The 144,179-nt window shown below is 36.4% G+C and overlaps 1 protein-coding gene across 1 annotated transcript; it reads right to left on the bottom strand.

The window, feature by feature from the left end:
- Positions 1-39,526: 39,526 nt before the first annotated feature.
- Positions 39,527-119,271, bottom strand: LOC149554580 (DHHC-type zinc finger family protein). The gene is made up of 11 exons (XM_089828633.1): positions 118,814-119,271; positions 116,926-117,040; positions 97,116-97,190; positions 96,922-96,996; positions 96,595-96,837; positions 96,335-96,368; positions 85,350-85,459; positions 62,525-62,611; positions 62,193-62,276; positions 40,247-40,312; positions 39,527-40,124 (listed from the first exon to the last, which is right to left on the bottom strand). Exons 1-11 carry the CDS (start codon positions 118,857-118,859, stop codon positions 39,950-39,952), a joined length of 1,110 nt encoding a protein of 369 aa, XP_089684759.1. The 5' UTR covers positions 118,860-119,271; the 3' UTR covers positions 39,527-39,949.
- Positions 119,272-144,179: the final 24,908 nt, after the last annotated feature.

The following is a 144,179-nucleotide window of genomic DNA, read 5'->3' as shown; positions in this document are numbered from 1 at the left end:
AGAGAGATAGAGAATACAAAATCATAGATGATGCCAAGAATATTTTGACTGAGGCGATAAGTGTTGAAGTTGATACTTCTCAACACATTTTGTTTCAATTTGAAGAGATAATCCAAAAGTTTAATGAGGACTCTAGTGGTCAAGATAAATTGATTGAGAAAGTAGAAAAATAAAATGATAATAAAGTGCTTGAGCACATTGCTCAAAAAATAGCTATCCAGCAAGTGGAGCTTTCCTCAATTTTGACTAGTCTTGAAACCTCTTGCACAAATGTAACATAAATTTTTAGAAAGTTGTGTGATGTTATCGAGTTTAAAAAGGAAATAAAGAGAAAAATAACAAAGATTGATGAAGATATGAAGGCCAATGCATAGTACTTGCAACTTGACCCTAGTTCAAGCTCTGCACATCATATGAAGATCAGATTCTTGTCAGATATGCAAGCAGAGTTGTTGAGAGAGGAAGTAAGGATGTGGTCTACACTAATAAGTATTTAGAGTATGATCTTTCCCATCATGGATACAATGCAAAAATACATTGCTTATTCAAAAACATTGACCCATGACAACAACTTCTCCATAGTAGATCACATGTAAGAACTCTCTACAAAAGTGCAAGTTGCTCTACATACGTGCAAATTTTTGCAAGAGAACTAGGGTAAGACTCTAGTGCTTATACTTAAGGTACATTTTGGTTTTTTTTCTCATATTGGTATCTCCATGTAAATAAGTTTTGAATAAATCTTTGGCATTATTGTCAAAAAGGTGGAGAGACACTTAGTATGCTATAAGGGGGAGAGACACTTATTATGTATAGTGAGATACTTGTTATGCTATGTATATTGTATGGGGGAGAATCATGCCAAAGGGAGAAAGTGTATATAACAAAGAATTTGTAGATATAGTATACTGTATATACTTACAAAGACCAATTTAAAAAAATCTCAAAAATAATATAAATACCGAGCCAGTACCACATTGAGATGTATATAAGTTTTGGCTAATAAATATTTTTGTCACTAATGCCAAAGGGGGATATTTTTGACATTCAGTCAAGTTTGTTATTAGTGACAACACTTATTTAGATTCTATATGGCTACTGAGCTCATTGAATAGTCTACAGTGTTTGTCATGTATTTTAGTAGCCACCAAACAATATAGTTCCTACTGAGCATTCTAGTGGTTACCAAGGGAATTCAGTTAGTGTGAAGTGCAACAGTTCAAACTGAGCAGAATCAAGTAGTGTGAAGTCCAACAGTTCAACGCAAGCACTTCAGTGGTTACCAAGCTTTGCAGTTTCTACCAAGCTAGTAGTTCATATAAAGCAAAGTTAGTGTTAACTGAGCTATATGGTGATTAGTGTTTACTGAGTGCAATCATGGTAAACATGTAATTCAATTTATACCAAGTTACATAGTATCTACCGAGTCACCAGTGCAAACCAAGTTCAAGACTATATTGAAGTGATTAGTATGGACCAAGCTTCTACTTCTACTAAATGCATGACAATGTGAAGTAGTGATAGTGGATGGTGAGTATCAGAACTTCACCAAGTCAGTCTTCAAAACTTGAGTGTCTCCATTTTGATCAACATGATAATATTGGTGTTAACTTGTATATTGGCCGACTTTGTAATTTTATAAATTGGATTGGTATATAAATGTAATGTATTACATCATATCCAAGGTAGTACGAAAGTGTAATAGTAATGTGAAATAGAAGCATGCAAATGTGAATCAATAGCAGACAAGGTGTATAGTAAGGCCATATCAGTAAAGGAGTAGTAGAGACATATCCATCACAAAAGGTGATCAGTAATTTGAAGAATCTCTATTAGAAATTTAGTTGTAAGTCAGAGATCAATTGTTTCATCCTAATAGGTGAACCGGTCCAAATCCTTTAACAAGGTAGACTTAATAGTCTTTTCTCAAATATCTTTACCAAATGCATACTTCATTGTGTGTTTGTAAATCCTCTAACAAGGTAAACCTAGCAATCCTAATTGCTCCTAATAGTGCAGATGATTAGAAGTGATCATTGTAAGCCTTAACAAGCCAACTTTATGTTGGAGTATTGAAGTTTTGTGGGTATCATCCCCACCCCAATTTTACTTTCTATTTGGAAGGTTTTTGGGTCACAAAATTATTGTGTTCAAGTGTTATGAATGTTTTATGTTTTCAGTTTCTCATGCATGTAGTTAGATCTGATTTAATGAATTAAATGGTAATTAGATTATTGCAATTAAGATCTGAATTTGGTAAAGTTTTTGAGGTTACTGATTCACCCCTCCCCTCTCAATAACCTAGCTAGTCTTGAATATTTCCAACAATGGCCCCTATAAGATCCAACACATTCATGAGTAGTAATTGCCAAAATATATGCCCCTGTACATTAAACTATTAATATTTAAAAGCATGTAGGGAATGTAGTCTATGCAATCATCTTGAATCACTATTTTAGCCTTTAGTCTTTGATAATAGGAAAAAGTATTCATTCACTTTCTAAAAATTTCAGAGCCCAAATGTAAGTTTAAGCATATGTATAGTTTGCAACAATAGCATAGCATTTAACTAAACTCTCTAATGCAAAATTGTAGATGTGAATGACATCATACCATTGATTGATAAACTTGTGAATAACACTCTGAATCAAGAATGCATGTGCAACTGTGTTCTATATGCATGGACAATAGGTTGAGCTGAAAAAATGCACCATGTTTACATTTATTTAATAGGTCTATTAAGTTTTTATAATTATAGACCATCATGATCGTTAGAACTCCAACTTCTATGGACAAGAGAATGTCCTTAGCAAGCCAACACATAGTCTTGATTTGCTTGCATGCTGAGGACATTGCCCTTGCCTATAAGAGTCAAAGTTACAACTTTTGTGATGGTTTATAACTTAAAATACCTAATTAAAGACCTCTAACAAAAATGCAAACCTCTTGCATTTTTTAAGCTCCACCTAATGTCATATGCATATGAATTGAGATTTCATATTGAACTATGGCCTCCTTCTACATTGCCTAAAATCAAGAGATTTACACTATTAGTTGTCATGCAATTATAGGTTAATGTTGAACTTCACTTGGTTTCGAAAATATTTTAATATTCTCTACTAATTAGGGCCAACCATGTGAAGGTGGAAGCCCCTTAACATCTAAATTCCTCATTAACATTTAAATTCATTAATTCTATTAATAAAATGTAACATTCATGAATTATCACATGATAACACTGATTAGCACATAAGTTTCATTAGAACATTCACATTGACATTAAAACATAAGATACATTAGAACATTCTAATGAACATTCAATAAAACATTTAAATAAAACATCTAGACATAAACATAAGTCATTATCAAATAAGTTACATAAATGAGAATCATTTTTTTCCCTTCCATATATTGTTGCAGAGGCATATCCATGTCTTCATTGATATTTCTTCTCACCCATTGACATGATCTCATTGTCCTTTGCAAAGGTGGGTCCTCTAAAATAACAAATAAAAGGGTTAAATTTTTTTAAAAATTGAGATTACAAAGGTAAACCAAGAACATCAAGAGTGCAAAAAAAGTATAAACACCTATAATGGAATGTGTCTTCGAAACATTATGAGGCTAATGTCGTGGAAGGAACACTCACTTGACAAAGGAAGATGGTGAATATAGCCACATGAAACTCCCCAAGGAACTTTATAATGTAGTGTGAGTAAAAAAAAACACAAAGATGTGCAAGATCTTAAAATGCAATAGAGTGGCACTTTATCTTAGTGCATTTGCAAAAATACTACAAAAGGATCAACAAAGATTAATAAAGACAAAAGGCTAATTCAATAGATAGTATAACTCATGAAAAATCATTTGAAACAATAAGTTTGATCCCTAGACCTAAAATAACTAAGTTATCCATCAGAATACAAAAAAATAGAAAATTGAATGAGATGTGCCTGGAGTAGAATCTAGAAAATAGAATGTCTCAAAATATGTCTCCCAGAGTGCAAAATGGAACTCCTAAATTTGAAATCCAAAAAAACTATCAAAAGAGAACCAAAATTAGAAATAAGTTACACCATTGGAATGGGCTCATAACCAACTATCCAATGATATTTCATTTGCAAAAAATGGAGTCTAGATGAGTAGTTATGGCCAAAAAACTACATGTAGGTCAAAAAAGCACTGGAAAAGAAGAAAAACCCGCATCAACATTTTTGCCAAAATGTATCAAAAAGAGTGCCCACTAATACCAAAATTACCTCAGGAAGTGTGCTAGATCTATACCAAAGTAATTAATTATTATATGCCCAAATTTTACCTTAACTAAACTAGAGATAAAAGGTATTTTCTTATTAATTAAATCATACTAATTTAATTATTAAGCCACTTAATATCTCTAATTTACTTAAGCTAAACTTTGGGCATATAATAATTAAATATTTTATTAATTATTTTCTTGCAACCTAGGTTTTACCTATTAGGGTTTTGATCTCCTTTTATAAGGATTGATCTCGTTGTAGTTATTCCTTCATTCACTTTTGATAACAACAATCTCTTTTTTTCTCATCAAGAATGTCTCATCAATGGATCTGGGAATTCTAGCCTCCATAGCTTTTGCTTCTCTCTTTCTATGACTAGTGTTTGTATGCAAGTGATTCTTGGGAGTTGCGGGGTTGATCTTTCATCAACTTTAACATGGTATCAGAGCTCCAGATCTTCATGGGCCCCTATTCTACTTATGAGAAGTTTGGCTTGGCTTTCATATCTATATTTTTTTATTTAAGAGGGTTTCATTTTTCAGACTTATGTTCTTGGAACTTAATATAAATTATAGTAATTTCTGAAGTACTCAATTTGAAATAAAAATCAATTGACTAATTTACCTCATCAATGGATATAATAGAAGAACCTTGCATACTCATTTCTCAAAGTCATTTAGCCACGACTGTATAACCTTGTCTATAGGCTAATTTCTTGTCCTCTTCAAAAGTTCTTTTTATAAACTCCATGGCCTACATTTTTTCTTGGCATCATGATTTTTTTTGTAATCAATTTCATGAATTACAAATATTTGCATATAATTTTGCATTTAGTTATACTTACAATTCGTGCAACAAGTTTTGAATATCCACCCAAGCTGAGCTTGTACTGCCTGTGCTTCTGCTTTTTTGCTTGAGTTTCCTTCGATGTTCCATGCAACCTATGTGAAGTTTGAAATATGTTAGATCACATAAGTATTAAGAATAATTAGTACATAATTTCATTCTCAATATTATGACATACCTTCTTTCCTTGGGTGGTACTATTTCTCCACCATGTATGCTTTTTTCTTAGTAGCATCCTTTTTAGGAGTCTTTCACTCAACAATAGGAATATAGGGGGCCTCTCATAACAAGGGTTGTTTTTCATTTTGGTCATGTAGTTGTACCTAATATACTTCAAAGCTTGGACCAATTTTTTAAGGAGCCTAAGTCTTTGAAAGATGTTGGGTCCAAAAAGTGGTGTCATGGCATCAATGAGTTATTGTTGGTAACAAAAATAGGTCACACTAAGTAAATAGATCTCATCTCTCCAAATGGATTGACATTGTCAGTTTCTAGAGAAAGCCTAAGATTTTGAGGTTCTTTTTTAAAGTGTAGCCACTTTTTCTCTATGTCCATAAATGTTGAACCATCCATAGGCATTCAAATAATGTCATCTTGACTTCTATTCCATGCATGGTAATCCATAAATTATGCCAAGCTATTGTACTTGAATAATCATTTACAATGTATAATAATTGAGATGTAACGAAGAACCTTGCGAGGCACCTTTTTTTTCACTTGATCATCTCGATATCTACTTGTATGACATTTGAGGCATTTTGTTGCATTTTCATGTTCTTTATGATAAATAACATGATCTTCATGAGAAGCATCTATTAGTTGATACTCCCTTCCAATATGTTTCATAGTGGCACATAATTCTTGACGCGAGTGAGGGAGAACATTTGACGGTGGTAACAAATAGTCACCTATAAATCTACTAGAAAAAAGTATAATTCATTACTATAATAAATCTTGATGGTACATGTTTCCTCTTTTATAGACTCTAATGACATATATGACAAACCTTAGCATACGTGACATTGTTATTTTGGATAAACCATTCATAACCTTAAAATTCACCAACAACAATACAACAAAAAGAAGAGTTGATTGGGATCCTTCATAAAGGGTCATGTTTTCCTTCTCAAGTAGAGGTATATCATGGATGATCTCAATTTCATCCTCATCATAATCATCATCATCATTATCAATAGCAACAACAACATTAATACCAAATGTGTCATGGATCAATACATTCGTACCATCATTTTCAAATATGTTTTTTGGTGCATGATCGTCATCTTCCATGGAATCATGATCTTCTCCTTCAATACTCACACCTCCATATTGACACCTCCATGTTCCTCTAAGATGTGGTGGTCCATATCATGTACTACCCTAGGGAGATTGACCTATATGAAATGATGATAATCAAACCTCCCCTTCAATGTGATATTCAAATCCCCATTCCATGGTTCATATGTATATTAATAATAAAAACAATAAAATGAAAAACTTACCAATGGATGATAATCAAACCCCTGTTCAATGTGACCATTCTCCCTACAATGTCTCTTTATTTTTTTGATTTTGATTCTTCTTGTCTTTAAGTCGTTACAACTCTTGCAAGGACAATAACATTTGTTGTCGCCTTCTCTTTGAAAGTTAGACAAAAATCTAGTGATTGTATCCCTATTTTGATCAAATTCCCTTGTATTATTTGACATGATCCTTCTTCATAGGTATAACTTATTCTTTTACCCTTATTGAGTTGGTTTTGAAAGAATTTTTTTGGTGTACTTAATGTGTAAATCTACAAAAAATGAGACATATTGTGCTTAATGTTTATATCTACACATATGCTTTTGAAAGAGAAAATTGGTGTGATTAATGTGTATATCTACAAAAATATTGGACATGTTGTACTTAATGTTTATATCTGCACATATGGTTTTGAAAGAAAAATTGGTGTAATTAATGTGTATATTTGCAAAAAAATTGGACATGTACTTAATTTTATATTTGCACATATGGTTTTGAAAGAAAAATTTGGTGTGATTAATATGAATATCTACAAAAATATTGGACATGTTGTACTTAATGTTTATATTTGCACATATGGTTTTGAATATGGTAGAATTATTGAACAAGGTTGTTGATCTTAGATTGGTTTTGACAATTGAGTGTCAACACACTTAAGATATAAACTAAGTTCATGCCGAGCTAGTAACACATGTCGAGTATAATATGTATAGATGCTGAGTTGAAATGAGTGTTGAGTCACTCATATGTCAAGCAGTTCAAGTGCCAAGTAAATAGTTGATGCCAAGAAAGTTCAAGTGCCGAACAAGACATAATTATAGTAAGTGTCGAGCATCAGCATTATCAAATGCCGAGTAACACAAAATGGACCTAGTTGTTTGTGATGGCACAAACAACTATGTAAACCATTTTTTAGATGACTTATGGATAGATCTCAAAGCTTTGAAGATAAGATTGAATCTATTTGGATTCCCTATGTGATCAACATGCAACCAATTAGAAAAATGGAAGGAATTGAGTGAGAAAAATGAATGAATCTCAATCGTAGATTCATACCTAACCCTAAGCTACCAAAGTCTTTTTAAAGAGAGACAAAGCCCCATAATTTAGTAAGAGTGAATGTGTATAGAAGGAAGTGATGCTAGAAAATATTTGAAGGAAATGAAAGGGGTGAATTGATCAGTATAAATTCAAGATGACTTAGAAATGTGAAAGAATTAGTTTGTAGAACAGAGGAGAAACTATACAACATTGCTACAACAGATCAAAAGGATCAAGATGGAAAAAATTGCAATTTGAAATCAACAAAGGAAAGTTGGTGACATTCCCAGTGAGTTTCCTAAAGTCCTTTAGCCAAGTTCACTTTTAATAGGGTGTTAAAATCCTTTAACAAGGTGGGATCTAACAATCCTTTATAAGCCTTTAACAAGGCAGGCCTTTCATAGGGTAGATCATGAGAATGGTCAAACTATGTAACCTTAACAAGTGAACTTTATTGTTGCAGTAGTGAAGAATTATGGGTGCCATCCCCACCCCAATTTTACTTTCTCATTGGAGGGTTTCTGGGTAATCATATTTGGTGTCAAGTGTTTATGTGAATGCATTTACTTTACATGTTATTTCAATAGGTTAATGCATGCATTGTTTTAAAGTTAAAAGTTTTATTGGTTGAAGATTAGTACTTCTAATTCACCCCCCACTCTCAGAAGTATACATTTTCCATTTGTATTTCCAACAATTGGTATCAGCTCTGAGTTCTCATCAGCAAAAGCCTTACAACTTGGAGAAAAGATCTTGAAATGAAAGTTTACAATTTGGGAAAGACCATTGAAAATTAGGAGATTGAGATAAACCTCTTACTAAAAAAACTAAATGAAGTGAGAGATGCCTTGAGAAGTTCACTAAAGAGAAGAAAAGAGATTGCTATGGTAGAAAATGACACACAATACAAAGAAATTAACACCACAAAGTTATTTGTAGATGGTAACTCTTGTGAATTTGATGCAGCAATTGCAGAGCTCATGGACAAGAACATAGCACAAGCCGAGGAGATAAAAAATCTCAAGTTTGAACAAGAATCACAAGTTATATTGCTATGTGAGGTGACTAAGCAAAAGAAGAAATCTATAGAAGACAAGGCCATGATTGAAGAAGACAAAATAATTTTGTCAAACAAATTGGAAGAAAAATCAACAAAGCTATCTAGGATCTCAAACATGTAATTGGACACCCTAAGCCAAATGATGAATGCCCATCCTGAGTTGAATGTCAAGGACATTGAGCTAACTACATTGAAGTTGTAGAATGAACAACTGCAGAATGACCTAAGAAGAAAAAGAAATTTGCCAAAAGTTTCAACAAGCCAAATGAAGCCATCAAGTACTTTGAGTAACTAGTGAAATCCCCTAGATCTAGTAAAGACACATCAGGATTTGGCTACATAAGCACCAAAGAAGGAGAATCATCCAAAGCTACTGAGGAAAGAAATAATAAAGGTAAGAATTCTAAACCTAATTGTCATCACTGTGGAAAGTAAGGACATACAGCTAATGTTTGTAGGAACAAGTATGCTAGTTAGAATGCTAAGCTAAAGAACATGACTCATTGTCACAAGTACCAAAAACAAGGTCATCAGACACATGAATGCAGAACCTAAACCATGCATGCACCAAAATTTGAAGGACATTGCTACAATTGTCAAAAGTTTGGACACAAAGCCTTTGAATGCAAATCCAAGTCCATATGATCATCAAACAAGTCAACAAAGGGAAGAAGCTATGAAAATTCCTATAACTGGAATTATAATACAAGACATAGCTGTCATTATTGTCAAGAGTATGGACACATCCATGAGAACTGCATAAGAACACATTTTAGTGGTAACTACAATAGATGGTTGAGTCAAACTACATACTTTAGCTATTTGTAGATTGGTCATATCAGCAAGCATTGCCCAACAAGGACAAAGGCACCTAACTGAGAGTTCAACAAAGGAAAAGGAAAGGTAGATTTTGAGCACATGAAAGAAGAGATGAACAAAAAATGGAGGAAGAAATATGGATGCAACACATCAAATGAAGGGATCACTTCACCTGATAGGTCAAGTGGTCACATCTCATCAAACTAAGAAAAATGAGGTATGTGGGCTAATATTTAAAATTCTTTATCATACATCAGTTCCAAAAGAAGTTAGTAATGAAATAGATATATTAGCATAAAGAGATATGCAAGATAATAAGCAAATTCCATGGTTAAATCTTTAAGTTTTTATCTTACTGCCAAGTGTGAAAAGTCCTCTTCAATTGTTGAGTAAAGCACTAGTATGTCTTGAGCTATCAGACAAAGCCAGTTGAAGCTGAGTCGGTAGTAGTTGCCAACTAAGGAAAATTTCTATTGGTGTTGAGTAAGGATAATTCTTATAGCTACCAAGTAATGGAAAATCAATGAATGTTGACTGAAATAGAAATTACATTGAGGCCAAGTTTATAGCTATAAATGTATCATGTAATAAATGCTATATTTTGAAAGGGTATAAGGGTGAATTCTACATATTTTTTTATCATTATGAACATAGAGCAAGAGTGAATAGACTGAAGAAGTGATTGAGAAGCAAGAGCAAAGCATTTGCACAGATCATAGCGAAGATCGAGTGTCAGTTCATCGATTCCAAAGGTATTCTTCACTTATCGAGCTATGCAATTTTATATTTATAAAAACCCTAGCTTGCATAATGGCCTTGAGTTCTAAGAATCAAAAGGATAAGAAACCATTTGAAGTTCAATTAGTTAGCAATGAAATGAAACAACCAAACTTTAGAGGCATACCAAAAGTTGAATACAAGAATGATCTAGTAGGTGCGTTATCAGTTATTCCACTGAAGGTTGTTATGGTCCAAGACACGAGGAAGTGTTATAACTACAAGGTAGGAGGGATTGGAGATATAGAAATTAGGCAAGCAAATGATAGATTATGTGAAAATGGGGAGTTGAAGGAAGAAATTAAAATTGTAGAGAGGAAGGGCTTAACCCATGCCCTAGATTTTCCAACTATCTTTAAAACTAAGTGGATCAAGATTGTTCTAAGTAGAATACATAACGGATTTCTGTGGTTGGAAAGTGGACCCATCAAAATTTCAAAGAGAATTTTACATAGGGTTACTGGTTACCCAACCCTAGACCGGCCGAAAAAAATGAGAAGTGTCTCTAAGGAGGTGATAGAGAAAAATATAGGAGCAAAGTGGAACAAGAGAGGAATGACTATTAACACTATTATAGATCCACTTCTTGATTTTGTACTAAGAGTCATATCACACAAATTCTACTAGTCAAGCCAATTGAATACTGTTGGTTGTATAGCAATTGATGTAGGCTACAAGATAGTCAAGAAAGATCATACTTATGATCTTGCAGAACTACAATTGCAACAAATAATGGAGATCAACCTAGGAGTAATAAGGAAGTCTAAAAGTGCTCAATGTAAGTTTGGTTCCATACTGATATGTATATTTTTCTATGTTCAAAATGAATTCCCATCTTTTGGTAGAGTTAGATGGAAGACCAATAAGTCAGTTGCCATGCAAATAAATGAGGACATTGAACAAATGGGAGAAAATTTTGAATCAGTAATGACTAGTTACTTTGAAGACTTCAAGAAATCCATGAAACAGAGGTTGAGAATTCCTATTTCCCTAGTGGAGAAATACTACAATGATATTTTATTTCTTTTGGATATTGAATACATCTTCATCTAGACTGTAGTACCTAGAGTGAGATGGTTAAGGCCTCTAGGTTATGAAATAAACATTGATGAAGCTTTAGCCGTTATCACTGCACTTCTTGTTGAAGAAGTTGATAAAACTGCTAAATTTTTTGGCAACTATGATGTTGTGAAATCTAATGTTGAGATGGAATTGAAAACAACATCAACCTTGAAGAAAAAAGACAAAATGGTGAAGAAACTCAATGTCAAGTTTGGAGAAGGCAATGATGGAGAAGATGAAGAAGAAGAAGAAGAGGAAGAAGAAGAAGAAGGTCAAGAACCTCTTGCCTTGACCCAAGGAATGGGTGAGGATCAAGAAGAAGAAGGTGTTGAAGGAGATCATGTTAAGGAAGCACCAGTTAAAGCATAAGAAAAGAAGATAAAGGCCAAAACATAGCTAGTTGCACAACTCAAGGTAAAGAAGATTGCAAAGCCTAGTGCACCAAAGCCTACAACTCCAACAACCAGAGCCACTACAAGGGCTACTACTCAAAAGGAAAAGGAGAAAGCCAAAGAGAAAACCAAGGCAATTAAGTAGACTGGTCTTGTGTAGAAGAAACCAAGAAGAAAATATGTGGCACAACCAAAGTCAGATGATGAAAAGACAGAGTTAGAGGACGTAAGCCAATTCCAAATTGGTAACTCATGCTCCCAAATCTAATCTTGAAGACATTTGTGATAATGTTAGAGATAATGCAAATTTGATTGGTTTGAAAACATTGAATTTAGTAAATTGAGTAGAGAAGATCAAAACATGATTGAAGAGTTTATATATTCCATGATGGCAAAATTCAAGAACACCCCTCTTGAATTTAATAACACAATGCCCAAAGATTTGTATTCAATTGTTGAGAATAAATGACACTATTTCCTAAATATGGAGAAAGAAATAAGAGAATCTACATTGGCACAAGTGATTCAAAAATTGTCAAAAGGACAAATAACCAAAGCTAATAAGAAATATGGAAGTAGATTTGCACCAAAGTACAGGGCATTCAACATTTTACAAAATAAAATTGAAGATGTTGTGATGAAATCCACACAAATGTGGAAACTACTATATGGATTAACAACTATAAAAGAAGGAGAAGTAGATCTCTTTGAGGGAATAAATAATGCAGAATAAGGCGAGGAGAAGTAGGAAGAAACAAAAAAAAGAGAAAGAAGACACTACAATGGAGAAGACACTACAAAAGAAAGATGAGGTGGCAACAACCGAGGAGCAACAAGCAGACTAGAACGTGGAAGATTCACAATTTCCAACCATGAGCCCTCCACATGACACAAATACAACTACAGAGACTATTACAGTGAAAGATGTTCTTGAAAAATCACCTTAGAACATCAATCCGTTAACTACAAAGGATTTGAAAAAGATACTTGACCAATCCACATTATAGGAAAGACTATGTGAAAATCCTATATTGGTTAGCATGGATGAATTACAAAAGGCTGTAGCGGACATAACAAGGGAAAAGGTGACTACACAAGAATCACCTACTATCATCCCTATAGCTACCAATGCTCAACCATTAAAAAAAATAGAGGATAAATCCACAAAGTTTGACATTGCTACAAAAGTTAATGAAGTTTAGACTTCAAAAGGAAAGGAGCCAACAAAGGAACAAGTAGGATAGAAAAATGCCTCTATACCTACTACACAAACACAAGGTGCACCACAATTGATCACAATTGATCAAGGTAGATCTGATGAAGAGGAGGACATACCCAAAGAGAAGGAGCAAGAAGCCATTTAGACTTTGGTAAACTTACCAACAATTGACACTCCTACTAAAGTCCTTCAGAGGTCAAGCATTGATGCAATACCATTAAAAATTTAAGCACTAGGCTCTAGATCAGAAAAGGTTACAAAGGTATTCCAATATGGTGATGCACTATTAGATGAAGAAATAGTGATACCAAAATATGATTATGCAACCATGAGCTTAGAACAAATTAATATCATGCAAGAAGCATTGGAAAGAAAGAAGAATCAAGAGATACTCAAGAAGGATTATAAATAGAGGCAAGCACTTCAAGAGATCAAAGACATCTTTTTAGATGCCTGTAGCTTGCAAACACCTGATGAATCAAAGCCCATATTAGAACAACTATTAGAAATTTTTGAACATGTGACAAATGAAGACTGGGAAACCAATGTAAAACTCATGGAATGGTCTAAAAATAAATTTCAAGGAAAAGTAAATGAGAAGATATATAGTGGAATAATAGTATCACAAGTAGAGTTGGCTAACAAAATAGAGAAAGTGAAGAAAATACTTGAGAATATATTCTCACTATACATAAAACTATGTGATCCCACACTCTTTACACAAGAAATGAGCCACAAAATTTTGAGTTTGGAAAGGAATTTGAAGATTTCAGGCACATAACTACCTCAAAATCCAACTCAAAGTGAGAAACACTTTCATTCAATGCTTCATACACAAAATCAACTGGCTGTGTTAATAGCATAAGAGGTTAACATTAGAGCAAAGTTGATTAATATACAAGCCTCCCTTACCCCATATGGAAATACTCTAGAAAGAACTAGCATATGCTAAAACAATGTTAAAGAAAGACCCCAATCTTTCAACATTGGATGGTCTAGTTCATCTTGTAGTAGAGACAACCATCCAGATCAAATCTTTAGATGTTGCATTAGACAACTAGGATGCTGCTTTGAAGATCATCATGGAAGTCCACAAGAACTTCTTGGAAAAATACACAATTAGTGTATAGACCCATTTAAATTAATGTCAAAAAGGGGAAGAAATATTAAAATGGGGAGACGAATAAGAAATTGGGGGAGATAACCCAAAAGGGGGAGACCATATAAAGGGGTAGCAACCAACCAAAGAACCAGACATAAACAAAGTATTAGCATGAAGAAAATTTACTTAGAGAAGAGAAGAAATTTTGGATACAAAATGGGCACATTAACTCAGGGGGAGTCACAAAATATTGAGGTATAGAAATTTTGAAGTTTTGTACATATGCCAAATTGTATGTATGTTATACTAAAGGAGATTAGATTTGCTATGTATAGTTAAGTGTTTTTGCCACTCATGTCAAAGGGGGGGATTTTTGATCTCAGATTGGTTTTGAAAACTGAGTGTCAACACACTTAAGATATTTACTAAGTTCATGCCGAGCTAGTAACACATGCCAAGTATAATATGTATAGATATCGAGTTGCAATGAGTGTTGAGTCACTCATATGCCAAGCAGTTCAAGTGTCAAGTGAATAGTTGATGCCAAGCAAGTTGAAGTGCCGAGAAAGAAAGAATTATAGTAAGTACCAAGCATCAATATTATCAAATGCCAAGTAACACAGAATGGATCTAGTTATTTTTGATGGCACAAACAACTATGTAAACCATTTTTGAGCCAACTTATGGATAGATCTTGAAGCTTTGAAGATAAGATTGAATCTATTTGGATTCCCTATGTGATCAACATGCAACCAATTGGAAAAATGGAAGGAATTGAACAGGAAAAATGAATGAATCTCAATCATAGATTCATACCTAACCCTAAGACACCAAAGTCTTTTTAAAGAGAGACAAAGTCCCATAATTTAGTATGAGTGAATGTGTATATGAGGAAGTGACGCTAGCAAAGATTTGAAGGAAACGAAAGGGGTGAATTGATCAATATACATTCAAGGTGACTTAGAAGTGTGAAAGAATTGTAGAATTAGTTTGCAAAATAGAGGAGAAACTATACAACATTGCTACAATAGATCAAGAGGATCAAGATGGACATAACTGCAATTTGAAATTAGAAAAGGAAAGTTGGTGACATTCCAAGTGAGTTTTCTTAAGTCCTTTAGCCAAGCACACTTTTAACAGGGTGTTGAAATCCTTTAACAGGGTGGGATCTAACAATCCTTTATAAACCTTTAACAAGGTAGATCATGAGAATAGTCAAACTATGTAACCTCAATAGGTGAACTTTAATACTTCACCTCTGATTCGAAGAACCCACATTTACTCAAGTTTCCATATAACTGATGGTCCCTCAAGCACTACAATACCTGACGTAAATGGACTTCATGCTCCTCCACATTAAGTAAAAAATACACCATTCATCAAACTCATAAATACTAATGGCACATTGGTTAACCCAAAGGGTACAACCGTGAACTCATAATGCCCATACTATGTATGAAAAGTTGTTTGATCAATATCAGCCTCTTAAATATGAAGCTGATGATATCCTAACTTAATATCAATCTTTAAGAACACTCGAGCTCCCTTCATCTGATCAAACAAGTCATATATCCTTGGCAAAGGATAACAGTTCTTCACCGTCACCTTATTCAATTGCTGGTAGTCAATGCACAAATGCAAAGAGCAATCCTTCTTCTTCACGAAGATGATTGGTGCACCCCACAGGGATACACTAGGATGAATATGGCCCCTGGCCAACAAATCCTCCAACTATAATCTGAGCTCACTCAACTCCTGAGTATTCATGTGATAAGGAGCTCGTGAAATTGGCTCCACTCCGAGTACAAGGTCAATCCAAAAATCAATGTCATGTTGCAATGGCATACCTGGAATCTCATCAAAAAACACATTGACATACTCACGAAGGAGTTTGTGATCATCAAGAGTCACCGTACAGCTCTCAACTTCCTCAAGATCATTGATAGACATAAGAAACAACTAGCAACCCTTCTACACACTTCGCTTTAGCTGATTAGCTGAGATCATAAGACGTGACACTGGTCTCTGAACTTCCAAAAGTTCCACCTACCCACCTATGTCATGCACACACTGTATCACCTTATGATGGCAATTGATATTTTCCTGATGGGCAGCTAACCAATCCATGCCCAACACAATGTCATATGATCCTAGAGGTAGAATGCATAAATCCGCTTTGGTGGTGAAGGTTCCCAAATTCAAAACAAAACCGCTGACCAATGAGTCTACAAACACATTGGAACCCATGGCTAACTCAACCTACCACCTATCAACCTAATGCATTGCCACTAGCCCACATCGTTGAATAAGAGATGGTTAAATGAAAGAATCTAAAGCACTAGAGTCAAACAAAACTAAAGTTGGAATACCATACAATGTACTTGTAGCCTCAACTACCATACTCTGATGATATGCTTGATGATTTTCAATCACTGCAAAGTCTCTGTGATTCCTACCTGCATCTCCTACAGTAGGCTTAGATCTTGTTGCACCCTTACTCGATCCTAAAGATGGTTTAACTAAACAATCAAAAGATTTATGGCTAAGCTGACCACAAGGTAACAATTCCCTAAAAAGTTGGAATCTATACCATGACCACCTTGATTAGCACTAGGGTAAGGTGCACTACCCCTGCTAGAATTCTGCTAAGCATTCTGAGGAGGATGATCCTACTAAGATTTCTGCCCTCGGTTCTGGTTATCTCCTCCCTTACCTAAGGTACTAGAATTTTGTCCACCTTTGGTCCAAAATCCCTTCCACCGAGATCCACAATGACTACCACCACCTTAGGTGGGTGCAAATTGAGCTTGTCCCTTCCCTAAGAACTGGGAATACTGTGCATCCTGTCCTGAGTTCCTTGCACTTTGGTTCTGAGAACTAGATCTTCTACTAAAACCTCTAGCCAAATTTTCCTCAGCAATACATACCTTCTCAATAGCAAGAACAAGAATCTTGGGTTGATGCATACGAACTTCCCTAATAAGGGTATCCTTAAGGCCTCGGATGAAATGATGAGCTAAGAGTAAATTATCATTGTTGTAGCATGAATATTGCCTAAGCTCAAAGAATTGGATTTCAAATTGATCCACTAACATGTTACCTTGCCAGATCACATGGAAATCATTAGCATGGGCCTCTCTGAATTGAGGAGATAAGAATCTCTCTTGGAACCTCTCCTCAAAGATCTCCCAGGTGAGATCTGGAACACTAACCTAAATCTTCTAACTCTCAATATTTCACCAAATGGATGCATGATCCCTCAACTACATAATTGCACAATACGCTCTCATGTTGGTTGAATATGGATACGTGGTGAAGCACCACTCCATGTCCAACAACCAAGTCTCAACCTTGAGGCCACTTTCCTTGCCATCATACACTAGTGGTCTAGATTGCTAAAGAGACTTCATGTTATCCAACGTGATGGAATCTTCACTATTGTGGTCCCTACCACCCTAATGGTGCCCTCTATCACTTGGTGGAGTACAGGAACGTTCACATTCATATTCCTTCTCTCTATGCTCTGAATGATCACAATCTCCATGATGAGATCCCTCTTCCCGATCATGATCCTATTGGCTCTCCTCAACACGAGGGCCTAACTGAGCAAGAATTTCCTGAAGCACTGGCATCAATGCTCACATGTCATTCTAATTAGTATTACCCTATTCTCCCTCTCCTTCTTTCCATCTTTCCTCATGGTGTTCATTTCCACAGTTACCACTACGGGTACCACCACGGCCACCAGGTCTACGTGCAGGAGGCATCACTATGGGAACAACAAGACAATGTCAGAAAACTTGGGTCACAAGCATAAGAGTCAAAACCATGAACAATAAGATATCAAAAATAACAACCATAATATAATAATACACAATGGAAAACAAAAGCAAAGTGGAAGCATAACACAGAGATCCCAATGTTGCAACATGGGCTCTGATACCAGATGTAATGCCCCGCCTGGAGATTCTTGGAAACAAGAATGAAATACAAGCAAGATCATTTTTTTTAAACAACTATGAATGCACACAGCAACAACATACTATGATCACAAAGATCGCAATAGAAATCTAACCAAACAACCTGACATCAACAGATCTCCAAATGTCACTACTAACCAAAATGACTAACAACAGAAAGACGCAAAATTGAATTTGAATGGAAACACTCTAAATCCAAAATGCAACACCAAAGGAATGAAGAACACTGAAGAGGGTATCTAAAATGCTTCTTGAAAAGTTTAGGTCTTATTGAAAAGTGCATGTTGCCTACCTGCACAGGTTTTTTTAGTTTCCAAGTGATACTTTAAATCAGCATTGGGCGATACTTTCTAGTATCGCGCAATACTTCTAAAGAAGCAAGGCGACATTTTTAGGAATGAGGCGATACAACTCACAAGTTCATGTGATACATTAAGGGTATCGTACAATAGTTCTTCAAATAGGTGTGATACTTTCTAGTATCAAAAGATATTCCTTCTTAAGGGGTGCAATACTTTCCAGTATCGCACAACAGAATCCTAATGGGCATGCAATACTTTATTGTATCGCGTCATTCTGACACATGGTCGCCCAGGTAAAACAAGAAATACTACAAAGATAAAGAAGATAAAACAAAGTATAAAACCTCCACATCGGGGAGTACTGGAACCACATTTCAAGGCAAGAACACTCGAACCAAATTTGAAAGACAAAGAAAAACAACTGACCATCTAACAAATAGTAAGAAGTAAAAGTATGGAAGGGAACATCGCAGTGTATTGAAAGAAATGTTGTCATAACACAAGTAACATTGCAATGAACATAGCAGCTAACTAAGTGCATGGTTCCTCCCAACTGTCAATAGCATCATAAGACCATCATGGGACCTAGCCATCCCCCGTGCGTAAAATCCCAAGCCACTGACTAGATCGTCGGTACTATCATAATAGGGACATCACTACTAAACATGCTACAACGTAAGCATAAAGAAATCTAACATGCTAGCAACAAAGCATAAGATAATCCTAGAAGTAAATAACATCACCTATCACGTGCTAATCATCATAATAAGGAAATGTGTTAGTAACTAGCATCATCAAAACATGATATACAAGCATCCCAATGAAAGCATAAGTCACCAGAAAACATACTTAGAAATTGAAGTACCAAGTGAAACATCCAGCCACGGTCATGCTAGAACAATAGACCATCTCTATACATCAGTCCCTAGAAGTGGTGAAGGTAGCTACACCTCCCAACCATGTGGCACTCGTAGGTCCACACCCATTGTGCTAATGGAGATAATGATCCAACCACAAACACACGCAGAACAACATCCATGGCTAACACATGTGCCAAGTAGTATGATGATTAAATCCAAGACAAATAATGCATAAACTACAAGTCTTGGTCAAACATCTCAATGGGCCACCACATAGGGGTTGACATCATGGAGAGTCACTTGGCATTGACAAGCCCAAGCTAGTATTGGCAGCATCAACTTCCCAACAGAAGGTGCACAATTCCAAGCAACATCAACTTTCCAATGGAAGGCGCACAATTCTAGGCAACATCAACTTCCTAACAGAAGGCACACAATTCCCACTTTTTAATTATCTTATATTTAATTACCACCCAAATGTTTTAATTTAGTTATCACTTATATAATAATTCTTCTGCCAACCAATGGGAAATAGTCACCAGGTTATAGGATAGAAGCCCCTCCATATGCTACCCTATCCTACCCATGCTCATCCAACGATGAGTTCCTGTAGGCATGCAAACTCCCAACCCAACCCTAATGATCATGACTTCCAGAAGTACCACAAAAGATCAAACCTCCTAGGTCACCCAAAAAATGTATGTGTATGTACTTGTGTGTGGCATACCACCATCACAAAGATCAAAACACAAGGATTGGATGAGAACATAAGCAGAAAGTGACTCAACCGAAAACAAACTCGGGAGGACTGATGCAACATGCATTCTAATGCAGTATAAAAATGCAATAGTGGTTTGACTGATATCTAAACAGATCATCCAGGTCCATGAACCATGTGGTGCTGAGAAAACTCGAGAAAATAGGGCAAAATGAAAAACAAGGTAAAAACTCCAAAATTTAGAAAAAAATTTGAAATTAAAACCCATTTTGCCTTTGGGCACAAAAACCCTAAAAATCCAAAAAAAACAAATTCGAACACCGTATGCAAAAATGGCCAGCATAACAACTCAAAAATCCAAACCCCCATATTGAAAATAGGGAAAACGTTCATACCCAACCAATCGGGCAAAACCAACAAACAAAAACGAAGGGGAATACTAGTTCTAAGCCTCCTAACATATTGCTACAAGAAACAAAAGCTAAAACAAAGTAAAAACAATAAAATAGGAAGGCCCTACCTGACAACAAAAGGCACAAAAACCAAAACCCGCACGGTAAAATAAATAATCCACCAAATTTGCTAAAAGCGATGGCAAAGCATAAACTCCCTGAGCTGAATCCAATGAGACTGAGCTCGTGAAAAACACACGCTCATAATTCCAAGAATGAATATAATTTGAATCCTTCAGAAGAGGATTCTCAAAAAGCTCTCCAAATTCTAAAATCCAAATTAGAAAAAAGTGAGGAATTAAAATTCCTTTTTGAACACTTATTCACTTTTTGAGTGAATAGTCAATTACGGCAAATAGCCAACTATAGCGGCTAGACTCCGAATCGACCCAAACAAAAATAGGTTATTCTCCGTAACGAAAATTCACCTAAGGAAAAGTTGCCATAAATTAAATTCAAAAAGATTTAAAGCCCAAAAACCCAAAATCACAAAAAATCACTTAACACTTTCGCGACAATGCAAACTTCTAAATGCACAGACGCGCTCACTTGTCTAATCACATAATACAGATGAGTTTGGATTTACTAATCACCGAAAGGTTTTAACTAAAACAATTAAAATAAGGATACATCAACCATATAGGGACAACATTGGTAAAATATGAACAGCTGAATCACTAACTCCATATGCCACTACCAGGGATATAATCCCTACACACTAAAATACACAATCAAGTGCAATTGCATATAATATCATAGCCAAAGAAACATGTTTTAAAATACCTGTTTAATACATTTACATCAGTCACATTCGCAGAAAGCGTAAAGATACAAGAATGAAGTAAATAACCATGGCATAATTTTTTTTTATGAATAGTTACCCTCTCTATTAATAAAATATACTGAGTTTACAATTCACAAAAGGGGCCGAGGGATACAAGATCACCTTGCGAAAGAGCTCAAATGGCCGAAGCCAAACAAAAAATGGCCACAATCAGAGTCAGAAACTATTTTTCTCTTTTTTTGAGGATCAAGATTTTCCTATCATTCCCCTACCATATGTGACATTATCTAAGCACTACCCCATCTATTTTGTCATTTCTTGGCAAACAGTTTTCCCAAGGTGGCCAAGTCTCAATTCTTCCTCAACATGTCTTTGTTGATGCATGCTTCCACCATTTAGCACATCCTACATGTTTGGAACTTGGAGCCATGTCTAGTTTGGATTCAATGGTGGAATTATGTCATTTATGGGTGACAATTGGCTATGTTCCACAAATGGTCCTATAAAGCCAGCACACTTGCCCTCGAAAAGCCTCTGAGGCCAAAGATGGCATAAAATTCATTTCATAACATAATCAACAAATATGTCCAATAAACCATATAACCAGATATCCTCATAGATCTACTATCATCTCAAAATAGCATCAACATGCAAATATGATAAACTGAACAGCATAGCAGTAAAGCATCTATCGTACCGAATCAAGTTATAACATTCGACCCTCAAGTCAACTCAAAGTACATAAAATAAAAGTATCAAGAATCTCTTGAATCAAAATAGACAAGGTACAGACTACAAACATGAGAGGCACTACAAGATATTGGATAGTGGAAACCTAATTATGAGAACTTTTAGAATGAGATGAAACAAAGATTTAGGATTTCACCAACAATTGTGGATAGATTCAAGGAGGATATATGTATTCTAGTTTATATGGATCATACTTACATTCAAGCAGTGGAATCTCGAGAAACATTTTTGGATCCCTTGAGCTATGAATTGAATGATGATGTTGCAGTTGGTTTCATTGATTTGTTGTTAAACTCAAAAAAAATAAAGTTGAATACAAATTTGGCATGTATGATGATATCACACAGCATGCTCATCAAGCAACCTCAGAAAAAAAATCTTACAAGAAGGTTGAGTCAATCATGAAGAAGGCATTATCAGAGGCTAGAATGTCAGAAAGTGAATCTAAGGCCGTGAGATAAACATTGAAACAAGGTGTACTAAACATACAACCCTTGTTAGTTACAATTGCTAAGATGACTTCAGAACAGAGAATTCCATATGTAGTTGTGCCTAATGTTCAGCCCAGTGAACAAAAGAGAAAATCAAAGAGATTGGTTGAAGCAATGTCCTCAAAGATAAAGAGTGTCAAACAACTGGCTACTAGACTAGGAAAGAAACAGAAAATATTGTTGACAATTGAGTCCAATGGTGAAGAGGAAGAAGAATTCAAGAGATCAAAGTAGAAGTGACTCCACCTAAGAAAGTAGCAGGTAAAGCTCAACAACCTTGGAAGCCAAAGATTGAGAAGATAAACACAACTATTGCTAATGAAAGTAACTTTGTTCAAATGAACAAATTCGATGAGTTGTATAATAGTTTTGAGAATGATCAGATAGATATATCTACTGTGAGATATTTATAGAAACTAATCTAAAACAAAAGGATATGAAAACACGGTGAACCAAAAAGTCTATGATAGACTTAAAGGAAAGAAAGCACCTACTTGGGAAGAAGATTTAGAACTTCTAAAGTATTTGATATGCAAGACTAATGACGAAGATGAGATCAAAATATTGTTGAATAATCTCACACCTTAATTGAGAAAAAAATTGAGATCATTTTTGTTTATGGTAAATGAAAAGGATAGAATAAGGAGTGAGAAAGTGACAACAATAAAAAAAATGATGACAGAGTCAAAGGCAGCATCTCCTCTAGCGACCAAAATCTCAGAAGTGTCAGTAAGTGGTGACACTATGTAGATTGATCAAACAAATGTTACCATTGATATTGAGGACACAAATCCTTTTGAAGGTTCCAAACCAAATGAACCAAACACCAATGATATTGAGGATAAGTTGATACAAATTGAGGAAGAGAAGGGGCTAATAGAAGAAGAAAAGAAGAAGATAGAGGAAGCCAAGCAAAAATTTCTTAAGGAAGATAAGAAGAGAAAGGAAGAGGAAGAAAAGAGTAGAATTTCAAAGGAAGAAGGGAAAATGAAAACTAAGGAAGAAGAGAAGAAAAGATTGGAATAAAATAAAGTAAGAGAGGAAAAGGAAAAGAAGGAAGAGGAAGAGAGAAGAACTAAAGAAGTAGCAAAGAAATAGAGGGAGGATGAGACTTGTTGCCCGATTATAAAATTGTTTCAATTTTATAAGCCTCGGTTAATTTCCAAAAATTGTGTGGATTTAAGCTTTAAATTGGCCATTTTATCTCTAATTTTTTGTGAGTTTCTAAATCTTCATGTCTCCAGCTCGTTCCCAGCTCCGCACAGCATTTGAAATTTTTAAAATTTGACTTTTGAGCCTTAATTTATTGCAGGTTAATGGAGAGACCCAAAATACATGTTTTCAAGTCTATCATTAACCATTAACCTCTCAAAAGGTTAATGATAACATCCAAAAACACATTTTTCTTAACCTCTCAAAAGGTTAATGATAACTTCCAAAAATACGTATTTCTTAACCTCTCAAACAGGTTAATGATAGCGCATTTTGGAGTAGGTTAATTAACCTCTCCAAAAATGTGTGTTTCTTAACCTCTTCGAGACGGTTATTAACTTGTTTGAAAATTTCTCTAACCTATTTAAAATTCTTCTATGAGAAGTCAAATATGTGAATGAGCTGCTTGTTGGAGCAATCGGTTCCATACCAGAGCAAGGTGGGGGAAGAGTAAAGCATTAGGTCAAGGAATTTGAAAGTTTGCTCTCACTTCTAGACTATGAAACTCCAGAGAGTCCTTAGACTAGGCCATTGGATAAGTCTATCTACAAAATATCTGATACAGATCAAGGAAAGTACAAACCTAGCGTAGGTAGGAGTTTGAAGTGGGCACTTCCTGGCATGCAGCTAAAGGGCTCTGAGGAGAGATCAAATGGAAGCAACATCCCAGTTCATGAATACCATGATGGTTGGAACAACAAAAATAGGGGTACTACATTTTTGGAGAAAAGCTTTTTTGATTTGAAGAGTTCATCCGGTCAACCTGAAAGTGTTTTCTTAAAAGAAAAAAAGCCATATTGTTGCAGCCAATCCAATGAAAGCTCCGATGAATTCAAATTCTTCCCTGTTTGTGAAGAAATAGCCTCCATCTGCAAATATATTGAAGATAATCCACACAGTGAACAATGGACCAGTTCATATTTATGAAGTGCCATCCTACAATTACAGTTAGTTGTGATTGAACCAAAAACTTTCGCCTTGGCATCAAATGCACAACAGAGAAAAGACCACATGATCTATGTCTAGAGACATCTATTTTTTGTCAAAGTCGCCTCTTCGTGCCTCAACACACTAAATATTCTACAAAGCATTCAAATAAGCATTTGATTATGAATCTTGATATGGGATCAATCTAAGGATGGGTAATTTTATGACCAGCATGTAAACTGTTTGTCAGAATGTCTTATGAAATCGTATACTTGAGACATCAAAAGATAACGTGGAATATGCTTGATCAAATGTTCATAATGAAAGTGTGGTGAATATAAAGATGAAACATAAAATGATTGAATTAGGTTTGTGATAGCATTCCACAAAATGCCAAGTTCAAGTTGGAATTTTTAAATGAATTTGCGAAAAGCGAGAGCAAGTGCACAATAGGGGAAGCTCATTGGTGTTATCAAATATTGGAAGAGAGCCATATGTTTTATATAGCAATTCGAACCTTTAAAATATATCCCAGTTGTGCTTATAATTCCAATTCAGTGGATGCCTTTTCTTTCTTGTATTCAGCTTTTATAGGTGGATGTTGTGGGTAGTAGAATGCAGAGTCTTGTGAAGGACGTCATGTGCAAATGGAAGGAGCCTGATAAGTTTGTTAAGTGGGATGAACCACTCTGTACATGCGGTGTTAATGAAGTCTACCTTGTCATTTCGATGATCATGATAGAAGGGGAGTAGATAGGTATTATGCCAAACTATTATTATTCAAAATGTAAAGGTGGTGGCAATGCTAGCAGTATGAAACTGGATAAAGGGAGGTGGTTAGAAAGGTGGAAACTTCATGGTATGGAGTCATGAGAGAACATCAAGGAGAACGCTCGAATAGTAGTTTGGGTGCTAAAATATAAGAAGTCGATTATTATCAACTTTTCATAATAAGAGAAGAGTGGTGGCTTTCTTGCCTATATAGACAAGGCACATCAATTGTTTGACCAAATTCCACACTAAAGAGCATTCATTGTAATTAAAAATTTCGTATACATTTGGCAAAGTAGATGCAACTGCGGTTGTTCAGATGGATTTTGTGATCAATAGTTGTCAAGATTCTACCAAGCGAAGCCACTGAATTGTTTGATAGAGCACCAAGGCAATATACATCATTACACCAATGTAATGGATGCTTCTCAATGTTGATATCTTGCTGTTAACCTAAGAATGTAATCTATTTGATATAATGACTGTGACCATATGATAGCCTCCATAAGACATCTTTAGTAGATAATGGAAACATGGAAGTGTTTGATGTGGAGTTCATTCCTACAACTAACAAATTGATGGGTGCCAAGAAAGCATTATTTGACAGTGGCAAACCAGGCTTCGATTAGATTCATTAGAAACAATAACTGGAGTATGGCAGATCATAGTTACAAATATTCAAAAGGAGATCAACAATGATTGATTATTCAATCTTCCTCTCCAAAGGTGTAAGATCCAAATTTCAAGTCATATGGGTTAATTTTGTAGAGGTTAATTAACCTCACCCAAATCAAGTATTTTGGAGGTGGTTATTAACCACGAAGAGGTAGTTATTAACCTCTGTGTCTATATAAGGACACCTTTTGGCTTTGTAAAGGGAATTTTTGGCTTTGGAAAAAGGGAGCACTATGCTGAAATTTTGATTAGGAGTTGATATTTGGAAAGTATGTACAAATTTTATCTTTGTAATTAGAAATTCGTCTTAGGTTCTTGGTGCAAGAAAATAAAGAAACGTGCAGTTTAAGTTCTCTCCTTCTAAATCTAAATTGTTAGAAATGTTGATTCTCTTTGTAGTGAGCATTCTCATGATATGGTGTAGATGTTTATGAATCTATGGATCAGCATTGTGCTAGTAATAGTTTTCAAGCGTAGATCTTGATTGTTGTTATTAGCAGTTTTAATTTAGTAGTTCGGAAAAGCCTTGGAGTCATGTGGTGCATTCGTCATCATAAGCTTTCTCACCTTTTAGTTTTAGATTCTTTATTCAAAAAACCCTTTAAAAATTATATCATATGAGGGAGTTGCCCCTCTAAACATAGAGGAAGGCCACATGCAAAGGTCCTATCCAATTGTTGTGAACGGTTTGCCACACACTCTGTTGGGAAAATTTTACTCTAACAAATCTATTTACCAACAAGACTAAACCATCTAGTTCATCTACTCTGCTCTCTCTTGCTAGTTTATGTACCGATGATGATGATCAAATAGATCTGATCTCATCCCTAACCAAGCTAATTGGGAAAAATAGGAAAGTAAAGAGTTTATAAAGAACACTGATGGAAGTGACTGACTGACTACACAGTACATTGGCGGTTCAACACACAGAACCAGATCCCAACCAGAGAGCACAAGTGGTGCTAAAGTATTTTGATGAAGAATTTACTAATTTATTGAATGTTGCAAAGGCAAAGGCTCAAATTTCCCATGATGCTAATCTATTTAGCACCATCTGCCAGAGCATCAAGAACGACTTAGTCAATCTTAATACATGGATAAAAGAACTTCAAAAATGTCAGCAGGAAGGGAAAGCTTTGTATGTTAAGTGTACCTTATCATACAAACTGACTAAGGACATTGATAGTCAGATAGAGGCAAAGATAAGTGATTAAGAAGCTTTATCCAATCTAATCCAATAGCCATCTAGCAAAGTTGATGATATTGAGAGTCAAGTTGCCAATGTTCACAACAAGATCAGGAAACTAGAACTTCAAAAAGAGAAGATATTGAAGAGAACATCTAATTTTAGAGAATCCATTTCTCTGAAGTTATCTTCTATTGAGAAACAACTAGAAGAATGTGTCAAGGCCAAGGACACATATTAAAACTTTTTGTATTCAGATATCAATGCAATTGAGATTGCATCATATGCTTTCTGTGCAATTCTCACATCAGCAGAGTCTACCAAGGAGACATGGAACAAAGGTATGAACCATCTAAAGATTATTTTTTATGATTGTATGAAGATTATTTCAGCATAAAGAAGGAAAGCCGTTTTGACAGTTTTTGGATAGTATCTTGACATTTTGTCATTGATGTCAAAGGGAGCGTAATAGCAAAAGAAAATTGGAAAACAGAAAATTTTTAGTAAAGGGGAGAGATGTGAAAATAGCATACATATGTATGAAGTATGTTGTAAGGGGGAAGCATATATGTAAAGTTGTAATAGATGTAAAGTTAATTTTGATTGTTAAGTTTTGTCACTTAGCCAATTTTCCCTATTTTGTTGTCATCAATGCCAAAGGGGGAGATTGTTGAAAATTGGCTAACTAGTGATATGTAATTGTTGTCATTAATGGTAACACATGATGTACATGTTGATAGGAAACTTTAAAAATAAAGATACTTAGTGTTTGGTTATCTGAAAATTGTCTAAGTATAAAATTTGGTTTACAACGGTGTATGGTTTTGTTTATAACATGTTGTAGAAGTTATATTATGATAAGTGAAGTTATATGGAGATAATATACATGTTGGTGATGACGTTTATAACCTCAAAAGTTTGTACGGACTTTACAGAATAGATATAATCATGTTTTGATTATGCAAGACATCAGAATTGAAGAAAAGAATTGTTTGTTTACAAACAACTACTTGTCCAATTAGGGCCAACATGCTAGATGTTTACTCTAACTTGGAAAAGTGAATTGTGGTCTTAGCCGACCCAACATCAATTTGTGTAAAGGCATGGTATTTATGCAAAAGACTTCTTGTGATAAGAAGCATGTTGTCTTGATATTATGTGGAAGTGAAGTTCAACTGTGAATTGTGAATTATGACTATATACAATGTTTCATATGAGCTATCTGCTGATCCAAGATTGAGCTGAAGATCAGAGATCAGACAAGGAAAGAAGAAAATAACAATAAACTATTTGTTTGAGCAGTGAGCTCTTCTTATAGTTGAAATTGCACGTTTAAGCAGTGGGCTCTTCTTGCATACATTGTACTACAACTCCTAACAGGGTTGGAATCTCCTAATAGAGATTCAAAGTCTCCTAATAGGGACTGCCTATACTGAATTTTCTCATTGACTCCTAATAGGGTCCATCCTCTAACAAGGAACTTATATATTAGTATATTATCTAGTGGGTATCATCCACACTGGGGTTTCCCTTCACCACGGTTTCCCTAGTTAACAAAATATGTTGTAAGTTATATTTGTGCATTGTTATTGTTACTATTAAGCATTACTTTATTGCTTTGTTATGTATGATTTAAAGTAAGTAATAATATCCAATTGGCGACAAAATTTTGTAGAAAATTGATTCAACCCCCCTCCCCCCCTCCTCGGTAATCCTTATTTCTAACATGCATGTGTATGGTGTACTTGTATGTTTTATTTTGTGTATGGTGTTTCTAATAAGGTTGAAGGAGGGAGTTGTAGTCACCTGCTTGTTGGGATCTACATGATGTACCATGTCCTACCATTGTCTGTTTAGTTTAGAATATATGTGTATGTACATGCATGGATTTTATACAGATTGCAGTTACCAGGTATCAACTTCCCTTAATTGCCAAGATGAGCATACCCTATCACAATATCTCAATGGTAAGAAAGGGGAGATAACTCTTGAGTCTAAATCCTATCCTTAAAACCATTTTTCCTAAAAAGTAGGGCAAGAATCTGAGTTGTCAATCTTCAAAATTTGTCTAAGTGACATAAATTCATGATTATAACCCTTAAGTTTGATCTAGTTTTATGTACTTTATTATGGGTTTTCTTTTTTGTCTTGTGGATCTTTGGTGTATTTTCTGTTATAATTAATTCAATTTAATAGAATAATAAAATGATTTAATTTAATGAAATTTTATTAAGAAAAATTGATATTAAATTAAGGAATTAAATTTAAAGATAAAGTTATAATTCTAATTTTGGACTGTAATGATATTTATTTAATTTAATAATAATATATTGAGGAGATCATCTGTAAATAAATGTTAAATAGTATTATTACTTAATAAATATTTCTATCAAAATATCTTCGAAATTTAATTAAAGAGAGAAAGCAAATTAATTTAATAAGGATATTTTAAATTGCAAAAAGTGTGCATGAAAATGTAAAAGTTAATAAAATATTAGAAGAATTTGATCAACGAGTTCCCTCGCATGATTGCACAATCAAAGCCCCAAAATAAGGGAGAACTCTTTATCAGAGTTTTGGAGCTCATTTTTCAAAGACGAGGATTTGGAGAAGCAATTTTCAGAGAAGAAAATTTTCAGAAGAAAAGGGTTTTCTCACATTCTTCGTGGGATTGTGTATTTGTGTGTTAGCATCAGATTCAGGTAGAATCTTGTGATTAAATTACATAATAAGATTTCCATCTTCCAATCTTCAATCTACATCATGTTTGGATAGATTCGTTCTCAGATAATTGTAGATTTGTTTGATACCATTGATGAAACTTTATTGTGAATCTTAATTTACATTTGTATCAAAGTTATCTGTGTTTGAGGAATGAAGTTTTTGAACCCTCGTTTAAATTTTAAACAAATAGGTTTTGAATTAAAAATTGAATTTTAGAATGTAAATTCGAATGCTTTTTTGGGTTTCCCTATCAAAGTAATTGATCACGTTTTTTATTTTAAAAAATTATTGAGGGGGTGTTTGTTTTGTTTTTATAAAACAGAGAAACAATTTTATTATATATATATATATATATATATATATATATATATATATATATATTGGTGGCAGGGGCCACCAAGACCCCATCCACCCCTTACCTTTTTCCTCCTCCATGCACAACAAAGAGATTATTGTCGGTGGCCATTAGGGTCACCGCACAGTAGACTCTACTACCGTGATAGCAAGTACTGTTGTGGGCAGTACTTTATTGTCGTGACAGCAGAGCTGCCATGACAACCTTTTCAGGCCAGGTTGGTAGGCATTTAAACTCGCAAAACTTAATTTTATTTTTTATTAAAATTTAATTAATTTAGATTTTAATGTATTTTAATTTTAAGTTACTAAAATTTTAAATTTTAATTTTAATTTAATTAAAATTTAATTATTAATATATTTGATTAATAATTTCCTTTTAATTATTAAAGTATTTCAATTTATTAAGTAGCTTCTTCAAATTTAAGTTATTAGTAATTAATTAATTCATTCATTAATAGGACGTAGAAGGAAATTGATTAATAAATTTCATTTTTAATATTTAATATTGTTAAATAATTACTAGTTAATTAATTAATAATTATTATTTAAATCTAAGATCCTTATGGAGAAGTTAGTTTGGTAAGTTAATGGTTATTAGGTGATCAAATTTAAAATTGAATATGGGTTCAATCATATGGGGACTTTTATGAACTTATCAAATCAAAAACTTACATTGAAACGAAAACTCGACCCTTACTATAAATTTAACTATGTATTTTCAAAACCAAACAAATGTATGAAACTAAATTGCCTGTGGTATGTTTTCTTGTATTTCGAGTTTGGAGTTGACATAGAGTGTTAACCAGTTTCAGGATGTCTACCAGAGGTTAAGAGTATATTGTTTTGATGATGTCATGATTTTGTAAATATGTACTTGGTTTTGAAGCAGTCTTGTTAAGATGATTGTATGGGTAAAATTTGTGATTTTTATCAATGATGTTTTTTCAGTAATTTTTTAGTTGCTTGCTTAAGGACTGAAGAGTATTTATGGTTGTATGAGATTTTTTGCTTTTTTTGAAGCCTAAGGTAGGTTATATGTATGTTATGTTGGGAAGTGGCTTGCAATGGAGGCTGAGGCCCTAAAGAGGCTGACGAGTAACCCATTGTTGGTTATTTTAATAAGTGATAACACTACAGTAAATGAGAGTATAATAAACTAATAAGCATCTTTGTCTTTCCTCGCCCATGCCTTGTGTGCTAGTACAAACTAGGAGTAGAAAGGACGCTTGGTTGTGTTAGTGTAGTTTTTTATTTTTTCTATTTTACCAGAGTTTTCTTACACTTTTAATAATCTCGCTTAGGTTAATAAAGCATGTCTTATTAGGTGAACAGTTGTGAGGTGTCACCTTCCGACATGTGAGCATCCATTAGCTATCTTGGGCAAATACTTTGCTATCTTTAGTCCGATAGATGGTTGCTCCTCATTGGTTGGTGTTGCCACCTCCTCCCTCTTCCTAGCCGATATAAGCATGCTACTTGGCTTGTATTTGCATCTCTTTTTTTTGCATCCTCTTAATGCTATTTTGCTTCTAGCATTTGCATTTCTCTCTTGGAGACTAACTCTATGTTGCTATTTTGATTTTGTATCATTTGCATTCATAGTTTATATATTTATTCTTTGCACAAGTTTTCAGGGTTATTAATCTTTTCATATTCTAACATGGTATCAGAGCTTTTCTACATGCAAGAGTAGATTTTAGTTTCCTTATTTGAGAGATTTAGGGGGGGGGGCTAATAAATCTTATTGTAAATTTTTTGGAAAACCCAATATGCTCTTCTCTCGCATCTTCGGATGATCTTGAGAATCAGAAAAGTTTGACAAAAACATGTTTAATCTTTAAGTGATTGCAGCATTTCTGGTTGTTCCAATACGTCCAGCAAGCTTGAGAAAGTCAGTTTTGGCTTTCTTTTCACCGAGATCAGAGATTGTCATACAAGTTGCAAAACTAGGGTTTCAATCTCAAAATTAACAACCAACTTGCATATTTGGTGTTTTCAATCAATATTGCAAGTTTCAGCACGCCATTTATTGACTTAGGTAGCTGATTCAATCTTTTCATGACGTTTTTTGGTTGCTGGGGTCATTTTTTTGTTGTTGGGGCCATTTTTTGTTGTTAAAGGTATCGGATTTACACTACAGCTACGTCTTTTGTACATCAACAAGAGAAATGCTTTGTAGGTTTTGTTCGCAGCCTCAAAAAACCATCTGGGTATCTTTTAGATTTTGCATGCAATGTATATATTTTTTAGAATCGAGCACGGAAAGCTACAATCGTACCCCTCTCCGTTGGCAGTCACAAATTTGAATGCAGTTTTCAAATGTCTCGTTCTTGCTCATACGGACTCCGATTTTGACGATTCTTGTTATGACCTTAGCTATTTTTTTGTGCTCTATCTACTAGTGGAGTTGTTTTTTGATTTTCATGCATAAATTTTTCAAAAATTTCAGATTCTTAGCCGTAACTATGCATAGTTCTCATTTTGAAAACTTTGGAGGATCATAACTTTCTCATACGACATCATATCGAGGTGATTCTTTTTTTGAAAGTGCATGATTTTTTGAGTAGATCACAGTGTTGCTATTTGTTTCCTTGATTATTGTGTCTAAGTTTCACTTTCAACATATGCTCTTCATGAGGGTTTGTAATGCATTGAAATCAAGACCACTAAATATTTCTTTCTAGTGGTAGTTGTAAATGCACTAAAATAAAGTGCCAAATCATATTTCTTTTCGGGGGGGGGGGGGGGGTTCTTTGATTGACTAAAAGGGAGGGGGGGTGCTTGAATTGCCAACTGGTTTCCGTTCATGGATTAGATGTTGCGATCCTTATCTTAGTACCTTGGATCGTTTTGACTGGAGATATCTATCATTCCTTGGTAGTAGTATCTGTTGCACCATCATGGACTTGATTAGTAGTTTGCCAGGTGTAGTTCTCATCCATGCCAGCAACTTGTTTGATGCTGGATTTAGTTTTTACACACCTATGTTGGGCATTGTTCATATATCCAGTCGACCATTCTTGTTGGAATGGGTTAATGATCTCTCATATATGACAGAGTTTACAGAAGAGTCTCAGGATCTGAGTATTACAGATGATAACTCTTCTAAGGTTACTCCTTTGGACAGTGTACCACGGATAGAGTACAGGAGTGCGACCAGTCGGCACAATCATGTGTCTAGTCAGCTGAGAGTTGGTGAGCGAGACATTTCTATCGCTTACGAGCATTTCGATGCTGCTCGGCAGTTGTTAACAGTTTATGAATGGGATTCTCCTACTAGTGATGAGTAGGGAGGCAATTATCTTTCCTTGACAGAGATCCACTCTTTATGGGAGGCTATCCGGATTCTGAAGCAAATTTATATGCAGTTGGCAACCGAGAGAGATTATCTTATGGAGTGGGGCAGTACAGCATATGACGCATTATTGGTCAAGGAAGATGAGGTGAGTGAGCTTACTCAGCAGCTCGAGGTGACTTATGAGTTTCTTGAGAGTACACAGTTGGCTTTCAAGGAGTCACAATTTCATTTAGCTAAGGTGACCATGGAGTTAGAACGACTTCAATCTTTACCAGATTTTGTACAATCACAGACTGTGGTGTCTGGTGATCCAAGGATGTCCATGATCGAGGTTGATGGAGGTAGTGGAGATGAGGATATATTTGTCCATGACACTAGTATTGGCATATTTGGTTCGTTTCCACTGGAGATAGGTTCAACTGAGTTGGGCGCTACAGCTGAGCATTGTGGTATGTTCGACTTGGGGGGCACAGAGACTAGTGATGTTGTTGTTGATTCTGCGCCCTTGGCTATATCATCCTTTGAATCGGTTGATGATCAGTCACAGTTGGTCGTATCACGACTACAGGATGAGCCCTTGATTGGGATTCGTTCTTTTTACCAGCATTATACTACAAGGTATGTTCATCAGTTTGCATCGGATCCAGGTGTTGAGGACTTGATGGCCGTCAGATTTGGTTTGGGTTCTAGTTCTTGCTATTTATCATGTGATGACTATTCGCCATCAGCAATGCATGGGAGTTATGGTTATGAGAGAGTGGCCGGTGATTTACAAAGTTGTGCTGATTGCAGTAGGTGTGTAGTGTGTGGATTCTCGGTATTTGGTGCAGTTTCATTCGGGAGTATTTACTATTGTTGCAGAGTTGTATTGTACATTCCGCATAGGCCAGTGGGATGCGTTGATGGTATTTACTATGTTGGCAGTTTGGGTTATCTACTCTACTTGGGTTCTGATACTTCAAGAGCTTGTTTCTCATGGGTTCCTGACTTTGGAGTTTGGGTGAGTTGTATTCACCAGTTTGATTATGGATTCCTTTTGGTTAATTTTCAGAGGTTGTTGCCGGAGCCTATGTTGACTGACAGCAGTATAAATCATGACTACATTTGGGATCCAGGTGGATTGATTGGGTTGTTGTTTGGCCATTGCTTGAGGACAAGCAATTTTGGGAAGAGCAGACTGTAATGTCCCCTTTTTAGCATTCATAGCATGATGTTGTCGTTAGCCTATTTCCCCATAGTCTCGTAGGCTAACCAAGACATTAAAGGGACTTAGAGGCCATTTGGCCTAGATAGTTTCAGTTGCAAGTCTTTTTGAGGGGTTTTGAGGCAACTTTGGGCATACTTACTATTTATAGTAAGTCATCTTAGACATGGTCGGACATTCAGGGGCAGCGGTATGTCGATGGTAATTGTTTAAAATCGACAAGAAGACTCGTTTATCATTGATAAGATTTGTTATGCATTGATAAAACTATTTTATAAAGTTAAATTTAAATATTTAACTTTATTAATGCATAGACTATAGTTTGTGAAAAATATTTAAATTAAAAGAGTCCCCTTTATTTTATAACACATTGGAGACATAAGTTACATAAAAGGAGTTATGTTTTATCTCACATTGAGAAAACGAAGGACGAAGCTCTTGTGAGAACACTATAAAAGAAATGGAAAGAGCTTCTTTTAAGCATGCTTGGAAATATCAAAGAAATTTAAAATTTTTTTGGAGATTGTCTCAATAGTTTGAAGGACGAAATCCCTTCAAGCTGGAAATCTTGACGCCATTGAAAGATATGGTCTTGAGATTCAACAGGGTAGCAATCTGAAAAAGCAGATACGAAAAAGCAATCCAAAAAAGCAGAACCAAAAAAAGCAGGCCGAAAAAACAGTTCAAAAAGCATATCTGAAAAAGCAATTCGAAAAAGCAAATCGGAAAAAGCAAAGCAGAAGGGGCAGCATTGAAGAAAATTATTACAGTCATCTACAACCAGGTTCCTTTATTAGTATTGCTTTTTTAGGTGTTATAAGTTTCAGCTGCAAGTGTGCATTATACCAGCATTATCATTTTGTAATCCATGTAAATGCCAAAAGTCTTGGCCATATTTCATGAGCATTGTATTAGAAATTTCATTGCAAATTAAGAAGATAAATAGTTGCTGGTGTCATTTAAGCAATTCAATATCATTATTTATCAGCTAGTTAGTTTGCATATCAACTATTTGTAAAAATGGCAGTTGGCTATAGGCATTCATTTCTCATGCTTAGATCATATATATGCACTGAATATTGTCAAAATTAGTAGCACACTCATGTTAGGTCATTGTGTAGTCCATTTGGAGTCTTCTAGCACAAGATTCTTATTGATGCAAATTGAAGAAAGAGTCATTTAAAGCCAACTAAAATACTATATCAGTCATACGTCCCTTGCATATGAATTGTTTGATGAAATTCCTTGAGCTTTCATCAGCATTTTTGAGAACAAATTTGAGGAGGGTCATTACAGTGGTATTAGAGCTTGCTTGCGAAGTGTTTGACGAAATGTCAAACCACTATAGTATAAAGATTTTTGGTGTTTGAAGAAGTTATAACCTGTTGGGGTTATTACATCCTTATTGTGCAACCTCCACAATTACAAGTCGAACTCGATCTTCTACCACCCCATAACTAAGTTCACAAGTTTGATCTCCAATCTCCTAATTGTGAATCCCTATATTTGCCACCTTATACCAACCTTCAGTTGAAGTAAGTTATAACCTCAACTTATGCCACTCCATAGCAAGACAAAATGCAAGTCAAATATAAGATTCCAAGTGCTTACATTGACCATCAACACCACCAAAATCAGAAAAAACCCATTCCAATTCCACTTGACAAGACCAAGATCCAAGAATCCCCAAGAGAGATGTCTAAACTTTCAACTTGAGTAAGCAACAACGAAAAATGCACAACTTTACAAGCAAAATGCAAGTTGGAAGAATATCTCTAGATTATCATCAAGTTGGCTTGCAAATGCAGCTATTACATCACCATTAAAATATACAATTGCTTGTAAGTTCATAGTTGATCATCCCTCAAAACTATGAACCTTCAATAAACCTAATCTTCCACACTTTGTGCCACAAACTCACACTTCCACGATCTACCTTGCATTAGCTAAAACTAGAACTACTATGCTACTTATATACAAGATCGACTTATCCAATCTTAAATTCCAAGATAAAGGAAACGTTGTACAACAGATACATTTGGAAGCATAAGATAATCATCAAATGAATAAATTATGTCATGTGAACATTCAAGAGAGTCAACAAAATGTATTACAACATTAAACAATGCACCAACATGCATTGCAAGTCATAAGTATCCATAGCTAGTTGGATCTTGCCAACTTGGTTGTTAGAGCAAGAAAGATAGAATAAGACCAAACCAATCTTAAGAAAACTTTACCTAGAAACGTCAAAACATCATTTGAAGCTAGACATAGGATCACCACGATGCCTAGACCACACCATAATGATCACATCAAAAAACGAGCCCGTTGGATTGATCACAAGCCAAAATAACAAGCAAACTGCTCAAATGAGCAACAAACATATAAACATAAGTATATTTTTTTGGGTGATCTAAGACTGTCAACAACCCAATGATGCTCCTACATCACTACCTAAAACTTATACGAATACTCCAACTATTATTAATCTACCTAGAAAAGTTCCAACAACTTTGTAACATGTTCCTGCACAAAAAAAAAAAGGGGAAAATGGTTAGGTAGAAGGGGTTTACATTGGATAAAGGTATGCAAAAAGATAAATGTTTGAATCACCTTGCATAATCCCTTATGGGCAAAAGTTGAAATCGCTCATATCCATGAAAACTATTTAAAGACTCTTAAGCAATGAGTTGACCTTGAAACATAGATAGAAATCAAGGATACCCTCACAAATTCATGGATGTATGCACACCACTCCAAAATCTTCGAATAGATATGCTTGAAAATCACTAGCGATGCAATTAAGTAAAATGAATGTAGATGGAATAAAGGATCTTCTTACTTTATTAAGATTTCATCTACTTAACCATAATGGGAGACAAATGTACTTCAAAGGAGGCGACTGCCTTTGAATTGACTTGAATGTACTAAATAAACTAGAACATGTACGCTTGCCTTCAAATGTTGAGTCCAATTGCTTTGATGCTTGATTACTCTCCAAATGTCTTGCAACTCCATCTCACATAAAACTTTCCTTGCATAGATGACTCTCTTCCTTCTACTAGACTTTCGACGACAAGCATGCATTTTGCATTTGACAAGGGCAATGGCTCCGCTTGAGCCATTCTTTCTTCATATGGTTGTCCATAGCTAGTTAAATATCCTTATTGCTTGATCTTGATTATAATTTCTGCTTATACTGCAAATTGGTGAATTTATGGAGTCAATCGCTTCCCACAAACACATTTCTCTTCTTGATCTCTTCCTTGTATTAGACTAGGATGACAAACATGCACATTGCATTTGAAAGGGGCAATGTCTCCACTTAACCCACTCTTCATAAGTTTGTCCATAGCTAGTTAAATATCCTTGTTGCTTTGCTCTTGATTATGATATTTGCTTCTATAATTTGGTGGATTTATAAAGTCAATTGCTTTCCACAAACACATTTCTCTCCTTGATCCACCTGTCAAAGACTTAATGTCGAACTTCCCTTTGTTCTTCTCTTTCCTTCAAAGTTACAAGCAATATCTTTATGTCTTGGATTTAGTTGTCAATTATTATTACTAGATCATTATTTCTTAACCTAACCGAACTTCATTATAAAGGAGAACAAACAATTAATAGCATTTCCTATTGCAATGTAGAAGTATAGCAAGAAATACCAAATAATTACAAATGAAGACCGATGCAAACTTCATTTCAAGGTAATATTTATACAATCCTAGACCAAGAAGGATTCTGCACCAAATCAAATTATCTCCCCTTAGTACAAAAAACATTTGTGAAATAGTCTAAAAGTGTCAACAACCATCACCCTTTTGTTTCTTTTGTCACTCAAGTGGATCATAGCACAATTGAGATGAACCCAAGTGTGAAACTTCGCCCATTGCCAAGATGATTCCTACTTCGATATAGATAATTCATACTTCATTTTTCAAATTATCATAACTACCAAATAGAATTTTTATACTTCGTACTTTAAACATTATAGCAGTAATCTATTAATATCTCATGCCAATTGCAAGTGATCCAGAAGTCATTTGGTGGAAGTTTACAAACGCTAACCACATTCAATTCTCAAGAGAACCATGTACGTAAACCAGAATACCAAGCTCGCAGTGTTTAGTGAGACTCACAATTTACTGATTTATTGTAGCCTCCCTCCAGCGCAAAACTTTCAGGAAAAAAAACAGATAAAATGGCATATTTGCTGACAGTTTTTCAATGTTAATCAACTGGCACTTGTAATTTATTGATTTATTGTATCATCTCTCCAGCAAAAAAATGCACAAATAAAGGAGAAAAGCGTACCTATTTATCGTATCTTTCCTCGAAAGGAAAACTTACAGAAGTGAATAGAGGAAAACATGCTGACAAAATTTGTCCAATGTCAGCCATGTAGAGCACACAGTTTGTTCATTTGTTGTAGCCTCTCTCAAGTTGATTACTTTAAAAGAAAAATAGGAAAGCATGCTGACAATGATCATTCAAGGTCAGCCAAGTGGTGATTTGCATGTACTTAGTAGCTTATCTAAGCAATTTATTAAATGAAAACATTTATAAAAACAGAATAACTTATTCTTGTAGATATGGGTTCCTAGCCAAAAGATCAAACCAGCATCTTCTGCAAGGTAGCCACTTTCCTTATTATTGACTACCAAATGCACCTGTGTATTTGATACTGTCTAAAGAAACTGACAATCAGTGAAAAAGGAATTCCTAACCCCGTACAAAATCAATTCTGCTTGCTGAATATCATTACGTTGAAATCTTGTCCGTTACAGACCTGTTGCACACTCTACCAAAATTTCATCTTCTACATCTTACATGGAAAGAATCCAAACTAAATGTATATATGTCACGAGGAACCCTAGGTCAAAGCCCAATGATTGAAAAGACTCTTTGCAGTATTTTGATCTTTCAAAAAAATACAAATTACAAAATGCCCCCAGATCCACTATTCAGTTCCTTTCCTTCAAGCCTTGAAGGGGATCGGTGATAGATTCAAAGCTTGCTTGCAATATTTGCGCTGTATTTTCCTGCAAGAGAAAGAATTTGCTACTTGGGAGAATTTGGAAAACCTTGCAACAGATATCAACCATTGAATACAACTGGTCTGGCAAAACTGGGATCTATTTTCAACACTCCATGTTAGCAACAGCGACAAGACAATATATCACAACATGAGTAGGGCCTTGCCTTTTCTTCCAGCTCCTCTCTTGTAGGCAATGAATCAATTGTATAAAAATCATCCCAAGAGCAACAAAAATTATAAACATTTCTCAATATACCCTTACTAAAGGGATGGACTCTCTCTGGTATGGTCCTGAAAGACAAGTAAATTGAAATGTTAGTAGCTCCCGCTGCAATGCATTTTACTCATCCTTTGTAATGCAGCAAGAAGAATCCTTGCATGTATATATGCAAATTTATAAAATGCATAAATACCTGAGATAATGAATTCGACGCTTTCTAATAAGTTCATATGTTGTTTGGTTTGTGAGTATCAAATACCTGCGGCAAGAAATAAAAGAGAAAAAAATTAAAATTTCTCTGTTTTCTAACTATTTCTCATGTACACAAACACGACAAGAAAAAAAGATTTGCAAGCTCTCCTAATCAAACAAAACAAGAATTCCATGGCTAAGAAATGTTTCTCATGAGATATAAGTATGATACAAATCAGTCTCAAGTTAAACATTATCAGCATGTGATAAAGACATTGCAAAAAGAAGAAAACAATTAGGTTAATGCCCACAGACAAGAAGTCAGTCCATAACTCCAGTTCACAAATCATATGAATATACTAGGCTGCTCTGATATAAGTAGAAATGCCTTTAAATGGTGCGTCTTTGAATGAGCCATGTCCTCTGCTTCTTAAATTCCCATTTGTGGTAAAATTATGTAATTCAACATCTATAATGCAAGAAACAAATAATTGCAATTTAGTTCTGCATTTGCAAATGAACGTCTTTCCTTCAGCACATTTTGATGTTTCTTTTAAAAAGGAAAGCATATATAAAGTACACCCAGGCAGAAAACGAGATAAGAAATATGATAGCTGATTTCTAGTAAGATTACTGGAACCCTATGGGTGTCTGTGCCCAGAGACGGTGGGGTTGCTGAGAATGATGCCAGAGATTAAGGAAAGGTGCAAGAACACGAAAAAATAATAATACAACTCAGGCATAAAAGAAGATCAGCTTCAGAATGAAGAATTTGAGCCTGGACAAATGAAAATCAGTTGCAGGCTCTCACAAAAGAAAAGCAGAAATAAAAATAAGCCCAAGAAAGGCCCATTTACAATAATCCTATAGTATAAACTGTTAAAAAACAAAAAGATTTGAAAAGAAATTACATTTGCATTTGCATCAACTAAATCATAGTTTTCTTCTGCAAAGTTTATTAGTCAAGAAACCCAGATGATGATTTCTGTAAACAATTTCAAAATGAATCAAAGCAATAAATCAGAATACCATTGTTAAACATGAACAGCTTATTAAATAGCTAGCCCATGAAGACAACCATCAGATAGAGATCAACAGCTAATACCAAAGAAAATTATGCTATGATTTACTTATTGACATATACAGAAAATGGAACAAACTCCTCTGAAAAGGAAGCCTGAGCTGGGTGTTTGAATTGATAACCAGGAAATGAATTCTTGAATTGCCAATAAGGGATCTTGTTTATTCTACACAATATACTTACCCCGGAATAAGATCTAACAAACCTGAGCATGAATTTTTAGCCAAGATCAGATTCCTTTGTTGGTCTTGGCCCTTATTTCTTAAAAAGCATGTATCTTAGATGGGTTTTCTGTGGCTTTTTATTTCTTAAAAAGCAATAAATCAGAATACCATTGTTCAACATGAACAGCTTATTACATTGCTAGCCCATGAAGACAACCAACAGCTAATACCAAAAAAAATTATGCTATGATTTACTTATTGACATATACAGAAAATGGAACAAACTTCCTCTGAAAAGAAAGCCTGAGCTGGGTGTTTGAATTGATAACTAGGAAATGAATTCTTGAATTGCCAATAAGGGATCTTGTTTATTCTGCACATTATATTTACCCCAGATTAGGATCTAACAAACTTGAGCCTGAATTTTTAGCCAAGAACAGATTCCTCTGTTGGTCTTGGCCCTTATTTCTATAAAAGCATGTACCTTAGATGGGTTTTCTTTGGCACAAACTACTGTCGGAGCTTTCCACATGAAATTTGCCATGTCTTATTCATAGTAAAATTGTGTAAATCTTGCAATGATAAAAGGTTGTCTTGTTTCAAGAAAATGGTTGATATTTCCACACCATATAAATAATAATAGACAACAAAGGTGTTCTTCAAGAAGTAGAAAGATCACAATTATAGAAGCAGAAATTGGTAAAAGCCTCTGGTTAAAAGCAGATATCCAAAATCCAGCATCTTTCCCATGCCAGTCAGAACCAGCAAGCTTGGTTTAGTCAAAAAACTAGTCCCTCCTTGGTCAAACCACCAAAAATCAGTCTAAGTTGAAAAAACTGCATGTTAAAAGTATGTCATTGAAAAAACTGTTCGTTTGCAAAATGGTGGTGGCTCAGGGTGTTTACCGCCTCAAGTAAAGTGGTTTCACACATAAATAGATAGCAAGGAACGTAACACAATGTAAGACAATGCAATATCAGAGAACTGCTAAAGACTTCATTATGACGAAAAAGCTTACATACAGGCTAAGTCACAAGGTTGAAGACTATGAAGTTCGACAAGGTTCAAAAATTCAAAATTATTCAACATTAAATTCGCTTTATATAATTTATTATAATATTTATTAAAATAAAGTATATCTAATAAATTATTAAAATAGTTTAACATTACAACATAGATTTGTAATCTTTATAAAAGAATATCACATTTAAAAAATAAATACAAATAAAACTGATTTTTTATTTTAAAAATATTAAATTTATAAAACCAAAAATACTAATTTAACAACATCATTTTAAAAACATAAAACATAATGTATTGTTATTCTATTTTTAACTTTAAAAAATAAAAATAAATAAATAAAAAATACTTGAATTTATTACATTTAAGATTACACATAAATTAAAATGATAATGAATAAACTATATTAAATATTAATATTTAGGATAAAAAATTAGTACACTTGAGAATAATAATAAATTTTCTTTAATACTAAATAAATTTAAAAAATCATAACATACAAAGCAAAATACGAATGGTAAAACTATAAAATTTAAAATTATACAAAAATTTAAAATGTCAAATGTTGTTCAAACAATTTATAACACGAGAGTTCTAAGCAGCGACAAGCAGTTTGCAATTGCTCAGCGTCCCCTGAAACTTTCCCTCAGCAGTAGAATGGAGCTCGACAATCACAGTTTTGGCAGGACCAAGAATTTTTGCTAACCCTGAATAATTTCCTTGCTGTGCAAACTGATATAATGAACGACATAAGGAATGTAGGCCAGTAAAAACCACCAAAAAAAGCCTGTAACAAAAATATTTTCTGCTTTTTCAGAATTTCAGCTGAACTGCGAACCCTGTGACACAGCATATAGGTATTCAGACTCTACACAACAATCTTACTCCATAAACAATGATCATGATCCATCTTCCATCCTAGAGAAGTATATATCTAGACCCAAGGGAATGCAAACTGAACTGTCGCAGCCCGTAACTGCCTACCCTTCGGTTACACTAACAACATAACGACAATAATAACAGTGAACAACATTATTCATATTTCCCGACAACATCACACACCCTGAAAAGAGAAGTAGTCTCTAATGACGTAAAACAAGGGAATGATACAACCAACAACTTTACAAGACACAACAAGAAAATCAAGACGGAGGTAGAGAATGTGTCCCTAAAGATGTAGGCTCCGATGGTGGTGTGAGTGATGCCATGAAAGCCTGTAACTCATACACATGCGGCGTCCTCAATTGCAAATCATAGTTGACTACCATCTTCCGCTCCATGGTGTGTTTTACCAACATGGCGACCTCTAAGAGCTTATTTTCCTTCGCTACCACCTCCATAGAATTGGCTAAACAGGACTCCAACATAGCCTTCTTTGCATGAGCCTCCTCCAACTGAGCTACTAAAGCCTCCCTCTTGGCTTCTCATGCCTCCAACTAAGTCCTCATGGTCATCCTTTATACTTCCCATGCTTGCTACTCCCAAACCATATATGTCCTAAGATGAACCAACTCTCCTTGTATTGTCTCTAATTAGCCAACTCCTCCCGAACTGACACAACAGTTACCCGTGCGGTCTCATATATAGAGAAAATGTGCTCTATCCACTAAAGAGTATGGTAATCCTCTTAGAAAAGCCTGCCTAACCTCTCGAATTAGAGCATCCACCTGACTTTCTCTCGCTCTCTTCTGAAAGATCAATCGTCCTTCAAGTCAGTGTCTCTACAGTCAACCATACCTAAGACCATAACATGTTGTAAATACCTAGACACATCCTCCGCATACAAAAGCCAACCTCTCTAACTCTTGGACCACTCCCTCTTGAGCAGAGGCCACAACCCTCCTGGCTCCTACAACCATCTCCTATAGATAGTACTCTAAGTCACCATCCTCAAGCTCCCTTTGAGGCTCTTGTGTATGATCATGCTCCAAAATCTTTGTCAACTATCGCATGGGCACAATGTCTCTCTCTAGGATTCCTGCACAAACTCTATCAAAGTGTGTCGCTCTCGGGAATGCTCCAACTCTAGTTGTCTGATAGGTGAGTTCTCCCCATTAAGATCCACTATCTTGTGACGAGGAGGCAACACCCGTCGAGGAGAGGTGAGGGTTGTCTCAAATGGTGTCATCAATGTCATGTTATACACACTAAGCCAAGAATTCACTATCTTTGTTTTGGCCTCTAGCATAGCACCACTTTCCAATAGTTGTATTTCTCTTGATGACTCATCCACCAGCTCTACTCTCTCTGCCTCTATCTCGACTGCCTCCATCGCCAGTTGTGGCTCTGTAGCTTTTCCTGTAGGCATCGCCACACTCGGTAACTCTCGGTTAGGTGACTCCTCAACCATGGACTCCACTCTAGTCTTTGCCACCTCTAGTACTAGAGGTCCCTCGGCCAACTTTGTCAAGGTGGGAACTCTATACCCCACTACAAGTGTCATACTAACGAGTATCATCATCTAGTCAAACCTAAGAATGGGCGCAATGGTCACCAAGCCCAAAATCGTTGATGGAGTCAAATGACTTGTCTCTAACAAAAGAGTTTGAGCAAATAGAGTAGGGGTGAGTGTAGTCCTTGTGGTCCCAATGGTTGCAGAATCTTCAACCTCGCCCTCTACCACCTTACTACCACCCTCAACCATCTACAAGTTATCTCTAGAGGCACTATAAGTCTCTGCGATAGCCTCCCTACCACTAACTACATCCTTAAGACTCAAAACTCCAAAACCACTTGGCATCTCCTTTGTCCTGCTAGTATAGTCACTATATCCAAATACCTCCAATGCAATATGGGTGGCTCCCCTAGTGCTAGGGTACTTTGTGGCCTTACCTTCAACTTCTAAATGGGTATCTGTTAATGAGTGGCCTCGAGATGAAACTCTATTGCATAGCAAAGCCTATAGAATGTCCAATGCTTGAGAGACATATATTTGTGCCTCCAATCTGCCCATAAAGATGTCCAATTGTACACTATACCATTCATTAAGACAATGTGCATTAGGGCGATATCAGAGGTGCGAATCAAACCAATAAGTCTACTCTTTACCACATCTATGACGCATCACCATTCACTAGGTATCACGAAAATTTTCTTTATACCACGACTCTTAGATGTTAACTGACAATAGAGTCCATCTCTATTGGTTTCAAAGTCCGTAAAACTAACTTTATCCATTTTTCTTTATCCTCTTGAGACATTTTCTTTGTCTTAGTCTGGATCTTTTTCCCATTCCTGGCAAGAATCCCAAACAATCCAATGAAGTCCTTTGTTAAATAACTTCAATAACTAAAGGTGATACTTGTGCCAAGATACTGGAACTTGCTTCGACAATTATGTCTGTTATATGTATCGATCATCATTCTAAGTGCCCCCTAGTAATCTTGGATGCAAAAGATATGCATCTATATGGCCCGATGTACTTATGCCATTCAAATTTGCCCTTTTACAAAATCATCATATGTCATTCCAACAACCATGTTCTGCTTTCCAACCCATTCAAACCTTTGAATTACACAATCTATGGCGTAACGACATCTTTGTGGGCAGCCATTTGAACCTTGACTCTAAGATTCTTGTTATTGATGCTTGCGCCCACTCTACTTGCAACTTTCATGCCGGAAGGTAAAATCTGTGTTTTTTAATCCATGCTCAAACTATTTCACTATGACTATAACTATGTCTTCCAAGTTTTTTTTTACCTCCATGTCCCTGAGTCCATCAATAACAATCTTGTCTTGCATTTTGTCTGATATGGCGAAAAATCAATCAGGGTATGTGTGCAAATTCTTCCCTACATTAACAATTTCAACAACAATCTGCTTCATCATGCCCTTTGTTGAATTTTGCCATGCTTGTTGTGGAATTTACTTATGTCCCTAGTTGCTTACATAACAATCGATCTTTTCATGAACGGCTGAAATCTTTTGTCAACACTCCACTCAATCGTTCCACCTTTACCCTCTTCTATCGTCGTTCAAGACTTCAAATCTACCACTCTTCCTATTATTTCATCAATCTTTTATGTGTATGGCCTCGTACAACATTTTTAATACCTTGGTTTGATGCAATTTTGTTCTCCTTAGCCTATCATATGACCACACCCCATCTCCCTTCTCATTGCGCAATGATGCATTGTTACTTCTGCATTAGTTTCATCGAGTTTATCCCCATACAAAATCCTTTTTGGTTCCTTGGCTAGAATATCAACATACACCCCCTCTAATTTATTCTCATCTTCACCACATTGTAAACTTGAGATGTCTTTATCAGCCCTCTACTCTTTTGTCCTTATCTTTTCAACCGCCATATAGCCTTTTGTGCAGTATGCTTGATCTTTTATATTCCCATATACTGTACAATGTTTTCATGCTACCTCCGTGTGGTTGTATATGCCTCGACATGTATTGTTCTTGCTCTCGTGTGGTCTCCTACCATAAGGCGCGATGATCTTTCTTTTCCTTGCTTGCAATGCAATATGGGTTTATTTTCATCATATGGCGTGGTTATTGGAGGAGCTCGACAAGTAGGCTCCAACACACAGTAGCCCACGATCCCATCGTATGAAAGCCACGCACAACAATATCATTGCCTTGTACAGTCCCACCATATGGTAGCAATTCTCTTTTACACTTTTCTTTTGAATTTTTTTCAGAAAAAGAAAATCCCAATCTACTTTACCTTGTGGCACCTTCCATTGGCTTGGGTCGCCCACCCACCTAAGCCAAAGTTGCACCAATTGCAGAATTAGAAGCATCCACATGGACATGGAACTCCTTGTCCCAATTCTAATATGCCAAAATTGGTGCTCCAACCAGTCTTGTCTTCAACTCTTCAAAATATGCAACTTTTTTCGTCCTCTAAACTTAGGGGTCTCCCTTCCACGTCAACTTGTCTATAGGGTAGGAAACTTGAGAAAAGTTCTTTATAAACAACCTATAATAGCCAATGTGGCCCAAAAATGATTTCACCCCCATGACATCCATGGGAGGCTCAATCTCCACAATCACTCTGACCTTATCAGGGTTTGTTCTTAATTCGGCTTTTAAACGATAAGACACAACAACTTCCCTTATAGGACCATAAACCTGCACTTCTTCAAGTTGAGTGTCAACCTTCCTCTCTGGCACCTCTCCGTACATTCCCAATGGGCTACTAGATGTGTGTCATGTCTATTGTAGATCGACCAATTGTTGAGGAAGGGCTTGAAATTACCTAAAAACATCTTGCCAAAGATGTGCAAGATTATTCTTTGGAACGTCGCATGTGTGTAGCATAGACCAAAGGGAATCCAATTTTATGCGTACACACAATTTTTTACTACAAAGGTTGTCTTCAACTTGTCATCGTCCACATTGAATATTTAATTGTATCTAAAGAACACATCCACAAATGAGTACATGTTGTAATGTCCCCATTCCCCCGATGGAGAGAAACGGTCGAGACAATGGTGTATGGACCTCTGATGTATGTTTACGAATGTTGTATGGTATCAAAAAGGGATGCACAAGAGAATCTGTACGGTGGCAGTGGAGTTGTACGGTGGGAAGCAAAAGGCTGTACAGATGGATGTGTGTGGTCGTACGGTGAGCAAATATTCAAGATTGTCGTACATGAGAATTATGGAGGCCGTACAATGGAGAATGGAAGTCGTACGGTGGAGTAGTAGTAGTTGTATGGTTGCAATTGGAGGTCGTACAATGTAAGGTAGTGGTTTGGAATGGAAGGCAAGAGTCCCTACGAATACGAAAAGTGATTGTAGAACAATTGATGGTATGAATAAACATCGAGATTCAATGCAAATAAACAATAGATGGAATTACACAGAACAAGAGAGTAGAACCAATTGAACACAAGGATAATTCGCAATATGATGGTGTTCCAATTTGCTAGATCCGAGCGAAGTATTACAAGCGACAAAATAGGGTGAGGGTTGAATCCCATCAAAACCAGATTAGCCAAGTAGGGAAGATCTTTCATTTCCAAAATGGTGAACAACAGAGAATCCCAATTGGAATTCGCAGTACAAAGAAATAATCCAAAATGCATACATAAAGGCTACCTACAAGTTGTGCTTAAATACCCGTCGAGAAAACTTTCTGAGGGTCTACAAAGATAGCCGACGGCGACACAAACTATGGAAACAAAACAAAAATGGGTCCGAGATATATTAAATCAATCGGCCCATTAACAATAGTTTGATAAATGATTTATTTTATAATGGTACATTACAGTCCTCCCATCCCAAATTTTGCTTGTCCTAAAGCAAATGTAATGTCAGGTGCTGGAGAATGTGCTCACCCTCTCACATCACATCGTCCAATGTCAAGTGTTTCCAACACACCAAATATTCCTTCACCGTGCAGTTTCGTAGGGTCTTCTCACGTACTTCGATGATCTCGATTGGTTCCAATATAAGCTTTCCTTTTTCATTGAGTGGTGGAAGGTCTGTGGCTATCGTGACATTCTACCCTACAGCCTTCTTCAAGCATGAAACATGAAAGACGTTATGAATACAACTTCCCTCCGAAAGTTCGAGCTCATAAGTGAATTCACCAATGTGACGAACTACGCGATAAGGGCCATAAAATCATGGCTTCAATTTTTCTTTTCCCTTTTCCTTCAATGAGGATTGTCAATATGGCGAGAGCCTGAGATATACCAAGTCCCCTACTTCGAAACTCCTCTCCATTCAGTGTCTGTTGGCGTACATCTTTTGTTGATTTTGTGCCTGTTGTAAGTTTTCCTTCAGGTATCGTAGGATGTCCTGTCCCTCTTGAAGCCAATCCCTTGCCCTTGGTGTGCAACTGTCTCCCAGCACTCTGTCAATGAAGAAGAGGGGTTTGTACCCATACAGAGCTTTGAATGGTGCCATCCCGATGGACACATGTGATACGTGGTATTGTAACAATATTCTCCTCGGTGTATCCACTTGACCCACGCCCATTCTTGTGCCAAAACATAGTTTCGAAGGTAACCTTCAAGCCACTTGTTCACAATTTTCGTTTGTCCATCTCTTTAAGGGTGGTAACTAGTACTTGGTGACAATTCTATCCCTACCAATCGAAACAAATTTGTCTAGAAGATACTGATGAATCGCCCATCTTGATCACTGACAATGTTTCGAGGTAACCCGTGCAAACGAAAGACTTCTCTAAAAAACAGATAGGCAACTTGTGCGGCCTGAAAATCAAAGGGGATGGTGAAGAAATGAGCATACTTTGTCAATCTATCAACCACCACAAAAATACAATCCTCTCCGTTCACCTTGGGAAGCCCCGTTATGAAATCCATCGAGATACTTTCCCACTTATGTTTTGGAATTGGTAGAGGTAGTAGTAACCCGGTAGGTAGAGTATGTTCGGATTTGTTCTACTAGCAGATCACACACTCTCTTACATACTGCAATACGTCTCCTTCAAGTCTTTTCCATGAAAACCTCTCCCGAAGACTTCTGTAAGTTTTGAGGAAGCTTGGGTGTCCTGCCAAGGGGAGTCATGTACTTCAAGATTTTCTGCTTCAATTTGGATTTCGGTACTAAAAATATTTGATTCTTATAGTAGATGATGTCAACCACCACTTTTAACCGATCATCCTAGGTGTTGCCATCCATTAGCTCACAGGCAAATGTGTTTTTGGAATATTCTACCGACAAATGTGCCATCCAGTTAGCTGAAATCTAGTTTAGTGAGCAGATGGTAGGTTTCCTAGACAAGGCATCTGCAACCACATTGTTCTTTCCTTTCACATATTCAATGTCAAAATCAAAAGCCTGAACCTTGCTTACCCATTTTTGTTGCCTCTCGTTCAAGTCCTGTTGCTCCAAAAAAATCTCAAACTATTGTGATCCGTACGGAAAACAAACTTGGTACCCACCAAATACTGCTGAAACTTGGTTAGTGCATATACGATGGCCAACATTTCTTTGTCGTAGATGGAATATGAGCATTTCGTTTGTGTAAGCTTCCTCCTTTCATAAGCTATGGGGTGTCTGTCTTGCATCAATATTGTGCCAATGCCTTCTCTAGATGCATCGCACTCCAGAATGAACGGTCGAGTGAAATCAGGTAATGCAAATACAAGACAAGTGCTCATTGCCTCTTTCAGCTTGTCAAAAGTGAGTTGTGCCTTTTCATTCCACTGGAAAGACCCCTTCCTTGTCAGATCCGGTAAGGGTGTGCTGAGCTGAAAGAATCTTTTAATGAACCTTTGATAATAACTACACAATCCGAAAAACACTCGCAAAAATGTGAGTGATTTTGGGGGAGGCCAATCAAGGATAGCCTGAATCTTCTCCTAATGAACTTGAACTCCATATTTACTGACAACATGCCCCAAGTACAATATTTATGTCATACCGAATTCATACTTGGATTGCTTGGTGAACAAAGACTGCTCCTTTATGATCCTTAGGACTTCATCCAGATGCTTCAGGTGCTCCTCCCATGTCTTGCTATAAATAAGATTGTCAAAAAATACCAATAAGTACTTACGCAATTGTTTGTTGAAGATGCGATTCATACATGATCATAATGTAGCAGTTGCATTTTTCAATCCGAACGGCATGACCAAAAACTCATAATGCCCGTAGTGACAACAAAAGGCCGTCTTTTCCACATCTTTCTCATGCGAATTTGATGGTATCCGGAACAGAGATCTATTTTCGAAAAATAGACTGCACCATGTAATTCATCCAACAACTCATCTACCCCTGGAATGGGATATCTATTCTTTATTGTTTTTTTGTTCAATGCATGGTAGTCCACACACATGCGCATCGTCCTGTTCTTTTTGACCAAAACTACTGATGACACGAAGGGGATGGAACTAGGACGGATCCATCCTTTCTCTACCAGTTCTTGAATCGTCTTTCCAATCTCATCTTTGAATTTCTTAGGATGGCAGTAAGGTGTGGCTATGATCGGCTTGGCTCCTGCTTCCAACTCAATAGTGTGTTCAAATCCTCGATGAGGCGGTATGCCAGGAGGAATGTATATAAAAACTTTATCATGTTTACTTAAAATATTTTGAAGAACATCATCCTGGGGAGGTGTCCGTTGCCCTTTTATAGGTTCTGTTGAAACAAAACAATGTGCATCCCAAGCAACGTCATCACGCCGAAAAATTGCCTACATCCAATGCGCAGAAACTTCCTTCGCACCCTCATTTGCCATTCCTCGGAGAACAACCTTCTTTCCATCGACAACAAAAGTGAAATCCATCCGTTTGAAGCTCTGAGTGTATTCATCAAGCGTCTCCATCCATTGCATGCCCAAAATAACCTCCATGTCATCAAGGTCCACTATGAAGAAATCCTTGATCACCGTGTGATCTGCCATTGTGATACTTAGCTGAGGAACAAGGTGTGTGCAAGGCAGAAGAGTCCCTCCAGTAACCTTGACCTGAAATCCTGCGTGCGTCTCCAAAGGTAGACCTCTTCGCTTCACCAGAGATGAGTTTATGGAGTTTAGAGTTGCTCCTCTATCGAACATCACCATAACCCTTTCTCCTTGAAGGGTTCCCCGTACACGAAAAACTATGCACCTCAGGCTACTAGCTAGAGTGATAGTTCCCCCGCAGCGTACCAATGTTGCAACTCTTTCCATGCGGTTCAAACTAACCATGTTGGTATCTTCAGTGGGTGTTTCTTCCTGTTCATCCTCAACATCGAATGCGATCTCAATGTAATGGATCTTCCCTTTTTCGAGGCATCTATGACCCGGTTCCCAAGGTCCCTTGCAATTGGAACATAATTTCTTTCTTCGGAGCTCCTGTCTGGTGGCTTCGTCCAACGACTTCTTGGGCAGAGATTTATTATCTCTGTCCCTCGAAAACATCAGCGGTTTGGAATGTGAGTAACTTCGCGAGGATGATGTCGATGATGATGCCATACTCTGTGCCTTCTTAATGGCCTCCGATAGGGTGGTAGGATTGAACCCCTTTACCCACCCATTCAGTGGTTCTGTCAATCCATCCATGAAGAGTACTACCCATCTTCTTTCAAAAATATCCGTGATCAAAACAGACTTTCTGAAATTCTGCAATGTACTGGTCGACCGATCCAATTTGTCTCAGCTGTGCCAAATCTTTGAAATTGAGTTCCGGATCTTTACCATCAAATCGATCTATTAATCTCTCAGTGAATTCCGCATGAGTATTTATTTGATCATGCCCTAGTGTGATGGTGTTGTGATGCCATCATTCATGCGTAACTCCCTCCAAGTGCAATGCCGCAAATTTAATTGCTTCTTCTGACATGAGATTAAGCTGGAAGTAAGTATCGGCCTTCATTACCCACGACCCCATGGATATGGATCCAAATCTGTCAAATGGAGACAAATTTACTTTACTCAACTTCCTTCTGAGATCATCATTAAAATATCCTCTGTTTTCACTTCCGGAATATCTCATTCTCAGATCTACATAATCTTTGTAGGATATATCTTCCTCAAAATTCGCATTCATCCAATCTTCCCTCAACTGTTCTTGCATTTCTTCAAAGGTTGGTTGTTTCCCTCCGTATGGTGGAAAAGATGGCATGGAAGGTCGAGAGCGTACTGGATGAGGGTTTGCTTTACCAAATACCAAGTCCACATTGTGTCCATTTTGTTCACCAGATATTTTATTGTTTGCCAACTTCTTGAGAGTTTCTTCCATGAGTTGTTGAGTATCATTGATTTGTGCCTGATTCCTCGCAAGCTTCCTCAGTAGTAAGTTCGGCAGTTATGGGTTCTGGTCCAACAGCCATTCTATCAACGAAATGGGTTCTTCTTCTCTTCCAGCTATAAACTCTCATTCACTGTCCACAGGCTGGCAGGATCAAAGCTTTGATACCACTATAATGCCCCCGTTCCCTTGACGAAGAGGAAACAGTCGAAACAATGGTGTACGGCTTCTAATGTATGTTTACAGACACTGTATGGTATCAAGGAGGGATGCACAAGAGAGTCTGTACGGTGGCAGTGGAGCCGTACAGTGGGAAGCAAAAGGCCGTAAGGAAGGGATGGGTGTGTGGTCATATGATGGGAAGCAAAAAAATCCATACAAAGGGATGTGTGTGGTCGTACAATGAGCAGATGTTCAGGACTGTCGTACAGGAGAATTATGGATGTCGTACGATGGAGAATGGAAGTAGTACGGTGGAGTAGTAGTAGCTGTATGGTTGCAGTTGGAGGCCATACAATGTAAGGTAGTGGTTTGGAATGGAAGGCAAGAGTCCGTACAGATACGGAAAGTGATTGCAGAACAATTGATGGTATGAACAAGCAACAAGATTCAATGTAGATAAACAATAGATGGAATTACACTGAACAAGAGAGTAGAACCAATTGAACACAAGGATAATTCATAATATGATGGTGCTCCAATTTGCCAAATCCGAGCGAAGTGTTACAGGCGACAGAATATAGTGAGGGTTGAAACCCACCAAAACTAAAATAGCCAAGTAGGGAAGATCTTTCACTTCTGCAACGGTGAACAATAGAGAATCCCAACTAGAATTCACAGTACAAAGAAATAATCCAAAATGCATACATAAAGACTACCTACAAGCCGTGCTTAAATACCCGTTGGGAAAACTTTCTGAGGGTGTACAAAGATAGCCGACAGCGACACAAACTATGAAAACAAAACAAAAAGGGGTTCGAGATATATTAAATCAATCAGCCCATTAACAATAGTTTGATAAATGATTTATTTTATAACGAAACATTACACATCTCATGTCGAACAACCTCCTCTGGGATGGTATCTATAAAATGGTATTGGGAAGGGATCCTTCGTGATGACGTCATTAAGGCACCTAAAGTCAACACAAATTCTGATTTGATCGGCTTTCTTTTTCAATGATATTACAATCGAAGGCACCCATTAGCTTGTCTACACCTAGAATCCCCTCATCTACCCAATTGCATAGTTTTTATTCATTCTATAGGGCCTTTTTCATCCAAGTACCAGAGGAATGCAGTGTACACACAACCATGGCTTTACTCCTTTGAGATCTTTGTAAGTTCATGCAAATACATCCTTATACTTTAGAAAAATCTTGAATGTTGCAGACTTTGATAGGGGATTCCAATCATCCACTACAAGTAGGTTATGTGGGTTTGCTTGATCTCCTAGATTCATGATCATTAAAGAGGGTTCTTTATACTTCATTGCTTTCTTTGTATCAAACTTGTACGTTGAGGTCTCATTCACACGGGCCTCCCCATCCTTGTATTCCCCATACTCCGTCGCAACCCTTGTTTGGCTTCCTCCACCTCCAACATGTAGTTGTGGAAAATCTCGTAGTCTTCCATCTTCCAATGGAAGAATTGATTAAGTGAATCAATTTCATCCTTTGAATACTCTTCGAGTTCCAAAACCCCTCCGTCGTTCAACTCCATTCAACTCCTCCCTTCATCAACTCTGCTATTCTCTCCATTTGACTCCGACTCAAAGGAGTATACAAGCTCTTCTTTCACCATTTGGGTAAGAAGATCAATGACAAATTTGCACCCTTTGCTTTCTATTGAAAAAATGTTCTTTCAATTATGATTTACCCTTGTTGCAACAAGCCACCCACTACCAAGAATGGCATTGTATCCTTTTTTCTTGAGAGAGATTACAACAAATTCTAGGTCAAATGGTTGTGCCTTGTTGTGCCATGAGTGTTCTAAGGGGTTTGATTACATGTTGGTCTGCACCCAGTAGGTTAAAGGTTAGAGACCAGAGAGTTGGTCTCCCCAATTTTCTCCATGTCTTTTCAGGAAGTAAATTTACTCTAATCTGTTCTCTACTATGGTATCTATCAAAATAGTTCCTCCAAGGATACCCAACTCAACAACTGCAAGGTGTTAGCTAATGATCATTACAAGCAACATTGGATCCATTGTAGACCCACACGGAACATTTGTATGTTGTGTGGTGTTGGTTTGTACAAAAAATCCACTAGGAACATATGTACATTGTGTGGTGTTGGAGAAGGTACTCTACAATGTTATTTGTAACTAAAGCATAGTGTAAAGGTGGTCTTGATCTTTAATGGGTACCTCCATGTGTAACATTTGCCTTAGTATGTTTTGTTCAACTTCCGCCCTTTCAAAAGTACCTATCATCTCGTATGTTTCTTTTTGTGCCCTCATTTGTTTTTTGATCTCCTCCCTGGCTTCTCATATCCTCTACTTCACAATACGCGGGTCAAGTTAGGTGGCTTGTCTTACTAGTGCCCAAGTGACATCCAATACTTCACTCCCTTCCATGCTGAGCAAGTTTGCATTAGGTTTCAGGCAATTCGTTTCTTCATAGTCCCTGGGGTGACACCATCAACACAACTTTTGTAAGGTGTCTTCATTTTGGCAATTTCAGGCAAAGTGATCCCACTAGTTACAAGCCTAACATTGTATCATCAATCATCCCTTGGCATCATATTATCCAACTTCAGTTAGCATTACTATTGTTATTATTACCTCAAAATCCACGCCAATTATTCTGAAACTTGCCAAATGATGTGTTATTGTTGATGGGCTAAGAGGCACTTACTGCACTTGATGTGGACAATTGCTCCGTTATGAGGAGCACTTGTTGGCTCCTTAATTTTTATTGTATGGGCATTCATTAGTGGAATGATTGATAACTTGGAAAATGTCGCAAAAATCCTTTTTTGGATAAAACCCTTTTGTGTGCTCCTTCTCCTTGCACTCGATGCATCACAACTCTCCTTCATTGGTCCTACTTGAGCTCCCTTTCATTTCTTTAAACTTCTTCATTCACTCTATATCCTTCTAGAGGGCTTGGACCTTCTTACTTGACTCCTTTTCGTTGCTAGTCTCCTTGGACGAGTCCTCACTATTGGAAGAGGATTTGTTCTTTTTCTTCCTTGAAGATTTGTCCTCACTATCCAAATCTATGGCTCTGTCGTAAATGTCAACGTACAACGTAGGGGGTACTATCTTCATCTTTTTCCTTGGTGAAGGCTTGAGTCCCTCAAGGAACCATTTCTTCTTCAATCAGTTAGTAGGTTGGTTGTCCATCTTCCCCAACAATTCTTGAAGCCTCCAGTTGTACACTTGTTTTGTTCTTCCCTTGCTTCGTACTACAGATTTCAGCTATTGTTTCATTGTCATTCTGAAGCAAGCAAAACCCAATTTAAAATTCTTTCCTTGGGTTGTCCCACACATTTATGTTTGCTTTGTCCATATACCATTAGATGGCATCTCCGCAAAAGATTGTTGGGAACTGTTGGACCCATTTGTCCTTGCCACTTGCTCCATTTGCCAACCAAATTGTTTCATAGGTATGACAATGCCTTATAGGATCCTCCTTCCCATTGCCAATAAATTTTGATAGTTTCTACTTTTGTGACGATATGTTTCTACTTATGTTACCTCCGGTTAGTTGCGCTCACAAATTGGGTGGGTGGAGCCTAACAGGTTGTGCTAACTACCGTGCCCTAGTGTCCTTCTAACACTCCTAGTTGCATTGGTATCCTCGTCACTCTTGTCTTCGGCTTTCTCCCCTTCATTCCTTTGGACTTCCCTCCCCTTTGTATGAGGTGTAAGGGTTAACGAACCAATTCTTGGTCTCTTCTATCAAGTCATCCCTACCATGCTTCTAGCCATATTCTTCCCTACAATGCTCCTGGCGATGTTCCTCCCTACCCTACTCCTTGTATTGTTCTTTGTTTTCTTCTTCACCTGCCTCAACACCAGCTTGGTTCCTCCCACCCTTCTTCTCGTAGTCCTTTGACAGGTCTCCTCAATCCACTCCTTCGTTTTTCCTATTGTTGCAGTGTTAAGGCCCTCAGAATGGCCTCACAATCGTTTATATTTAGTTTTCTATTTTTATCTTTGATCAGCAAGTTTGACATTTATTACTTGTCATGTATGAAATGTAATAGAACATGATATATAAAAGACCACCCAATGCTTTGTATTAATTCATCAATTGTGTACAATATATGTCAACAATATCATAGAACCGTAACAATACCAATGCTCTATTATGTATCTATCTTTATTTGGGAGGTTTAATTAAATTGCTTCCATTTGGTTTCGTCCCATTCCTCTTCCCCTTCCTAATTTTTTTGGCATTTATTCTCTTTGTAGGCTTGGAAGACTTGTTGTCATTTGTTTTTGCGATTAACCTACTCATGACGGTTCAGGAAAGCAAGGAAAGTTTGTGCCAAAAGTCAAGGGAGACAACACATTAACCAGTCCACTATAGGACTCACTATGATGGCACTCCACACAACACTTTCCGACACCTCTTCTTGTGTGGTTTCCCTCCTGATGTATGTTTTAATCAATGCCTGCAGCAATGCCAACTTCTTCATTAATGCCAAAATAGCTTACATACAAGTATTAAGACCCTACATGACAATCTTACTTTTAAAAATAGTTATCAGATTAGAGATAGAGGATTTTTTATTTTTTATTTCTTCTTTCAATGGGTAGTGACAGAAGTGTCTATTGATTTGATCTCCTTTCAATCTAATGTCAATGCTCCTTTGCAGATTTATATGAGAGAACAAGGCTCCCAATCTGTAAGTATGAATTGTTGCTTGTAACTAGGAATATTAATCTCTGCAATAACTTGTAATAGCACTTATCAATTTCTGTGTTTTCCAAGATGCAACTATGATCAATATTTATGTATCTTATGGGGACATGACTCACATAGAGATGTGTCTTTACATGAACATGGTTCATGTAGGGACATGTCCCTATGTGAGGCATGTTCACACACCAATCAGTGCACACGATTCATAACAACAATGTATTACACTGATATTTCTATCAGGATTTAACTGTATAGTATTTAAGTCAAACTTATTTATCCAATGAGTGCTAAGTGTTCCATTTATTCTCATGAGAGATGGGATCATGTGAATCACTATTCATGAAACATGGCTCAATGAGTTTGACTCAAATACTACATATTTAAATCCCGATAGCAATATCACAATTTGACTTGTTGTGGAAAGTATCTCCTACTTATCAGTTGATGAACTTAAGGGGCTTTCTAATGAATAGTTCATAAGGCACAACACGTGGTGAAGGTTTTGCAAATGGGGTTGCAAGTAGAGTGGGTTTAACCATGAAGGAAACTTCATACTTAAGTGCACTCAAGCTGGAGTAGTACTGGGATGGGTGACTTCCTGGGAAGTCTCGATGCTTCACCTCTATGAGCATCACCTAGATCCAATGAGTGCTAAGTATTTAATTTATTCTCAAAAGAGATGGGTTTGTGTGAATCGCTACTCATGAAACATGGGTTGGTGAGTTTGGCTCAAATACTACACAATTAAATCCTGATAGCAATATCGCAATTCGACTTGCTCTAGAAAATATCTCCTACTTATCAATTGATGAGCTTAAGGGGCTTTCTAAAGAATGGTTCATAAGGCACAACACTTGGTGAAGGTTTTGCAAATGGGGTTACAAGCAGAGTGAGTTTGACCATGGAGGAAATTTCATAGTTAAGCGTGCTCAAGCTGGAGTAGTACAAGCCCGGTGATTCACCTTTGTGAGCATCACCTGGATCCAATGAGTGTTAAGCGTTCCATTTATTCTCATGAAATGGGTTTGTGTAAATCACTACTCATAATACTTATATTCATTAGTATTGTATTGAGTTTGATACTAGCATTCATTTGTACTGTATCGACTTCATACAGACAATAACTTTATCGATTTTGCAATTTGATAATCTGCAATAAATAATCAGTGATTATTATTATATATTTATTAAAAAAGGAATAATACATGAAGAATATATATTAATATTTCATATAAGAATAAAAAAGAAAGGATAGATAACAGGAGTTCACTCAAGTATTTAATTTCATCGTTTTGGACTTGTCCCGACTGAAGATACAAATCATAGACACTTACGCCATACGCAGATCATGATCTGTCTTCCATCTGAGAGAAGTACATAGATAGACCCAAAGGGGTGCAAGATGAACCATCGCAACACATAACTGCCTACCCCTCAGTTGCACTAACAACATAATTACATTAATAACACTTATAACATTATCATGATTTCCCAACAACAAAGGGTTTAGCAATTTTTAATTTTCTGTGTTTTTCTATTTTGTTAAAATATAGTGGATCTCTAATAGATAAACAATCACAAATAATTGTAGATAAGTTCTGAATTAAATTATGCAGAATATAAGTACTTATCTCTGACTGTGACTTGCAGCAAAAATTTTAACAGTCTTCCTCCTTCAGCAATGGTTAAAGCTCTGGATCACTGTATAACAAAAATGGTGAAGGTGATAACAATAATATTAAACAGTACTGATATTTTCCTGCAGGTACTCAGATGCCTTGAATCGATACTTTTCCCTGTGGCAGTGAATGAGTATATATATATATATATGCGGTGAGAGACATGACTCCGAAGAGTCATGTCTCTATGTGGCCCAAAAGCCATGTAGGGACATGCCTCTTCGGAGGCATGTTAGTTAATAACAACTGCCCAAAACATGTTTATAAGCCGTTGCCCAATAACAACTCAAGGGCCCGATAATGATCAATACATAATTAAGGCAAAGCACTGGGTATGAAACCCAATATAAGCAATATAATAAGTCGCTGATAATATGAAGCCCAACCAATATAAGTTGGTCAACAATATGCTTACTTAACTGTCAATAATTCAGATGTATGACAGAGATATATGTATACATATATGTATGCATACGTCAGTATGGATATATGTACGTATGCATATATCTCTGTGATGCATATCAGACAGTGGTAGCATAATTCTGATGTTTATATCTCTGTAATGTATAGCAGATAGCAGTAACAAAATACAGATGCTTATATCTCTGTGATGCATAGCAAACAGTGGTAGCATAAGAGATTCATGTTTTGCTTCTTCTGACGCTAAACATTAACATATTTTAGACCCATTTATTGAGTTCCATTTATGCTCTCAGCTTGATGCATTGTTGTCATATAAGTGTAAAGCCACTTATGATCAACTCCTGCAAATAGTCAAATTGAAGATGACAGATGCATGTCTGTACCAAAACCATCATTGGGATGACACATTCAAGAAAAATAGCAGCTAGCCCAGGATATGACTTCTGGATATCCTTCCCAGGCTGAGTCTTTATACATCACTTATTTTTCAGAAACTATCAATATGAATGACAATCTCATTACTGAAGTGCATATTATTGATTAATTTTTGTCTTCTACAAAACCCACCATCAAAAAGGGAGAATCAAGAAAACAGAATCTGGCCGAAGCTACTGCTAGGGGTTATAGCCCAAGTACAAGTTCTCCAATGTCAATGGCAATTTCCTTTGCAGAAATTGGGGGTATGATAACAATTTCCTTTGTTAGTTTTGTACTGTTAGTATGGCACTTAGATTTTTTGCCAACCAAACTTATGACGAATCTGAGAGATTAAATTTATGTTACAGCAATATAGCAAAAATAACATGCACCGATAGTAGACCAAGTGCTTGGGAAAATGCATCAAATCCTAAATTCATATGTGAATGAATGAAGAATCAAGAGAGAAATCATAATCACTAGACAAATGAGAGCTCCTAAAGCACTAAGGGCCCGTTTGGTTGCTGGAATATAATCAGAATAGGAATAGGAAATTAGAATATGATTTGTATTCTTTGTTTGGTGCATGGAATAGGAATAGAAAATAAGAATACGTATTCTCATTTTAGCCTCAAAATGAGCTTTTGTCCATTCCAAAAAATACCTGTAATTGGAATTGCTATTCTTGCATTCATTTTAACTTTTTCAAATTTGATTAAATTTTCAAATCCGCTTTGAGCTGGGGTGAGCACTGGAACTTTGTTTTCAATATTTTCAAATATTTCAGCAATTTTTCAATGGCGCCGATTGCATCTTCAGAAATATTTTCAAATGGCGCTGATTGCAAGTTAACCCTATTCCAATTTAAGCTTGCATAACCAAACAAGGGATAAACAAGATTGGATTGCATTTTTCCATTCCTATTCTTCATTCTCCATTCTTATTCATATTTTCTATTCTAATTCTCAATTCCTACGCTTGCAACCAAACGGGCCCTAAATGTTAACACAAACTAAGATCATCAAATGCAATGTAAAGATAAGTTAAATCTAGGTGTCCATCTATCTATCTATCTTGTATATCCAGGAGATGCAGTGACATGAAGACCTCATCTTTCAAGTTTCATGATGAATCATTGATTAGTTGGGATACGAGGTATAAATATAAAATAATGCTTTGCTTATTGACATTAAAGAACGGTCTGATACTTCAATTTGTAATAGAATTGCCCCAAGGACCATGCCACTAGTCCACATTTGGAAACACAAAAGAGTTGATTGGGTGTATAGATGTTTCGAACGATGAACAAAGGTTTAAGACTTCAAGTGAAGCAATGAAGAACCTTACTTCAATTATTGGGAAGCATGCTTGGTGGAGAATGGGGCTCATTCACACTTGTCTTTCTTTGACTGAAACTTATGTCATTTTTCTCAACCAGTTGATTTTTCTTTTGATCTGAAAGTGAAAAATTGTTGCTAAAAGGGTCTCCTTTATTTACATCATCTTATATGTAAGCCATAATTGCCTCATTTGCTACAATAAATTTAAGAGAACAATTTGCTGAAAAATGATTCCCATATTTCATCAGTAACAAAAAATGTAGTATGAAGATTAGCCACTCACGTGTGAAAAAACAAAAGCATAAGAAGAATAATTAGGCAGAACAGCATTGTAACTAGAAGTATTATCTCTAACCCTCCACGCCACCTGGCCAAAACAAACATAAGCTAGTCAGAAATTGTGTGATTGTTATTTATGACTTTCACCAATTGGAGTTTCTTTAAAAAAAATTAATTGTGAGAAAAAAAAGCACTAGATGTAACCAATTTCAAAATGATGTAAAGCAATATGTTATGGTAGGACTGTTCATATTACCATTGGTTTCTACCATCACTAGTCTGTAAAGAAATCTATCAGATATAGATAAGAAAGCTAAAACTTGAGAATATCAATACCATTCTTTTGACACATCTCTACATATCGACATAATGTACATGGCAGCTGTCCATATACACAGCATTGAGTCCTCAAAAAGATACCACCTGCGAAGTGAAATTGCAATTAAGTCCAAGTGCACAACTGTGACAATTTTGAAGCAAATTATTAGAAAACCAAACTTATTACAATTGGTGGTTAAAGTCTTATTACCATATCTACCAGGTTCAGAAAGAATATTTCATTGGGGGGGTTCATAAAAATGAGATTCAGAAATACATGATATTGTATATAGAACATAGAATTTCATAATAAATTAAGATTTGAATTCTGAAAGTAAAAATATATTGATAAATGTACATACACACTATTATCAAGAATATTGTTAATATTATTGATAGTCACCCATAATCAGGGTGACTTGAGGTCTCTAGCATGTTCACAATGCTTCCTGTAGAATCAAGTGATTTGATGTGGGCCAAACATTGAGCAAAATTTTTTCATTTGCCAAGGTTTCCAAGGCTTGCAGCTTTTTGCTTTAGTTCCACTCAAAGTGGTGTTCCAGGTGAGGACTTCATTGATATGGAAGATAGGTCGGGCCGGGTCATTGAAGCTTCTGGCAGTGTGAGTGGGTGGGGTACTTGTGTCTTAAGAATATTGTTGTTTTTAATGTCTAGCTTTGGGGGTCTGAAGTTTTTTGTTTTTAGGTTGATCTTTAGTTTTAGTCATTATGGTAATTTCTGCAGTCTTCTCTATGTAAGTTGCTCCTTTGTGGCTGGGGTCCCTTGTAGATCCTTCACCATTTAATTAAAAAAATATAATACATCATAATAATATGTCATAGGGGCATGCTCAAACAGTTTTGCCATTGTGATCCTACAATGGTGATCTAAGTTGAAATCCCAACAATAGTTATTAGTATCTCAGTGTCAAAGTGTGTGTTGATGTAATCCCACAGAATGGTATCCCTGTAATCGGTTGGTCAATAATGGTTTCGTCGGAATTATGAGTATTGTGATTGGACATGTTGGTCCCTAATTGATGCATATATAGCGTGTAGGCACTAAAAACCAAATCCTGACTATTTAATCTTAAAAAAATTGTATAGTCTAGCTAGTGAGAACCAGAGCAGTATGATTTCTATCTCTCTTTCCGCTTCATAGCATCACTCTACATGTAGGATCTTGAGAATTTATATGAGGGGTCATACAATAGCAATGCTTAATCCTCTCCCATGAAGACTCCATCCACCTCTCCCACTAGCACTGTTGCTATGGATATCCTCAAGTCTATAGATTAATATTTTGCACTCTTGCCCTCCTTGGCTGACAGTGTTTCTCCTATGAACTTTGGCTTCTCTCCATTGCTCTCAAATCCTCACAAACATGTTACTTGTATGATTATTGTGAAGGCTATTTTGCAAATAAATTAGAGAATCGTTCTGCTCTAGGTTAATACTTGCAAGCCGTAAAAACCAAGGTGGTTGACTGCTTAATGCTAAGCATAGCAACTCTATTTGGGATAAAGACAGTGAAGCATTGGTAAATGCTAATTCTATAATGAATATTTTCCACTATGAGGTCAACATAAAGGGGCCAATTGCATGTTCTAGGATTCCTAAAAAGGCAAAAACCTTGCCAATTGTTCAATTTGATACAATGGAATGTGGTTGCCATGGAATAAATCTTGAGGGAACTTGCCCAAGTTCAATGGTTTTCAGCCACTTTTGGAAAATCTTCACAAAAGGGCATTAATGCATTGTGTTCCATTGCTTTAGAAGTGTGTGAATCTTTTTCCATTGACCTAGATTTCTTTGTGATTTCTTGTTTTTCTTCAAAAGATTGAGACTAGTTCATAAAATACAAAAACATTGATTACCAAGATATTTGATAATCAACTATGCAGAAGTCTCCTTAAATAAGAGTTACAAAAGATTTGTTAGAATTCAATTGCATGATAAAAAATATCTGCACTTCAATCCTCAATTCGACAATATAGTAACATCAACAATGCCATGAATCTCAAAATGTAGCCCACAGCCCAGATCAAATCGAGTCTAGAGGTTATATGAGAGATGAATCAACCCAATGCTTCCTAAGTCTACATTGGCTGAAAACTTCAGCACCTTCTCCGTAGGTGCACATGAGATTTTACAATCTATGATTTTGAACTTGTCAAGTACTACTGTTTCAAGTATTGTATGTGGAGTATATATCATATACAACACAGCCCTCCTCCTGCCAACCCCACATTGAGGCCCTCTATCTCTCCATCTAGAAAACTCATCCTTATGTCCCCTTGTCCCCTAGAGTCGATGTACTATTTGTTTTTTATTATAAACGTCCATCTCAAAGTCCAAATAAACAGAGGCAATACATAAAATCATCAGATTGTAATCAGGAAAACATCAGCTAAAACTATCCAAAATGTGGTACCGAGATCCCTAGTTTATCTAATGCCTATATCCCAGGATGATTCCATAGACTAAAAATAGCATATTGTTTTTACAAGCTGGAACCTATTATCTTCAATCAAAGATGTCTTATTGTATCGCCTATTTGTGTCATATGTTGGTCAAGTGTAACGCCCTCCTACAAGTCTCCTATGTTGCTTAGATACTCTTCATTTTTTTGTGTGAGACAACCAACTTTTGATTTAGGAAGTTAATGAACCCTTTTCAAAAAACCTGAAAAACTTGAAAGGATACATGTTGTAACTAGCTTGCTCCACTGAAGGCTTTATTCGACATTTTTATGGCCAAAATCAAGTCTTAGTTGTAATGTCCCCGTTTTTGGAGCAGTTAATTATTTATAAAGTTATCAATAAAAAATATATTACAAGATAACTTTATATTTAATTAACTTAATAAAGTGATATATTTTATAAAGTCATTAAATAAAACAATCTTCTAGAGGTTGCTGGAAGAAGCGGAGAAAAAATTAAAAAGGAGGCCAACCTATCGAGAAAAAAAGAAAAAATAGGCATTGAGGGCTCATTGCCTATCATCGAGATTTATATTGATATTTGCTGATGTGCATTGTGGAGCCTAGGGTTTCTGCAAGTAGTCACAATTGGCCATTGAGAACGAAAACTCTCAATTGGTACGCAATTTTGAGGGTGTGAAAGATCACCTAAATTATTGCAGCGGTGGGAAGGATATTTCAGTCCTTTCACTTGTGGTTAATTGCTGGTTTAGAGTTTCAATTGGAGTTGCACTTTCATCATATCATCTTCAACATTCAATCTCCAGCATTTGATCAATCCAAGTTCTTCATTTCAGTCTATAGTTGTAACAAGTTCTTAGTTGAATTCAATCAATTAGGGTTTGTCTGTAATGTGCCATGTTGTAATGTTTCAATGCTGAAAATTGTATATCATATGTAAAAACATTTGGTGACCATTGAATGAATACATTGGCACTATTTTACATCCGTTATTTAAGTAGAACAATTTCTTTTATCCAGCAATATACTTTCAGCAGTGTGTTAAATTTAGGGTTTTTTTTTAGTGGCCTATTGGTAAAGGGTCATTACAGTGGTATCAAAGCGGTTTCTTGCTAGCCTGACAAGGTTACCCAACCACCATTTAATTTAGTTTACAAAAGAAAAAAAAAACCAAAAGGGTTCTATTTACATAGGGAACCAGAATAACTGAGAACATGGCTGAAAGACATTCTCAAAGCCCACCCAAAATTATGCGCAATGATGAGGCTTTACAGCATCAGGAGAGGCTTCTACACTCAATAGAGGCAAGTACACAGGTAATGATGGTTATGATGCAACATTTGATTGGGGAAAATAGGAGAAATAATCATAATAATAACCAGGATGACAGAAGCATAGCATGATCACAACATAGGACACGGTCTGGAACATCTGACAGACCCACACGTCCTACATTCAGAGAAGAAACTCCAGCATGCACACCTAATGCTATGGTAACAGATATTGTAGATGAACTCCGGCAAGCAAGGAATGAGTGGAATATGTACAAGATGGATGGACATTTGACAAGTACCTGAACTACAGAGCTGCGAGGCAGAAGCAGGTAGATAAACACAGTGAGTTGCAACAAGTCACCAACAAGTTGGTATTACCCACATTTGATGGCAGTGGAAAAATGACTGCTCGTGCTTGGATTCATAAGGTGGACACTTTCCTATCTCTAAAGACTATGACAAAATTTGAAGCACTCAAGTATGCCACTTTACACTTAGATGGGGCATCACATGATTGGTGGACACATGGCATGATCACATTGCAACACAATCAGGTAACCACTTATCAGGAGTTTGTGGATAGATTGATAGAAAAGTTTGATAAAAAAAATCTTGAAGTTTATTTCTGGGAGTTAGCCCAATTGAGACAGTCAGGAGGCTTAGAACAATTTATCAATGACTTCCAGAAGCTTGCAGTGATGGTACCTGACATTTCAGAAAGGAGGCTAGTCATTTTATTCACAAAGGGATTAACTGAACCACTCAAGGGGTGGGTAAAGGCCTTTGATCCTCCTACATTACAGGAAGCCATGAAGAAAGCCCGCAGTATGGAACTTGCAGCTCCAGCAAACCGGTTTAGTTCAAAGGGTTTTTCATCATTTTAAGATAACAAAGAGGAATTCCGCAAGGGTAAAGAGAAGGTTAGTGACTCAAAAGGCAAGACAGCTGCACCTTGGGATAAGGAAACACTTAATGACCTGCGTAGGAAGAAGCTATGCTTCTTTTGCAAAGGTCCCTATGAGTTTGGTCATGATTGTCCTATGAGGCCTAAGGGGAAGCCTAACCGGGTGATATGGGCTTATTACGAAGGTTCAGATTCAAACATCTCAGAGCACCATGATGAGGATCTTGATGAGGCAGAGGGTGAACAAGAGTTAGATAGTGCTGAGAAAAAAGAGGCTCTAGAGCTACATTTACAGAAGGCACGTCTGTCTAGTATTCAAAGAGAGGGATCTTTCAGATTTCGAGGAGTCTTGGCAGGACAGAAGGTTATTACTCTGTTGGATACAAGTGCCACGCATAATTTCATTGATGCACGATTTGTGGAGAGGCGTGGACTCATTATCGAGGAGTTTGAGGGACTAAGAATCAAGGTAGCCGATGGATATACTGTTCGTTGTGACAGGATGGTGCGAGATCTACCTTTGCACTTGAAAAACTATGAGTTTAAGGCGGCCTATCATGTGGTCAACATGGGTGACATGGACATAGTACTTGGGATGAAGTGGCTACATTCTTTGAAGGAGGTTACCCTGAGATTGGAGGATATGGAGATACGATTCGTGGTAGATGGCAGGACTCATGTGCTGAAGGCTATCCATAATGGTGATGTCAGGACTATCTCATTTAGGCAGTTGGAGAGATTAGCCAGGCATAATAATATAGAGTGGGTGGCAATATGCGCCTTGATGCCTACCCAGGAGGAGCAACATAAGACTGAATATCATCCAGATATTCAAAAATTGAGAATCAAGTATGAGAAGGTATTCAGTGAGATTCCACCAAGCAGACCACCAGATAGAGGTATTGAGCACATTATCGAGCTGGAGGAAGGCACTAAGCCTGTCATGATCACACCATACCGGCACCCAAAACAACTCAAGGATGAGATCGAGAGGACCATCAAGGAGTTGCTAGCAATGGGACACATCCGACCAAGTAAGTCACCTTTTGCATCTTCTGTTGTTTTGGTAAAAAAGAAGGATGGTACTCTAGGGATGTGTATTGATTACAGGGTGTTGAATAAGAGAACTATAAAGAACAGGTATCCCATCCCACGCATCGATGAGCTGATAGACGAATTGCATGGGGCTTGGTTTTTCACAAAAATTGATTTGAGATCGGGCTATTACCAGATCAAAGTTCGAGAGCAAGATATTGAAAAAACTGCTTTCAGATGTCATTGTGGGCATTTTGAGTTTGTAGTCATGCCTTTTGTTTTGACTAATGCACCTGCCACTTTTCAGTCCACTATGAACAAGGCCTTCCACTATCAGTTGAGAAAATTTGTGCTAGTATTCTTTGATGATATTTTGATCTATAGTAGGACATGGCAGGAACATTTAGAGCACTTGGAGACAGTATTGAGCATTTTACAGAGGGAGTCCTTGTATGCCAAGGAGTCCAAATGTGATTTGGGGATGACAGAACTATTGTATCTTGGACACATCATTAGTGCAGAAGGAGTGCGAATGGATTTTGAAAAGATTCGTGCTATTGTTGATTGGCCACCACCAGAGAACCTTACACAATTAAGGGGGTTCCTTGGTCTATGTGGATTCTATCACAGGTTTGTCAATGGCTACTCATGACATGCAGCACCCATGACAGATTTGCTGAAGAAAGGGGGATTTGTGTGGACTCAGGAGGCACAAGAATGTTTTATGTGGTTCAAGGAAATAATGACTACATGCCCAGTATTAGCATTGCCTAATTTCACGAAGCCATTCGAGCTTCAATGTGATGCTTCTGGAGAGGGAGTTGGTGTTGTACTCATGCAAGACAAGCATCCTATAGCTTATGAGAGCAGGAAACTTAGAGGGCCTGAGAGATCATTCAGCATATATGATAAAGAGATGTTGCCCATCATGCATGCCCTGGCCAAATTCAAACAGTATCTTGTGGGCAGCAAATTTTGTATTAAAACTAATCATAATAGTTTGAGGCACTTTTTAGGTCCCGCTTCTGCTAACGATCATTCAGGTCCCACTAACCTAAAAAGTGCCTCAAACTATTATGATTAGTTTTAATACAAAATTTACTGCCCACAAGAGTTAGCAGAAGTGGGTGAGTAAGTTACAGGCTTATGATTTTGATATCACCTATGTTAAGGGGACACAGAATATTGTTGCAAATGCTTTATCCCGTAGGCCACAACTCACTTCTATGATTCAGATATCAGAGGACTGGCGACACTTGATTGTAGCAGAATATGCCAAAGACACATGGGCCTCTGATATAGTGGAGGGAAAAGCGATCGACACCAGGTACACTCTCGTAGATGATTTGATCATTTACAAGAATAGGATTTACTTAGTCCTAGGATCGAAAGTGAAGTAGTTGATTTTGAGAGCATTCCATAATTCACCTACAGCAGGCCATCCTGGGTATTTCAAGACTTACAGGTTAGTACGAGAACGGTTCACTTGGAAGGGACTTAAGGCTGATGTTTTGCGGTATGTGCGTAAAGCCAAGTTTGCCAGGAGAACAAACAAGAGCACACTTATCCAACAGGGCTCCTACAACCACTTCCTATTCCTGACAGGAAGTGGGAGTGCATCTCTATGGATTTTATCACGGGGTTGCCCAAGGCCCAGGGGCGCGATTGTATCTATGTGGTGGTGGATAGGCTGACAAAATATGCTCACTTCTTCCCTATCGCTACTACATACTCAGCAACTCAAGTGGCAAAGGTCTTCTTCAGGGAAGTTTTTAGATTACATGGTTTGGCTTGGAGCATTGTGAGTGACAGAGATAGCCGCTTCATGAGTCACTTTTGGCAGGAGGTATTGCAGTTGTGTGGCACTGAGCTTACACTTAGCACCAGTTATCGCCCATAGACCAATGGTCAAACGGAGATTGTAAACAAATGGGTGGAAGGGTATTTGAGGAATTATGTGGCAGATCAATAGCGAGCTTGGGTCAGATGGATATATCTCTGTGAGTATTGTTACAATACTACACATCATATGACTACACAAATGACACCCTTCATGGCACTTTACAGTTATGAGGCACCTAGTTTCTTAGATTTGTTGTTGGCAGACAGTCGAGTACCTCGAGCAAGTGAACTATTACAGGAAAGTAAGGATATAGTTGCTACTCTCAGAGACAACATTGTTAGAGCTCAGAACCAACAAAAGCAGTATGCAGACAAGAAGAGGATTGAGCGTAGTTTTGAAGTAAATGATATGGTTTACCTCATGTTGCAGCCATATAGGCAGACCACTCTCAAGAAGAGTGGTGCAGAGAAACTCAAGCCACCCTATTATGAACCATTCAGGATCATCAAGCGAGTTGGTGAGGTGGCTTATGAGTTGGAGCTTCCCACAAATAGTAAAGTGCACAATGTGTTTCATGTATCACACCTCAAAAAGGCGTTGGGTCAAAATGTGATGCCTTCTACAGTATTACCTCCCTTGGATGATGAGGGGAAACTGATCTTAGTGCCAGAATCCATTCTGGATGGTAGAGAGAAGCAGCTTCGGAGGAAAGTAATCAGAGAGTATCTAGTTAAGTGGAAAGATTTACCTATTGAAGATGCTACTTGGGAGGGAGAAGTGATTTTGCAGCATCCAGCATTAAGATTGCTTGAGGCCAAGCAATTTTAGGAGGGGCAGATCTGTAATGTCCCCATTTTTGGAGTAGTTAATTATTTATAAAGTTATCAATAAAAAATATATTACAAGATAACTTTATATTTAATTAACTTAATAAAGTGATATATTTTATAAAGTCATTAAATAAAACAATCTTCTAGAGGTTGCTGGAAGAAGCGGAGAAAAAATTAAAAAAGAGGCCGACCTATCGAGAAAAAAAAGAATAAATAGGCATTGAGGGCTCATTGCCTATCATTGAGATTTATATTGATATTTGTTGATGTGCATTGTGGAGCCTAGGGTTTCTGCAGGTAGTCACAATTGGCCATTGAGAACGAAAACTCTCAATTGCTACGCAATTTTGAGGGTGTGAAAGATCACCTGAATTATTGCAGCGATGGGAAGGATATTTCAGTCCTTTCACTTGTGCTTAATTGCTGGTTTGGAGTTTCAATTGGAGTTGCACTTTCATCATATCATCTTCAGCATTCAATCTCCAGCATTTGATCAATTCAGGTTCTTCATTTCAGTCTGTAGTTGTAACAAGTTCTTAGTTGAATTCAGTCAGTTAGGGTTTGTCTGTAATGTGCCATGTTGTAATGTTTCAGTGCTGAAAATTGTATATCATATGTAAAAACATTTGGTGACCATTGAATGAATACATTGGCACTATTTTACATCCGTTATTTAAGTAGAACAATTTCTTTTATTCAGCAATATACTTTCAGCAGTGTATTAAATTTAGGGTTTTTTTTAGTGGCCTATTGGTAAAGGGTCATTACATTAGTGCTTTGAAATTTGCACATGTTCTATAGAGAACTTGCAATGTTTTGTTCTTAAAATTAGGAAGCAAGGTTGAGACACCTTGCTTAACATTATTCCACTTGTTGAACTCATTGTAAGAGCAAAGAGAATGCTAACACTGCCAACCATATGGTAGGAGTCAAAAGCGACAATGTCAAAGGTAAATTTTGAACCATAAAATAGAACTTATTTTTAATAAGAATGAGATGTAGAATAAAATATTTAAATAAAATGTAGACGTAGATTAACAAGATATGTTTAGACCTTACTGGAAATGTCTGACTTGTACAACAGACAATTTGCATTTTGCTACAAATTTCAGGTTTGCATGTTGATCCCAATTGAAAATAAAAAAGTAAAATAAAAAGATACCGTGGAGTGCCAATAACATTATTTACATAATAAACTTTGATCGGCCTCATTTATTTTAACAAAAAAATCACAAATCTACAATACCTAGATCATGGACAAAGATAAGCCCCATGCTACTAAAACAAAGATGCAATTCACTCTATCTATTCTCCATCTTGTCATAATTGTATCCATTGTATTCTATATGTTAATATACTTAAGGACCTGGATTACTGAAAGGGGGGTTGAATTACTAATAAATGAGATTCAAACTTCAAACCAAAACTTCACAATACTAATTAAACAATATCAGATCTGACACTTATTCATCCATTCCATGTTAACTTGTGAAACTATCAATAAGACAGCTAACAAAAACATCACTAAGTAACACAATAGCACCAATATTTTTATCGTGGAAACCCTTGGTAAGAGAGAAAAACCAGTGGGAATTAATGCCCACAAATCTTAGCACTCTTCTGAAATGCACCTTGTTAAAGGCTTGACCCTGTTAGGAGCTTACGATAATGCCCATATACGAGCAAAACCTACTAGGAGTCACCCATTTAGGATTTTCCTCTAGCTGTAAAGAGCCCAAGTGGCTCTAACTGGCTATGCTGATGGATGACGATATTGTTTTTGAAAAGTATGTTGTTTTTCCGTATTTTTTGAAAATCTATATGAAAATAAAATACAATGCAAGGAAAAAATAAATAACAATAGATAAGTGATTTCCAACTTATTCACTTATTGTCTTTGCACTTATATCATTTGCCGAATACAAATTAATGTATTTTTTTCCATAATGAACAAGGAACCTGGTATGTGCCAAAATCAAACTGGCTTAAGTTAGGGAATGCCAAAATCGCAGCTGATATAATAAATGTTGCCTTCCAAACTATGTCCAGCACCTTGTGGAGGCTCACATGGCTGTCAAGACTCAAGACAATGCCACACCAAGGAACCAATCTCACACCCAGATTGTGAGTATTGCAGCAGGGTCGGGATTCTTATTGGCATCTAAAATCAGGGCCCAATGGGAAATTACGGGTTCCTCTAATGCATTCAGACACTGAGAAATATGCCACCCAGCTATGATGAAAACGATAGCAATATGGATGCCAAAAAGACAGAAATAATGGCACTTTTTTGCAGAAAATAGTGACGCCTTAAAGCAGAGATTAAGAACACCCAGAAATGCAAGAAATATACACGCCAAAAATGCAGAGGCAAGATTGCTCAATGGCAGCAATTATAAACTCCAAATCTCAGCACAGAATTACCCTCTAGAAATAGTAAACACAGTAATGAAGGCACCCAAATTCAGATTGAACTCCATAAATATGCTAAAATCATTGCTGGTAAAGACAAACTGCCGCTGCCTACATCACACTGCTAAACATAGCAATCACCCCAAATTAGACATACTAAAAATAGCAAATCTACCACAAAGACCATCAAAACTCACTGTTACCTCACGAGGGTCACAATGATAACCTGACCAATCCTAACTACAGGAACCTGCAAAAATGGGGGCATTACACTGGCCCTATTAGGAGCTTTATCCTGTTAGACGTAACCTTGTAAAAGTATTTCTAACTCAAACTAATGAGGCAGACTGCAAATCATTCTATGCTTTTAACCCAACTCAAGTCAAAGAGACTTATTCTATGGTCAGTCCGAACCGTTTATTTGGAAATAGAACTTCACCATTGCTTGAACAAATCCAATTTAGTTCATCATCTGCATCTGCTTCCAGGCATTCTACTACCTGCTCAATCGTACAACCCTTCTCAATCGCACTCTTTTACAAAAATAACAGTCTGCCATATTAATAGACATCTTAACATTAAGGCAATCCACTACCTTAACCTAAATGTGTTGCACCTAAAATCCACCTTCAATTGACCAGAACATTAACCAAACACCAATCCATCAACAGGTCATACCACTCGATCATCCATTTGAATTGCTTGTCGATTCAACAAAGAACATCTAGTTATATCACTTTTTTCAATTAATATGCACAACTCCAAGAAATTTGATCACAACTAACAAAGTATAATCAGTCCATTAGAACCCATTGGTTCTACATCATTGTCAGATCATCAAACAACTTACATCGCAAAAGATCTACAAAAAACGACCTACATGTTACCATTTAGAGATCAAACACAAACATCCAACTTGTTCTTCACTTTCCTTTCTTAGCTTCCTTCAAACGATCCAAAACATTCCCTCCTGTAAACCAAACCATGCGCGATCATAGAATCATTTACTGTCTATCATAAACTGTTCAACCTGGTTGTATAGTCACACTTAAATCTTTCATAGGTCTTGACCAATTGCTTCTCTACATGTGCAATGGTAGACATGTCATCAATAGACTCTCCTAAGTCAATTGGAACTACCAGACACTCTAACTCATTCTGCACAACAACATTCAAGTCGTTTATCTCACTATACACTCAAGAACATAACCACTGCTAACTTCTGGTTACCAATACACTTCAACCTTAGAGTTGACATCAATGACAACACAATAACCTGTCAAAGAACCGTCAAACAACAAATAACCTATCAAACAACCATCAAACATATGATGTTACAGCACTTCAAGGCAACCTGCATTAGTTATGCCAACACTAAAATGTTTTCAGTCCCATAGCCATCATTAGTACATCTTCATCACTGTCGTAACCACACAGGCTTTCTATTAAAACAGATGAATCTTTTGCTGCAAAAATATAAGTTATTGGGAAGAATGCTCCATCATCTTAGCATTGCCTGTGGAGTCTTGCCCATTGCCAACATCTTGGGATTTAGGGATTGGAATGACTAGAGATTTGGGCACCATATTTTGTGATGTCCCCTACTAGGAGGCTACCAATTTCCACTCTTTAACATACATCACTATACATCTAAATCAAATTGAATTAAGAAACAATGAATGATTTGTAATGCATTTGACAAGTAACATACTTAAGCCCAATTCCTTTTCTCCTAAACATGTCTACACTAAGGACAGGGAGTATTGTCATAGGGTGCTCAAAACCCAATCTACAAGTAGGCTCCCTCAAGGTTTTTGGAACACACAGTCATACTCATCTTGGGACTACTCCCTCAAGGCTTCGGACATACATTCCCTTACCCTATTTCACTCCCTACAACCAACCTATCCTTGAAAGGGGCTATAGAGAGTGATTAAGTAATGGGCTATGAATATACTAACTTTAATGGATTATTATGAATAATCATGTTATCAACTATATAAACTAGACTGCAGATCAATCATAATTGCAGATAAATATCCAGTTTAGACCCCAGGTTATCATCCCAATCTGACGTTCAACAGTGGCTGCAGTAATCTCCCAGCCTAAGAAGTTTGACTCCCAATTTAGATGTTGGAACATGTGATTCCTCCTCCTTGACTGATCTCTTCCTTATGTCGAATGCCAGATATAGTTTATAATTTGATTCTTCGATGCCTATTGAAGATAGGTTGAGAGTCCTATATGGAATGAAAAGTCACTTCTTGAAAGTCATGTCTCCCAATTATTTGTTAATGCCTCCCTCCACTAATCATATCCCTTGACTTAATTGTATCTTTTTATGTAGATACCGATGATAGCTTATCATCATATTCCTTCTCAATCAGTCTGATGTTTATCAGTAGTTATTGGTATTCTTAATCAGCACCTTATAATTGCTGAGTTGTAAAGATGCAATGGGGATAAGTATGATGACTTAGTGTCTTCCATCTTCTCATGCTCCCTCGTTATTATGATTGCTAAATGTTGGAATCAAATCCCATTGCTGACTATATCCCCACTAATGGCCTCTATTCTGACTAGCGCCTGTTATTAGTTGTTGCAGTCTTGGTTACCATCTTGAACACCTCTGTGTGAATGTAAATTAAATTTATATCAGATTTGATTGATTTCTAATCTTGGATTTATTGTCTGTGGATTCTGATCAGAATGTGATAGTGCTGATAAGTTTCAATTGTATGTGGTACATATTCAATTTTTAAAAATACTGAATTTGCAAGATATAATCTCAGAACTCATGGTAAGGCAGAGCATTAATGAATTTCAATGCTCTCTTGCCTGGCTGATTAAGAGCATATATATGGTTTGAGTAGACTATGTCTTAGGTGGACGTGTCTCAAAGAAGAGACATGTCCACTCAAGACATATCTTTTCCCTAATCAGCGATTTGTTTAAACAAAGTAACCGATTACCAATCAGTGTCTATTATAATTGGTTTGAGCTTAATTGAAACCTTCACACAAAGACACCGATCTCCAAGGGAATTCAATCAGACTTCGATCTGATTACATATATGCAAATAAGCAGTTTACACGATCATGACTCGACCAGTAGAAGAACATGAAATGTTATATAATAGATCTGTATGAAGTTGAGTCTGAACAGATCGATATACTTGGAGGAGAATACAGATTTAGTGGATGATACTATAATAACCCGCATTCTAATATATATGTGTATGATAAGTAAAGTGTATTATGTGTGCACGTATCTTATTATATTATCATCCAATTTATCTGAACGAAGCTATTCATCAACACTCCCTCTTAGCTAGGGAAGATAAAGAATCTAACCAAGTGTGTGTGTGTGTGTGTATACATATATATCACAATAGGCTCATCTATTGTGAAAAGAGATATCACCTAACTCATAATTTTGGAGGATATAATATGCTCAAGAATATCAAGTCACGTGAAATTCTTTCTATATATATCCAAGTTATGTGCACAGACATCATATCTGATGATGTCTACCATAATCACTCGTGGCATATCCACAAAAACACTTATCCACCATGATTTTCTCATAAGGCACATGATGGTCTTCAACTAATATCAAGTCTCATGATATCTATCAAAATGTCCAAGAGATACTTAAATATCATAACATGTCCACGAATATCAAGTCACGTGATATTCATCATAATAGAGAACTAATCATTGTAAAGTCGTCAACTTTCAACAATGTACACAAGGGAGCCCATAAAGTCATGGAGTCACACACATGAGAATGAAAGATTTTACACAAAGTTACCACAGATTCTCTCACAAGGTGTTGTCATACATGATATCCACCATGAACCATATCAGAGGATGGGTCCACATTGGCTCAATTTATAGGGTGGAAACAATGGCTTTTACCTCAAAACTTCTCTCTCTAAAGCTCCAAGTACATTCGCCAACCTTCTCAGCTCCTCATCCAAGGTTGCTTCGAGTGTAATGTCAGATTTCCTCTAAATGCTATTTTCCTCTTCTTCCAAAATGTTTCAGCCATCAACTTAGTCCCGTGATTGTAAGCATTTAAGTATCCATCTGTCCTCAAAGACTAATTTTAACAGATCCTCTAGCTGCTCCCTCTTGTCATAGAAAAATATCCTTCTTACATAATTCCAATCATAGAAAATAATTTTCTTTAATAGACCCACATCTTCTAGCATGATCAACATATAACTAAGATCTAAAACCACTTTGGAGCTACAGCCTAAGATCGAGTCCTCTGCAATGCCTCGATAGCATACCTAATGCACCATTCTTCTTTTCCTATAAGAACATCCCTAGAGACAAAGGAAAAGATCAAGGCAAATAGCTTTTATAGTACATACATATAAGAGAGTGTCTATAATAAGCAAATAAATGTAACACTTAAGGATAATATTTACATTTATGTGCATCAACATCCTTGATACAAGTTGCTTCCAATGCAGGTCCACATGCAACAGATCAGAAAACGTCTCCATATAATCATTTCTTCAACGCATCAAATATGGCAAACAATTCAAACAAGAGACAAATGATAAGAACCACTGATGAATGAGAGTATTCACTTTTCATGATTGTTTTTTCAAACTTATCAAGTTTTCTGCATTCCAGTGTAATTTTCAGAGCCTGTTTAAAACTATAATATTCAGAAAACATTAATCTGAATGCAGATTTTTGAACAAACGATGTATTCACACTTTACAACAGCAATCAGAATGCAGAGTTTTGAACAAATGATGCATTCCACATTTGAGCATCAAATGATCACAAGTATTGCAGGCTCACTAGTAAAGCTAAATGACAATATGAACTACAATCTCCTACACTATTCTGCAGTGCTGCAAAGTGAATACAGTCCAGAATGTTCCTGTAATGTCCCCGTTTTGGTTATTGTTTGCGTGCCGGATCAGTCTACCATGGACTCTCGTAGACTGGTGGTTATGATGAGAGAGTCATTCTGGCGTTTATTTGAGGATTGGATGGTTTATTATGCTCTTGGAGATATTATTTTATCATTACTTTTTATACGCGGCCTACATGTTATAATTTTAAGTTGAGGTTGCACTTTTTATTTTATAAAGTTATTTGATTATAAAAGTGCATTATAATGGGATTTTATAATGGTTGCTTCTAGAAGTTCTTAGTAACTTCTTAGAAAAGTGAATAAATAGAGGGCTTGGCCTCTCATTTGGAAAGACGGGAATTGATGATTCTACTACCATTTTCTTTGAGCATTTGTGGCACCATCCAGGTCTGCAAATATTCAGCATAATCCTTGAGAACGATACCTCTCAAGAGATTGCATAACTAAAGAAGTGAAAGACCTTTTGAAGGGTTGCACTTTGGAAGTGGTATTCAACCATTTCAAGATGAGCTTAATTTACTACCTGAGGGTTTGATTTTTTTTTTAAAAAGCAGATACGAAAAAGCAGAATCGAAAAAGTAGTCCGAAAAAGCAGGTCCGAAAAAGCAGCTCGAAAAAGCAAATATGAAAAAAGCAGATCCGAAAAAGCATTTCAAGTTGAGCTTCATTGAGTTTCAGACTTGGACTGAGGTTTGATATTTTGGAGTTCTGTTTGGTGAGGGATTGCATCATTGTTCAATTGGAGGACTTCACAAGAAGATTCATTGTAAATCTGATATCAACTGGTGCTTTTCGAAAGTCTGGCTGGGATTACATTTTATCATCATTGGGTCATCAATATTGGTCCAAATCTCATGCAATCAGTTTTAAAGCATTCCAATAGCCTGGGCGTTTCAGTCTGTACCATTTTTGGCTGCCAGTGTTGAGGGCAAAAATTAATACATTTTCAGTTCAGTGCCGTACTGTACGGCCTGCTTCAGAACAGTGTACGACCTGCAGCAAAGGACAGTTTGGTTAAGTGCAAATTTGTTGTTCTTCATCAGCATATGACCGTCTGCAGTTACATCAGTACCAGGTTCTTCTATTATCATTGCAATAGCTAAATATCAGTAGGCAGTAGGAGTAATGAGGGTTTGCATTGTTTGTTGAATTCAGTCTCAGTTTTGTACCCAGCTATATAATCACTGTACACCTTGTTCCATGAGCTTGATAGATCTTTGTAATCAGTCCCAGCATTGAACAATTTTGTAAGTAGTTTCTTTGTACCAAATAGTTTGCCAAATCTGAAGATGCAATTGTTCTAAGAAGGGCTACATATTGGCACTGTTTTTGCTTCATCTAGTTAATTTATTGCTCAACAGTTCCTAGAACCAGTTATTTACTTCCAGCAGTATAGTTGCCAAATGTTTGATGAAATTTCATAGTACATATCCAATCTTAATCTTCAGCAGCACAGTTCAGACTTCATGCCAAGTGTTTGTAAAAATGTCTTGGCTGTAGATGCATCATATTTCCTTAGTATTTTATGCATTTAAAGTTAGCATCATATTGAGGAGCTTGCACGGTAATCGTAAAAGTTTTTTTTTGTTTTTTTTTTTTAAAACTATCTTAGCAACCATTTCTATCAAGCAACTTCAAACGGAAACGCTATATCAGCAAGTCACAAGGTTGCACATGAACTGTTTGACAAAATAACAAGTAGCAAATAAGGGCAGTTTGTGATCAGTTTTGAGCAGGGTCATTACAGTTCCTCTACCCGTTCTGAATAAACTCAACATGCATATTGGCTATAGTGAAAACTGTGACAGTCACCATTCTTTAAGTTCATGCTAATCATCAAAAAATCCAATTTCACCATTCTACCATGTTTCACAGCTATGGCAACAACCAGAGCATACAAAACTCACTTTTCAATCTCTGTCCAATTGCTCATACTAATTTCATCTAATAATATTTTGCCTTATAAGATGTGTAGTCTACAGAGGCTCCAAGTGTTGTGTTCACTTCAACATATACACAACATCTAGTTCTTCAATGTCAACTCAAATTGCTGCAGTTATGTTCTTAGTGTTAAAGCAATCTTTGATTGAATACAATATGCTGGTCACTGTATGCTTAAACCCAAATAAGGAGATGCATGAATGCTTTTCTGTTATTCAATAGACTAATTGCTTCTAGTATCTGGCAACGACTTGAGGTCACTGTTTACTATCTCTTTCTTGTTCCCAACTCCTTTCCCAAGACTTGCATTTATCTCTGGGAACACACAAGTATTTCTTTGTACTGATCAATTCTCTAATCACAAGATTTCTCCTCAGAGAAGTAATTACTATTATGTCATTCTATGTGCAATACTCCTGTTGTTCTTAACAATGGAAGCTGGGCTCAATACTCAACCACACATGCTAGCAATGGTGCCTTCATACAATGTTACAATTAAATAGGATACTTAGATTATCACCACTCCCATTGTAATACCAATTTTACTCTGCATACTCTTAATCGAGAAACTCATGATTTCTCCCACCTAGACCTCACTGGAATGGCAGGAATTTTGCAAGATTGGTTTGGATGATTGTCAGTTTCCCATTTGGTGGGTGTTGTTTAAAATACTTTAGTGGTCAACATACACAGGGATGCTCAAGGATGTGACCAGGCCCCAAGGAGGAAATGACTGAATAATGTGCAGAGGTAAAAATAGTGGCAGGCATATAAGATGGACTCACAAGGAAGCCGTGTGCACACCTTTGAAATAATAACTAAGCAGAACCAATTAATATTCAACTGAATTTAAGTCCTGTCAACCAATCTCTCTCTTCTCAACTATGGAATTTAAATTGTGACCACTACAAAAATGGATCTGTCACTGCTGAAAGAAGTTGACCAAAATGAAGTGTGAAAACCTTGAATGACAGACCAGTGGCAAAAATACAAGAGGGTCGATTAAGAAGCTACTGGAATGATCTCACCCAAGATGATAATGGCCACTAATTTATGCAACAACCAACTAAAAATGTTCGTAGAAAATAGAAGTGATGGAGCGCCAAGTTCTAATACATACTGCCCGCCAAGAAAATGTAGAGCTTCCAGACTATGCATGGGTTTTGGAAAAACTCCACAGAGAGACATTTGGCCATCACACCAATATAAATAAAAACTCTAATTATTGGAAATCGTTGGATGCGTTGGCCCTATGATTGCCTATGTGGGTCTTATTTTAACTGCTTTGTACGAAACTCACAGAAGCATTGCCCCAATTTGTAATGTTCTCGGGCTTCAGATATATTGCACACAACTATTTTATTACCTTTACAAATAACAGTCTCCGCACACAAAATGCTCAATGACGAACTTCCAGAAGCCACAATCACTCTATACAACTTTTCCCCTCTAATCCACTATTTGGTTCCTCCTCTCTGATTCTTATAAAACTGAAACAAATGAAGTTCAATTAAAGAATGAGGCGATTATCACTTCCTGGATGTGATGAATACATATCGTCTTGCCTGAAAATCAAACTGCTCCCATCCTTTGCTATGAATCATCTCCCTAAAATATAAATCGAACAGTCTCCTTGCAGAATGACTCAAGCACATTCTTTCTTCTCTGAAATATTTCACTAAATAGTCTGCCAAAATTATTGTTCTGATACTAGAAAGATCCTTACGACAGAAATTGGCTCTGATACCATGTGAATGTAAATTAAATTTAAATCAGATTTGATTAATTTCAAATCTCTGATTTATTGTCTGCAGATTCTGATCAGAATATGATAGTCTTGATAAGTTTCAATTATAAATTTATATGTGGTACATATTCAATATTCATAGATACTAAATTTGCAAGATATATTCTCAGAACTCACAATGAAGGCAGAGCATTAATGAATTTTGATGCTCTCTTGCCTGGCCGATTAAGAGCATATATATGGTTTGAGTAGACTGTCTTGGGTGGACGTATCTCCTCAAAGAGGAGATTTTCCCTAATCAGCGATTTGGTTATACAAAATAACCGATTACCAATCGGTGTCAACTATAATTGGTATGAACTTAATCAAAACCTTCACACAAAGATGCCGATCTCCAAGGGAATTATATTCTAATCAGACTTCAATCTGGTTAGATATATGCAAATAAGCAGTTTACATTATCATGACTCAATTGGTAGAAGAAGATGAAATGCTATATAATAGATCTGTATGAACAGATCGATATACTTGGAAAAGAATACAGATTTAGTGGATGATACTATAATAACCTGCATTCTAATATATATGAGTATGAGTGATAAGCAAAGTGTATTATGTGTGCATGTATGTTATTATACTATCATCCAATTTATCTGAACAAAAGCTATTCATCAACACTCTGTCTAATCTGTTTAAGGTTCCACTCAAGGGCATGCATTTTCAGTAGTTTCAGCTCATTGTTTCCTAATTTCAATTTGATAGTTTTATATATAGCTTTTACTTATTGGCTGTTTTAGATGGAGGTTTATAACAAGTTTTGCACTTCTGTTATCCTATCAGAATTGTTGTGGATCTCTTATTTGAAATTGATTTGGAATTTCCACTTCTGTTATGCTATCAGAATTGTTGTAGATCTCTTGTTTGAAGTTACTTTTGGAATTTCCCCAAATAAATCATATGTTGTTGTATATTGTTTTCATGTTATTTCTTTGTAATTGTAAGACCAATTAAATTGAGCATAGCTTCTCTTATAGATAGTGCAGTAAGCATATTCAGCACCTGAATTTTCTTTCAAAAATCTTAAAGAAAAATGCTCGCGGTCTCCCATTAAGAAACATTAATTGTTATAGATTCATTTGGGGAATCCAAAGGCTTGTAGACTTTTGATTTTGTAATGAGCTATATTGGGATGGGAATTGTCAAGTTTGGTTGGCTTTGCTGTGAGCCTAGGCTTCAATGGCTTGTCGGCCATGTACATAAGCTTTGAGCATTCCACATCAGACTCACAAAGAGCTTTGCAGTTTTGCATCTTTGTATTTTGCTATTTTTACTATAACAAAAGGGAGTGTACCCAACCCCGCAATTTATCAATAGAAAAGACACATATTAATAAATGAAAATACTTATCAAAGCCGGAGAAAACCAAGAAACATGTCTAGTCATGTTTAAAGTGTACCTAGAACTAAAACCATACCCATGCCCAAGCAATTCAAAAAGCCAATCAAAACAGCATCAACATAGATCAAAATAGTGAGTAAAATGTTTGGGTTAAAAACAAAAAATAATTTTATACACATACTTAAAAAAGGGATGCTTTATTCTTGTCAGCATGTGGGTTTTTGTTTATCAAGTCCTTTAACTTTGTTTGTATAACATGTTTTTCACTTTTCCCCTTGTTGTTTTCAGACAATGAACAAGACTTAAATCTCTTGACTTTGCATGCATGGCACTCTTACAAAGATGGGTTTTCAATAATGTTATATTTCATGTTCTAATTCTTACTTAACAACTTCGAGAGGCATGGACCTTTTATATGGTTTTAAGATCTTGCTCCAGTTCTGGGAATTTTCTTGGGCATTTTAATATATCTTTCTTGAAATTTCATTTGCTTTGGACCTCAATCTACACCTTGGCTCACTTTGTTTTATTCAATTTGCATCTTTGTTTTATTCGTCCAATTATGCCTTTTGTTTCTATCCTAGGCTTCAAATTTTCATACAAGTGTGCATTTTTTGTGGAATATCAACCCTTCCAAGTCTTCAAACTCTTCGATCAAAGGTATCGTCTTCCACAGTTTTTAACATCAAAATGCACCAGGTGTCTTTAATTGTTTGTATGCTGAATGATTCAATTGGGATAAGTTCTTCAGGAAAAGCAAGGGCCATTCCCAGCCAATTGACACAATAAGCATTTCCTCTGGGATTAAATGAAAACTTTTTGGCATTGTTATGTTGTATGTGTGGATATACTAAATATGAACCCAAAATAAGCCTTGCAAAATCGAAAGGTTAAAACAGCCATGCATGAATCATTATTACAACTTATTACACATATTCAATGGTTGTACGGGTAAATGTTTCTTCCCCATAATAGGTCAAGGGGTGTTCCTTTATTGAATTCTATACATTGCACAAAGTAATTTTGAATTTGTACTCTCCAATCTTCTTTTGTGACAGTTGACTAGAAACTCAATGACACTGTGAGTAAGCATTAATACCTGATGAGAATTATAATTAAATATTTGGACTTTAAATCACTTTCTCACACTCCTTGGCATGCAGTAATATTTCTAACTTTATTATAATTACTTATACTAAAACTGTGCTTTTTGCTTTTACTTATACTGTACCTTGAAAGATAATTAAAAGGCTGCCAAAAAGTGCAACATGCACAATCAGTGATTCTGTTTTCAACTGTCTTGCTTTGGAAGATTGTAGCAATAAAACAGATGAAAGAGGAATTATCTAAACTTAAAGAGATCAAAGTTTCAGTCCCCATCAGACCAAACATTAGCAATTGGATTGAGGACCCATGGTTACATGATTCTCTTACATGGAAGTAGATTATTGATACAACAGAGGGATTTGAGGCTTTAGATGGTTGCAGAAAGCAGAAACAGCACAAAGGGCAGTTCTTTTGCAAGATAATGCCATGGGTATATTGGGGAGAAGTTTCATCCCCATTGCACTGCTCTGGGAACATACTCATCCCCAAAATGTAGTGTTTTAGGATTTTACCTTTAAAAACAGGCACACATCCCATAGAACACATTAAATTTTGATTTCAAAAACCATTAGTTGATATAAACTATCCTTGTCTTGGGAATGTTTGATAGGTCAAATTCATGCAAATTTTTAACTACTCAATATGTACCATGTAATAAGAATTCTGAGTGATCACAAAGCTGTCAAAGTATAAATTTCTGAAGCAAAGGGGGCAAAGAAAAAGATGTTTAGTCACCTCATGCATTGTCTGCTAAAGATTCACAAATGAAACACTGAAATCTCTTATGCAGTTGACACAAATTTTGGAAATCACCATTTACAAAATTTACAGTAAACGTTAAAATGTTAAGTAAATGTTTTTCTTTTGCACTAGAGTGTAGACTATTCTCATCAAACAAACATGGCTGCGAAAATTAAATATATTACTGACAAGTTTAACAGAACAAGTAATCTCCATTTTACTCTTACAATTTGGACCATATGAAGATTCTTGAAGAGAGAAACTTACCAAAACCTGCAATGGTTGCCTTGACCTATACATGTCCCCAGCCAAACACAATGATGATCAAATCGGAGAACACATTTTTCACAGTCATGGCAATGTTTTGATCTCGGAGGCTGGGAACAAGTAAAGCAAACTATATCATGAACCTTGAAATGTAAATGCAGCTTGAATAAAACATTCTTCACTGTGAGCTACTACAGACTACAAATAAATTTTAAGGTAATCAAGAACATAAAAAGCGTACTGACACATAAACATAATTTATCATTAACAAATAATAATGAATATCCAAGAGCTGCCTAAAACAGATCTTGATTCCAATTGCATTTCAAATATCATTCAAGTATTGAATTTGTAAATAAAGAGCTTTCCATTTGCAACTCGGGCAATTTGCTCAAATGTGGGTAATTATACAAAGATCATTATACTCAGTGGGCATAAATCTAGAGACAAATATCAACAAAATATTATATTTCATCCTGATTTCAAAAGAAATATTGTGATATCCGTAAGTTATCAACCAGAGGTAAATATATTATTATTTTAATTATCTGGTTATTGAATAAACATGTCCCATGAAGGGACAAGTCTATTCATTACCTATTCTCAATACAAATCTAAGAGACTGTTGCACTTGGTACGCATAACAAATACATAGCAGTGCTATTACATTTACAGTGGTCTTAAGAAAACTAACAAAAATGACCACTTCTGTACATTTGATTGCCTGTGCATTGACACCCAAATACTATAGCACCCAATATACTGATCTTCCAAGAAGGCTACCACCATATAGAGACATAAGAGTGTCTGATGGATACGAGGCAACATTCAAAGACTCTTTCCTAATGATGATATGCGAGATTTGATTACAGATGACTTCATATAGGTTGTGGATGCAAAAAAAATAAGTAATGATGCTCTTTGTCATCAATTTAAGAAGGATGCTCATAGTTGGTGGTACCTCCATGACCAAAGATTCCAAATGTTGCAGCCCCTTGCAATCAAAGTAATATCACTAGTAAGTTTAATTTTAAAAAAATTGTTACTAGTTTCCTTTGTCTAAAAAAATTGTTATTAGTTTCCTTTGTCTTCATAAATTGCGAGAAATTCTAAGATTCAATATACATAATTTAAATTTTATTTTAATTGTTTACATGTCATGTCCTCATAGATTACTAGTTCATCCGTTTCAGGGAGAAATTGGAGCACATATTCTTTCATCTATTTAGTGAAGCGCAATAGGTTGCAATCAAAAAGAGCGGAGAACTTGGAATTTGTGCATTACAACTTAAACGTCTCCTCTCGCACAAGACTAAAGAATACAAAGAAGGGGAGACAAAGATGTGAATGTAGACGCAAAGTTGGCAGACTTGGATGTCTCTGCTTCTCAGCGTACAATTGAAGACTTTGAAGATTTTGATGCCCATACTATTGTTGTTGCTGATGATCCCATTGGCCTTAGCTATTGCTTAGTCAACTAATGCGGAAGGACTACGAGAAGAAGAAGAATAAGAAGAAGAAGAAGAAGACGATGAAGATGAAGATGAATATTAGAATTTTATACATTATGATTACTTGAAACTTAACTTGAAACAATGATACTTGAAATTGTTGTTATGATTCGTGGATCATCATTTAATAATGTTTTGAATTTGAATCTTTGATGTGAAACTTGAAAATTGAAATATATGATGATATGATCTTGATTCATGATGCTACAATTACATGTTTAAAGTTTATGCCTATGGTGTTTTTGTTGTTAAAATGATTAAATCGTGTGATTTTATGATACTCTATGCTTCTAGGCTTCATAAATATGTATATATATAATTTTTTATAATTTTCACATGTTTTTGTACGAACAAACCCAAAACTCTTTCCAAAATTGTCATTCCGGCGAACCGATTCTTCAAACCCGTATTTCAAATCGAACTCGAACTAGTAACTAAGGAAATAAGAAAACAAATGATTGTTAACTCTTAACAATCAAGTAAGATGCCTTAGTCACAGTGTGAACACAATGTTGCACATATACAAAACTTACAATGCTTTAAAGGCCCGTTTGGTTGCAGGAATAGGAATGGAGCAGAGGAATGCATATTGGGAATAGGAATGGCTATTCCAATAACATCTATTTTTTGGAATGGGTATAAGCTCATTTTAGAGGCAAAATGGGAATATGTATTCCTATTCTCTATTCCAATTGACGAACCAAACGGAAAACAGAAAACGTATTTCAAATTTTATATTCCTATTCCAGCAACCAAACGAGCCCTAAGATCTCACAGATACTACAAACAATGAAATGAATTTACACAAAAAAATCGATCATATGCCCAAATCATTTATTGAAACAATCTCCAACATATACTCGACTCATATAATTCTACTTAAATAGCTATCATTCAAAGTTCTACACACGGTAAAACACAAAGCAAGTGTCGTCATACACAAAATGGGATCAATAACAAGTATCTCTTGACCCCAACAATATTTTGCTCTACGCTTGAATACACATCAAAACATACTTTTCTCTACACGAGCATGATGTCATTGGGAAACCAAATCACCACTTCAAACATACTAAGCACCTCACAGCAAATTACAAATCAACTGTTCCATACCAACAATTATGCAAACACTTCCATTTATTAAGCCTTCAACATGAACCTATGGAAGCAAATTAAAGAGAAAGTCGTTTACAATATAACTATTGTTGGCAAGCAATGTTATCTCCATGACACTTTAAACCCAATACAATATCATTGATAACAGTTACTAAAGAAGAGAGTCGTTCCCCTCTATCAGTTCAAATACAAGAATAGTAAAGAGAGGATGAACTGCAAAGATAAGATGAATTTTCAAAGGAAAAGGATCATTGCAAGGCAACGAGAAGAACCTAACACATGAAATAAGAAAAAGGATCACTTTAAGGCATGGCAATTTAAGGAAAGGCTTAACATAGCCAAAACTGAGACTTGAGAACAAGCAAAATTATCTATCAAGAAGATTGCACAACCATTACAAGTAAATGATGTCTCCTGAAGCTATTCAAAACATTAACAGGATTAGGATAGGAGATATGGATTGAAATTCTCATTAATTCTTAAATTGGCATAGTCTATTCATGAATCGGGAACTTCAAAAAGTGGGGAATTGGATCTATGGTCTTAAGATTAAAGGATTGGCAAACTTTCCTCATGCTTTGGATCAGACTTTTCAGCTTGAAGTGGAATGGCAGCACGTTCAACTTAAAATGGATAGGCATTTCAACCTAGAGGTAGATAGGAATTTGTGCCTTAGAGGAGAAATGGTAATTTGGTAGAGGATTGAGGGTTTGGATGACGTTTAGAATGTCAGAACTTTCCTCATGTCAAAGATTTTGCAACGTTGAGGAGACCAAAATCCCTGCCAAGATCAAAATGCCAACATTTCTTCTCTTAGATTTTTGTCTTATTTCCTCCATACCATAGGCAAGCTTTTATGCATCCAAGGGATAGAAGAATCCCCACAATGGCTAAAACTCCGCTATTTTTTGTATATGCTTCGTTGTTTTTACATCTTAGGGGCAATTCTTTATGTGGCCAAAGAATTATGGAATTCATGACGTAGTCAAAATGTCAACCTTTTCTTCCTTGGATGTACTCTACAAAAATGCAAAGTGTTTGGGGTGGACAAATTATCATATGAAGTCCATGACCATTCCACATGCCCATACTTCTTCCTTAGTCGCAATTTTTCCTTTTATTTCCCTTAATTCTTCCATAAGTTTGTTGATTAATACGTTCATTCCAATAATGCAAAGTCATGACAATTCAAATACTTGGTTCATTCCATGCTTACCTTTTCAATCCCTTGATTCTACCCTATCTTAGTTTTAAAGCAGAGTTCTAAAAACTTGGTCCAAAACCCATTCCTCTATCATTTCATCAATTCCAAAAGAGATCTTAGGTATTCTGATGACTCTCAATCTCCATTAATGCTTTCTTGCTAAAACCTAAGCAAACCTTGAACCGTAGCTGGCCTAATCTCTGCAATGCAAGATACAACCCAGTTTTCCCAATTCTCTTATTTGAAACATTGTTCACATGTCAAAACCCAGGCATGCCTTTTTCTCATAATTTTCATTAGCTTTCAATATGAAGAATTCATTAATATCAATGTGATCATATATTAATGAAGGGTGTTCCCCTTAAAATCATAAACTCATAATGGAAACAAAGAAACAACAGCACATGCAAGAACAAAATATGGACTTCTTATTTGTGCCGCAAATGCAGAATTACAAAATTCTTAAGTACAATATGCTAACCCACGTAAGTGCCTTCATTATAGTAATCTACAAAACTAAGTTGCGAACTACCACCCAGTGTTGTTCTAGACAATGTTTGGGCCTCTCTTAAATAGGCAATTTTATGTCGCCCAAGAAGGTCCTAGACATTGAAACTTTATACCTCGGGCCGACAAACCCTAACAATACATATAGAGTTGGCCAAATACATCTTTAACAATTATTTTAAATATTTTAGGTAGCCCAACTTTGAAAGGTCATAACTCACAAACCATTGCTCCAACTGGCTATTATAACCACTTTTTGAAAACGTCAGCTCCTGATCTACAAGCTCTAAACAATGCTAGCGCCTTTCCTTCAAGTTTTTGGACCTCATTTGGGCACTCTAAGGCCTCCAACGGTGAGCATAAAGATTTTTCTGCAAATTTTTCCACTGAAAATCCGCAATAACTCCTCTGATACTTACGCTTGAGCAATGAGATTTTTATGGTTGTAGAAAATGAGAACATTTTGAGCTCATATGACAAACCTACTAAAAATAGTTGTTGTCGATAGAAGTTGTAGCCGACAGGGTGTTGTCCTCAGTAAGATTTTGTAGCCGATGGGCCGACGGGTTCATGTCATCGATAAAGATTTTGGCCGATGGGTAGATTAGGATTGTTTTGTCGCCGACGGACCCCTTCGAAAAGGTTCGGCGGAAAGTATTTATACCCCGTCTAGGATCATTGTAAATCATCTTACCTGATCTTATCTTATGAAGCATTATGTAATCTTTGGGCATATGCGAATAAAGGAGTATTGTGGTTGTTCTTATTCGTTGTCTGTGTGCATCAATCAATTAATCTATGCGGTAAACATTTGGCATTGTTGGCCTATCAACTTAGAAGGAGGGAGGAATGAAGCTTAATGCCAAATCAGCTTAACAAGGATCAAAATAAGATAAAGGGAAAAGATGGAATTCATACTACGCAAGAAAATTTAATTTTGGCATAGCAAGCCGAACGCAGAAGGAGGCTCCAAAAGATTGCTGACGGACACAGAAGCGCGGAAGAATTCTTGGAGGAGACTTGGCAGCAAGTGGAGTTGGTGGTAGAAGCCAAGAAGAAGTTTTTGAATTTGTATTAGCCAAGGGAAGAGAATCCAAACGGAAGGGAATCGACTCGCACGGCTCGAAGTGCCAAAGGAGCAGGAGTGTGGAGTGAACTCTTCGTCCGGGGTACACTTCCGCAGGGGACAACTTCAGAATATCCTTCTTCACCAAGGTTTGCAACTGTTGAGACCGCCAGTGTGGGGGAGCAGACTGCCGGTGTCGAAGAACAGTCCGTCGGTGTGGGAGTGCAGACTGCCAGTGTCGGAGAACAGTCTGTCGGTGTGGGAGTGCAGACCGTCGGTGTGGGAGAACAGTCCGCCGATGTGGGAGAACAGTCCGCCAGTGTGGGAGTGCAGACCGCCGGTGTGGGAGAACAGTCCGCCAGTGTGGGATTGTAGATCGCCAGTGTGGGAGTGCAAAGCCACGTTATGGGAGTGAACAGCGTCGATGTTGCAGGACCGAACAACACCCTTGCACAAAATCTAGTGGTAATGGCAGGACCAAAGGAAAAGTTGCCGAAATTCGATGGTGATGGTACAGTCGACCCCATCCGACATTGCAAGATATGCGAGACGATTTGGAGGGCAAATGGCATAACAAATACAAACGAATGGGTCTGGCAGTTTCCGGCAACCCTACGGAGTGTTGCAATTGATTGGTTCGCCAATGCGAATCCCCAGAACTTAACCACTTGGGATGACCTTAAGAGAGTTTACAGCAGAATTTCAACTACTCCGCGACGACAATGAAATTGTAGCAGAGATATACAATATGAAGCAAGGGAAGAATGAAACTATCCGTGTCTATGCCAAGAAATTAAAAGATTTGATAAGTAAAATGGAAAATAAGCCGGCGGACGGACTACAAAAAAGATGGTTCGTGGAAGGCCTACGCCCGAAGTTGCGGAAGAAGATGAAAATTGTGCCGCCGTCATCATACACAGAAGCATACAATAGAGCGATGAACTTGGAAAGCGAGCAGAGGATGAAAAAGAAGAAGAATAGTTCCTCCGACTCAGATGACGATGCGTCCTCGGGAGAAGATAGCAGTGATGATGAAAACAGTAGCAAGAAGGTCCAAGCCCTACAGAAGGACATGATCCGTATGATGAAGGAATCTAAAAACATGCAGAAGGAGAGAAAGGGAAGTGAGCTGTGGTGCACGGAATGTAAGACGAAAGGTCATACTAAAGGGTCCTATCCAAAAAACCAATTTTGCGAGATTTGCCAGATCATGGGACATTCCATAAAAGAATGCCCCTTCAATATGAAAACCAGAGGACATCAACAAGTGCTCCTGGCACAGGCAGCTTCCATGTCAGGAGGGAACGGAAATACAAACATTGATGGTGCCACTTCGGGTGAGTACAGGAATGATAGCAGAGGGCAAAACAACAATAACAATGCGAACAATAACAATAACAATGGCAACCGAAGTCAAATCCAGTATGATGCAAACGGACGGCCGATCGTTCAATGCCGAGCATGCAATTTGTGGGGCCACTTCGCCCGAGATTGTACAATGACGAACACACCGAAACTGTTATGCATATGGTGCGAACCCGACAATCATGAAGATGCCAAGTGCCCGAAGTCTGGAGTCAACTTGATCACTGTCGGGACAGATGAAGAAGAGGTTTTGGTGATTACGCAGAGGCAAGCAAAAGAGTACCCGAACCCAGCAGAAGAAAAGAGGAAATTTGGGGAAGCACGGGCGGAGATTGAAAAGGCATCACAGGCAGAAACATCTCAATTGAAGGACACCATCGGCACTTCGGCGAGGAATTTCGTTGAACAAAACATTGTACGGCAAATTTTACAAACGGAGGTACCAGTCAAGATAAATGATTTGCTTCTTACGATGCCTCAGCTCTGGTCCGCTCTCACAATTTTTGTGCCAATTCCTAAGGTATCGGGAGAACCAGGTAGAGGGAAGGAAATTGCCACAGGCGAAGAAGTTCCAATGTTGCTAGCGCTCACATTCGAACGGCATCCGGCAGTCGTCGAGATGGGGATCCTCGAACATGTTCTCACAGACACAATAGTTGACACCTCGAGGAAGCTGGGACAACTGACGTTGTGGCCACCTACATTCCAATTGTTGACAGCAGACCAACAAGGCATTAAACCTCCCGGCGTTCTGTTGGCACAACCGGTGAGGATTGGCACACAACCATTCCTGCTTGACTTTGTCATGATCCCGCTGAAGAGAAAAGGATACGACGCCATTCTAGGCCGCGGATGGCTTATTCAAGCTAGGGTTAAACATGACTAGAAGAAAAACACTTTGTCACTTGAAAGCAAAGGGAGAAAATTCGTCATTGATTTGCACACCCAGATGGTGGGGGAAGAAGCTTTGTCCTCAGATTTTGAAGCAGAAGATGAAGGGAGGCAGCGTATGGAACCAGATCAGGAGGGAGTCCTACGGTTGGAAGGAGGATCAATAGACGACGATTTGGATTCTGTCAATGATCTTTACCACTGGCAGATAGAGGACTACGAACTCTTTCCAAGTTGTAATATGTTAAGAGTGGACGAAGGTGAGAAAGAAGAGGAAAATGAATGTCCGAAAGAATACAGAGAAGTGGAAGAAGGAAAGGCGGTTATGGCTGAAGCTGAAGGGAAGAACATACAGTACGAACCCAAAAAAAGGAAAGATCCCATAGTACGACTGCACAAGAAGAAAAGATTACGACGAACCACTAATCTATTAGAAGGGTGCCGGCAGCAGGGAAAACACATTGTACGGTCTGCACAGGAAACAAAGAGAACAAGCTCAATAAAAACTTCAGCAATACAGAGTGAAGGTTCTAAAATCAAGAATATAGTTGACGACAAGGAATGGCAACCGACAGAATTCATGGTACGTGGCGTTGAAGGCCTAAGCGAAGGGTTGTATAATCTGAACAAACTCAAGCAAAAGTGATTGTAGGCACAATGGGCCACTGATCAAGATAATGAGGATTGTCCATTGGTTGTGTTGGACTCCATAAAGAGGCATCCAAAGAAGCGATCACCCAAGGTTCAAATGCGAGGGAGGGATATAAGGGATTCTTCTAAGGGGGATTCAAAAGGAGCCCTTTTTAGAAAAAGCGTCTCTTCGATTATTGGGAAGAAGCGCTCCAGAGCTCAATCTGTGGTTCAATGCACTTTGAAAAGACAGGCTACGGGGATAACTCAAGTGTATGATTACGTTCCGATGCCGGATAAGATCGTGCAAGTTTCTGGGAAGAGAGTTTCGCCAGGAAGAAGAAAAAAAAAAGAGCAAAAGTGGTCCCGTGGACACTAAGTATCTCGTGAGCTCTAGCCGCGAACACTGCCCCGCGAGCACCGCCAACGGACACTGACTGTCCTGCGGGCACGGTGTCCCACGGACACCTTTGCTACGAAATGTCCTTTGCTGCGGAAGGAGACCCACAGGAAGCCTTTTGTTCTGGAGAGGGAGAAGAAGATTGCAGTACATCGGTAGACACAGAAGAAGGGTGGTAGGAGGTTTTCAAAAAAGCAAAAAAAAAAAATCAACAGATTCAAATTGTTCGGAATTAGTAACGCATAATGCCAAAGAGAATGGAAAACATCAAATGATTGCCAGAAAGAGTGTGGAATCAGAAGAAAATTGCGGAAATGTTGTGTTCCATGCAGTTTTGTGTGGGTTTCAGAGTGCTAATTTGGGCATTGCCCCAGGACCCTGTGGGGGCACTGCCCCTCGACCCCGCTGGGGGCGTTGCCCCTAGACCCCCAGTTGTTGCAGATATCAGTCGTGGGAAGTTTGACCAGTTGATGAGACCTAGAGCTCCTGCAAGCATGGAGTGTCTATATACCAAAGGCACTTGGAGTGGGTGTTGGACATGAGGCTGTCTTGGTGGATGCACAGAGAGCTCGGGAGGAGTTGATCATCCAGTTGAAGGCAGTTCAGCGACGCTTGACTCAGGTTACCCAGCAGTTGAAAGCAGAGAAAGCGGCACGGGTGGCTATCAAGGTTAACTTGATTAAGGAGACAGTATGGTGTTCACAGAGGCTACAGATGCAACACATTTTGGAGACCAGTTAGTGTATTTTGTTTTGGATATGTTGTAATTGTATTTTGTAATTGTCGTCCAGAGACGACTTTTTCTTTTGGGGGGGATGATGTCGTCAGTAGAAACTATAGCCGACAGGGTGTTGTCGTCGGTAAAGATTTTGTAGCCGACGGGCCGACGAGTTCATGTCATCGGTAAAGATTTTGGCCAACGGGTAGATTAGGATTGTTTTGTAGCTGATGGACCCCTTCGGGAAGGTTCGGCGGAAAGTATTTATACCCCGTCTAGGATCATTGTAAATCATCTTACCTGATCTTGTCTTATGAAGCATTATGTAATCTTTTGGCATGTGCGAATAAAGGAGTATTGCGGTTGTTCTTATTCGTTGTCTGTGTGCATCAATCAATTAATCTATGCGGTAAACAATAGCTAGTTCCCATAAATAGTAACCACCCTTCTACTAGTCCTTGTTAAAATAGAAAAGAGAGAAGATAAAATATTTTTGGGTGATGCAAGATTGCTCTTACACCCAAAATGCTCTTGCATCATATACAAAATGACAATACTATTTAAATTTTGATTTTTTTGCACTAAGGTTGCAGCTACACACTTAGTTTTACATATTGCATTTAATTGTGAGAAAAAAATTGTCCACACTTGTGGCCATTACAAAACATTTGTAATTGGTTTGAGACCGCAAGGCAAATCCACTACAATATATCACTTTATGGGCATCCCTTCATAAATAGAGGATTCATAACCAAATCAAAAACCTCTTGAATACAAAATGATCACATCACAAAAATCTCCACTTTTCATGAAATCCACTTGGATCAGTTGAAAATCCTATAGAAATTATCAATGGAGGCTCCAAAGCAGATGAACTGGATGTCCAGACCTGAAATGTCAAGATTCCTCATTTTATTTTGAAAAATCTTTTCAAAAGCTTTTATTCATTTATGGAATAGCTCAGAATAATAGGTGGTGTTAGTAATCATTTAGTGATGATCTGCTGAACAGCAACGGCTTAGGCTATCTATAATTTTGTTTACCAAACAAATAAAGAAACATTTTATGAGGATCCCGAGTACAAAGAGCAGGAACAGTGATATTGGCAGACACACATTAGATGCACATTCCTTATTAGAGCTATATAGGTCAGCAGAATCTTTCCTAACTGTTCCTGAATCGTTGTATACTGTGGGGTCATAGAAACACCAAAAACCGTATTGGTGACAAACTATAAGTTTTTCTTCAACAATCAAAGCAAACTAACATCACAAACATTTATGGAAGTGGCTATAATTTGCAGCTCACAAAATTCCTAATAAAAAAAATTAAATAATTAAATGAAACATTTCTTTCAAAAAAATTGCAATACAGACATCGTGCTTCCATGTCATGTTTCTCCTTCAAGAACTCAAAATATATTATTATTCATTTTAGCTAATTCCTCTAAACAAGAACTGCATAGAACTTTAGAATTCTACATGGATTTCATTTTCCCATATGCTTTCCTATTATAGCTTGATTGTGGCATGGCCTTAAACTCTCAAAGAAACAAATAATTAATTTACTGAGATTACCTGCCAGCAATGACAGTAAGCGCATGTTGAACTTCTGCAAGCAACCACGGATTTGACACATATCATCAGCTATTAAAGGAAGGAAATTTCAGAAGTAATTATAATTCAGTAGCTGCCAATATCCCATACTAATCAGAGTAATTATTATTAAAACAGATAGCAGTACAATTGCAACACAATTATGCAGAGCCGAAAATATTGGATGATGTTGACCTGTTTTTAAGCAGGAAGAAATCAAGGGACAGACAAAGCCAACTTGCCTGCTTTGATGTGAAGCCGATGTGATCATCTCTTCCTTTAGTTTAAACTGATCTTGTCCTTTGCCCCGGGAACTTCCATAAATAATAGTTCTATTATGAGGAACATCTATGGGCAATGAAATTGCCTCTCCATGTAGCTCACCCTGAGCTGGCCCTTTGCCCTTGTCAGTTCCATAAGTAGTAGTTCCATAACCAGGAGGATTTACAGACAAAGTCATTTTTGCCTCTTTACTTGATGCAGAGCTGTCTTTCAAAGCCATGTAAGAGCTCAAATTACAAACAGTTCAAAGGCAAATAGCATTTTATGTTCCAAACCTAGAGCCTTACCTGGAAGTGAAATCAATTCCATGTTTCATACCAGCTTCCTCTTCATTATTTCTATTCAGCACTTCAAGAACATACCTATGTACAGACGATAATTTAATTGAGAGAAACTGATTAAATTCACAGATTCAGATTTGTTAAAATTTCATGTATTTTAAATACCTATAACAAAATGAAGAAAAGAGTTCAATTCTTACCCAGGAGGTGAGTTGGATGTATAAAAATACTGAAAGAGACTAAGGATGAGCAGCAGCAAATACAAAGTAGTGTACCTGAATACAAACAAAACTAATAATAGACATAAGCATTTAGCAAAGATCTACTTGAAACAAATTAATTGTCTTATTATTTGTTTCTAAATGAATTTCCACACTATATCTCTTACATCTCACAGTATATGTGCTTGACAAACTTTAAAAGATTATTTCAACTGCTCTAGATATATAGGGTTATAACCATTTCCTCTCTAAATTCTCATGTTCTGTAGAATGGGCACAAAACAAAATATTGAATACTTAGAAGGTTGTTAGATGGGCCAAAAACAAAGGCAAAAATAAGCTGCCCCACTTTCATAAAATTATTTAATATTGTAATAGAAAACGGAGGGCATGGTAAAATATAGAGTAAACTCAATTTTCATTACTTGAGAATTGTTGTGGGATCCATAAAAGCTGCTCATTTTATGTAATATCCTCCCCTGATTTGAACTTTGACTTGTAGAAATTTAACTTAAGGAATATTGTCAAACACTTTGTATGCAAACTCATAAAGCTGATTTCCTCAATAAATTGCTTTCCAATGAGTAGATTTACGAACAACTATGAAGTGACATTAAAATGCATAATACACATCATAACATTTTCACAAACACTTGGCACACATTCAACAGTATATGAAAAATCTGGAAACTCTTTCAATCTGCTGATAAAAGGGTGATTTTTAAATGTAGATGTGCACTTACAGCTGCCTTAAAGGCTGCAACAACTATTCAGACTTGTATTCAACAATTATTATGCAAAGTATCAAAATTTGACAGAAGAAACCTGGAATTAGTTGCCGTAGTATTTTGCAGATGTAGTCGGCAGCCCTCCAAACTTCTAATCAACCGGAAAAACAAGTAAACTTGATACCAACACTGTTCACACCGTACTGTAGCAAAATACTGTTCATGCCAACTATAGCAAAATACTGTTCATGCGGCACTATAGCAATAACTAACTTCAGATCTGCACCTCAAACCCTTGTAAATTTCTTTATGCGAACGCCCCAAATGAAACCCAGTGTGTTTCTTGAAGTGAAAACACCCTTGATCCTCCTGACTGTGTCTTCCAACAGCGAAGAGAATGCTAGCAAAGAGGGATTCCGTCCTCGAAGCCCGATAATCAGATATCCAGCAACATAACATTAATCTTCATCCAAGCATACAAAAAAAAAGCTCTTCCATTTCTTTTATAGTGTTCTCACAAGAGCTCAATCCTTCGTTTTCTCAATGTGGGATAAAACATAACTCCCTTTATGTACCTTATGTCTCCAATGTGTTATAAAAATAAAGGGAACTCTTTTAATTTAAATATTTCCCACAAACTATAGTCTATGCATTAATAAAGTTAAATATTTAAATTTAACTTTATAAAATGGCTTTATCAATGCATAACAAATCTTATCAATGATAAATAAGTTTTCCTGTCGATTTTAAACAATTACCATCGACATACCACTGTGACTGAATGTCCGGCCATGTCCAAGATGACTTACTATAAATAGTAATTATGCCCAAAGTTGCCCCAGAACCCCTCAGAAAGACCTGCAACTGAAACTGTCTAGGCCAAATGGCCTCTAAGCCCCTTTAATGTCCTAGTTAGCCTACGGGACTGTGGCGAAATAGGCTAACGACAACATCATGCTATGAATGCTAGAAAGGGGACATTACATTTTAAGTGTGACAAAAGAGATGTAAGGAGCTTTTTCACAACCATCTTTCTTTATACAGAGACAAAATATTGCCTATGTGATTGGAAATTTATTTTTGAGCAATTTAGGAACCACATGAAGTACATGGCACTACCTTTTCGCATCATAAATGTCAGACTAGAATAGCTTCAGATTCTGTGGGGAATGTATACTCATTTAAGCACAAAAGTATTTGCAACACACAATTTCTTTTGTTTTGGTTTTGAGGCAAGATAAAATTAATGAATACTAATAAGATTTTGTGAATTTCCCTTTCTTTGTTTCATCTATCTTTGGATGTGCTTAATTCTCAACATTATTCTTGGTGAATTGCACCATCTGAATAGACATATTTCTTAAGTCATTTGAACTGAATTTATATTTTTGCAAATTCTTCGCAGTTTGTGTTTTTCCTTTTTATCCTTCACACATGGGAAAATTTTCCCTAAATGTATCAATATAAAAAATCTTAATGCTTTCTCAAGATTCAAATGTAAGATGATTTACAACCCAAATAAATTTGAAACCATTTCAAATTTTAGATTCTGCAAGGGGGTGAGGAGGAGAAAATTTGGGATGATAATATTTCTTATATTAGATTTTTTTTCTAAATATCAATGTGTTCTGCTTCAGTAAGGAGGCATCAAATAAGATCTATGCTTTATTGTATGCATCGCCTAGAGGACAGAAACTACCCACCTCATTAGCATACCAAAAATTTAAAAATCTTACAGTAGCATTATCAGTCAAGATTACAGACCATTTGAAGATGATTACAATGTTCTGTTGTTTGCAACATTCAACAGCAGTCGTGGTGAACTCATGCAAAGCAATCAAAAATTTCATTGACTAGAATACTCAAGAGTAATACTGCTATTTATAACTTCATATTATTTAATGGTCATTTATGCATTGTAAGTTAGTTAAGCACCTTTCAATTTTCTGCATTCTATATACAATCAATTCTTTTAGAAACATCGTCTTGTATCTCCTTATGTTTAAAGCCTTTCATCTCCATTATAAATACACTGAATTGCCATTTCATTAAAGAATATTATGAAAGAATGCATAGTCGACATTTAGTGTAACACTTTCCCACTAATAAGACACTGGCAATTGAGTGAAAGAAACTATTAGCCAATGCTAGCCAAACTCGAAAGAAGTTTGTGCAAGGTTGTATGATATACCAAGGGTACAAATCCAAATGCAGGAATCTAGGAACTAGTGCCTATATCCGAAAGACCATTGGAAGACGTAAGCATGGACTTTGTACTGTGATTAGCCCAAAATCAAAGAGGTAATAACTCAATTTTGTCATTTAAGTTATAGGTTTTTCATGATGGTGCATTTCGTTGCATAAAAAAGTCACAGATAGAGGAATTTTTTTTTCATGTGGTGAGATTGCACAGATGCTTAAAAAGTATTGTATCTAATGGAGATACCAAGGTTGTTGGCCACTGGCCACTTCCAATGGACATCAGTGGAAGCTGGGTACTAAATTGCTGTTCAGTTCAGTATATCATCCATAAATGGATGAACAAACTGAAGTTGTGATCTGAAGTGGAAACCTGTTAAGATGCATAGTAGAGAGAAATGCTGGGACAATGTAATTGGTCTTTGGCACAAGCTGAATTTGCATATGGTTATATGTATATGGGGAACACCATTTCAGATGGGGCATGGACATACTACAAGGGGTATCACCAAACTGTAATCACCAAGCTGTACAATGTGGCAGCTATGAGCATGAGAAGTGCTTAAGTTGAGGGCTTTATAGAATAATGATGGAGATATGTAATCAAGTATACGAACAGCTGAAGCAAAGCATAACCAAATGCAAAGAGAATTCTATCTGAAGAGAATGGGGGGCCTCTAACAAACTCGTACAGAAAATGATTGAACCATGCAATATTTGATTTTCACAAATTTCACCTGTTTTTAATGTTGTTGATCTATATCATTTTGATAATATTCACAAGGCAAATTCTCAATTTACGGATTGGAGCAAGTAGCCAAAAAAAATAAGAGAAGAAATTGTGGCAACATATACTTCAAAACCATCAAGATAAGATAAGATAAATGTATTATTGTCCAACAGGGGACCACATGAGCCTAAGGGACTGAAAATATGCAACAAGGCCACGGCGGTCAGCATGAACACCAAAAGGTGTCCAAGGAAAGAGCAAACAAGAAAGCAGAGTAAGCAGAGAACAAAACCGAAAAAGACAACCACTTAACACCCCTGAAAGATCCCTGATGGATCTCTTCTGCTGATCTGCTGTAAATTTATATTTTTAAATTTGTTTTCCTTGTTTATTAAAATTTTCTTGCAAAGTTGGACAAAAGTTGCAGAAGGGTTTGATAGTTTTGTATTTTTTATGATTTTCAATAAGTAATAACAGAAGTACAATAACATGAACCAGTCCAGAACATGTATTCCAAATATATTTAAAACAAAGTCGCTTCAAGCAAATTTTCTTGAATATATGCCTAATAAGTAACCAGATGAAGATTTATAATCATATCCGGATGAATACAACCAAGGACAAAGCCAACCTGAAGGCGTGAATGAGAAATATGAGCCCATAAAGAAGTTACGACTAGATTCCAGCTCTTCAAGTGCTACACGTGGAAAAGAATATGGCTGCCAGGCACGACCGTACAGCTGCAAAGTGCCCACACGTGGATAAAATGTCCAAACCCCAGCTAAAACTCTGACTCAATACTGCATTCCCCTGAAGAAACAATGCACAATCTCCAAGATGCTTCTGACTACTAAGAATCCAAACCACTGTTTTGGGGGCTACGTCCCAAACAGGCAAAGCAAGAGGGTTTGGCATCCCAAATGCTGAAAGCTCAATCAGTGCCCAAAACCCAAATCCAAAATGTAATATGTCAATAATACCTTCGAACTTTGTCTTCATCTCCTTATAACCCACCAAACTTAGCTCAAACCCTAAAAGTGTCTCCATGTGGCGTTGGGTTATAAAATAATATATTTCTCATTTTTAAAGTGGTGAAGTATCCAGAAAATGACCTTTTTCCCAATAGAAAGAAATCCGTTCACCGAAATGCTCCGAGTCAAAAGAGAAATATTTAGAAAAGTTCAAGACCTTTCCAATGAGCTATTACACCAAGGGATAAGCAATCCAGATGAGGCCAAAAACCCCTTATTACTCCAAAATGTCTATAACTTAGCCTTATTTAATTATTAAACTCTAACTTAGGAAATATTAAAAATATAACCCAAATAGCCACGAAATGCCCAACTGACATCACAAACCATAAAATCACCCTATCACCTATCTGTGACTGAAGCCGGAAATCAAGGATCCACTAGCAATCTCATCCCTAAAATCTAGGGATGCTCCTAAAATTTAGGAACCAAGCCCTATCCCTTTGAAACTGAACCCAAAGAATAATCTCATGGAGACCCAACCCTAGGCAAGATCATACCTCCTTAAAAGTAGGATCTGCCTTCTAAAAACAAGGAACGTCTCCCAACTGATCAATAACTGCCAAAACATCAAGTCCCCAACACTGAATAACCATATTGGGTCTCTATCCAACCTTGTCTCACATGTCTCTGCTAGACTGAGCTAAAAGAGGGGACATGACAGTCCTCCCCTCTCGGAGATGCTTGCCCACAAGCAATGAACAAACTCCTATTGCGTCACTCTGATATACACTCCTGGGTGTGTGAAATGAAGCAACACATCAAGGATCGCCCAATCAAATGCACTACATAGGATAATACCAGGATCCCACACTGGATGAGAGTGTCCCACAACCAAGGTGGTAACATATTGGAATCCCTATAAGACAAGGCGTCAAACAAAACAACACCCAGATTCCAACACCATCTGAACCAACACCCATCCATCAGGTATAAATAGGGATAACTAGAAACCTCTATCATGCCATCTCTCCACAACCACTGTGATACCACCACAAAAGTAATAATCGTCCAAAGCATCATGTCTACTAATACCCACATCATCCTGTAACCATGATCCCGAATGAAGTCTCTGTGATATAGATGTGATAGCCCATGTCGGAAACTTCTTGACATAATGCTGGATCGTTTGTTAGTCCCACCAACCAATCATCCCAAACTCCTGAGTTAGGTGCCTACAGTCAATAACTATATCCTCTGAAGATGGGATTACACTATCACAACACGGATAGTATAAGTCTTGCTTCAATATCCCCATAGCCTTATGAAGCACATGGAAATCTGCCATGGAAAATCCTCCACTATCCTGCTCATAAGTCATAAGAGCACTCCAATTGAGTGTAAATAACATCTGTCAAGTGACATCAAAGTGCTCAACCACTATGTCTACCCTCTTGTCATCAACCCTGAGTTGTCTAATCAAGCGATGAGGAGTCTGAAAATGATAGTTCTCAGGCATGTGTACTACCTCTGAATCTGCGCTATGGTAGAATACTGTGTCGGAGTCATGTACATCGTTGTAAGGAGTATCCAATATGCATTCACTAATGCATGTATCCTCATTTATAGTACTGCAACTTTGTACCTCTGAGACCACCTCCTCTATCAATGATGAAACTGTTGTCACCACACTATGCTCACTCTCATCAACTCCCCATGTGTCTACACATACAACCAAATCACGATCTTGGGATTCAGTGTCACTATGAGTACACACTACTCTGATTTCTAGGGTATGCTCTAAGAAATCAGACTCATCATGACATGAAGTCTCATCACCCAATGCCTCTGAAATCCCTGTTCGGATTATACTCTTGTGCAAACTCACAAAAATAATCCTGACCCTTTGTATTACTTGTTGTTCCATTCTTAAGTTGAATACCATCATCAACATCATTACCTCCATTTGAAATAAATGTTACCTCATGATTTGCACTGCTGTTGCAAATTTCAGAATAGGCCTCACACCTTGGTGTCACATTTCCAACATCTCTAATGGTTTGTCCCCTTATTGTAATCTCTTCCAATTTGTGACCAATGGCTTCTTTATTATCATTTAATATTTCTTTCTCTTTTTGCTGCTGAAAAGAGCTTGTAGATACCTAGTTATCATCTGCTTCAGGTACACCCATAAATTTTGTAAAGGAAAGGAGGTTTATCTCCTTAGGAAGAGAACAATACTGATGGTAGCTACTCATAACTGTTGTTTACCGTACTGGTAAAGAAATCAACACATACAGACAATGGAACAAAATAGTAGAATTATATTCGCATATGCCAGACATTACATTATGCTTGATAAGATAAGATCAATGATAGAAGATAGCAGATGCTTTACAGTGATCCCAAACGGGATATATATACTATCCGCCGAACCTTCCCGAAGGAGTCCATCGGCCACAATCATTATGTCCACTACAAACTATTTACCCGTTGGCTACAAAATACAAAACACCGACGACAGTCAATCCGTCGGCTACAGAAACACCGCCGGGACCATCCAGTCGACTGACACCATCCCCCCAAAAAGAAAAGTCGTCTCCTAACGACTAACAAAATTAGGAGACAACTTACAGACAACAGAAGAAATACTAGAGAGAAGGAGGCATCCCAGAAGAGTGTTGCTGGCGACGTAACTCATACACCTACTCTATCCTGATGCGGAGATCTGTCTGAATCTGGGAATTAACCTCGACGGCCTCCTTTAGAAAAAGCGCCACATCCATAGCCTACCTCCTAGCTAACTGCATCTCGTGCTCAACCGCATCCTTATCTCGGACCGCCGCCTCTGTACCTTGCCTAGCCACGTCCCTCTCCTGCACCGCTGCTGCCATATCTGCCAGTAGTGCCGCTCGCTCTACAGCCCATGCTGCCTGCTGGTCGGCCAAGTCGGCGGCTAGCTTCTGTCTAGCCTCACTCTCAGCTGTCAATGATCTCTCTGCTGCAACCTTGTCTGCCTCCCCACACCGACGACCATAGTAAACATCCTTGTACAATCCCACAATCTCATGTGCCAGCTTCATCATAGGGGTGTCACTGGGTCCCAACTCCGGCTCAGTAGCCCAATTTGCCAACATCTCAGTTGTCTCCACTGCTGGCCAACCCCTATCTACAAAACAAGTCTGAAATCGTCGAGGACAGATCCCACGGATATATGGGTTCCCGCCATCACAACTAAAGTTGGTAGAGAGGCGTTACTGGGTCCTGCGCTGTTTACTCCAACACCGGAGGTCTGCACTCCCACATCGGAGGTTTGCACTCCCACACCGGCGGTCTGCACTCCCACACCAGAGGTTTGAATTCCCACACCGGAGGGCTCAACAGCTGCGAACCTTAGAGAAGAAGGATCTTCTGAAGTTGTCTCTTGTGGAAGTGTATCCCGGACGAAGAGGTCACTCCACACTCGTGCGCCCTCGACACTGCGAGCCGTGCGAGTTGATGCTCTTCCGTCTGAATTGTCTCCCCTCGGCGAACACAAATTCGAGAACTCCTCCCGTGCTTCTTCCACCAATTCCACCCGCTGTCGAGTCTCCTCTAACAATTCTTCGGCACTCCGGTTTCCGTCGGCAATCTTCTGAAATCTCCGTCGACGTTCGACTTGCTATGCCAGAATTAAATTCTCTTGCGCAGTACGGGTTCCATCTTTTCCCTTGACCTTATTCTGATCCTTGCTAAGCTGATTTGGCATTAATCTTCATTCCTCCCACCTTCTAGATTCATAAGGCAACGGCGCCAAATATTTACCGTACTGGTAAAGAAATCAACGCATACAGATAATGGAACAAAATAGCAAAATTATATTCGCATATGCCAGACATTACATTATGCTTGATAAGATAAGATCAATGATAGAAGATAGCAGATGCTTTACAATAATCCCAAACGGGATATAAATACTATCTGCCGAACCTTCCCGAAGGAGTCTGTCGGCCACAATCATTATGTCCACTATAAACTATTTACCCGTCGGCTACAAAATACAAAACACCAACGACAGTCAATCAGTCGACTACAGAAACACCGTCGGGACCATCCAGTCGGCTGACAACTGCGACATTGAATGTCTTGGCGAGAGGCATCTTACTTGTACTTGTTAACAAAGATGAAACCTTAGAGCACCCATTTTTATTTCTAGCCATGGTAGGTTCCTGGTCTATTCCAAACCCTTGCCAAAATGAATTATCAAAACTTTATGGCCAACATCCAAATGTCAAAATGAATTATCAAAACTTTTTATCCAATACCCAAATGCCAAAAATGAATTATCAAAATTTTTTAGCCAGTACCCAAATGCTGAAATGAATTATCAAAACTTTTTAGCTAGTAACCAAATGCTTAAATGAATTATCGAGACTTTTGCTGAAATTTGTTGTGACAATTTCTCACAAACCCTACAGGCTAGCAGGATGTAAGCTCTAATACCACTGAAAGATCCATGATGGATCTCTTCCGCTGATCTGCTATAAATTTATATTTTTAAATTTGTTTTCCCTGTTTATTAAAATTTTCTTGTAGAGCTAGACAAAAGTTGCAAAAGAGTTTGATAGTTTTGTATTTTTGATGATTTTCAATAAATAATAATAGAAGTACAATAACATGAACAAGTTCTGAACATGTATTCCAAATATATTTAAAACAAAGTCGCTTCAAGCAAATATTCCTGAATATGTGCCTAATAAGTAACCAAATGAAGATTTATAATCATATCCGGATGAATACAACCAAGGACAGAGCCAACCTAAAGGCGTGAATGAGAAATATGAGCCCAGAAAGAAGTTACGGTCAAATTCCAGCTCTTCAAGTGCTGCACGTGGGAATGAATATGGCTGCCAGGGGTGACCATACAGCTGCAAAGTGCCCACACGTGGATAAAATGTTCAAACCCCAGCTAAAATTCTGACTCAATACTGCGTTCCCCTGAAGAAACAATGCACAACCTCCAAGATGCTTCTGACTGCTAAGAATCCAAACCATTTTTTTGGGAGCTACGTCCCAAACAGGCAAAGCAAGAGGGTTTGGCATCCCAAATGCTGAAAGCTCAATCAGAGCCCAAAACCCAAATCCAAAATGTAATATGTCAATAATACCTTCAAACTTTGTCTTCATCTCCTTATAACCCACCAAACTTCACTCGAATCCTAAAAGTGTCTCCATGTGGCGTTGGGTTATAAAATAATATTTCTCATTTTTAAAGTGGTCAAGTATCCAAAAAATGACCTTTTTCCCAATAAAAAGAAATCTGTTCACCGAAATGCTCTGAGTCAAAAGAGAAATATTTAGAAAAGTTCAAGACCTTTCCAATGAGCTATTACACCAAGGGATAAGCAATCCAGATGAGGCCAAAAACCCCTTATTACTCCAAAATGGCTATAACTTAGCCTTATTTAATTATTAAATGCTAACTTAGGAAATATTAAAAATATAACCCAAATAGCCACGAAATGCCCAACTGACATCACAAACCATAAAATCATCCTGTCACCTATCTGTGACTAAAGTCGGAAATCAAGGATCCACTGGCAATCTCATCCCTAAAATCTAGGGATGCTCCTAAAATTTAGGAAACAAGCCCTATCCCTCTGAAACTGAACCCAAAGAGTAATCTCATGGACACCCAACCCTGGGCAAGATCATACCTTCTAAAAAGTAGGAATTGCCTCCTAAAACCAAGGAACGTCTCCCAATTGATCAATAACTACCAGAACACCAAGTCCCCAACACTGAATAACCATATTGGGTCTCTATCCAACCCTGTCAGCCTACAAGACCCCATAATAAGCTAACTCACATGTCTCTGCTAGACTGAGCTAAAAGAGGGGACATGATCAAAGGTGAGAAGTAATCCAGCATCGAAGGATAACATCTTGGAATGAGTCGAGGAGCCACTGGGGGCAACGTAGATGCAGACAAGAAGAAAAAACTACTAAGAATTATTGGTCAAGTGGAAAAAATTGAAATAAGCCTGACAGGTTATTGCTTTCTCCAGCACCAAAAAAAACTCTTTATACTTCAGCTCTGATACCACTGAAATGACCCTAGCTATAAAGGTCACTAAATCCCAACATTGTACTGTGGCAATTCGTCAAATAGTTTGCAAGTAATCACTAAAGAACCAAATGCCTAAACTGAGACAATTCGTAAAAACACTTGTTTGAAATCTGAAACCGCACTTTAAGACAATGTTCTACAAATTTACCAAACTTCAACTATTAAATGGTTAAGGAAATAATGTCTCAATCGATTTACCAAATGTAATGGTAATACAATCTGTATTCAGGTTAATTATGTTACCAATCGTATAACAATGACTGAATGTTCCTTTCAAAGGATAGAAGCAACCTTTAAGAACCTGAAATTTCTTGACTCCGTGAACGAGAGCAAATGATAATCCTTCATTGCAACTCTCCAACGGGTGCCTGAAATGCCCGACCAGTAGCACTTGTGAAATTCCTCCACTTGTTGAGAAGCATTAGCAGGAAGTGCGCGAGGACCTTCAGGGATCCAGTACACCAGCATTACGTGTGTGCATTCTGCATGTTGATACCAAACTCTTCCTCCACGGATTCGGCCTGTAACACCGCTAATGGATGCGGCCCTGCCCTTCGCGATTTGGAGATTCCCAATCCCGCCTACCAGAATGGACGCAATTCGTGCTGACCGCCGTTTCCAGCCTGGTCTTCGCAATCCGTCGAGTCGGCTATATAAATACTCAAAGCCGATGAATCCAAAACCCCCCCTTGGCGACTGGTATGCAATCTTAGACAGAGATCTTCTCCCTTGGACCCATGTAGACGGTAGAGTATGCAATATATTTACAATTGTCTCAGTTTTTAATCGCTATAAGATGTCACAACTCGCACTGAGATCACCGCCTGTCAGATCTGGTGAGGTTTAATATAAAATGGCACCCGATTAACTCATTTCCGCCTACGGCTTGACCTTGAAAAATGACTGTCACCTCTGCTTGCGCTGTCACTGTGTCATATATTCTGACCGGTGTCTAAATGACAATTAATTCTGTTCTTGTTAACCTTCCTATATTGAATGCTGAAGATGTCGCCCTACTCCTTTCGCCACCTGAAATAATAAACCTTGCGAAAGCTTAAATCTACGAATATCAATTCTTAGAACTGATCCACCAAACTTGGCCTCAGGCCACAAATTTTGCCCTGATGAAATGACTGAATGTCACCTCCAATCTGCAATAATTCGGATGATATTTCACACCCTCAAAATTGCGTACCGATTGAGAGTTATCGTTCTCAATAGCCAACTGTGACAATTGTAGAAACCCTAGGTTCCACAATGCACTTGTGATTAAATCACAATCTGAAAATCAAAGAGAGATAATCAACTGCCTGATTCAAATGGAGCCCCGGGGTGCCTATTTATTCTTTTCCCTCCATCCTCTCCAGAGACTTCTAGAACCTTTTTGATCTTATCCCTCAAGTGACTTTATTAAATATTTTTATAATCCAAGTCACTTTATTAAATATAAAGTTATCTTTTAATAACTATTTATTTAATTAAAATAATTAATTAGTCGTCCTTGGACAACCATTAATTAAATTAATTAAATCGAACTGTCACCAAAAATTGGGGACATGACAAAAATAGAGAAGCAAAGAGTACAATGAATCCAACAAAGAATGATCAATATTATCCATCATTGGAGGATTTCATTCCAACTCTGCGAACCAGAGCAAACACTTTTATCTACCTAACATCATTGTTGGCAAGGCAATCTTGCATCAGAAAACACAAGGTAACTAATATCCATTCTAATAGATTGAATCCCCTCGCTTGAATAAACTTATAAAAACTAGCAATTTTTTATTAACAAACCTTGATTGAAGTGAATGAATGAATAAACAATTTTAATAATGTTCGCGAGGCCAAAGCAACCTATGGGACCCACGCACAAGTCAAAAATAAACATTAGGCCTTTTGGAGTTGCTTCTCTAAGTTTGCCCTTCGACAATGAATATTGACCAGTAAATTTGTTGTTTTGTCCAACTGCTCTTCCTCAAAAAGAGTGTCTAAATTACCATTTACTAGAATATCTCAATAGTTGTAGCGAATGCCATTGTACGTTGGACATTCCATGAGGAAGTATCGCTCAATCTCAACCTCTCCCTATCACAAAACAGACATATTCTCTCTTCTCGTTCTTCCTTGGGTATCGTCCATCTGCTCGTTTTGCATCTCAAATGATGGGAGCCCATCCTAAGTTGTGCAATGAGCATCTTAGCTCTCCCTTTGATATTTGCTCCTATGTATGCTTTCTCATCATGGGTCCTTGTTGGGTTAAATTATTTAATATAGTAGTCCTTTTTGCACCCGTTATGCTTTGACCATATGCAACTCCTGAGTTTTTCCTTCACAAATTTCTTTATCTCAATGTTGTTATTCAAACAATCATGTATGTTGATATTCCATTTTATCATCCATTTAACATTTTGTTTCATCCACGTGTTCTTTCTTCTATCCAACCTATCTTCCATGATCAGCTTAGGCTAATGATGGGTTTTCGTATTTTGGGCTTTCTGTAAATAGCATAATAACCAAATCATTGTCGATGCCTCTAATGGGAAGATGCTTGTTTTAGCCAATAGGATCTGGCTTTAATTTTGAGACTGCCAATGATTAAATGCTTTTGGATTCTTTCTATCTGTCTCCATTTCGAATCCGACATACTGCTGCCCCAAATCTCACAACCATAGAGGATCACCAAGGTAACTAACAAACCAAAGAGAATTTTTTTGGTTTTCCAATCCCATTATTCCGCATTCCTACATCTATTCTATAAGGAGTATAGTGCTCCCCATCCTCTTTGTATTCTTTTTGCTCTACAAGTTTCCCAGCTAAGCTTCTTGTTAAATCAACCCCAAGATACTTGTACTCGTCCACCATCTCTAATGCGTTGTCATTGAAAAGAAAAGTGTTCTGATGCCTCTTGTTTCTTTTCAAAGAGAAAATTATCACCTTGGTTTTGCTAGTGTTCACCTCCATCCCGACCATCTGACAAAATGCCTCAAGTGCTTTAAAGTGTTCCCTCAAATTGTCCATAGTTTTAGCAATCAAAATGAGATCATTTGCATAAAGAAGCAACTTAATCACATACTTAGCCAACTAGACCCCATCACCATTGTTCTTGTCTAGACATTTTTCTAACTTATCAATATATAACGCAAATGAGGTAGGTGAAAGGGGGCATCCTTGTTTGACCCCTATATCGCTGCCAAAGCTATCTAACATCCCTTCCATAGTTTTGATTTTAGCAATGACCTGTTCATATAATCTGTGTCGCAGCTCTAAGTTCAGTGGGAAATTTTAAGCTCTTCCATTCTAAGCCAGAACTTGTCCTGTGACATCGTATAAAAAACCTTTTTAAAGTCAACAAAGCAGCAAAAGGCCTCTTTGCCTGGTGCATTCCAAATCTTTTCAACCAAGAATCTTAGCATTACCCCATGATCAACAATGAAGTGTTTTGGTCTGAAACCTGCCTGTCCTTTAGCTCTTTTACCTGCTGATTCCACCCACTTGTTGATCTTGCATTCTACCATGCTAACAAAGAGCTTGCCCAAGAGGGGGTTATTTATGTCCCCACTTATATGGAGAGGGATAACCATGCTAGTAGTCCAATTTTTAGAAAACCCCTTCTTAATGACATTATTAAAAATGTGGTAAATATGAGGGACCAAGATATCGCTGCCCCATTTTAGATGTTCAGCTTGCAACCCATCAATGTCTTGGGCCTTTCCTCCCGTCAATTTCTTTATGCCTTAGAAGATGTCCTCCATAGTAAAAAGTCCATTTGTTGCCTTTATTACTAGGGGCTTATGCTTGTCTTTTTCGCACTCATATAAAATCCTTGCGTATTCAAGCCACTGTGTCCCTGTGATATTGTTAACTATCTGTTTTCTCATTTGTTGCAGTTCCTTCCAGAATTTCTTGGGGTTTTGTTTGCCTAAGGTGATCAGCTCCAATCTTCGCATTCTCACATAAGCCTCTTTTTTGCCTCATAACAACTCCTTGTATTTCTTTTTGTTCTCTTTATTCATACTCTTTCTCAACTTTCTCTTAGCCAACTTGCATTCTTCATCAAACCACGGATTGTTGGAAAAGTGTTTTTTGCCTCTTTCTTTGGCTTGGTTCTTTTACACTTCTCTAATGCCTTAAGAATTATGGTAACTAAGGCATCTATGCTAACCTTTTGCTGATCCATAATCATATCTCCTCTTTTGGGGCTCCAAATCATGCCTCTAAGGGCATCATTAAATAATTTCTGATTTTCTTGATTGTGGTCCGACCTTAGCTCAAAAGGGCACTCTTATTTCCATCACTTTTGACTCTTTTGGTGTGAGCTTGAGACCAAATAACATAGTCGACAACGCTTTGCCCATTATAAGTTTTGCATGTGATGCCTCCTGAGTTTGGTCGCCCTTTCATACCATTGCGTATTACTAAATTATATAGGTTGCATAAGCTGAGTAGTTCTGCCACATAATGATTAACTTTGCCCTCGTTGTCCTCTAAGGCTCTTTTCCAAAGCTGATCGTGTTCCTCTTCTAACCATAGAGGATCACTTCCTTCCTTGTAACTACTTTTCAGATTGAGGGATTGATTATTTTCTGTCCTACCATTGAAGTCTTCGATAATTATGACTTCCCCAAGATTGTTAAAAGTGGAGATATCCTTTTTCAGTTATGCGTATGGGTCATCTTGATCTAGGTTCTTCTTCTTGTATGTTTTTGACCCCTTTGGTGCAAAGTAGCAAGCTGCCACCCTCATCTCAATCTGCCTCTCTATGACTTTCAGCCATATGTACTATTTGTGTGGGTCTTCTTTCTCTATACTGATGCATCTGTCCCAAACCTCTTTTAACAAAATGGTGATACCACCGTGCCCATTGCCACTATCGGTTTTTCATTCCAGACTGAAATTTTTTAGTAACCTTCAAACTCAGGCACTCTAGACCCATCATGTTCATGAGTTTCCATGAGCAAGATAATGTCTTTACCTCCTGCTATGGACCCTAAACCAAGTCCTCTTCTCCATGGGTAACCTCTACAGTTCCAACTATTATATCTAGATAATCCTAGGGGGGACAGAGTTCCTATTTCTTATAAATTGTTCTTTCACTGATTTGGGCTTTACCATTTTTCAACCATGTCCACTTTCCATCTTCCCTTGTTGTCTTTACCTTTTCCTGTTCTTTTCTTCTTTCTTCTTGCTGAAAAATGGTAAGATCCTCATAAAAATATGTGTGTGCCTTTGAGGAGGCCCTTATTCCTCAGTATTATATTCTTATCTTCTGTGCTCTTCAAAAATACCCTTACATGTCTATTCCTACTATCTCTTGTCCATTTCCCGAATCTTTGTGCTTGTTGGATTATTCCACACCACTCTAAATGGTCCATAAGGAAATCCCTTATCAAATCTTTTGTGTTCTCCTTTTGCCCATAGTCTTTTAGCCCTTTAATGGTGATATTTGCTACTTTATCGCTTCTATCTTTCTCCTCTTGAATCTACCTCTTTACTTGCTTTTCAATGAGGTCAATTGGTGGATTTGATGGTCCTGTAACTACTTGTGTCCAAGAATTGACATCTTCTATTTGTTCCCTAAGTTGGTTTTCCTTTTAACTCCATGCTTGTCATTTGAGATTGCATTTCTTTAATTTGTGGGTCATCTCTTCCACCCTCCGTTACTTAACACCCTCCTGCTGTTTTTATTTCCTCCATTGCTTGTCTTAATAGAATCAATTCATATTCCCCTTTTTCCATGTTGAATTGCAGTTTTTGAATCTGTTATCTGCGTGATTTGTTTTCACATGTTAACTTCATATTGTCCTCAGTAATTGCCTTTATCTTACCATCCTCTGCCTCACTTCTTGCTTCTAAAGCCTGTAACCTCTCTTTCAAGAACATCAGCTCATTAACAAACAGATCGAGACACCATGTTAGGGGTGTAGAAGCCGGACTGTATGTGCTCATGTTACTATTTTCACACATTTCAAACCTGTTTGTTGCATGAGGTTTCACCCCAATATCCATGGAGAGGGACTCAGAATTTTTAATTTCCTCTACCATATTTTGCTTCTGCTTGTCCTGATCAACCATTTCTAAAACTCTGTTAGTTTCCCCTCTTTACATACTTAGCTTGACGGATCTTCCTATGCCTTAGGATTCATTTGTATTGTTTTGCGTTGACATACCCACATTTCGCACTTGATATTAATTTATTGTCCTGGATCTGGCCTTGCTTGCCAGGCCACTGCATATTTGTATCCTCACTCTGAACATTGTAACTCAGTTTCCACACTACAGTTTGAGCTACTATCGAGGGCATCCCAGAAAAGTTGAAAGGGATCAAAAAACCATTTTCAGTTAACATCCCAAACATAGGTCTATGTTCTGATTTATTCCTTGGAGACCCATCGAAAGTTTGAACCCTACTCAAAATAATATTGCTCAACTCTATCCCCTTCTTCACTTCAACATTTGTTGTTTGCTTCGTTGCACCTATCACATAATCCTGACAAATTTTCTCTGCTATCATGTTGTTGGCAGAATTACTAGGGTGTGATAGTTCTTGTTCCCCAATCTCACTCAAATCTGTTAACTGCACTTTGTCTGGGGTATTAAAATGTGTTTTGCTGTTTTCCATGGTTTTGTCTGGAGTAATGAAAGGTGTTTTATTGTTTTCCAAGTTTTTGATTGTGAATGAAGATATAAGAAGGATTTGAGGTTTTTGCCGTAGAGACAGCAATAGAGACCACAAAGACACAAAACTATATGAAATGGTGTATAAGGTCAGCACAAGAAACAAATTGTTGGAGTCACATGGTAATCTCCATCATTTGTAACAGCTGACAATCATAAGAGTCCGTCAAACCATAGTTCAAAATAGTGCAAATAAGTGGCCTATATATCAGTTTCTCACGAAAAGTTTGGAGTGGCAAGAAAATACAAGTTTTTCATGCCAAAATCTCAACTGAGAAGTTTGAAACTTCTCGCCAAGAAGTTGGCAATACATTGCCAAGCAGTGAGAAGTTGAAAACATGAGCAGCCCAAAAAGATACGATTTTGTGGCCCATTTAAAAATTTGCAGCCTTTGGAGAAGAAGATAAGGGTTTGGTGGAGAGAAATAGTCATTGGAAACCTTGTAGATTTATTGCAAGTGGATTTGAAGAAGATTCAAAGAGATTTTTGAAGAAAATACCGATTCAAAGAGGGTGGTTTTGCACTGAGATTGGATGACATTCAGGAGGAGGGCAGTGAGAGTGAGGACACTTAGGAAACTGAGAGTAAGGATATAGAAGATAAGGAGTCATTGCTAGCGCCAACACCAGTTACATCTAGGATGGATATTGAGACACAACTACAACCATGGCCACAGTGGATTGCTAGGGCTAGACCCCTTCCCACTCCCAGAGTTTTTACTAGAGCTACTAGGAAGGGGAAGAGGAAGATGTAAACTAATTTTAAAATGTATTTGACATTTGTATTTGTTTATCTTTTTGTAATGACAATTTGCTATTTTTGGTTTGCTTCAAACTTCAGACTCTTTAACTATGGCTGCCAGCCGTCTACATTCCACATGAGGATGAGATTTTGTTACATATTGCATTTATATAATATCTAGATCAACTTGTTTGGTTTGTTTACTCATTTACTGACTCATTAGATGCATCTCCTTATTGAATTTTGCAAAAAAATGCATTTTAAATTGAATTTATGTCTCTTTTTAAATTCCCAATATTTTCCCGAGAAGTTAACGATTTATCTCGAATATTTGCTGAGAAAAGTTTTTTTTTGCCTCACCGATAAGTGGCAGAGAACGAGATTTTGAACTAAGAGTCAAACCATAGGAAGGATTTCAGCTATAACCGTTTAGCTGATTTTTGGCAATTTTAGTTGGCAGCAAATAGAGAAATGGTAACCTACTTTGGAAATTCTGGAATTAGATTTCTAGTGCGATTTTTGCTTTCATAAAGGAATAAATAAACTCACCACAAGAATAGGAGGGGCATTTTGCTCCAAGAAATGAGGCAAATTGGTCTTAAACTTTTAGGTGATGGATGAAAACATGTGAATGTTTGAGAGCTGAGGCAGGCTCATGACAGGTAAGAAGAATCTGTGGCGAAACAGAGAGAATCAATCCAATTTGTGTGTGTTTGCAGCTGATTCTGTAATTGATGGATTCTGGGGCAAAATCAAATTTTAAACATTCTGAACAGTTATAGCAGGAAGTAAAGCCATTGTCAATGTGGTTTTTTTGTTTTGGAGAAGATCCAATTCTCAAAAGAGAAAGGACAAACTTATACAGGTGACTGTACACATGTCTAATCACCAAAATCATGATTTATTTTGTCAAAAAGAGGAATTTGCGAACTATACAAAAACAAATTCTCAAATTATTTTATGGCAGATCTAAATTCCTCTTAGACAGTTTCTTGATCGTAATGGTTGAACATTTATATCAGTTTGCCATTTGCCAGTACTGGAACAATTTAATATGTGCAAAGCATAATTTAAAATGCATTTTGTTCTGAGAGCATACTACAATTTTGTTTGCACTTAAGCTCCTTATTGCAACAATTCTACCATGGAGGACTTATATTCTTGCTTAGGTTAAAAAAGACAATTCCTTTCTTTCCTTCTCTAAAAATTAATAAACCAAGAAACCAAACCTTAGAAATTGATGAGGTAGAATAAGGAATAAATAGCTTGGGGAGAAAAAGAATGTCACTAAGTTACAATTAAACGTTTCCAAGCTTGAATGAATTGTTTGACTACCCAGCTCTCTCTTCGAATACCTTACTATTAGTGACAACTGCGAATTGTTTTGGCATACAAATCAGTTGCTCGTGTTGGATGCCTGTGGAAAGCTTTCATGAAACCCATTTTCTCTCAGCTTCGGGCAGTTGTGGGGTTTTAAGGCAATTAGATAAGGGTACTGTCAATAAAGAGGATGGATCATCATGTCTTGGCAGATAGAATAATATAACCATGTTGTTAGATTGATGCAAATTGTTGATGTCGTGAGCATTCTAAGACACATATCTTTTAAACAAAAAGAAAAGGAATCATGTTACCATGGATGGATCAGAGTTTCTCTGATTAATTGAACATCCAGCGCAAACAAGGCTCCCACAAACACCAAATGCATGGCGGTCATTGCTACTTTTGTTCCCCATTTGGATTTGTCCCCTGCAAAATGCAATCCATACACCCAACTGAGTAAGCTATTAAATCATCCATGAAATGCTCAAAAAAATCGATACACCCATCTTAACACCCTAGATAAATCCTCAATAAAACACTTAAACAACACACCCATGAAACGCTCAAACAACCACATTTCCAACCTAGAAATTTAAATAGATATCTGATAAACTTCCTAAACAAATCCACACACCCAACTTAGTAATCTGCATAAATCCTTAGTCAAATGTTCAAACAAAATAGAATGCACAACAAATCAATTTGTGCAAGCCCGTGAAATGCTTAAACAAATCCACAAATGGAACAATGCTATCAACATAAAATCCTCCGTGAAAGTTTTAAATAAATCTACAAACCTAACTTAGCACTCTGTATAAATTCTTAAGAAAGAAAATCACACGCCCAATCCATATTAAATCCTCCCCAAACGCCTGAACGAAGCAGATTTTCCATGAACATAGTAATGTACACAAACCCTATGCACCCCCAACGAAGCAATTTTTCCATGAAAACATCTAAACAACTCCACACACCCAGCCCAGCTATATAAACCGTCAACAACACGCTTAAACAAATCAGCGCACGTACTACTATGCAATTTATATATGTACTCAACCAAGTGCAATAAATCTACCCCTTCATCCAAATAAATACTTTGTTAATTGCTTAAACAAATCAACACAACACAGTCATCTAAGTGATCTGCGTGAACATTCAATGAAATATTCCCACAAATCTACTCAACCAAGTGCAATAAATCTGCCCATTCATCCAAATAAATACTTTGTTAATTGCTTAAACAAATCAACACAACACAGTCATCTAAGTGATCTGCGTGAACATTCAATGAAATATTCCCACAAATCTACTCAACCAAGTGCAATAAATCTACCCACTTCATCCAAATCAATACTTTGTCAATTGCTTAAACAAATCAACACAGTCATCTAAGTGATCTGCGTGAACATTCAATGAAATATTCCCACAAATGTACACACCCGACATAAGCCACGCACGCAAATCAGCCGCTAAACAAAAAATTTATAAACAAATCAGCGCACGTACTACTATGCAATTTATATATGTACTCAACCAAGTGCAATAAATCTACCCCTTCATCCAAATAAATACTTTGTTAATTGCTTAAACAAATCAACACAACACAGTCATCTAAGTGATCTGCGTGAACATTCAATGAAATATTCCCACAAATCTACTCAACCAAGTGCAATAAATCTACCCACTTCATCCAAATCAATACTTTGTCAATTGCTTAAACAAATCAACACAGTCATCTAAGTGATCTGCGTGAACATTCAATGAAATATTCCCACAAATGTACACACCCGACATAAGCCACGAACGCAAATCAGCCGCTAAACAAAAAATTTATATGTACCAATCCAAATGAGTAAATCTGTATTAGACTTTCTCTGAACTTATAATCTAACACCAAAAAAACTCCTGATTTGTTTTCTCAAGCGTAACTAAGGCAATCCAGTGCTTCAAAAAATCCACATACAGAACAGAGCAATCCAATGATCAAAGAGATCCACATACCGACCGACCAACAAATCTCCGCACCCAAACTAACGGTCTGCATAGATTCTCCATATAATCTTCATCTAATCCACCACCCAATCAGCAATCTTTACAAGTCCTCCATGAAATGCTTGTTCGGATTGCAACTAAAGAACCACATACAATCAATTCAACACAGCTTGGACAGGGAAAATGAAATGGATTCAAAAATCTCACCGTCATTGGCATCGGAACACCATCCTACAGCGGCTTGCATCCTCATGACGGACCTCCTCGCAAACCAATCAAGTCAAACCCATCAAACCCTCCAATCACAGGCCTTCGAGGCTCCAGATTCATCGCAACATCACTGCACTTAAAACACGAATCTGTAGTAATAGTGGCATTTCATTTTTTCCAGTACGGAAAGCTAAAAACTGCTCAGAATATAAGCATAGCGACGGAAAGAAACAACTCTATTTATTACTGTTTTCCTCCTCTGTAACAATGATGAGATGAATAAGCAGGGGGCAATGATTGTTCTTTATCAGGGCACTCAACAATTTTTTTCGAAATTCTCTTAAGAGTTTCAAATAACTGATTTACGGGACTCCAAACTCTCTGGAATGCATCTGCACCTTACATCATCACTCCACAGAGTTTATCTATAGCTGAAGTCCAGCGCATTTTTTATTACATAATTAATTCAATAAATGGAATTAATTGGCATTTTTTTTTATTATAAACTCAACTATCGTTGCATTTCTCACCTAACGGCAATTGCTTTTGTTTCTTTGATTGGTAGGACAACCAAATTTTAAAGTGACTCTATTATAAACGAGTTTAAATTAAAAGATATTAAATGAGTTGAGAAAGGGAGGGAGTGAGAAATTAGATTTCTATTATGTTATGTGAGAGCAGCATTCAACGGTCTACTTTTTAAAATGAACAGTTCAAAGTTAAAAAGGATGTTTATCTTATTATAAGTACTACTTCTTAGTTTTCAAATTAAGAAGGATGTTATCTTATTGTGCTTGTTTTGGGCAATGTACAACTGTATTAATGTGCACTCACGAGCCAATCATTAATTAGTATTTTTTCTTTATTTGATTAATACTATAGTTTCCATAAATATTTATTAATTCGAAATGTTATATAATTGATTTATTTTAAGTATGATTGGCTCAACCAATTTTCTCTTATAAGACCCTTTTTTCAGTGAGTACTCATATACATTATTTTCAGCAAGATTTTAAGATTAGTTAAATATTTTAATGTAGTTTTTCAATTAATACGTTATTAATAATGACTTTTCATTTTCATAAATATATTTAATACAAGAAATAATTTTGCGTTGGGCTGATATCATTAAGAAAAAACAAATATTCCTCTAAACCTTCTATACTCATAAAAGTTGTCACTTTCCTCCTATTTGTACTAAGTGAATATGACATAAATGTCATGGATGAATATGCCAAATCTTTACACTAATATTAAAAATTTAATCAAGAGTAGTGTAATTTCATATTTTACATATCTTATCTATCTAATTTTGTGTAATAAAAATTACGAGGTCAAATTAGTTAAAATGATAATTAGTTATTAAACTAATATTTGTTGATCATATTAAATTAAGCTTAAATACTTATATAATTATAATATTCATTCTTTATTACATATATTGTATATATTTTAGGAGAGTATTTTATTATTTTACATTACTAATAACCATTCTAATATTTATTAAATTTTACTAATTATTAACAATTAACATTGTTAAAATAATATATTAACTTACTATTACATATAAGTACAATTAAATGAATAAATTTATAAAGCTACTACTAGTGTTTATATGTTTTATGATGTCTTAATTATTTTAAATCTTAGTCAATAGAATAAAACAATATATACAAGAGAAAATTCAAACAAATGATTTATACTATAGCTATTTTAGTTATATTCTAATTATTTTTTAAACTAAATTAAATTACTATTAATTTTAAAATTATAACGGCAAGTACATGCCACTATGTGGCACTTGTTATTATTAGTACTTGTATTTAGTTGATGTCAATGGATTCTTGTTTTATTGGTGAAGTTGAATGATTCTAAATGTTTCATTGTAGATCAAGTCTTGTTGAGTGTAAAAGCTCTTAACATCATAAGAGATGAGGTGGGGATTGTGTTTTAGATGGATTTTGGCGAAATTGATGCCCCTTAGTCCTTGGCTCTTGGGCAAAGAGGTTCTTAAGTTCTAGCAAAATATAATTAGATTATTATATAAAAATATAATTTTATATTTTATAATTTAATTAATTGTAATATATTTTATTAATATTTTCATTTCATTAAAAAAAATTGAATATGCACAAAATAGATTTAATGAAATAAAACCAAATAAATGTTTGCATCCCCAATCAGTGTGAGAGACTTGAGCATGAAGATTCAAAGAATAAGCATTTATAAGTGTTATTCCATGCTTCAACTATGTGAGATTTTTTTATTAGCATCAACATTTGAGATCACACTATGTGATCCATCTTCGTGATGAATAAGAGAACATAAGGAGAAGAACCATGGAATACAATGATTTAGTGGTAAAAAATTTATAATTTATTAGAAAGGATCAATTCAATGATTTACAAAAGTTCAATTCAAATTTGAAACAATCAAGCAAATGAAATATGTATAAACATGAAAACAAAGATGAGACATACAATTAAGCCACAAACATGATTTGTAGATCGTTTGTTCCTTCTAATCGATCATTTCATGCAAGGGTTAATTCCATTCCTCAAGTGTGAAGATTGTAAAGAAAGTAAAGTTAGTTGAATGCATGCCTTTGTTTATCGTCTAATAAAGAAATGTAAGTTATCCACTACAATATTCTCACTCTTCGTCTAATATTTCATCAAAACAAAATTAATGGTCTTCAAAATTATTGAAAACCATCATTAAGGGTATTTAATACTATTTGTTATTCATCCCATTTATTAGTTTGATACCCCTCGTTGCAAAAATTTGGGCATCCCTTTTTTTGAGGAAAAGTGGATAGTAAGCTAAATGGAATTTGGTATGGGAAGCAATTGGTAATAAAATTAAATCTTGGAAGTATAAGTGGTTATTTCTTACTAGTAAAATTAGTATGATCAAAGCTATCATAAGTGTCATTTCAATTTACATGATGTCAATTTCCAACATGTTCAGGTTTGTTAAAAACAAAATGTATAATTATTTTCATCGTCTTTTATAGAATGGTATTGTTTTAGGTTAGAAGTGGTTTATATTGATTACTTGGGATAAGGTACATACAATGTGAAGGAATTAGTTGTGGCGTGGATTAGACAACTAAAGATTCAAAATATTCTCATGGGAACCAAAATATGTGCTAAAACCTATTCTTTTTTCAAACTTGAAATGGTGTAGAATTATACTACATTTTGTTTAAAGGCTCTATTTTTTTGGAATTTCATTCCTCGTACAAGAAATTTATTCTTATGCATGCATCGTCAATAATGGAAAGAAGCCAATTTTTGGGATGATGTATCGAATGGTCTTTCAGTGTTAAATCGATTAGGCAATTGGAAACTAGTATTTTAAAAGATATTTGGGGGGGGTGAATGTTAAAGATTATTTATTCATTGATAGATCTTATTTTCTTGACGGTGATACTCAAAGATCTTTTGACCTTTTTCTTCTCCCTAATAATATGAAGGGTTCACTCATGGTTGAATTAAAGAAGAAGCAAATTTTGTTCTCAGATTGTGAAGATTTTATTATATGGACTAAGTTAAATTCAAGTGTTTATGATGCAAAGGGTCTTGAGAGACATGTAAACAATTAGACAATCATAGAAAACTAACTAGACAAGTGGAACATTAATGGGTTCACAAGACTCAACTAGTTGATAGGGGGGACAATTTACTTGAGGTCGAAGAGGGCAACATGGCACTGTTCACCAACATTGTTTGGAAATACTCAAATTATAATACTTATTACATGATGGAACACATAACAACCCAAAGCAACCATTTACACAAACCCAACACCCCATTCAACACTATTTGCTTTATTAGTCAGATAGGCCTTATAGTCCTATTTTGAGGGTTTTCAGAGCACAACTATCCAACCCTCAAGACCATACCCAAAAAGAAGGCATTTATAGATACCCTTTTGGGATTTTTCAAACATTCATCAAACTTGGCATATGTTGTTTAGAACAAAATCCCTCAAATCTTGATTGTTGCACTGGATTAGGTCACATTCATGTGATCAACAAAACATGTATTTTGATCATAACTTTAAATGCGAGAATGATAGCAAGACTAAAAAAAAAATCAAATAGCCATTCAGGCTTTCTACAACTTATATATATATAGCCTCAAATTTCTAATTTTAATTCTTTTAAGGCCAATTAGGCCTATTTTACGAAGGACCTTGTACAAAATCTTTTCCTAATTGCACTTAGACCTTCTCCATGAGTTACAAATTATCAATTTATTCGTCTAGAGGGGATAAAACATTCATTTATAAACCAAATTAGAAAAATCTCATCAAGATATTTTCAAAATAAAAATGCATAGTCTACCTACCTAGAGCATCATTATTTTGCACACTAACACCATCATCTAAACCTACAACATCAAGAATCATGAACTTTAAAACTTTATTTTACCAATTTTTAAAAAAAATCCAACAATTGAAGTGTGAGAAATCATCAAATATATGTATAAACCCTTGTTGTTCAAGGTTGTAAAGTTGTTCTTACAAAAAATGTCATGACTTTGGTTGTACCTTGTGAAAAAACTTCAATATAGCTTCAAATAAATTTGATTGATTTCTCTTTCAAATGAATCTATTTATAGGTCATTAATCAGCATTATGAGCCCTTATTATGCACTACAACAGGATTGGTGCAAGAAAATCTAGGAAGTGGCATTCACTAAAGTAGGCATAACATTCAAAATATTCAATAAAAATTTAATGAAACTAAAGCAATAAAGAAGTAGAAAAACTCTATCATCCATCACAAGTAATATGACATCATTATCATGTTGTAAATTGATGTACAAACTTCTACGACAGTAAACAAGTAGGATTTTTTTAATATTTTACATTGTATTCATTATTGTTCACATCCCAAAACTCCCCAAAACTTTATGGCTAGTGTTTTCCTTAAGCCAAAGAAGATTTTTAAACATAAAATATATTGCTCCCAAATACTTCATACTAGTTTCAAATTAGTGACCATTTGTAATGAAAAATTACACTTTTGCAACTTAAACTTGCAAAAGTTGTCATGCAAATTTTAAAATTTTTGATAACTTTTCACCTACTCCTCACATCTACCCCTAATAAATGCTAAAATATACTAAATGGGTCTTATTGCATCGTTGCCACCTATCTTGGGCATTCTCATATGCTTTGACCATATTTGACCTTATCAAGACCGCATGGGTCATTGTGAACTTAATGGCTTCATTAGCCTTACAATGTGATTTGAATGGACTACAAATGGTCCTAAGGACCTTATACAACCTTGACACAACATTAAAACAAAAAATAAATATAAAATTATTCATAACACATCCTATGAATATGTGCCCCTACATTAGTTTACTTGGTCAATGATGGTGACAAGGTGTTAGTTTGTAAATCTCAATCCTTGCCAAAATGGTCATCCCACTTATGTTGGGATGTTTTTTATTAAGTAAAATAGGTTTTAACAGGTGCCTGAAACCCAACGGCTTACAAAATATACAGACATTAAGTCTTAAACTAAAAGAAACCAAGAAAACACAACAAGCCATTAAAGGCCAAGAGAGCCTGACTAAAAGGAACAAACTCTAGAAGAGAAAGCAAACACTAGGTTTTGAAAGGACCCGAAACCTTATTCATTATAGACCATCAAGATTTTCATTTTGGTCCCATCTTTTGGGATCGTAAAGACATATCAAATGAAGGTTTGGAGGACTTAACTTTTTTTGTTTCATTGATGTTCATCCATCCTCCACCTTTCTAGCAACCTTTTGCTAGTTTCGGCAATCAGCCCCACAAATAACCCCCAACCCCCTCATAGTAGGAGATAAAACATCTAAAACAAGACCATCAACAATGTTCTAGATAGCTTCAGAAGAAAGGACAACAACACCATGTTGAAACAGATCTGCCACATGGATAACATTCGGACCAACAATTCCAACAATAGAAGAGGGGACAACAACAACATTATGATTCACCACTATAGGGACAACAATTAAATCATCAAAGACCACAACAAAATCTTCCATCAAAGAAAGATCTATCCGAGAAGAGCTTTCCAACCCATCTGCAACAGAGGATACTTTCTGAACCATGTAGTGATCATTTGAAACCCCCAACCACCAAGAAGGTGATTTCTCTGATCTAACCTTTTTAGAGGTGCATCGTGTAGCGAGATGGCCAATCTTATGACATTTCCTACATCTAAAGGGAATTCCCTCATAATCAAGAAGCTGAAGCCAAGAACCAAAAGGAGAGGCCAACATAATCATATCAGGGAGCCCCTTGGAGACATCAATCTCCACAAGAATGTGAGCATACGTCATCCTATACACATTAGAAGACTCTGAATCAACCAACAAAAATTCCCTAAGGGCCTCCCCCATAGCCTCCAGGATTGAATCTAGCCACAAGTGAAGGGGAAGATTTGGCAACCAAACCCACAGAGGAATCTTATTAAAGGATTTAGTGGTCGAGTCAAAATCCTTATACCAAGGTTTGTCCATCAAGGGGAACCTCTCCTCCTAAGAGAAACCGCGACATAGGATAAACTTTCTATCTATAGCATTTGCAAATTTCACAATAAAAAAACCCCTTGGCAAAGGATAAATCTGAAATGATAGTTTCCCAATATTTGGAGATCCAAGCATGTAGATTTGAAAGAGAGAGCCAAAAATGCATAAAATGAAAAATAGGAGCAGTAGAAAAATAATCCACCTCATATATCTTGATCTCATCAACAATATCATAATCTAGGTGAAGCACGAGCAAGTTACTTAAAAGCACAGTCAGACGGGCACCCCCCTTCACTACAGGACCACCAGATCCAACCCCCCCCCCTATTCCCAGTAGGACCACCAATACCTACCTCATAAGCAACAACATTCGCATATGAGATGAAAGATCTCCCCACAGTAGCCTAAGACCCAGAAGCAGCCAAAAGCATAGCAACAATGGGAGCAAGAACAACAGGGACAATTTGTGGCACAGTAGGAGGATCATCCAAAGTCGCACATTGGGAACGAAGAACCTCCCCCAAAGCAACCAATGGATGAAGGGCGGGAGAAGCAAGAGTGGGGGTTTAAAATCCACCTTGAGCATGAACCTTCACGGGAGCCATCATTTGTCTATACTTATGTTGAGATGTTGAATGCTTACCAAAATTTGCTTTTGGTTGGCTAGAAATTAAAGACAAAGTATATATGGGTATGATATTAGAAAAATTGGGGATTACCCCTCTTTTTTTTTGTATTTTGTATGGAGGTTGTTATGAATCCTTGTATCACTTACCTTGCAATGTGAATTTTCTCAAGATATTTGTAAATGGATGTAAGGCAAACTACATTGTAATAACTTGTTTAATAAAACAACTCTTTTTTCTGTTTCTATAGCTAACCTATTTTTCTTCCATCTTCCCTTTTCTCATGTATTTAGAAGGTGGTCCCATCTATTGTCATTTAGAATATACAATTAAAAAGAAATGTTAAAATCCTTGAGAACAAAAAATTGGAAATAAGAAAATTAAATTCAAAATTGAGCTATCAATTTTTGAAGCAGAGATGACACAAGTCATTAAATATTTGACTATTAAGATAATTTTCTCTTTCCAGGAAGTTGAAATTCTAAAAAATTAGTCATTTATCAAACCTCCACCTTCATCGAGATCTTTCTGGATTAAGGAAAAAGCGACCAGAAACAATATTTCATGGTATCCTCCCTTGCAGGGTTGGATTAATTTTTTCTTTGATGAAACTTCTAGGGGTAATCTAAGCATTTCAAGTGCAGGTTCTATTCTTAGAAATATAAAGGAAAAGTTATTAAGTATGCACGTCAATTTCTCAATTATACAACAAACAATGTTGAAAAAATGTATGCTCTTTTGTTAGAATCATCTTTGACAATAAAAAATGGAGTTTGGAACCTTTTTGTGGAGGAAGAATGTTATGAATGTTATTTTGAAGTCTCTCACTAAAAATTAGAAACTTAATTTCTTCAAAAGACCAAATAAATGCTAACACATTTTGATCTTTTTGAGGTTGGTCACTATTTTAGGGAGGCAAATGTTTTAGCCAATAATCTAGCTAACCTGACCATTGTAGAGAAACTAGAATATGTTGAATGGGATTCATAACTTTCAGTATGGTAGTTTATTTTTCGGTTGTTTACGGTTCTTAATATCACTATATCTAGAGTTGTTTTGGCATTTATGTCATGGAGTTTCCTAATAATTGATTTGCAGCTTTCTGAGTGATTGTTCCCAATTAGCTTTGGAATCACAAGGTTTTTGTTTTTTATTCACAAAATATTGGATTTTTTTTTCTTTTACACTTTAGAGTCTATTATTTTGATTCTTAAGCAATGATAGCTCGATCTATTTTTGTATGCATATTTCTTGTATCGATGATCTATATGGTAGTTATGAAATGTTGGAAATGATTGAAAAAGATCATGAGGGAGATTGTTGGAAATGATCATATATAAAAAGTAATGGAAGTAATGGAACTGGTAAAGAATGTTCTCAATCATTGTTTTGTCATTGATGTCAAACTTGCTACTTGTAGGAATGACAATTGCTTTAGTGATCCAAACACTATCAAATGGTTGATTGACAAGGAGGAGGCAATCAATAAGATGTAACCAGAACACCTAGAGAAAGGTTGAAGTTATGATGTTGTAATGAAGTACAAGAATTAGCTAAGCCATTGATGAAAAAGTGTATTGATGACATACTCTAAGACACAGAAAATGGGCACAATAAAACATATCAAAGATGCAAGGTCTTAGCTAAGTCATTTGTAAAGCCTAACTAAGTTCATTAGAGAGAGAGAGCTGAGCAAGCTAGTAAGTGCCAAAAAAATTCCTAGTTGAAGTCAAGCAAGTTCAACTTCAGTAAGTGTCGAGTGAACTTTAGATGCCGAGCATAAATAAGTGCCGAGTGAACTTCAAGTGCCGAGCAAATACAAGTGCCGAGTAGAAACAAGTGCCAAGCAAAAATAAGTGCCGAGTAAATACAAGTGCTGAGCAGATACAAGTGTCGAGCAAAAACAAGTGTCGAGCAAATACAAGTGCCGAGTAACACAAAGATGCCGAGCATCAGTAAACCAATAGTGCCGAGTTGCTGCATTATTTCAAAAATTGAAGATTCGTCAGATCTGAGCCGACAAGGTTGTTATCTTGAATTCTGTGAATTAAATAGAAGATAAGAGTGATGAGTTGGTGGCATAAAACACCATGTAGAACGTTTTTGGAGAATACAACTGGACTCTAGATGAAGTTTCTAGAAAAGAGCAAGATATGGGGTAGATACATTGTATCCTACCTAATCCATATGAAACCCAAAAGTTGGAGAGGGAGAATCGAGCGACAAAGGCAATCCAGATTCCTATTTAAGGAATAACAAGGTCACAAAGCTAAGAGAGAAGAGAGGTCAAGCATGAAAGCATAAAGTGCTGAAGGAGGTGCTAAGGAGTAAAAAAGCACAGTTACTCTGCTTCAACAGATGACCATAGATATGATTGCATTGGTATGATGAGTAAGAAGACTCAAGGAGATGAAGCTTGAGATGACAAGCTGTTAGAGCTGAAGTGATTAAAGCCAAGCAAAGGATTGAGCTGAAGTGTGATCTGAAATCTGCAAGCTATGTTGTAAGTTCTATCAGATCAAAAAGCTATTATTGTTACTCTCTAGGAATTGTAACAGTTAGTTTAAATCCTATGGACTTAGGTTGGTTTAATAGCCATGTTGTAAATCCTTTAACAGGGTGACATTCCAAGTGAATGTTCTAAAGTCCTTTGATCAGGCCCATTCCTAACAGTATGGTGAAATCCTCTAACAAGGTCACATTTAACAGTGTGTTGTAAGCCTTTAACAGGGCATCACTTTAGAAGAGTGAAAGTCAAGTAGCATGTTATTGGTGGTCTTTCCCAAATTGCGTTTCCATGTAAATCATTGTGTCATGTGTTGATCTTGCATGTTTTATCCCTGCATATTGATTTACTGTAATTTGCTAAGATGATTGATTTAAGCTTGGATGGATGAAAAGTTTATGGATTCCCTATAATTTGTGAAAAAAAATATTATTAGGGCATTTGGACCTTGGATAACTGATTCACCCCCCCCTCTCAATTATTCTAAAGAATTCTAACAATGAAGATAATTAGACTTTGTGTACAAGGTTTCTATTTTTTATTGGTTTTAGTAATGCAGATGGAAGGGTAATTATTTTTTAATTTTCTATCTTTGTTTCTTATGTACTCTATTTTTTTCAATAAAATTTAGTGGTGTGGCTACTTTATATTATATTTTATTTTAAACAAGGCATGCATGTTTAATAAAAAAGGTTACCGAAAGAGCTACACAATGTGTAATGTACCAACATAAAAAATGAATCTATATATATGCTTGACCAAATTTATAGTTGTTTAACACATTTTTTATCCACTCTTGAAAGTTAAATTAAATACTTCGATTTATATTTATCCATATTGCATTTCAATAGAAACTGATATTTGTATATATTTAAAGATTTGTATTTGAAAAATGATAAAACAAAATGTCTAAAATGCATAATCGATAAGATTGAAGATTTAAAAGCACAAAGACCTTGTTGGTGGAGTGTATCTGAATCTCAAGTTTTTATCTTAAAAGCAAAAAACAATATGATTAGTGTATATTTATGTGAATCTCAAGTTATTATTTTAAAGGCAAAAAAATATGATAAGCATCTTTTTTTTCATTTCTTATTTTACAAACTTTTGTCTAAAGTATTTGTCAACCAGTTGAAGCCTTTCCTAGACAAATTAATTAGTAATAGTAAAAAAGGCTTTGTCTTAGGCTGACAAATTCTAGATCTTTCGTATGTACTCATAAGAATATGCACTCAATAGACAAAATTAAGATTCTAAGTATGGCTTTGAATTTGGATATATGTAAGGTAAAATGATGCTTTATGCATAAAGTATTAATTAAATTGGGATTTAATAAAAGATTGATTGGGATTGCTAGGGAATGTGTTGATATTTTCCACTACTCAATCTTGGTGAATGGTGTCCCTTAGGGGTTCAAATCCAAGAAGGGAATCGGGTTGGGTGATCCCCTCTCATCCTACTTTTTAATCATGGTTGCAAAAGTGTTAGGTAGGAACTAATTCTTTGGCAGTTCATCGATAACACTTTTCTTTTTGAAAGATCATTAGTGATGGAAGAATGGGAGTGGAAGGCTCTCCTTCTAGGCTATGTTAAGGTTTATTGATAATACCTTAGTTATAAATGATATAATTTATATTTCTTTTATACTTGTAAGAATTTGGCTTAGGCCAGAATTCACCCAAGAACTAAAGAACTCAACACAAGCACACAGTAGACCAAAATAGATAGAGTATGATCAGAATGACGATATTCATTCAATATGCTAGCTTAAGAGTACCCTAGGAGTGCTTGTATATAGAAGCCTCTCAGGAAGCACCTAGAATGTCTCTAGAAACAACCGGGAGATAAGAAAACTAAGCACCTTATCCAACATTCTAGATGAATGGATAAAAATGACAAAGTGTCATATGTGTGTAGAAGATTTATGTGTTGTAGACAACATGTGCTTAAAAGAGGTGTAGACCTCTGTGATGCCATCATGAAAACTCACAAGAGTGCACATACTCCTAGGTGACTAATAAATAAATATTAATATAATTCTTTAACCTAAGTAAACTTAAGTGTAATAAGTAAATACTTATTTACACCAACACCCCCCCCCCCCCCCCCCCCCTTAAGTGAAACTTAGGGGAATGCCCTTAAGCTTATGAAATCTAGGATGCAATGTAGATTGGGTCCCAACTACTAGGCCATGTTATGTACCCATGTACATAATGATATGTAATCTCCCATAAAGCGGGGAAATAGGGAAAACCTCACGGGAAAAACCCTCCCCAAAAAAAAGAGATAAATAGGGATGCATGGATGGATGGAGTAATCAAGACCCCCCCCATTACGAAATACATCCAATATATACATAAGAGAATGATAAGAAGAGGAAGAGAGACAGGATAGCCCCCCCCCCCCCCCCAAAGAAGAATGTCGAACAGTGACTGCTCTGATGAAGAAGCTGATCCAAGACTGCAAAATGGTGTTCCTCCGCTTAGGAAGAAACAATGCCAAGGGTACAAATGAGACACTTTTGTTGTGCATGGAAAGAATCCCATGGATAAGTGATGTCTATGAAACCTACTCAACTGGCTGAAGAACCTGTCTCAAAGAATTGTATGACTCTGCAATTGATGAAGAACCCTACTGCAACTGTTGATCATAAGTATCCACAATCACTTCAACCTGTGAGGATTGATCATTTAGAGAATGAACAAGAGAGTCGGATCGAACCATCATGACAACTAAAGAAGGTGTTGTTGCATCAAGAAGAAGAGGCAAATCATCAATATTGTCCCCCAAATCTATCACTGAACCTGTACCTAGAAGACTGGATGTATCTTGATGTTCTGGACCTATCATTGTGGCTATGTATGCATGTGGACTGAACTGATGAAGTGACCTCTCACTGCAACTATCGATAGAACCCCACGTGTCTGAATCTATTGAAGCACTATCGATGAAATCACTATCAGTTTTCATACTGTATGATGTGTGGAGAGGAGTAGAGGATAAGCTGGATGAACTCTCCTTAAAGTATACATCCTTCTCCACAAAAATTTGATGTGTCTTAGGATCTAGAAATCTATATGCCTTCACAATATCTTCATAACCAATGAAGGTACAAGGCCAAGGCGATTGTGCCTTGCATCCCTTGGAAGATATGTTTGCCCATGTAGGACAAAGTGTGTCACAAAAGGTTTTTTGCTGCACCATGCCTCAAAAGGAGTTTTTCCATCTAAGGCTAGATGAGGAGAATGATTAAGAATGTGAGTGGTACTTGAGATTGCTTCGACTTCTAATGATGGATCTAGAGACTTGGCATGGATCATGCAACTTGCCATAGATTTGAGAGTGCGAATCCTCAATGCTGCAACATCTGTCTTATGCAGATTGAATGCTAGCAGAGTCTGAAGATCAATGCCCTCATGTCTGCAAAAGTCCACAAGTCTTTTCTTCACATACATGCTTCCATTGTCCATTTGGAGAACTTTGATGGCTTTTCTGGATTTTCATTCTACATGAGTCTTGAAGTCTAGAAACTTGTCCAACACTTCATTCTTACTATGAAGAAAGTAAATCCAAGTGAACTTGAAAAGTTATCAATGAAGGTCAGTATGTAGCAACCCTGGCTGGCTGCAAAAGGACCTGCGAATACCATGTGAACCATCTGTAGAACACTTGGTGCTCTTGAAGACTTCCCTCTGTGTAACTTCCCCTCTGGATGCATATCCACTGAATTTGTTGAACATTCACCCTTAGAAAAGTTGATTTGAGGTAGACCTTTCACCATTCGATTTGTACAAAGTTGTTAAAGGTAGCGGAAGTCAAGATGACCATACCACTCATGCCATAATTGCATGTTTGAATTTGATTGTGATAACAAGGCCTTTGAAGGAGACTTGGGCACAAAAAATGAGAGAAAGAGTATAACCTTTTGTTATGATTCACTTTCTCCACCGCAACCAAGGAATCATCTTTAAGACTATACACTTTTACTGAGTCTAGAAGGAACTCAACTCTATGTCCATCTCCAAGGTGAGTGATTTGGTAGATTGATAGGAGATTTGAACTTAGGTTTGGAACATAGAGAACATTTTGAAACTCTTCATTTTCCATCTCCATGTTTCCTTTTCTTTCAACTTCCATTTTGCTATCATTCCCCATGAAGATGTGTAGTACCTTTGAGTGCTTCATTGAAGAAAAATCCTCCTTTGAATAACCCATATGATAAGAGGCACCTGAGTCAAATATCCATTCCTTTGAAGAGTTTGAATTAGCCATGAGTGTTTACCCTTTGCCCTTAGAATCTGAAGATGACCCTTTCTCCTTATAAGCATTAGGAAATGGAACATTATGTTTCTTCATGATGTTGGTTAATTTATCAATCTTTTTGAGATAACACTCATGCTCTTCATGACCCGATTTCTTGCAATAAGTGCACTTCTTCTTCTCCTTATTGTTGTCCCCCTTCTTGTTGGAATTTGAGGACTTGCCTTGTTGATTGGATTGTGGTGTTGTCTTTTCTGCATCCTCTGATTTGCTCTTCCATTTCTTCTTACCCTTTCCTTTATTTGAAGACTGTCTAGTTGGATTTTGAGAACCCTCATTGTTGGCCACCAATGATTTGGATTGAGGTGATTTGAGAATCCCAATTGATTTCAGCTTCTTTTCTTCATCATCCAATAGTTTAGCATATTCATCAAAAGTGACTTTCTTGTAGGTAGACCCTTAGGTAGTCTTTGAGGTGTTAAAAGAAGATACAAATGTGGAATATTCTGATGGCAACTTGTTATGAATGAGATAGATCAGTCTGTCATCTTTTATAGAACTCCCACAATTAGTAAGCTTTGTCTTTAATTCATTCACCTTAATGATGAAATCCTATATTGATTCATATGACTTAGGATCTAAGGAAACAAGTTCATCTTCGATTTTGAACACATCCTCTTCAGAGACTTTACCATTAAGGTTTTTGAGGGTATCCCAAGCTTCCTTGGATGTAGTACACTTCTTGATTTGATACATGATCTTATCATCTACCCCCAAACATATATCACCTAGGGCTTTCCTATACATGGCTACCCAAGTTGAAATATCATTTTCTAATACTTTATCACCTACTAGTTTAGAAAGAGTACCATCTACATATTGAGAAACTCCATTATGCATTAAGTGATACCACATTTTGATTGACCATGTAGCATAGTTATGAGGAGTTAATTTAGGAAATTTAAAGTTGCCCATAATGTAGAAAATGAAAGAAAAGTGAAGAAAAGAGAGAACACAACACTAAGAACACCACCCCTTTTCACTAAATCAAGAAACCCCCCCAAAATAGATGCTTTGGGCACTTTATCAGTAGTGTGATTACAATGGGCCACTTGCCAATTTTGGCCTTTGTGGACTTCTAATTTTGCTTGTTACAACTTCTAAATAGATTACAAATCTAGAACTTTACAATTTGCTACAATTCTGAAGCATTACAAAACAAAGAAAGACCCTATTTCTGAAAGTGACACTTTTGTCCACACAACCCACAATATGATAGTAGATTTGGAAAGTAGACAAAAAATAACACACTTTCAAAAAAAATAGAACCTGATTTTAACTCCAGATGTGCTCGTGCGGAGTGTTTGAAGTTGCAAAATGCAGGATTATGCAGGTATAGTCACCAAAAATGACAATTTTTGAATAATCCTTGCACCAAAACTAGAAAAGAGCTGCACCACTAAAAAAAAAAAGAAAATTCTACCCTATTTAAAAAAAAAATTGCACCTGATTTGGAGTCTGAATGTCCAAGTTATGGCCTCCCAAAGTTGGACTGCAAAAACCAAAATCAATCTGGAGAGGGGTTGCATTAGCGAATGACAGGGTTAAATTTGATGGTCATATAGTTGTCATAGCAGTTGTAATTTTCCCTATTTTGACATCTAGATAGTCGTCAATTTTAAGCTCGTGGACATATGACATCAGTGTCCCCGTGCCTATGATGACATCAACATGATGTCATTTGTACATTAACTGTACGAATCGTACAATAGAGGATGTGGCAAAATTCTATATGGTAAGATCATCAAGGTGGTGGATGATGTGTCTTGCTGAGTCACTGGTACAGATGGTGACTATACTACCACGTGTGTGCAGGATGATTAGGATGCCACGTGTCAAATGGTTGACATGGCGCTGGCGTTGTTGTAACACCCTGCCAAGGGATCCAAAAGAATTAACCTAAAGTTTTACTAAGTTTGCTAAACATTTTTTTTTTTTAAAAGTAAGAACGTATAACATACACATTAAACACATAGTAGTGGAAGCAATAACATGTAATCATCAACAAACATACATAACAGGTTACATTCCTTAAGGATCCCAAGATGTTGAGTCACTTTTAAATTTAATTAATTCTAAGTCTAACAACTACCACATCCACATGAAAGAATAATAAGAAAGTCCAATGTCCATAAAATATACATTTGTTCCGAATGCCTCTTGGCAAATTAATTCAGAATGCTCAATCATCCACTGTACATGATACAGGGTATGAAAGGCTTAAAAGAATATACATATGTAAAAATAAAGATACATCCTCTTCAAATCCATGATACAAAGTATAGTAAAATAAATGAAATTCTCCACCATACATGATACATCCATACATCCATAACGATAAAACATACATCATAAAATCTAACCACACATCATAATGATCCAAGAACATAGTGAAGGTAAATGCCAACCAAGAAAGCTCCAGCTACGGTGACCACAGATGGATCTCAATGGTAAGAGTAAAAGCACTACCACCCGACTGCGTGGAACCTAAATGGTCCACTCCCACCGCGCTGAGGAGATAGTCTCAAGTCCCAAATAGGATATCAAATCACTTAACACAAGGCACAAGTACTCTCTAAGTCTGGGAAATCCTAAAAGTACACTAACTCAAAGGTTCCAACATAGATAGACATCTAGACCCAGAGGCACACAAGACACGTAGGAGAACTACTATGCAAGTGGGAAAGTGTCATCACATGAATCACATTGGAAGTTACCCAAGCAATCCCTCAGGAATCTCGAGTCCCCAGTAATCCTGCGGCCATTAGTATCCTCTCGTATTGACGAGGCATACTATGGAATGCAAGGTCGCAACCAATCATTCTCTCTACCCCATCCTAGTCTGTACTAGCACTCAAGGTATGGGAGAGAACATACAATTATCTTATTAAGTTCATTTAAGTCAGTATTTAGGTGAGATGTTATCACTTATTAAAACAGACAACTTACAATGAGTCATCCCCAGAGCCACTTCGGGTCTCTCGTCCCTCATTGCAAGCCACTTCCCGACACTACACATAGATAACCTACTCTAGGCTCATGAAATCACAAAACACAAAATCACCTCAGTCCTATACAAGTGACTAAAAAGCATCAAAAGATAAACCACAATAGTCACATCAGTTCTCCATGAGAAACTGGAAAGCATCACATAACAATCATAATGATCACAACAGTTCTCTATCAGCAACTGAAGGCATCAATGATAAGTCACGATATCCAATGGTTCTCCAAGGAGCAACCAACAAGTATCCCAATAATAGATCACAATACTGATCGAAGACTCCAAAATGGTCAAGTCAAAACATGTCACAACATGACATCATCAAGAACAAATCACTTTAAAACACCTCAAATTCACACAAGGAAAATGGAAAGCAATAACAAACAGTAAAAACATCCATCATAGAGCACTCTAATCACATCATCATGGTTGGTTTAAAAGATCAAGAACAAATCATCATAATACCACAATCACATAACCCCCGAGCCTCTGGTAACAACCTAAACTGGTCAACACTCTAGAACCACCCAAAACTCCCAAAGCATAGATAGTACAAACTAAATAGTACAGTTCAAAGTCTAAATTTGATATGAAAGCATACAGTTGAATTAAAGGCAAGGTTCCAGTTTCCAGTTAAATGTATGTTCCAAGTAAATAAGTCTCGTAGTTCACCCTTTCAATTAACCCATTCTTCTTTTTAAATAACATATAAATTTACCCCATTTATATTTAAAGTCAATAAAATCAAATTTAATAAGGCTAATGATTAATTATTTATAAAATAACTAGATGATTAACATTTAATTAATCATTATAATTTAAATCTATTAGTAAATTTAATTATAACCTACAACTATATTAATATTTTATTAATTATTAATTACTTAATAATTAACATACTATTTAATAAGAATTATTAATAACTAAATTAAAATAAACTATATTAAATTTAATATTAATTAATTTAACACTTATTTAAATAACTATTATTAAAAACAATATTTATAAATTTATTTTAATACAACATAATATAACATTATTATAATAATAAAACAAGAATTTTTTTTACCTATATGTGGTTAGGGCCCGCCGGCCAAATAAAGCCTTGCGGCCCTTTTTAAAAAGGATGTCGCAGGCTTAAAAGTCGTGCGGCCCCTGTACCTTCGCAGGTACACTGCGAATGGTACAGACCGCAGGGTATTAGTTATAAATTTTTTTTTTTTAACTTCTTAAAACTTCCTTTTAAAAAAGCAAAACATTTTCTAAAGAGTAATATATATATTATTATTGTTTTAATATATATTTTTGTTTAACAAATTTAAAACCAACGCCCCTTCCAAACATGTATAATTAAATACAATCTCCTTTCAAATTGAATAAGTTATGTAATTCATTTTTTTTATTTTTTTAAAATCGATTTTAATTAAATTAGTTCTATTAAAATCTTTTATCAATTATAAAATTTAAATACAACAAAATTCTCAATTGATATAATAATTTATATATACGTATTTTTTTTATCTTTATTCTGATAGAGAAGATATTACCAACTATCTAAATTTTTACTTTAGAATTTATTTTATTATTATTATTATTTTTAAAATTCAATCCCTCCCAAATTCAATCGTATTTTCTTTAAGCTAGAAGATGATGGTTCCTAGCTGATTTATTTTTCTTCTAAACATATTTTAACAATACCCTATCGTAGATACAGAACCAAAGAAGAAGAGATTCATGCAATGAAACCCAGAGACTTGATTTTAACAATCACGAAGAAGATAGGAATCTCATATTGCATAATTTAACCAGTGATCAAAGCACAAGACCCTACCTGGTCCTGATGTTAATACAAAGTCCCCGAAAACTGTGAGAGGATTTGCTTCTCTTCAATATCTTTCCTATAATTCTCTTTCTGAAATTCCCTTCCAAAAATTGTCTCCCAAAATTCTTGTCTCCAAAAATTCTTTCCCAAAATTCGCTGTCCAAATTCGTGTCTCCAAAATTTGCGGTCGCTCAAAAATGAACCCCCAAAGTTGTGATAAGGAGTTTTCTCCTCAAATCGGGGCACTAATTGTGCGTTCACCTGAGAGGACTCCTTGCTCAACTCAGTTAACTCTAAAATTAACTTTATTTATCTTTGCTTATTTTGCATTAATCTTTTCATGCGCATTAAGTTGAATTAAATAACTTTATTTAATATTCCACTTGACTTCTATTTTAAATTAATTTATTACTTTAATCTCATGTGCACTTTATGAAATTAAAATAACATTATTATTTTCTATTATTTTATCTTTTAATTTATTTCTTTTATTTTCAACTCAAGCTCACATCATGCGATCTAGAAACTTTAATAATTTAATATCTTTTCCACTTTTAATTTATTTTAGAAACTTTAATTGATAAAATATTTATTAATTCAATTAATAATAATATTTAGCATTTATTTAAAAATGAACTCTAAATATATTATTATTAAATTAAATAAATATTATCACGTTCTAAATTTATACTTAAAACTTTTATCTCCAAATTCATTTCTTTTTATTTAATTAATTAAATATAATTAAATATTAAAATATCATAATAATTTTCTATTAAATTAAATCATTAATTAATAGAAAACACATCAAGGACCCATAAGGCAAGATATGAAAACCCATCATAAAAAAACACATACTAAATCAAATAGAAGGGTTATAATCACGAAATTACATCATTTGATGCATTCAGAGGGTACTTAACTCAGATACTTGTCCTAATTATCAATTAGGACAATTGGCTAAAGGGTTTGGGATTTGGACTTAAGAGTTTATCTCCCCTCTCTTACCATTGAGATAATGCGACAGGGTACGCTCATCTTGGCAATTCAGGGAAGTCGATACCCAGTACCTGCAACCTGCATAAAATCCACACATGTACAAACATAATATTCTAAGCTAAACAGACAATGGCAAGAAGTGGTGCATCATGTAGATCCCGACTAGCAGGTGACTACGACTCCCTTCCTTAACCACATCAGAAACACCATTCATAAAGAAAACAAACATGCGCACCATACACATGCAGTATGGGGTAAGTATCCATAAGAAAGCACATGTGATAATAAACCATCTAACTAATCATCATACATGGATGAAATATAGAGTACCAAGTAATCTCATCATATAATAAACTGATTGTAAATCAACAATTGATAATCTCTAAAATAATAATACTAATCATCAAACATAAAATTGGCCTAAAAGAGTTTGGCAAAGATAATTGAAATGTGACTTAGGGGTAGGCACTATAGTTGTCTGTAGGTTTGTGTTGGCTGCGTGCCTACTTAAAGCTTTACCGCGTGTCTTGTGCAGAGATGACTGGACTACGCAGGGGCCAAATGTGCTTTTCGATACCGGGATCTCTGCTTTCGCTGCGGGCTGCCGTGTATATTTGAACGACGCCAGAAACTTATAAACAGTCGCCGGGTCTTCCATTGCGGTTTGCCAAATTTTGCATTGTCTGAGCTTCCCTTATTGTTGTGAAGGAGTATATTTCTACGCCTGGAGCTTTGGATGCACCAAATTCCACTTAAGTGATGTCAGATTTTCAATGTTTGTCCCACATTGGTGGGAGCACAACACAGTTTGATGTTTAAATGTGAATGTTCGCGCCAAACAAATAAAATGGCTCCTCGTTGGTAGGATGTAGCTCACTGGATTGTTAGCTTTTGTCAAATTTGTTTGGAAATAGGGCCGTTGGAAATTTAGTGCGGGGGTGGGTGGGTCCTGTGTGCTATACCAAAAACTACCCGATTCGGCAAATTTTTTTTCTCTACTTAAACAAAATAATTCCAAAAATGAAATTCGAAAAATGCCCAAAATTGCAGAGATAAAAATAAATGCAGATTTGAAAAAGAATTAATCAGATCAATTAATTGACCATACTCGAAGTGCAAATCAGGGCCTCCGGGTTCTGATTTACAAAAAAAAATTGCCACACAATCAACTTTCACCCAGTATAGGAAAATTTATAGTTGATCTTCATCAAATCGATGCTCCAGATGCAACGATTCGGTCAGATTTGGCTCTAAACATTCCTAATTTTTGCAGATCCTCTGGATTCATATCAAGTTGTTGAAGCATAAATGATCTTGAACGGCTATGTGTAGAGAATCTCCCTCAAAGCTCTAATACCATGTAAGAATTTGGCTTAGGCTAGAATTCACCCAAGAGCTAAAGAACTCAACACAAGCACACAGTAGACCAAAATAGATAGAGTATGATCAGAATGATGATATTCATTCAATATGCCAGCTTAAGAGTACATTAGGAGTGCTTGTATAAAAGGCCTCTCAAGAAGCACCTAGAATGTCTCTAGAAACAACCAAGAGATAAGACAACTAAGCACCTTAGCCAACATTCTAGATGAAAGGATAAGAATGACAAAGTGTCATATGTGTGTAGAAGATTCCTGTGTTGTAGACAACATGTGCTTAAAAGAGGTGAGGAACCCTATGATGTCATCATGACAACTCACATGAGTGCACATATTCCTAGGTGACTAATAAATAAATATTAATATAATGCATTAACCGAAGTAAACTTAAGTAAGTGTAATAAGTACATATTTATTTACACCAACAATACCAATATGGATCTGTAGATTAAGGTCAAGGACATTCATGGTTGTTAATGTGTCACTCTTCTAGGAATCTATTTGGACCTCCACCATACTATTAAAGAGGTCACTCCTTCCTTTCAAAATACCATTATAGAGACAATTCAAAAGAAATTAGTTAGTTAAAAGAGTAACCTCCTAAGTAATGCAAGTAAACTGCAATTCCTTTTTTCGTCCTATTAAGGTATACAACTATTCTTTGGGTCATTCATGATAGATAGGGGTCGTCAGCTACTTTGGTGGCCTATATATTTAGGGGCCCCATATCTCAAGCTATATATAGGGGTCAAGTTCAGTAGAGTCTGAGTTCCACTAGTGATTCTCTATGGTTTTCTTTTTATCCATCTTAAATATATCACCTATAATTTGGAAGAGAATCTTGAATGAATTCAAAGAAGCATCCTCTAGATTGGTGCAAAATATAAAAAGATATTGGCTTTAGTCAACTAGGATACTGTTTGCAAGCCCAAAAACTAGGGTAGGATTGGGATAATAAAGTTGACTAACTTGAATAAAGCCTTAGTTTCTAAAATTGGTTAGACTCTCATTCTTGATATAGTTTATTGGTGCAACATTATGAAAATCAATTATCTTAATGAAGTTATCTTCCACAAATTCCTTGACTTGAATGGATTTACAATAGGGTCAAAAAAATTGAACAACATTTTACAATGTAGAGATCTTATCATGGAAGGTTTATAATGAAAAAAAGACAATGAGAGGTTTACTAGAATTTGGGAAGACTGGTGGATTTGAAATAAGACTCTTGCTAAAAATTTTGATTTCAAATTTCTTGGGAAAGGAGAAAGATTTTTTTAAAGATCTATATTGATGATTATATCGCTTCTCTAAAAAAATGGAAAGATTTGGCACAAAGGTATATGGAGATGCTTGATATCCTCCCTATAGTTGTTGAGATCCAATATCTAATGAGTATATTTAGGCTTCATATCTTCCCTAATGAACATTAAATTTTCCACGCAAGAAACTAGAAAGGGGTATTTTTGTTCAAATCTACTTACAATATGTTGCTAAAGTATGATGGGGACCCTCACACTTGCTCAAAGATTTGGAGCTTACAACTTATACCAAATACAAATTCCTTTGGCAGGCCTCCCTACATGGTAAATCTTAACCCAAGATAATCTTGTTAAAAGAGGATTTGAGTTTCCTAATAGGTGCACTCTCTACGAGTAGGAGGAAAAAATGATACAAAATCTCTTCATACATTGTTAATTTTCCTTGCAAGTTTGGTAGGGTGTCTTTTACAAGCTTTACCTTTGTGGGATGATTAGAATGAATGTTCAATGGTTTATATTTAACTAGAGATGTCCATTAAAACACCCTATCATCAAGTAACTCTAGCAATCAATTTGCCCAATCTACTGGTGTATTTGGAAAGAAAGGAACAATAATATCATCAAGGACTCTAAAAATATTATGGTGTGCTCACGATAGAGAATTTATAATAATATTAGACAAGAAACTATTGGAAAATAATATTGTTAGTAATTGGAAAGCACCTAGCTTCCCCCAACTAATTGTGATTGCATACTTGAAAAAAATTAGAAACTCACAAATGCTTTTTATAAGTTTGATTATACTAAGAATCTTGCTAGAAACAACACTAAATAGAAACCTCCTCATCCCCTTGATGCAAACTAAATTTTGATGGTATTGCTACATAGGGTAAAGTGGTCAATGGAGGAATGATAAGAGACCACAAGGATGATTTAATAAAATTATGTATAGAAGCAACCTAAGAGATTCTCTTATCAACCAAGCAAAATGCATGGTCTTTTTTTACAATCTCATAATAGCTTTATCAACTAGACTATGGAGGTAATCATAGAGGATTTCAGGGCTCTCCTTACAGGGTTTGAATACTTTACCATATAATAAAATTTTAGAGAAGATAATGTAATTATTAATTAAATTGTTGGTATAAGCCTATTTACTGATGGATTATGATGTTGGAGGGAAAAATATTGTTTGGCCTTGTATCATCTTACTTTATTCCCTTTTTGAAACCATATTGACCTTCCTTTGTATGGCTCTTCTCATTAAGATCTTTCATTGCATTTAATTGTGCTAGTAAACAATTTTTCCCTTTAAAAATATCAATGAATACTTGACTCTATTCCCAAATTTAGTGAAAAACACAAACACCAACAGATGAGTTCCTTTTGGTAGTGAACTCTCTGTATTTATAGGTACAAATTCCTGACTTCAAAGATATAACAATTTGAATATTATTATAAAAGAATTATTTCCATAATTACTTTTGACCAAAAAGCATAAGGAAAAACATTGAATTCATAATGATGAAGAGAATGTGTAGATGGAAAAGCAATTCAAATTTTACAAAAATTTAGTTTGATAACTCTTGCATTCCTCTTTTAATGAACTTTTTGGAAAACTCTCATGCAAAAAAATGATCTTTATAGGTCTTTTAAGAGACCCTTTATCTAAACTAGTAAGTTTTGAATTATCCCTTGCTACTCTCAACCTAGATTTAAAGGTCCAACCTAGATGATCAATACTTTAAATTTGCAAAGTTTTTAGAGCAGTTAATCTTGGACTCTAACTTTGAGGCAAGAAGTCATTTATGACTACAAATAATACATTTTTTTCAGTTATTTCAAGAAAAAATTATCTGAATGCTTTGACAAAGAAATACATCCCTAAAATTGAAACCAAATCGGGTGGTCTTGATTATGCACCAAGAAGGAATCTTGATTACACCTAACCCCTAGACTGACAAGAAAACAAAGATGCAACTTAAAAGAAAATACACAACTAAAAGTAAACACACATGTTGAAAGTATACACACATTTTATTATTTTTGGAATGTATAATGTGTTAGGCTTCGAAATAATTGTGATATTACTATCAGGATTTAACTGTGTAGTATTTAGGTCGAACTCATTGACCCATGTATCATGAGCAGTTATTCACACACGAATCCATCTCCCATGAGAATAAATGAAACACTTATCACTCATTGGATCTAGGTGATGCTCATAGAGGTGAAGTACCAGGACTTCCTGGGAGGTCACCCATCTCAATAGTACTCTAGCTCGAGCATGCTTAACTACAAAGTTTCCTCCATAGTTAAACCAACTATGCTTACAACCCCATTTGAAAAACCTTCACCAAGTGTTGTGCCTTATGAACCATTCATCATAAATCCCCTTAAGATCGTCAATTGATAAGTAGGAGATATATTCCACAATAAGTCAAATTGTGATATTTCTATCAAGATTTAATTGTGTAGTATTTAAGTCAAACTCATTGACCCATGTATCATGAGTAGTGATTCACACACGAATCCATCTCTCATGAGAATAAATGAAACACATAGCAGTCATTGGATCTAGGTGATGCTCATAGAGGTGAAGCACCAAGACTTCTTGAGAGGTCAGCCATCCTAGCACTACTCCAGCTCAATCGAGCTTAACTATGGAGTTTCTTCCATGTCTAAACCCACTCTTCTTGCAACCCCATTTGCAAAACCTTCACCAAGTGTTGTGCCTTATGAACCATTAATTAGAAATCCCCTTAAGCTCATCAATTGATAAATAGGAGATAAATTCCACAACAAGTCAAATTGTGATATTGTTTCAAAAACTGGCCATTAAGTGGTAATGGGACCAATTCCCCTTGTAAAGAACTTAGCCTAAGAGTATTTTCTCCAAAAATCTA

This window comes from Cupressus sempervirens, chromosome 5, assembly GCF_028749045.1.
Source record: "Cupressus sempervirens isolate cs-2001-9-10 chromosome 5, ASM2874904v1, whole genome shotgun sequence".
Taxonomy (NCBI): Eukaryota; Viridiplantae; Streptophyta; class Pinopsida; order Cupressales; family Cupressaceae; genus Cupressus; species Cupressus sempervirens.
This window is presented reverse-complemented; position numbering and strand designations above follow the sequence as displayed.

Coding starts and splice junctions, on each gene's coding strand:
- LOC149554580 (XM_089828633.1), bottom strand. CDS start 118,859: ATGAGGATGCAAGCCGCTGTAGGATGGTGTTCCGATGCCAATGACG. Junction 62,612..85,349: donor GGCAACCATTGCAGGTTTTG/GTAAGTTTCTCT, acceptor TTCACTTCGCAG/GTGGTATCTTTTTGAGGACT. Junction 40,313..62,192: donor ATGCTTTTGTTTTTTCACAC/GTGAGTGGCTAA, acceptor TTCTTGCCGCAG/GTATTTGATACTCACAAACC.